Below are 144,179 nucleotides of genomic sequence, written 5' to 3'. Positions count from 1 at the left end.
TCACCTTTGTAGCAGCATTAAGTCGAAATATAATTTGAACTATTATATATTGATTTGTGATATATCTTATTGGAGTGCATTTGCTCCCTTTAAGTGTTAGAGCAAGATTTATTGGAAGCATGCTCTTTGTTTTTACTTTTTGCCAAAGATAATGAATTGACTCTCAGTGGTGTTGCTTTTTAAAGGAGTATCCAAAAAAGAGCCCTTATTTTGTCATAGTTCATGTCTTATTGCTAATCTTAAAAATTTTGGAATATATCTGGAACCAATCAATGATTGCCGGGAAATATTTTTTTCCATACTGGACATGAGTGATAGGTATCATCTTTGGACCTTGGCATTTTAAGAGACCTGACCTCTGTATTTTTCATTGGATTTTCTACATAAACCAATAGGACACTTTTTCCACTACCCAATACTGGAAATAACCTACCTCAATCCTTTATGGCCTCTAAAGAAGGGCAGTTTTTATTTCTCAAAATGTGTTTTTAATTTTAATTAGAGTCTAATTTTATGTCATATGTCAATTCAAATTCTTAATTTTAAACTAAAATTAATACAATGGATTTTATTAATCAATAGGAATGCAACGGTAAGCTTCTACCACTATAGAGATAATATCAACAAACTCGAAGGGCCAATTCTATTTAAATCACATTTGAAATCACTTCCAATCCATTTAAAATTTATTTAGATTTTCTTAAAAGAAAAAATGTATGATTAGTTCAAACAAAAATTTCAATAAGAAATTTAATCATGATCTCAAAAATTGGCTGTTCATATCTTATTTGAAAACCGCACAAACCACACTGCACCGCACCCACTATATATATATATATATATATATATATATATATATATATATATATATATATATATATATATATTATAAAGAAAAAATATCAAATACATTATACATTAATAATTTAATACCCTAGTAGCATCTCCGTAGCCATCTCTCTCTCTCTCTCTCTATATATATATATATATGTGTGTGTGTGTGTGTGTTAATATATTTATTTATTTTATATTATATAGATTAATATATTATAAGGACACAATATCAAATACATTATACATTAATAATTTAATACTCTAGTAGCAGCTCCCTAGTCGTATCTCACTGTATCAGTTTCTCAATAAAAATAAAAAAATAAAAATCGTATCACTCTCTCAGCCCTTAGACCCTAGTCGCCACACTACCACTGCCTCTCTCTCCAATGTCCCACCACCAAGCATCAAACCAACCTCACTGCCTCACTAAGTCATTTTCTCTTTCTTGGATCTTCAATCTCTCAATTTTAGGTTTATTTCTTTTAAGTCTCACAAACTCACACCCACTTCTCTCTCTTTGTTGCGTTCACGTTCATTTAAACAATTTCTTGTTGGGTTTACAATTAAAACTTGTTTTGGATTTGTAATTCATTTCATGCTTTGCTTTAGACTTATCTACATTATGGTTTTGATAATTGAAACTTGAAATTAGTAGGCACGACTAGCATTGCTTTGAGTCTACGTAATTCTTTTTTGCTTTGTACTATACCTGGTGTTTCACATAAACTCTTTATTTCATATTCTTTATCTAAAGTGAAGAGCATTAGATTTTGATAGTTAAAACATTTAAGTTGCTCGCTACTATACCTTGTTCAAACTACTTGACTTCATTTAAATGTTTGATATATGCTTGAGAATTTGAGATAGTGATATTACTGATATATGTTGAATTGTATGATGATATATATGTTGAATTTTTATATAGCAGGTGTATTATGGGCTGAGATAGTGATATATGTTCAATTTTTGTTATATACCAGGTGTATTATGGTTCTTGAAAACAAAGCCTTGGGCTTGGCCCAAACCAACCTAGCAAGTGTTGATTAAGAAAGCCAGCCCGAAATAAAGAAAAACAAGCTTAATAGTTTAAAACTTAGCCCAAAACAAAGGGAAAAATCAATTTTGGACTAGGCAGGAAAAGTCCAAAATTTGTAAAATATACCGGCTCCAAACCGTTCAAGCTGTATCTTATATACCACACTACATATGTGACTGCAAAAATGAGGTGCGGTATGATTATGGTTTTTGCTGAACCACACCGCAAAGTGCGTTGCTAAAAATGACCCAAAATCTCATTACAGCACACCGCGAACACCCCTGCATACAATTATTAAATAAATGAATATATAAGGAAAAATCACATCCAAACCTAAAGGGAAATATCTCTTTTAATTTAAATTTGGAATTAAATAAAAAATCTAATCAACTAAAAAAATCAGTAATTAAATCAATTCAAATCATATTAAATAAGGACAATTAATCAATTGGTGAAATTAAAGTAAATATGGAAGCTATCTTAATTAATAAAATCCAATCTATGTCAAATTAACAAAAGGTTACCACCGCACACTCTTTGTGCGATGGTTACTCCACAAGTATAAGTGTTTGTAAGGTGTGGGGGTAAGGGTCGGGGTTCAAGTCTCCAAGAGGGAGCTTCACACACATATACATTTAGATTAGGCTAGAGTAGAATTCTATCTTGTATAAAGAAATTTAAAAAAAATAAAAACAAAAAGTTAGATTATATGTCTATTTGGGAATAATTTATCTTTTTTTTTTTAATTAAAAATACTGTAGTTAAAAGCTAAAAGCTAAGCTAAATAGAATAAGCTGATTGATTTTTTGCTAAAAGTATTGTAGTAACCAAAAAAAAAGAGGTAGAGTGGACCGCGCAATAAGCAAAAAGGTGAAAAAAAACATAGAATGTGACCCATAAATAGTATTTGGCTGTAGCTTCTTGACCAAAAATCGTGTGAAGAAATAAGCTAATATCACTAGAATGAAAATTATTTGCTGTGAGACCCGTAATCAGTAAAAAAATTTAAGAAAAATTGGCTTTCAGTCGTGACCCAAACACACACTATATATCTTGAAAGGAAACATATCTAAATCTCAACAAATTAAATTCAATCAAATCTAATAAAAATGAGAAAAATGGTCAATTAGACCAAGTCAATGCAATCATAGAGTTATCTTAATTTATGCACATGTGGGCTTAGAAGAGTGCTTTTGCCGTTGATGTTCATTTCGATCTTTAGACATTTTAGCACTCTAAGAGCATCTCTAATAGATGCTCTATCTCTACTTTTTGGAGAAAAAAGTTTCATGCTCCAACAACATGTCTAAACCCAAAACTTTTCCAAATTTTTTTTGAAGTTGCTACAGTAGGTCTCTTAATCTAGAGAACATTGTAGCAACTCCAAACCATTATTTTATCTTTAAAAAATACCCAGCTGAATAAAAAAAAAAAAAATTCTCTTCCTCCTCTCTTCTTTGTTCATTTGTCTCTCTCTCAAACAGTAACGCAATCAAAACACAAACACAATCTAAAATCAAAATAGAAACAACAGATCAAGAACAGGGAAAACAACAAATTTAATTAGAACAACAAATCTAAATCAAAACAAAAACAACGAATCAAGAGCATGAAAGCCTATCTAAGCTCCATTGTAACAACAAAGTGAATTAGAACAAGAAAAGAAGGAAGAAAGAGAGAGAGAGAGAGAGAGAGAGAAGAAGAAGAAGAAGATAGACGAAGGCCATGTCGGCTGTGTGTGTGTGAAGTGAATTGAAGAGGAAAGAAAATATAAGTAGAAATAGAAGTCAAAAGATCATGCTAGAGAGTGTTCTAGAATCAAGTAGAAATAGAAAAAGTGTTGGTGCAAACACAACAATAATGAAAATAACACAAAGAGAAACTGAATAATATGCTGAATATTATTAATTTGAAGAGATGAACATAACACTATTTGGACTGAGGCACGACACTCGCTCTCTTTAATCGCTCTCTTTAATCGCTCTCTTTAAGGAGATTCAAGCCTTTGGTTGGCTAATCTTTGTAACCGGTGCAAACCTTCTTTGACTTGTCTCCCCTAGGATACAACAGCCCAACAAATGTTGTATGGCTAGAACAGCTTCTGCACAAAGTGTTCAAACCCAAAGCTCCACCAGAAGAACACCTTTCTTTGGCCCGAAATATCTCAAGTATTTAGGAATATTATTGAATTCACTCTCTCACACAATACTCTTTGCTTTTAACTATTTCTCTTCGTTCACTCTTGATATGAAATTAGTCCATAGCATAGCCATATATATAGTCTTCCAACCCTTCACATAACCTACATGTTATTTATTAATTTAGAAAACTTCTTTTAATTTATTTAATCTAACTTACATACAAGTAACTCTTTCTTTAACAAATTTTATTATAACTCTTCTCTTTATTCATCTTCAATTATTTTGAGTTTCAACATATTTAATTTAAAATGTATTAACAAAAAGTAAAAAAAAAAAAGAGAGCTAGAGAATGAAAGAGAGAGTCCGAAATGAACTAGAAAAAGAAAAAGAAGAGTAGATAGAGGAAAGGAGTGGGATACGTGTGTGGTGGAGAAAAACCCAAGAGAAAAAACCAAGGGAAAAAAAAAGAAAAAAAGAAGAAGAAGAAGAAACGTATGGATGACAGATGGTGTGAAGGGAAAAATAATATAAAAAATAAGAAATGGCAATTAAGGAGTGCTACCACAATATTTTCACAATAAATCTTAAGTAATAGATTGTTATTAGCTAATATTGGCGAGTAAAATAATAATTTCAGCGGTGGGTTCAAATTAGAACTAGTAACAACTTTCCACATAAGATTTTGATGTTATTCTTGTAAAAGTATTGTGAAAAATGTTGTGGATATAACACTTTTCATTAAGAAATATAATTGTTGGGAATGAATATAGAAAGAAAAAATGATGATCAAAAAAAGAATAATGAATAAATGAATAAATAATATTTAAATGAGATGGAGAAAATGATAGAAAATCTGTTAGAAAATGTATTTGAAAAAGTAGGTAAGTAAAAGCTAAATGTCACTGTTCATTTTCCAAACAGTACAAAAATTTGGAGAATCTGCTGGAGATGCTCTAACAAAAGTTAATATGAATACAAAAAAGCATTTAGAAAAGAGAGGGATATTGGATAGCATTGAAAGCTATTTTTGTCAGAAAAGTCTCTTTCGATAAGGAATTCAAAAAAAAAAATACTAGAAATAAATAAATAATCAAACATAGGAATAATTTGAATCTATCTCTAACTCTAAAAAATAAAAAAGTTTACTTTTTAAGTTTTAATTTTTCGTTTCTTTTCTAATTTCATATAATGTTTATCAAATTAGTTTGAATTAAGTAAGAATACACGCGGGAAATTACCAATTAGGCATTCACTCAAATCATGGCTAAGCATCTAGCAAATCATGAAAATCAAGCAAAATTTAAATCTCCTATGCATTATACCCCAAGACTCCAATCAAATGTTTAAATTACAACTGCTCAAAATTCTCAATATCTATACCACCGGATTGAAATATGGTAGCTATTGCACCATGTGATAGCACTTTTGATGGTTTAGATTAAAAGTTAAAAGACTTACTTCTCAACTCTTGGATAAAAAAAATTTAACTTTTAACTTTTTTACCATTTTACTTTCTCAATTTTTTTTTCTTTCACAATCGCATGGTCCAAAATCCTTAGCTAATTAGCTATTGCATCTATCACTAAACATATTAATATGGTTACATATTTTGAAAATCTAACATTGAATTGCATATACTTTATGTTTTTAAAACGCATGCCAAATTTCATGCCAATCGAATATTATTTACTATTCAATCCATAAACTTATTTTTTATGTATAATTTTAGACTACAAAAAATTAAGATTTAAACATTTGATAAATGGCATAGTTATTGATTTTTTATTTTTTTGAAATTTTACAAGTAGGGAGGATGTAAGAAGAAAATGTAATCCAATGGTGAATTTGTTAAAATTCACATCCAATAAAAAGACATTGAGTGGAATTGTAGTCTTTGTCTACAACCAAGTTTGTTACTAAATTTTGTCCAAAGTTTTAATTATGTTAGGCCTAAAAAACATTTAGGATGGTCACAAATTTTAATTTATTTGTATAAAATAGTTCTTTTTTTCCCTAGCTAAGGTGGTCTATGACAACCTGGACTCAACGTGGAGCTGCTCTTGACGACATAAATTGACATAAAGAACAAAAGAAGTAAAAATGCAATTCAGTAAGGCAAAAATATTAACACATACCATTATGCCCATTCAAAGTGCCTGTGACAATTTGAGATTCTCAAAAACCTCTCTTTGAAGCAAAAGAACATCTATTTGGCATAAGATATTTATGCTTTTATAGTTTTTATTTGGTGTTTTGATTGATTTTAACATTAACGTATAATAGAGTTTCAATGAAATATATCCCATTAAATTATGTCTTGTTACCTAAAATCTAATCTAAATATGGTTTATGTGAAGCATGCGGATATACATATACTTGAACAGTCATTTATCAAAAAAAAAAACTGTTAATAAAAAACTGAACGTAGTAATTTTTTTTATTATTTAAAAAAATAGAACATGTGTATTAAAAAAAATAAAAAAATTGATGATAATTCACAATTGAAAGTAAAACCCATACTGTAAACTTGGAAGAGTTTCATTAGACATAAATTTTAAATTGTAATGAAGTTAGCTTTTCAATCAATCTAAACAATGATAAGAGAAGGAGAATGACAATGGAGGTAGTGTATTAAGAATAAAATTGTGAGTTTGTGACACTTGACGGAAATTTAAAATAAAAAAAAATAAAAATAAAAAACTATTAAGCTTCACGTGAAATTCAAGCGTGCATTTGGATAAGAATGAAAAATTAAAATTATTTTAATATTCAAATTATTTTTGCTACTATCCATGGACCCTACTGCACTTTTTGGTACTGTTCATGGGCCTCACTGTACTACTTCAACTAACTTTTACCTTTATTTACAGTACTTTCAGCAATAAGTTTTCAGTTTCAGCAAAAAGTTTTCAGTTTCAGCAAAATCATCAGTCTCACTTTTCTTACTCGACTCTATGCTTCATAAATAAAAACTTGACACATGTCAATCCACTTAATTAAATTTTAATTTTTTTGTCTTTTCTTATTTCAAGTTCCTAAAAGAAATAAAATATAAATAAACCCCAACACATTCCCTCAGACAACTAGCCACCACCACCAACCTTCACTAGCTCCAACGACCATCCACCACCAGTACCAGCAAAGTTGAGCTTTAGAACCCAATAAGTCAGTACAACATTCATTACTAATCACATGACTAACAACCCTTGCAAGGTGACCAAAGAAGGTGTTAGGGACATATTTGATGTAATTGGCTAATCCTTTGACAAAACGCACTTTACTTTTAATTGAATAGATCTAGGATGGTTTAAGATTTCAAGAAACATGTTGTTCAAGTCAAGTGTTAAAGCCATGCAAATTTGTCTAAGAAACAAGTGAAGAAGTGTTGTTTATTAAAGTTCGACAGAATCTCGACACAAGTTGTATCTGTCAAGAATTAGGAAATTAGAATTTTCAAATCTAATTACACTCATATCCTTGGGTATTTGTGTAAGGTTTCTTTTCTCACAACCCTAGACATATATAAGGATTATTTTAAGAACCGTCTCAAGATTTTTTTGAATCCATACATGCATATTGTGACCAGAGACAGAAATTGTTCTAGTTCATCTTTCTCCCTGTAGAAGCTACTGCGTCTTTACACCAAGGGTTTTGTGACCAAGGAGCTTCTTGATCTTCATGTTGATGAACTAATGAACTTTGCAGCCAAGATCTTCCGCAAGTTGGTGTGTTAGTCACGTACTGGGATTCATGCATCATTTGTTAGTCACATACTAGGATTCGTGCATTGAAATGAGATATTGCCGCTACAATACAAGTCCAATTGAGTATTGGGATAAGGGTTCAACTGTAGGTTGGTATTAGGTACTGAGATTCCTTTTACTTGTAACCGCTTGTGATTGATAATAGTGGATTCTCAGGAGTGGTGATCTTAAATTCACCCGGTACAGTTTTACCTCGGAGGTTTTCCCTATTCATAAACAAATCACCGTTTCAAATTTATTTTTCACTGTATTTAGTTTAATTGGTGATTTGTTTATGCTACCATGCTATTGCATGTTAAATTGACTTAATTAATTAACTTGGATAATTAATTAATTAATTTGTCAAATGGGTCAATACATTTTTGGCTTATCAAGTAGTATCAAAGCGAACACACTCTAATTAGGGTTAATCTTTACTATGTGTTCCATTAACCCCTGTTTGTCATGGATAGAGGACAATCTTTACTATACCTCCTTTATTTGATGGCACTAACTATCCATACTAGAAAGTACGCATGAGAGCTTTCTCGTAGTCTTTAGATGAAAATGTGTGGTAAGCTGTGGAGATTAGCTGGACTAAGAAAAATGAAGCGACGGCTGATTGAGATGAGGCCAAGATTAAAGCAGAAAACTTCAATAGCAGAGCATTGAATGCACTATTTAGTGTGGTGACCAATGAGAAGTTCAAGAAGATGTCCTCAAGTGAAACTGCTAAGGAAGCATGGACCATCCTCCAGACAACCTATGAAGGGACTAAAGATGTCAAGGATTCAAGACTCCAAAGGCTCACTACTAGTTTTGAGGAGATAAAAATAGAGGAGGATGAGTCATTTGATGAGTTCTATGCTAAGCTAAAGGACATAGTCAACTCAGACTTTAATCTTGGGGAAACTATTCCCAAACTCAAGGTTATAAGAAATGTGCTAAGGTCTTTGCCTGAGAGATTTCATGCCAAGATTACTGTCATTGAAGAATCAAAAGATATTGATTCTATTCCTTTAACAGAGCTAGTTGGCAACTTACAAAATTATGAATTGGGTTTGACTAGACTCGGGAAAGGAAACAAAGGCAAAAGCATGGCATTGAAGGCTAAGAGTAATAAGACTAATGAGTCTTCAGATGACAAAGATTCCAAGATGAAATCCTACATCATTAGGCATTTCAAGAAGTTCATAAAGAATGTCAATACGAAAGGATTTGATAAGGACCATAAGCAATCCAGTTCTTCTTAGTTCAAAAGCCAAGACAGAGGAAAGAAGGATGCTAAGGATGGCGGTCAGTACACTATTCCCTCCAGACCAAAGTACTTCGGATATTAAGGTTTTGGACACATGAAACAAGAATGTCCAACATATCTCAAGTTAGTTGGGAAAAGCAAGGCACTTACTACTACTTTGAGTGACATCGAACCTAATACCCAGTCAGAGGACAATGATGACGAGGGAATTTTAAATGCCTTTACTGCTACAGTTGGTCCTACTGAGGGGATCATAGAAGAAGTGGATGAAGAAGAGGACTTGGTGGAATCCAAGTTTGAGAAGATGGATGATCAGGATGACATTTATACAGCCTATGCAAAGTTATACAAGGTGTCTGAAAAGTATGAGAAATTGTATAGGCTGTCCACTAAGAAGCTTAGTGAAGTGGAGTTGGAACGGGAGAAGCTCTCTAACAAGGTTGATGAAGTCAACCAAGTCATTGGAGCACTGTGTTTTGAGAACAATTTTTTGGCTGAAAGAACCAAGAAGCCTAAAGCAGAGTTGTTCCAAGTTCAAGCTCAATTGGATAGGACTGTCAGTGCAAAGCTGGACTTCCAGTGCCACTCAACAAAGCAATAGTATGCTCTCGTCCGAAAACCAGAATCAATTTCCATCCTCTCTAGCCCCTCTTGGAGATCTTCTCAAGGTCCTTATGTTCCTTTCGGACTTGAACGGTTTCATTTCTTCCCCCCTCTCCATAGAATCAAAGGTTCACTCAAAGAAAAGGTTCTTCCAAGGTATGGAAGGAAAAAGGCTCAAAGTGATATAGTCACACTCTCTCTCTCTCTCTCTCTCTCTCTCTCTCTCTCTCTCTCTCTCTCTCTCTCTCTCTCTCTCTCTCTCTCCTTATGGTTATGCATTACTTGTTTGTTTTGCTTTCTTGTTTTTGAGTCAATCTTGTTTTATGCTTTGTTTGTTTAACATGTTTTTATTTGTTTGTTTTCAATTTTTCTTTATTTGTTTTTCAAAAATTAAAAAAAATTTTGAAAAATCAAAAAAATACAAAAACAATGTGTGGTTGTGTATATTGGTACTTGTGTACCTTGGATAGACATTGAAACAAAGTTTCCTAAACTTTGTATCTTTTGTAGCTTAGATGAGCACTTTAATGCACAACTAAGTAAGTAAGCTTTATGGCTCGTGTTTGTGATGAGTATGATTAAGTAATCTCTTATACTTAACACTCATATCACTTTTTTTAATAGGAATGACTAAAAAGTCCTAAGAGAAAGGCATAAATAACCATCTTACCACTAAAGCCCTCCAATTATGTATAACATCTGTGTGCTTTGGTATAGCAAAATTGTGATGTTTTGACTTACATAATTTGGTATTTCTTTTCTCTCTATATATGCCCATGCATGATATGTTCAAAAAAAATATGCAAAGAAAATCAAAAGCAAAAAGAATCAAATGCTTTTAAATATGGTTGCAAGCGTGTTTCTAGGAGATATGGGAGTCATAAGATGTACATCGAAGGTGATAATCCCCATCAAACAGTTATGATTGTGTGAGTTTTTGGATTCTCTCATATCTCAAATCGTCATAATATGAGAAACTTGTGAAAATTTGTTATGTTTTCACACACAACACGCAAAAATTCTTTACTACTTTTGATACATGTGCAGGTACAATGTGAGTTGGCCATCACAAGGAATACATGTGTTAATATATGCTCACTAAACTGTCTTAACTTGTTTTTGAAAAAATGAAATTGGTTAGACTTGTTTTGTGTGTGTGTGTGTGTGTGTGTGTGTGTGTGTGTGTTTTGGATCTTGAATGCTTTGCATATATATTGAGGGATATTTTAAGAACTTAATATGTTGATTGGATCTATTTTTGAGTAGCTTGCTTGTTGCATTCATCTCCTTGTGTTTTTCCTCTTGAAAAACTCCTTTTCTTCAAGCTAGATAGCTTCTTAACAGATTCTCTTCTATCGAGCTCCTCCTTCTTCTTTTCCCGACAAATCTTATTACAATCTCGATCCACCGAGGTTTCTGTGTTTCTTCTCGATAGATGCTCGACAACTTCTCGATCCATTGAAGTGTTCTTGCCATCAACAGATCCTCGATAGCACCTCGACAAATTCACTTTTGTCAAGATTTAGTGCTCAACAGATACTTCGATCCATTGAGTTGTGATTTCTATTTAAGGGCTAAGCGCGAATCAGATTTCAATTTTCACTCTCTCTCTCAAAAGAAAACACATTTTCCTCTCCCAAACACACTTTCCCTCACTCACGTTCAACCCACTTCCTTTTCGATCTAGATCAAGTCTCCTTCCTTTGGTAAGTGATCTTAATCTCTTCTTTACATGCATTTCATGCATTTAGACCTAGGTTTTGGGGTTTTTCAAAAATTTTGGGATTTTTGAGTTTTTCTTGAAATCTTTGGGTTGGGCTTTGTGAAATTGATGTTATATTATCATGTTTTGCATTCTCATTGCATTATAACCATGTTTCATGCATTTTAGATGTGTGTTTGATTAAATATGGATTGCGTGCTAGTAGGTTTGGATTGGGTTTTTCCCCATGATGCACTTAAATTATGCACGTCACATGTTCATGCATATTTCATACATATGTACATTTTCTTTTCTTTCTTTTTCTGGTTGTGATGTCTCTCTCTCTCTCTCTCTCTCTCTCTCTAACGGATAGACTGCGTCATGGCACCCAAACACAAATCTACTCTAGCTCAGAACCCTCTTCAAGGTTCTGGGTCTTCTTCTTCTGATCTTCCCCCTCTCTATGTTTGGTTCCGTGATGAGAAGGCCCAAAAGGACTTCTCGGAGAACTTTCAGCGATGTGGTGTTCATCTGGAACGCCAAGTCACTCTGTTGGATTTTTTTGACACTCCTCTCCCCACCGTCATTCTGACTCGGGGTTGGGCTTCTCTCTGTGAGAGTCCACTGAGGTGTCCCATCGTGATTATATAGAAGTTCTACTCCAATATACACGACATCGATACCTCTCTGCCTCAGTTTACTACGTTCATTCAAGGTACACGTATCGTAGTTACCCCAGATCTTATATTCAAGATACTACATATACCTAGGGTAGTGCATCCTAACTACCCTGGTTATGAGCATCTTAAGACTGTGTCTGGAGACAAGCTTCTCTCACTTTTGTAAGACACTTTCCACATGGGGTGGTAAGCTAAACACCCCATGCTCAGGCTTTACCAAAGGCCCGAGGTTCCTTAACATGGTGATGACATTCATTTTTACTCCTTTTTCTCACTATAACTCTATTACAAAGCCTTATGCTCGTTTTCTTTTATCTTTATTAGAGGACCTCTCTATAGATTTCCCTTCTCACTTCATCACTTATATCCTTGATGTCTATCTAGATACGAAGACCCGTGATAAGCTCATTTTCCTTTCGGTTATCACGCGGATCCTTTGCCATTTTTCCATTCCCATTCCTATTTCTCCTTACTTCACCACCATGGGTGCCATCAACGCCAATTCTATTCGGCGGAGCGAGGCTCAAGTTTGACTAAAGTGGCCACGTGTGGAGTCTACCTGTCTTGCAACGTCTACTGTTCCTTCCACATCGGCTCTTTCCTCGGCCGGTGATGGGACCCTGGAGGCCATCATGGCGCAGCTTTAGCGCATGGATGCTTTCCTTAACACTTTCATTGATGAGTTGTGTTAGGTGAACACCCATGTCAGTCGTATAGCACAACGAAAGGCTCGCCTTGGTGGTTTCACCGCTTCTCCATCTCCTTCTGCAGAGGCGTCGGCAGATGATGATAGTGATGACGGTGATGAGGATGCTAACTCTTTCAGTGATAAGGATGCTAACTCCTCTAGTGATGATGAGATGACGCCCTCTCAGTGACTTTTCCTTTGTCATTTGTGACAAAAAGGGGGAGTAGTTTTGGTTGAGAGTAGTCTTGTACTTAGGGGGAGAGTTAGTATAGGACATTTTTGTTAGGGGGAGTGTTTATATATTTTGGAGGGATGTAGTGAGGTTCTTATGTGTTTCTTTTCTTTCTCTACTCTTACCTCATGTATACTGGTTTTATGACCATTTATCTTTTGACATACATTGTACTTATCTTTTGATATATATATATATATATATATATATATATATATATATATATATATATGATGTATGTTCTTCACCTATCTCTCCATGTGTTATTTCTTTTCTCTCTTTATATACATGCTTCTTTATGTATGCAATCTTTTATTTTTGTTTCACATATGATGCCTTGATGAGTTTTTTTAAAGTGTTTCATAAAAACAGGTTATGAAAATCTATCTTGCCATGAACTTTCTTCTTGCAAAAGTTTTTCAAGAGTTTGTGCTAGGGTTAGATTTATTTTGTACTTCAACAGGTGATTATGAGTTTAGTGATTTAAGACTTCTCTCATGATTCATTTTTTTGTTGTGGTTTTGTCATGGATTGCCAAAAGAGGAGATTGTTAGGGACATACTTGATGTAATTGGCTAATCCTTTGACAAAACGCACTTTACTTGTAATCGAATAGATCTAGGATGGTTTAAGACTTCAAGAAACATTTTGTTCAAGTCAAGTGAAGAAACAAGTAAAGAAGTGTTGTTCATTAAAACTCGACAGATGTCTCGACAGAAGTCTATCTATCGAGATTTAATGTTAAAGCTCGACAGAATCTCGACACAAGCTGTATCTGTCGAGAATTAGGAAATCAGAATTTCCAAATTTAATTACACACATATCCTTAAGTATTTGTATAGGGTTTCTTTTCTCACAACCCTAGAAATATATATGGATTATTTTAAGAGCCATCTCAAGGTTTTTTTGAATTCATACATACATATTGTGACTAGAGACAGAAATTGCTCTAATTCATCTTTCTCTCTGTAGAAGCTACTGCGTCTTTACGCCAAGGGTTTTGTGACCAAAGAGCTTATTAATCTTCATGTTGATGAATTGAAGAACTTTGCGGCCAACATCTTCCTTAAGTTGGTGTGTTAGCCACGTACTAGAATCTGTGCATCATTGGTTAGTCACGTACTGGGATTCGTGCATTGAAAGAAGAGATTACCACTACAATACAAGTCCAATTGGGTATTGGGGTAAGGGTTTAACTGTAGGTTGGTATTAAGAATTGGGATTCCTTTTACTTGTGTAAAGTTGTAATTTACAACTATTTTGTGTTGATTTTAATTCCGTGCCAAATTTGATTGTAATTTTGTTCAATCTTTTATACCCTGTATTTTATGGGATTTATTTGTAAGAGTTGTGTGTGAGAAAGAGAGTGTGAAGACTCAAGGCAACATTGAAGACTAAATAAGTTTTCGGGGTAGCTCGTGAGTAGCCTTCCCGTGAAGTGAAGCATGTGCTCAGCACATGACTGGAATGCGAAGAGTCATGAAAAATAGTGATAGGTGGTTTTCACGAGTGTCTCGCAGGTAAAGCCTTTCCACGAAATACCCGCGAAACAGTCTATTTTGCTATTTTTTCATATATACCATCATTACCCACATATTGAGTAGAGTGCTTTCAGAGAGAAAACCCTAGCCACCAACCCTTGAGAGTTAGAGATTGTCATACCCACAATCCTCTACACCACCTATTGTGGTTTTCTTCTACTCCTACCTCTCTATATCCAAATCTTTGAGAGGTTGATAGCCCAAACACTTACCACACCCATACTGAGTGTTTAATGAGGTTTTGGTGCTGCTGGGAAGCATTGGAAGAAACCAAGTTTTGGTGGATGCAATCAGGCGCATTGCGGGATCTAGAAAGCTAGACAAGACACGGTTCCGAGAAGCCTTGTTGGAGTAGGAGCTTGGAGGGCTTAGGTGCACTGGATAGATTAGACTTGGGGGGGGTTTCTATTCATGTATTCCAACTTATTGTCTAGTGGATCGATTTACCGCTTGGAGGGCGGTAGAAAGGTTTTTCACTGAGTTCTTTGGTTTCCTCTTTGATAACACATTGGTGTGTTATCTTGTGTTTGCATTTCTCTTCCCTACTTTTTTAGCTTTTATTTTACTGCTGTGTTGTGATGAATATAGCTTAGAGTAGTTGTATTGTTTGTTCGCTCGCATTTACTCTATTCCGCACTTAGTTTAAGTTAAAGTAAAATCAACCAAGCCGTAATTTATTAATTTGGGTCTAAACAACTCTTGTATTTTTAACACAAATCTGAGCTTTCAACTTGTAACCGCTTGTGATTGATAATAGTGGATTCTCAAGAGTGGTGACCTTAAATTCACCTAGTGGGATTTTGCTTCAGAGGCTTTCCCTATTCATAAACAAATCACCGTGCAAATTTATTTTCCGCTGCATTTAGTTTAATTGGTGATTTGTTTGTGCTACCACGCTATTGCATGTTAAATTGACTTAATTAATTAACTTGGATAATTAATTAATTAATTAATTTGCCTAAGGGGTCAATACATTTTTGGCCTATCAGAAGGCAATCTGAAATGAGTCTTCCAAAAGGATTAGCATCAAGACAATAGTGTTGGTTTGATGACATTCAAGGAGATGATGAGGATTCAAGCCATAAAAGGAGGCCAAAGTTTCTGGATCTCAATCGTATAAATGGCATTGCAAATTTGCGGCACATCAACTTTTGATGGTGGTGGCTAACTTGGATGTCACAGATCCAGAGTTTGGCTGGGTCACTATCTATTGACTCTTCGTCCTTTGACAACACTTTAGATTAGACCAGAGAGAAGATTTGGACTATGTTTGGTCAGGGTTGGTGGGGATTGGGGTCAAATGCTTAACTTTACCGACCCCGGTGATGGATGTTCATTGCGCAGGTAGTGATGGTGGTGGAGGACTGGAGGTAATGCGTTAGGGTTTTATTTATTTTTATTTCTTTTAGAAAGTTAAATAAGAAAAGTCAGAAAATTAGAATTTAATTAAGTTGGTGGATATGTGTCAAGTTTTTATTTGTGAAGTATAGAGTGGAGCAGGAAAAATGAGACAGAAGATTTGGACTTTGCAATGCAACAATGCATAAAAACTTAGTCATAGTATATATATATATATATATATATATATATATATATATATATATATATACTAAGTATATACTAAGTAAAGAAAAAGAAAGAAATAAAAGTTGATATACTAAGTATTTATTCAAAGGATTGATAAAGCAATAGAGGAAAAATTGATAAGAATAATAAGATGTTTTTATATATCTAAAAGTTTATTGTAATTTGGTGAAGTTACTTGGCTTAACTACTACTTTTACATTTTTTCTTTTTCTTTTTTTTTTTAAACTACAGCTTCTAAAGTATTATTGCTACTTGAAGTAACCAAGTCATGAGTATTACGGATTCAAGTGAGTCGGATCAATAATCACACGCCAGACACCTTTAAAAAAAATGGATAGATTGTCCATGAAATAATGTCCTAATGCATTTGTGAACCGGTCCCATAATTATAATAGACTCAATTCATTTGTTTGGATAATTAAGATGAAATAGAGGTCACAGTCAAACTCAATCGACATGGAATTAAGAAGAAGAAGAAGTACACGGATTCACATTCCAATGCCTTTGTTTGTTATGACTTATGAGTGTTGTTCATTAATATCGTAACATTATCTTTCTTATGGTCCAACTCCAACTCTTGATCACACGAAGGTGTCCGGTTAGATGAAGTCTTCCTTGTCGTTCTCCTTAAATAAATAAATATAAATTTCTTGTCATTGTGCCGTAAACAACCATAGAGAAGACTTCAATGTTACTTAAAAATTAGTACCCCTGGTTTTATTAATAGTAATAATAGTATAAGTAATAATATTTATTTTTTAAATTTTATCTACATTTTTTTTTCTAAATAATGTAATTTACTTTATATTAGGTGAAATATTAGGCTATGTTTGGCAACGGTTTTTGTTTTCTATTGTCAAAAACTTGTTTTTGGGAATATAAAAAAAAAACAAATTTCTTGAATTTTTGAAATAAAAAACATGTTTGGTTAGCTAAAATTAAAAAGATAGTTTTTTGAAGAAAAAAATAGAAAATACTAAAATATGTTGTTACTAAAATTTGAACTCTAATGCTAACTCATTAAATGAGACAGATTCATTAAATTAAATGCATGTTTTTATTGACTTTTGACAATCGGAAACTGAAAATAGCATTTTGCATATTTTTGGTTTGTTTCACAAATTGAGTTTTGAAAACAGTTTTTGTTTTCTATCCATTTTGGGTTACCAAACAAGTTTTTTAGTTTCAAAAATAGAAAATTGCTTTTGAAAACAGAAAATAAGGGGAGAAAACAGTTACCAAATATACCCTTATTATTTTTAGAAGAAAAATAACTTCTGCTTAAAAAAAAAGAAAAAGAAATTGCTGAATGGGTTATGCTAGTAATGAGAAGTAAATTACCTTTCAAGCTCTTTAAAAAAATAAAAAAATTTTGAGAAAGTAAAAAATAATAAGTTTAATGACACCATTTTCATAAATTTTCTTTCCTATTCGTTGAGATAGAATATAATAAAATTGGTTTTATTGTGATATTATACCAATCACAACTATTAATGTGCCTATTTTGATTGGTGTATTGATAAGGTACCATTACTTACTCCCATTCTAATCCAACCTTAATAAATTTAGTGAAATATTTTATGGGTCATACTAATGGGGGCTCCTAAGGTAATAGTTAATAATCTATTTTAGAAAAAAATTGATACCACTTTTGTGGGAACGGACAAAGTTTAGTTACAAAATTTGTTGTAGCTTAAGGCTACAAACTCACTCAATAAAATAAATATTACAACATATTTTGATAATCTAACCGTTGAATTGCACGTTCTTTACGCCCTTAATATACATGTTAAATTTTGTGTCAATCGAATATCATTCACTACATGATCTATAAACTTATATTTTGTACATAATTTTAAATTACAAAAATTTGCAATTTAAAAAATTTATTGATGACATAGCTATTGATTTTTAATTTTCTTGAAATTTTGCAAGCATGGAGGATATTAGAAGAAGATATAAGCCAATGGTGTATTTGTCAAAATTTACCTCCAATAAAAAGATATTGAGTAAGTTTGTAGCCGGTTATAACTAATTTTGTAGCTAAACTTTGTCCTATGGGAAATAAAAAAAGTTGTCAAAATATTAATTTTTTTCATAAAAAATTTCTTTAAATGGATTATTAACTTTTTCTCTAAGGGTATCCGTTAGCATTTCTCAAATTTTCTATCTAGAAATTGATAAATAAAATATGGTAAATACTAGTGCACATTTAATATCACACAATTATGTGTGCGTTTGGATGCATATGAAAAATTAAAATTATTTCACTATTTAGCTTTATTTTTGCTATTATTCATGAATTTCACTGCACTTTTTGGCACTATTCATAGATCCTATAGTACTATTTCAACTAACTTTTACCTTTATCTATAGTACTTTCAGCAATAATTTTTCAGTTTCAGCAAAATAAGCGGTATCTAAACACGCCCGATATATATAGACTTTTTCCACTTTAATAACTTGAAAATTATGAATTCAATCACGATTTTCAATTATAAAAATTGTGTGAAGAACATTGGTATACACACACACACGCACGCACGCACACACACACAGAGTTATAATAAAGACATGTGGCAGATAGACACCAACCGCCTCCAATTCCTAGTCCACGTTCCCACTGCGCATTGTCCTAAGTCCGAACTTTGAAATAGCAAGCAAGAAAACACTGTCATTTTCATATCTCAAATCGTCATAATATGATAAACTTGTGCAAACTTGTTATGTTTTCACACACAACACGCAAAAATTCTTTACTACTTTTGATACATGTGCAGGTACAATGTGAGTTGGTCATCACAAGGAATATGTGTTAATATATGCTCACTAAACTGCCTTAACTTGTATTTGAAAAAATGAAACTGGTTAGACTTGTTTTGTGTGTGTGTGTGTGTGTGTGTTTTGGATCTTGAATGCTTTGCATATATGTTGAGAGATGTTTTAACAGCTTAATATGTTTATTGGATCTATGTTTGAGTAGCTTGCTTGTTGCATTCATCTCTTTGTGTTTTTCCTCCTTGAAAAACTCATTTTCTTCAAGCTCGATAGCTTCTCGACAGATCCTGAACAGATTCTCTTCTATCGAGTTCCTTCTTCTTCTTGTCTCGACAGATATTATCGCAATCTCGATCCATCGAGGTTTCTGTGTTTCTTCTCGATAGATGCTCGATAGCTTCTTCGATCCACCGAGAAACCTTCTGTTTGGCCGATAGATTCTCGACAGCTTCTCGATCCATTGAAGTGTTTTTGCCGTTAACAGATCCTCGATAGCACCTCGACAGATTCACTTCTGTCGAGATTTAGTGCTCGACAAATCACGACAGATACTTCGATCCATCAAGTTGCGATTTCTATTTAAAGGCTGAGTGCGAACCAGATTTTAATTTTCAATCTCTCTCTCAACAAAAAACACCTTTGCCTCCCCCAAACACACTCTCCCTCACTCAAATCCTTCAACCCACTTCCTTTTCGGTCTAGATCAAGTCTCCTTCCTTTGGTAAGTATTCTTAATCTCTTTTTTACATGCATTTAGACCTAGGTTTTGGGGTTTTTCAAAAAATTTGGGATTTTTGAGTTTTTCTTGAAATCTTTGGGTTGGGCTTTGTGAAATTGATGTTATATTATCATGCTTTGCATTCTCATTGCATCATAACCATGTTTCATGCATTTTAGATGTGTGTTTGATTAAATGTGCATTGTGTGCTGGTAGGTTTGGATTGGGTTTTTGCCCATGATGAACTTAAATTATGCACGTCACATGTTCATGCATATTTCAAGCATATGTACCTTTTCTTTTCTTTCTTTTTCTGGTTGTGATATCTCTCTCTCTCTCTCTCTCTCTCTCTCTCTCTCTCTCTCTCTCTTTAATGGATAGACTGCGTCATGGCACCCAAACACAAATCTACTTCGGCTCAAAATCCTCTTCGAGGGTCTGGGTCTTCTTCTTCTGATCTCCCCCCTCTTCACGTTTGGTTCCGTGATGAGAAGGCCCAAAAGGACTTCTCGGAGAACTTTCAGCGACGTGGCGTTCATCCGAAACGCCAAGTCATTCTATAGGATTTTTTTGACACTCCTCTCCCCGCCATCATTCAGACTCGGGGTTAGGCTTCTATTTGTGAGAGTCCGCTGAGGTGTCCCGTCGTGATTATACAGGAGTTCTACTCCAATATACACAGCATCGATACCTCTGCGTTCATTCGAGATACACGTATCATAGTTACCTCAGATCTTATATCCAAGATACTACATATACTTAGGGTAGCGCATTCTGACTAACCTGGCTGTGAGCATCTTAGGACTATGTCCAAAGACGAGCTTCTGTCTCACTTTTGTAAGATGCCTTCCACATGGGGTGGTAAGCTAAACACCCCTTGCTCGGGCTTTGCCAAAGGCCCGAGGTTCCTTAACATGGTGATGACATTCATTCTTACTCCTTTGTCTCACTATAACTCTATCACAGAGCCTCATGCTCGTTTTCATTTATCTCTATTAAAGGACCTCTCTATAGACTTCCCCTCTCACTTCATCACTTCTATCCTTGATGTTTATCAAGATACGGCGACACGTGATAAACTCATTTTTCCTTCAGTTATCACGCGGATCCTTCACCATTTTCCATTCCCATTCCTATTTCTCCTTACTTCACCACCATGGGTGCCATCAATGCCGGTTCTATTGGGCAGAGCGAGGCTCAACTTCGACCAAAGCAGCCACGTTTGGAGTCTACTGATCCTGCAGCGTCTGCTGTTCCTTCCACCTCAACTCCTTCTTCCTTGGCCGGTGATGTGACCCTAAAGGTCATCATGGCGCAGCTTCAGCGCATAGATGCTCACCTTGACACTTTCATTGATGAGTTGTGTTAGGTGAACACCCGCATCAGTCGTATAGCACAACAACAGGCTCGCCTTGGTAGTTTCACCACTTCTCCATCTCCTTCTCCAGAGGAGTAGGCAGATGAGGATAGTGATGATGGTGATGAGGATGCTAACTCTTCCAGTGATGATGAGATGATGCCTTCTCAACGACTTGCCCTTTGTCATTTATGACAAAAAGGGGAAGTAGTTTTGGTTGAGAGTAGTTTTGTACTTAGGGGGAGAGTTAGTATAGGAAATTTTTGTTAGGGGGAGTGTTTATACATTTTTGAGGGATGTAGTGAGGTTCTTATGTGTTTCTTTTCTTTCTTTCCTCTTACCTCATGTATACTAGTCCTGTGACCACTTATCTTTTGACATACATTGTACTTATCTTTTGATATATATATATGTGATGATGATGATGATGATGATGTATGTTCTTCACCTATCTCTCTATGTGTTGTTTCTTTTCTCTCTTTATACACATGTTTCTTTATGTATGCAATATTTTATTTCTGTTTCACATATGATGCCTTGATGAGTCTTGTTTAAGTGTTTCAGAAAAACAAGTTGTGTCTTGCCATGAACTCTCTTATTGTAAAATTTTTTCAATAGTTTGTGTTAGGGTTAGATTTATTTTGTATTTCAATAAGTGATTATGAGTTTAGTGATTTAAGACTTCTCTCATGATTCATTTGTTTGTTGTGGTTTTGTCACGGATTTCCAAAAGGAGAGATTGTTAGGGACATACTTGATGTAATTGGCTAATCCTTTGACAAAACGCACTTTACTTGTAATTGGATAGATCTAGGATGGTTTAAGACTTCAAGAAATATGTTGTTCAAGTCAAGTATTAAAGTCATGCAAATCTGTCTAAGAAACAAGTAAAGAAGTGTTGTTCATTAAAGCTCTATAGATGTCTCGACAGAAGCCTATCTATTGAGATTTAATATTGAAGCTCAACAAAATCTCGACACAAGTTGTATCTAATAAGAATTACGAAACCAGAATTTCTAAATCTGATTACACGCATATCCTTAAGTATTTGTATAGGGTTTCTTTTCTCACAATCATAGACATATATAAGAATTATTTTATAAGCTGTTTCAAGGTTCTTTTGAATCCATACACACATATTGTGACTGGAGACAGAAATTGCTCTAATTCATCTTTCTCTCTGTAGAAGCTACTGCGTCTTTACGCCATGGGTTTTGTGACCAAGGAGTTTCTTGATCTTCATGTTGATGAATTGAAAAACTTTGCAACCAACATTTTCCTCAAGTTGGTGTGTTAATCACATACTAGGATCCGTACATCATTGGTTAGTCACGTACTGGGATTTGTACATTGAAAGGAGAGATTGCCACTACAATACAAATCCAATTGGGTATTGGGGTAAGGGTTCAACTATAAGTTGATATTAAGAACTGGGATTCCTTTTACTTGTAACCGCTTGTGATTAATAATAGTGGATTCTCAAGAGTGGTGACCTTAAATTCACCTAGTGGGGTTTTGCTTCGGAGGTTTTCCCCATTCGTAAACAAATCACCGTGCAAATTTATTTTCCGCTGCATTTAGTTTAATTTGTGATTTTTTTGTGCTACCATATTATTGCATGTTAAATTGACTTAATTAATTAACTTGGATAATTAATTAATTAATTTGCCAAATGGGTCAATACGTTTTTGGCCTATCAGAAGGCAATCTGCAATGAGCATCAAGGCAATAGTGTTGGTTTGATGAAGTGGTCACACATTCAAGGAGATGATGAGGATTCAAGCCATAAAAGGAGGCCAAAGTTTCTGGATCTCAATCGTATAAATGGCGTTGCAGATTTACGGCACATCAACTTTCAATGGTGGTAGCTTACTTGGATGTCACAGATCTAGAGTTTGGCTGGGTCACTATCTATTGACTCTTCCTCCTTTGACAACACTTTAGATTAGACCAGAGAGAAGATTTGGACTATGGGTGGTCGGGGTTGGTGGGGATTGGGGTCAAAAGCTTAACTTTGCCGACCCCGGTGATGGATGTTTGTTGCACAGGTAGTGGTGGTGGAGGACTGGAGGTGATGCATTGGGGTTTTATTTATTTTTATTTCTTTTAGAAAATTAAATAAGAAAAGTCAGAAAATTAGAATTTAATTAAGTTGGTGGATATGTGTCAAGTTTTTATTTGTGGAGTAGAGAGTGGAGCTGGAAAAATGAGACAGAAGATTTGGACTCTGCAATGTAACAATGCATAAAAACTTAGTCATAGTATATATATAAAAAGAAAAAGAAAGAAAGAAAATTTGATATACTAAGTATTTATTCAAAGGATTGATAAAGCAATAAAGGAAAAATTGATAAGAATAATAAGATGTTTTTATATATCTAAAAGCTTATTGTAATTTGGTGAAGTTACTTTCTTTTCTTTTTTTCTTTTTTTGAGAAGGAACACTGTGATTTATTTATGGAACCAAAGCAGTGTGAGTTACAGTGGACAGGTGTGGAGGAATATTCTCCATCCACACCGTATACTCGCTAACATGTCTCGCATGTCTAGCAACTTTATGGGCTAACATATTATACTGTCTTGGAACAAAACTAAACTCAATTGCTACAAAACTTTCTGCCAACTTCTTAACCTCTTCTATCAGATGTCCATAGTCTGCCAAATTTGGGAATCCACTCTGCATTGCCTCAATTGCTATTTTGGAATCTCCTTCCAGGATGATAGAATTGTGGCCGAGTTCAAGTGCTAATTTGAGAGCTTTGATTGCTGCTATCACCTCAACTGCCACAGTAGAGTAAGGAAGAGAATACCTGTCTGCCATTGTAGCTAATACCTGACCATTTCTGTCTTAAATAATTGCTGCTGCGCCTGCTAGTTTTTCATCTTGAAAACAAGCTTCATCAAAATTGACCTTGATGTCTGGCCAAGGTGGGGGTTTGCCTAGAGGTCTTAGGGTGGTTGGAGTAGGTTGGTCTGGGGGTTTTGGGGGTATAGAGTGTACAAAGTCTGCTTTGAGGGATCTCACCATCTGCTGGATTTGCTAAACTGGAAATGGATTTGAGCTGGTTTGTAATGCATTCCTTCTATGCCACACCGTCCACACAATTGTTGCAAAGAGAGCCAAATCCTTTCCTTGCTCCACAACATATTCCACCAGCTGCTTGAAAGTGCCAAAAACCTCTGCATCACAAAAATCCCAATCCACCTGCTGCTCCCATACCGTGCCAAGTAGAGGACATGACCACAATGCATGCACCGTATCTTCAAACTCAGCCTAACACTGTTCACAGCAGTCCACTGTTATGGTCATGCGCTTTTTGAGGTTCACTTTTGTTGGGATTGCATTTTTAATAGCTCGCCATAGAAAATTCCTAATTTTTGGTTGAGTCTTCAGCCCCCACACCTTCTTCCACAAGCCATTATCTTCAGGTTGGTAGTCATTGTTATCCAAACTTTGTGCCTTATACAAAAATCTGTAGCCCAACTTGACTGTATAGGAGCCTGATGGAGTAAAGGGCCAAAATAATCTATCTTCCACCTGCATTGAGCTCAAAGGAATAGACTTAATAAGTGATATATCTCTTTCTGAAAATAATTGCTGCAATATTTCAGAATTCCACTCATTTGTGCCTGGTTTGATCAAGTCCGAGACATACAAATTCTCTAACCCTGTTGCAACCTGTGAAGTCACAAGGGGCAAGAACTCAGAAGGCAGCCAGGGATCTGTCCAAACCTTGATACATGCACCATCACCCACCCTCCATCTCAAACCTTCCATCAACACATCTCTCCCCTTTAAAATGCTCCTCCAAGCATATGATCCTATTTGTGAATGTGGCGCTTCCAAAATAGTTCCATGAGGGAAGAACTTCGGTTTGAGAACTCTATATAATAGTGAATTTCTGTTTTGGAGGAGTCTCCAAGCTTATTTAGCTAGAAGGGCATCGTTGTACGATGCAAGATCCTTAAACCCCATACCACCCTCACCCTTGGGCTTACACATTTCCTCCCATCGTACCCAATGGATTTTTCGCCTATCTACTCTTTGTCCCCACCAAAACCTCCGAATAAGTCCCTCTATCTCCTCACAAAGGCCAATAGGGAGCTTGAAACAATTCCTGGTATAAGTGGGGATTGCTTGGACAACCACCTTGACTAATATCTCTCGCCCGGCTTAAGAAAAGGAGCTTCTCTTCCCACCCTTGGAGTTTTCTCCATACACGCTCCTTAATGTAATTAAAGCTGGAATTTTTATTTCTCCCCACAAGGGAAGGCAACCCTAAATACTTCTCATAGTGTCAGATCTCGGTCACTCCCAAAGTATTCTTTATTGACTCCTTTCAGTCTTCTTTGGTAGATTTGCTAAAAAACACCGTGGTTTTAGCTTTATTTATTTGTTGGCCCGAGCTCATCTCATACACTTGCAACACTGCCAACACTTTTTGGCACTCCTCCACATTTGATCTGCAAAACAATAAACTATCTTCTACAAATAAAAGGTGGGTTAATGATGGGCTTCTCCTACACAAAGAAAATCCATGGATGTCACCTCTCATGGCTGATTGGGTGATTAATCCATGAAGACCTTTAGTACATAGGAGAAACAAAAAATGGAGAGAGGGGATCGCCTTGTCTCATTTTCCTTGTTGGTGTAATAAAGCCTGTAGGAGCACCATTGATGAGGATAGAATATGTGACTGTGGAAACACATAGCATTACAAGAGAAATCCATTTTTCATTTAAACCCAACTTCCTCATGATTCCTTCCAAGAAAACCCATTCCACTCGGTCATAGGCCTTACTCATATCTAGCTTGAGCGCCATGTAATAATCTTTTCCAGATTTATGATTTTGCATTAACTACTGCTTTTACATTTTCAAAAAAAAAAAACTACGGCTTCTAAAATATTATTGCTACTTGAAGTAACCAAGTCATGAGTATTACGGGTTCAAGTGAGTCGGATCAATAATCACACACTTGACACCTTTAAAAAAAATGGATAGATTGTCCATGAAATAATGTCCTAATGCATTTGTGAACCGGTCCCATAATTATAATAGACTCAATTCATTTGTTTGGGTAATTAAGATGAAATAGAGGTCACAGTCAAACTCAATCGACATGGAATTAAGAAGAAGTACACGGATTCACATTCCAATGCCTTCGTTTGTTATGACTTATGAGTGTTGTTCATTAATATCGTAACATTATCTTTCTTATTGTCCAACTCCAACTCTTCAACACACGAAGGTGTCCGGTTAGATAAAGTCTTCCTTGTCGTTCTCCTTAAATAAATAAATATAAAATTTCTTCCCATCAAAAAAAAAAAATAAAATAAAATAAAAAATAAATATAAATTTCTTGTCATTGTGCCGTAAACAACCATAGAGAAGACTTCAATGTTTACTTAAAAATTAGTACCCCTGGTTTTATTAATAGTAGTAATAGTATAAGTAATAATATTTTAATCTTTTTAAAATTTTATCTACATTTTTTTCTAAATAATGTAATTTACTTTAGGGTCTGTTCGGTTAGAAGAGTGGAAAAGTGGGAGGATGGAAAATATTTAGTTTTCCCTCTTGTGTGTCCGGTTGGAGGGGTGGAAAAGTGAGAGGGTGAAAAATGTAATTTATATAAATTGACTATTATACTCTTGTTACATAATATATATAAAAAAATAGATTTATTTGTACTCATTACATAATATAAAATTTATCACATCATATATATAAATTTTTGTTATTATAATGTAAAAATTAGATTAAGTCACGTTTAAAAAAAATGTTCAGGTAATGTTGAAAAAAAAACAACGTTCAGTAAGTTGAAGAAAAAAAAAACAACGTCCAGTAACGTTGAAGAAGAAAAAAAAAAAAAACAACAACAACAACGTTCAGTAACGTTGAAAAAAAAAACAAAAAACAAAAACGTTCAAGTGGGATGGGGGCTTTTTAGTAAAAGCCCCCATCTCAAAGTTTTCTCCCCACCATTTTCCTCCCAAATTTGGGAGGAAAATATTTGTGGGCCCGGGAGGAAAATTTTCCTTCCGGTTTTCCATCCTCTCTTTGTTTTCTCTCTAAACGAACAGTGAAAAATGCCTATTTTCCTCCCTTTGTTTTCCATCCTTCCTATTTTCACTCCAAACGGACGGGGCCTCAGGCTAAAATGTAAAACTGACCCTCTAAATTTTACCGAAATTCATTTAAGTCCTTTAACTTTATCTTTTGTCAATTCAGTCTTCTAAGTTTCAAAAGTTTTCAATTCAGACCTTCCACTAACTTCCGTTAATGCCGTTAAGTGCATTTTTTCTTTCAGTTTTTAATTATTAAAAAAATGCAAAAAACGAATTTAATTATAAAACAGAATGAATAAATCCCAAAAACACAACAAACCCAGCACACGAACAACAAAAAAATTCTTTACATTGTTTACAACCAAAAATGGCATCAAAATTCAAAATTTTAATACACAAATTCTGAACAAAGCACAACAAACTCGAACATAAGGATCCAATGTCAGTTATCAATATCACATACAATTTACAAATTCGCTATTTATTCAACAATGAATCAATTTTTCTGGGTTTTTCAATTTTGGGGTTCATCTGGTTTTTACAAACAAAATCAGAAATAAGAATAGATTTGACTAAAAACTGAACTTGAAAACCCAAATCAAATCAGAGAGAGAAAGAATCCAAGGAGACCCAGATTTGATTGGAGAGAAAAAATCAAGAGACCCAAATCAGATCGGAGAGAGAGCTCACCAAGTTGATCGCAAAATCCAAAAGACTCTGAAACCAACCAAACATAACAGCCCAGCGGTGGGTTGGAACTTCGATGAGGGTTTGACGAGAAAACGTAGAGAGAAGGAGATTGGCCTAGTCAAACTGAGCTAAGAGAAAGATGACTACCACCAAGCAACAATGGTCGGCCATGAACAAAGCTTGGAAGGGAGCTCCTTAGGTCCGGCCTAGATAGGGGTGTAAATTCAGGTTAGCGTGTCGGGTTCGTGTCGTGTCGAGGTAGGGGTATTCAACTAAATAGCTCAACCCTAACCCGACCCATTTAATAATCGTGTCATGATCATTCAACCCTAACCCGACCTGTTAATAAGGTTGGTTGACCTAACCCAACCCATTTGACACGCTTAATAAACGAGTCATGTTGGGTTAACACAAATGTAACACAACCCATTTCAACTTGCATAATATTAGATATAACATCCATCTAGAAATAATTTTTTTTATATCCCAAAAGTAATGCATACACTTCAAGTCTTCAACTCACATTGTTGTAATCTTTAAAAGCATTACCCATCAGATCTAGTTTATAAACTTTCTCAATAAACCCACCTGCAAGATATGCAGACGATGTCCAACACTAATACAAACACACAAAAAAACACACGGCACAAGACAAAAGCAACAATCGTGGCCTTAATCAACAATTAATATATCTCATATATTAATAACGACACATGGGTTCAAAGTTTATAAAACAAAAGCATTATGCAGAAAAAATAAACACATGAGAGAGAGAGCAATAACCGGTTTGAGATTTCGAGTTTGAGAATTGGGTATGAAACTATAAGATAGTAGAGTGAGTAGTATGACTGAAATTTACAATAAAATTATAAAAAAGAAGAAGATATTTATAAGAAGGTTTAGAGATTTAGGGTTTGTAGGGTTTAGAGATCTAGGGTTTGTAGGGTTTAGAGATCTAGGGTTTGTAAAGTTTCAATTTCCAATTATATCCTTTGTAAATTTTTGTAATTACTCACTTTTCTTTTTAAATTTAAAATATATGTTGAATATAAAAGGTATTTGACAAATCTAAAATAAAATAAATATTTATCTGTTATTCGAGTTAAACGGGTTGTGTTAAGTGGGTCATTTTGGATTGACACAAATAAATTGGCGTGTCAAATGTGTCTATTATAAGTTACGTGGGTTGACCTGCTTATGACACATTTCTTATCGTGTTGCTTTCGGGCCGACCAATTTATGACCCAAACCTATTAAGGCCCAACCCTAACCTGAAAAAACTTGTGTCGAGTTCGTGTCGTGTTCGTGGGTTGGGTCGAACATTGACACCCCTAGGCCTAGAGAGAGAGTGTGAGAGATTCAAATTATAAAAAGAGGAGATAGGAGAAAAAGAGAGATTGAAGTTCTATTTTTTAAACTTTTGTTTCTTCAAAATATAATTTTTGTGCTAATTTAATTTTTATGAATTTTTTAAATGGAGAAATTAACCACTTTTTTTTTTTAAATGAAACTAACATTGCAGTTGACGAAATCAAGCCGAAGGACTTAATTGAACATCTTTGAAATTTAGAGGACTGAATTGACCGAATGTAAAGTTAAAGAACTGAAATGAATTTTAGTGAAACTTAGAGGGTCAGTTTCGCATTTTAACCTTTACTTTATATTAGATAAAATATTATTATTTTTAGAAGAAAAATAACTTCTGCTTAAAAAAAAAAAAAATTGCTGAATGGCTTATGCTAGTAATTTGAAGTAAATTACCTGTCAAGCTCTTTAAAAAATAATAAGTTTAATGACACGATTTTCATAGATTTTCTTCCCTACTTATTGAGATAGTATATAATAAAATTGGTTTCATTGTGATATTATACCAATCACAACTATTAATGTGCCTATTTTGATTGGTGTATTGATAAGGTAACGCCACTTATTCCCATTCTAATCCAACCTTAATAAATTTAGTAAAATTTTTATGGGTCATATTATTGAGTGCTCTTAAGATAATAGTTAACAATTTATTTTAAAAAAGTTTTGACACCATTTTTATGAAAAATTGAAAAATTTGTCAATATATATATATTTTTTTTTTCATAAAAACTTTCTTTTAATGGATTATTAACTTTTGTCTTAAGAGTATCTGTTAGAATTTCTCAATTTTTATATATAGAAATTGATAAATAAAATATGGTAAATACTTGTGCACATTTAATATCACACAATTATATATACACTTTTTTCACTTTAATAACTTGAAAATTATGAATTCGATCACGATTTTCAGTAAAAAAATGTGTGAGGAACATTGGTAAAAAATTAGTATATATATATATACACATAGTTATAATAAAGACACGTGGCAGACAGCCGCCAGCCGCCTCCAATTCCTAGTCCACGTTCCCACTGCGCAATGCCCTAAGTCCGAACTTTGAAATAGCAAGTAAGAAAAACCTGTCGCTTTCTTATTAAAGAAACGAAGTAAAAAACCGACAAATTGTAAAAAGTAAATTAATTTTTTCTTTTAAAAAAAAAAATCCTCTAAGACTTTTTGAAAGCTGAATGAAGAGAAAACCCAAAGACCACTGCAATGGGTCGTCTTCTTTTTCTATGTTCAACGCTTAAAATCCCTGGCGAGACGCTCAAGCTTAGACAGAGCGATTGATTGAGATAAAGAAGAAAACTCAATCAGTAAAAGCAAGCAGTAATGGCTCTGGGTGCACCTCGCTTGAACCCCCATTTCGCGGCCGAGAAGGCGGTGGCGGCTATTGGATTGGGCTACGATCTCTGCAACGATATACGATTGTCAGCGTGCAAGTCGGGTCAGCCCGGGTTGAGACTGATTGAGTTGGAGCAGACCCAGGTCCGAGACCTTTTGATTCCAGGTGGGGTTGTTGTCCCACACGTGTCCACCTCCATCAAGTGCGATAAAGGCGAGCGTACCAGGTTTCGCTCCGATGTTGTTTCATTTCATCAGGTTGGTACTTGGTACTAGGTACCCCCCCTTTTTTTTTTTTCTTTTTTTAAGTGGTTTTAAGAAACAAGAATGTTGTTGAGAAGTTGTTTTGGTCGTCGTAGGAAACGTGTGGTTTGTAGTTAGTTCAATCGGTAAACTCTCTAGACTTCGGAGACTTGGGTCAAAAAGATAGTTATTTGTATCTTAATAAAAAGAACAATCATCGAAAGCCGTTCAAATCTGATGATATCTATTAAAAAAAGTGTTATTATGACACTAACTATAAGCACAATTTTGTAATTCTAGTTCTCTATTCATGTTGCCCCAATGTTTTAAAACTATGCTTAAATCTTTTGATGATTAAAGTACTTATTGTATGCTTGGTTTGAAAAACCAAAAAAAAAAAAAGTCATCCCTATCATCTCCTCAATGAAACTTTTTACATGTGGATCTTAGTCTGAGTTGTTCTGTGTCTTCTAAGTTCCACGCCTAAGGAAATGAGTGGTTCAAATTAAAAAGAAAAGAAAATAGTAGAAACCCCTTGAAATTTGGATTACATTTGGTTGAGTTGAACTAACAATCATTGCATTGGTTTTCTCATTGTTATTATGATTATTTATAATAAGTGGTTATATACTTATAATCAAATTGTTATCGATTGAGTTGAACTTCAATTATTACAATGGTGTGTGAGGCATTTTTTAACATTCCCTACATGTGTTGAATGCCAGATGTCAGAGCAGTTCAATCAGGAAATGTCTTTATCAGGCAAAATTCCATCAGGGCTATTTAATGCAATGTTCGACTTCAGGGGCTGCTGGCAGATGGATGCAGCTGCCACAAGGAGTCTTGCAATGGATGGTTGGTTCATAAGTCTTTATAATATTGAGTTAGATAGATCACAAATAACGCTGTCCGAACATGTCAAGCAACAAGTGCCTAATTCATGGGACCCTGCTGCCCTTGCTGAGTAAGATTTTGTAAACTGATACTTCATAATTGACCGCCTCTCAGCATTTGTGGTGAATAAACATTGATAATTTGCTGGAGTCAAGCACTCCACCTTGGAACTGGGTTTCCAGGGGAAAAAAAAAGGGGGTTCACAATTTGTTAATGCTAAGAAAGTTGTATATTAAAAATGATAAGTGTGGAAGTCCACTGTGTCTATAGCATAATGATACAGTTGAAATTAAAGTTAAGTTGTAAGTTTTTACTAGAATATTTCAATTTTTGACGTTTAATAGCATGATTTTCCAGGTTCATTGATAAATATGGTACTCATGTTATTGTTGGGGTAAAGATGGGAGGTAAGGATGTAATTCACGTAAAGCAATTAGAAGGTTCAAATCTTCAGCCAACAGAAGTGCAGAAATTGTTAAAGCAATTAGCTGATAAGAGATTTTCTGAAGATGAGAATGGAAGTTTCTTATCAAACCCTGCTGAATTATCAGGAAAATTGAAGGTATATATATTCTTAAAGCTAACATCCTTATCATTGTCATGTGGTAACATTGTTGCTAGTGCCAGTTTGGTAAAGCGGTTTCAAGCCACACTTTTTGAAAGTAAAGGTTTTTTAAACTTCAATTTTTTCTAGTTATAGCTTTTTCAAACAAACCCATTTTAAAAATAAAAAATAAATAAATAAAAAAATAAGTCGAAAATAAGTTATCCCAAATGGAAATGTGATAGTTAGATGCATCAAAGTGGTGAGTTATAAGAAATAAGGAAGCGAACAAATAGTTTGGATGTGGTAATTTCCCAAGCTTGGGGTAATTTTCTACTTTTTATCTTAAACACTTACCTTAAAGTTATTAGACAAATGTCATAAACTTAGAAATCATCTGGGAAATAAAACTTAAAATATCATTTGTAAACTACTATGAGGCTTGCACTGCTGCTGTTCTCCAGATCCTCAGAAATTCCAATTGCACCTATGTCAGCATCAACCTGACACATCATTTATGCAGAATGAGTCCCAACTAATCTTTATAATTCTTTGCATTTTCTATTTCTCTTTATTGCCCAATCTTATATTTATCTTAACTGCAAGTCAAATTTTGTTGTTTTTAAACTGTTACCAATAACAGAGTCTGCTGTAGTAAAACTTGTTTCCATTAAACCATACATGTGGTACTTGATCAGTATGTGCTCAGATATTATATGTGGCAGCTTCTTAATTGAGCACTTGAATCCTAATTTCCTAAGATAACAAAGTTTTTTATTGTTTTGTCATCATTTACTCTGAAAAGATTGCAACTATTGTTTCCTTTCTCTTGAGTTAAAATGTGACTTGACGAGTCTAGTGGATCTCACATTTTATTTCCTTCTTAGATGACTTACTTTCAGGCTTTTGAAGTAATAATGGATTTCCATTATATTTAAATTTGAAACCATGAACAAGAAAGGGGAAATTTAGGGAAATAATGAGGAGAGTCGTTCTGCTTTAATGTTTCTATTATTGTTCAGGAAGAAAACGTAATGCCCTGGGATCCCCGTAATGCCTCAGTTAGGCCTCCTGATGTCTTTTACTCAAAGAATGATGTAAGTCTTTTACTATCTAATGCCGATGCTGTTTCTGAAACTGAACCCTATGGGGAACAGGACACTTTTAAAAGAAAAAATTAAGATTTATTTATTTTTAACACAGGATATAGTGCGGATCTGTATCAGAAGGGGAGGCATTGATATTGGTCAAAGTCATAATCAGTGGCTGTCAACCATATCACAGTCTCCTAATGTCATATCAATGTCCTTTGTGCCTATAACTTCACTCTTGAGTGGTGTCAGAGGCAATGGATTTCTGAGTCATGCAGTGAATCTGTACCTTAGATGTGAGTATGCATACCTCTAATCTGTTTATTTGATCTCTCTATGGCTAAATATCCATGTGATCACTATTATTATCCCATTTTGAATTCTTGAAATATTGTTATTCCAGTATTGGGGGGCATTAATTTTCCTGCATCCCATGCACATTGAAGCCTATTGAAAGTCATTTCAAGTTCAGTCCAATCTTGCATTCACTAAAACACAGAATGTGATTTTATAATGATATAACTTAGTGAAGTTTAATATATGTATATATTAATGGATGTATAATGAATATAACACTGTTGAAGGATATAATCATATAATAGCCTTAGTGCTGATATAAATTGCGTTGAGCGCACTGGTCGTAATCTCTAATCCTTGATTTTATTGGCATAGTGTGACCTGGCCTAATGGACCTTATATCTTTCCCTATGCTCAGTTCTATGCTTGGTTGGCAGTATCATTCTTTTTTTTATTTCATTACTTTAACCTGTTGGTACCTATATATCAAACTTGATGTCAGATAGTATCACTATGTACTTCTGCAGAAACTATGGATTCAATTAAACTTACATCGAACTTGATGTCAGATAGTATCATTATGTTAGACTGCAGAAACTATGGATACAATTACACTTAAACTGAGTTTAGTATTTCTTTTGTGACTGTAATCTTTGGATGTAGCCTATGCATGAGTCTGCATGTCTTCTATCTGTGAATCTTTGTATATGAAATTACCATATCTATTTAAATCACTGTTATTATTCCTCTCGTTCAGTACTTCTATCGGTCTCTGATGGTTGATAACTCATGCAGATAGGCCACCAATAGAGGAACTCCATCAATTTTTAGAATTTCAATTGCCTCGGCAGTGGGCTCCAATGTATGGCGATTTGCCTCTTGGTCTAAGGCACAGAAAACAAGTGTCCCCATCGCTTCAGTTAACTTTTATGGGCCCCAAGCTTTATGTCAACACCACGCAGGTAAATCCTTTTGTTGCAGCTCATAAAAATAGTGATACCATTAAGTTTGTATTCTCAAATTACCCTTGATCTCATTATTGGGATTCCTTTGTAGAATTCACAGACTTATAGGTATTGGTATAGAGATTGCAAGCAAATTGTGATCTCATTATTTTGTTTGTTTTAGTTGGTCGCAAAGGAAGAACCATGCTGCTTATTTTCTATAGCCCCATGCAATAGGGAATTGACATAGTAAGGTCTGGGCATAAATTTGATTTGCTGTTTCTGTCAATTAGAACGTGAGCTTATGGGATTTCATCCTGGTGTGCAGCAAGGCCGTTGTCACTTTGGCAACAAAAAATTTGTATAAAGTTTGGACTTGTGACTTGGTTTAGTACACTGTTCCTTTTTTTTTAAAGAACAAACTAAGTTTAATTGGGGTTTAGTTATTCCTACGTAAAAGAAATTGTATATAGTACAGCACTATCTCAGTGCGCATATGGTTCTCATAGTGATGCATGATACTGGTCATTTCAGTTATTTGCTATAACAAATTTATGAATCTATTTCCTTTACTGAAGCATGTTGATACATTCCCATTTTACTAAATTCCTTGTTACTTCCTGATTTATAATTTCACAATTGGCAGGTTGACTCTGGAAATCGGCCAGTGACAGGGGTTCGTTTATACTTGGAAGGCAAAAAAAGTGACCGTCTTGCAATTCATCTTCAGCATCTCGCAACTCTTCCCAAAATCCTCCAACTAGCAGATGATCGCAGTTATGAGCCCATTGAGGAACCAGTGGACCAAGGCTACTTTGTACCTGTCAAGTGGAACATATTATCACACGTGTGCACTGCTCCAGTAGAGTATAATGGTGCCCACATTGGTGAGTCTGCTTGTATTGTTACAAAGGCCTGGTTTGAAGTTAAGGTTGTTGGAATGAGAAAAATTTTGTTCCTGAGACTTGGGTACTCCATGGTCGCATCTGCAAAGATACGGAGATCTGCATGGGCAGGACCCACAACATCATCTCGAAAATCAGGTTTCATCTCAATGATGATCAGCACAAGATTTAGCTCAGGATTGAATCCACCTGAGAAACCAGCTAAAGTCGATATGAATTCAGCAATTTATCCAGGAGGCCCTCCTTTGCCAACAAAGGCACCAAAGATGTCAAACTTTGTAAATACGAAGGAAATGGTGAGAGGTCCAGAGGACCCGCCAGGATATTGGGTGGTCACCGGAGCTAAGCTCCATGTAGTGGGTGGAAAAATCTCAATAACCGTGAAATACTCATTGTTGACCATAATGTCCGAGGATTCAATATGAGAAAACCCAACAGGGAAGTGCACAAGCAATTTTTTCCCGTGTTGAAAATGTACATTATGTATTTAAAATCAGCTTCAATAGCAATTTATTTTGCGCAAGCAAAGCCATTCTGGCATGACAATGTTAATCATATCTAGGAAACCACTGTTCTTTTGGGAGTAAAATCTAGGTGCAATGGCATTACTGTTTCTTGATGAACCTCGGGATTTTTGGATAAATAATATTATTTTATTTATTGTAGTTGGTAAAAAAAATGAGAATCAAGGATTTAACTTGCACAATGAATTTATTATTTTATTGGCTAAAATGCAAAACTCAGCCTTTTAAGATTCTTCAAAATTCATTTCAATTCTTTAAGTTTGCTTTCATTCATTTCAGTCTTCCAAGTTTTAGATTTATTCAATTAAGACTTTTCTGTCAACTTTTGATCTGGAAAATACTTTTCAATCATCAATTGGCTTTTTTTAATTTAAAAAATTTGAAGAAAAATTTTCTAATTGAAAAAGTAACACAACATATAACAAAAGTTGATGGAAATGCCTTGAATAAACTTGGAAGTTAGAGAATTGAAATGAATAAAAGCAAAGTTAAAGAACTAAAATGAATTTTGGTGAAACGTAGAGGGTGAATTTTGCATCTTAGTCTATGTTATTTCTATTAGAGAAGCCACCTTTAAGAAAAGCTGAAGGATCATTTTAACTCAGCACAATAAATTTATTATTTTATTTCTATTAGAGAAGCCACCTTCAAGAAAAGCTCGAGGGTTACAATTCTGAGGATAGATTTCCTCTCTTCTATTCGATTTTCCACTCTCACAGACATTCTTTTTCTTTAAGTTTTCTACTTTTCTCTATATTCTTTCTTCTTCTTCTTCTTTTCCTTTCTTGAGTAAGCCCTAGGTGTAATACCCCACATTTTTATTTGAAGTTTTTATATATATTTAATTGATGGGTCATAAGCACTTTTGTTAATAATTACAGCCCACTACTCCAACTAAGCCCACATCTCTAATGCGTTACATATATGGTAGAGAAAGAAATAAATTACAGTTTTTCATAGAAAGAGATTCGTCACTAAAGAGGCTAGGAGGTGTATTTTTTCTTTGGAGTTTAGAACACATACGATTGAAGAGGCAACCAAATTGTTTAAGGTATGATTTCTCACTGTTAGAAATAAAGAATTAAAAGAGTTAGAATTTTATCTTTGGAACGTTAGTGATGTTTAAATTTTTCAAAAATGATATTTCCTAGAATGGTTGTTTACACTTTTTGGTTAGCGTTTACAGGCTTCATTATAGAACAAAACCATGGAATTACAAATCTTAATCTTCTATATGGCTTTTACGTTTTTCCTTTGGATATATATTAAGTTAGTGATTTGCCCTATGTGTGTCCATGGTTTTAAATCCAAAGCTTGCCACACCAAGTATTCTAGAACAAAGGTTACATATATAAGTGTTATTCATGTAAAGATCCAATTGTAATACTCTTAAGTTATGGTACTTTTGTATTTAATATTGGTTACCCGTTGAAATTGAGGACCTTGGGTCTAACAAAGGATGATATATATTAGATTAAATCTCTAACAGTCCGTACATGATTTCATTAAGTTGCCTACAGACTTCATGATTATAACTGTAAGCGCACAATTGCACCTGGCCCCAAGAACAGTTACGGGCTCAGGCCCAATGAGCCTTAAACAATGTAATTTGTAGAGTGTGGGCTTGAAACCCAGGTTAAAAGTGTTTGAGGATTAAATGACAAGCCAATGATTATAAACACTTGAAAACAACAAGGAAAATTGTAAGTCAACCTACTCGGACGTAAGCCGAGGACTGTTCTTATATTATTTCTCTCTCTTTTTCTCTTTCCTTTAGATTACCATCAAGGAATCCCCCTTTCTGTTCTAAGTTGCTCCTTAAATACTACTCTTTCTGATACTTTACACATGTGTGGCCCCAACTCCCCCTTAGCCTAGATATTTCTTTTCTCAGTGCCTTTGAATAGTAACCAGAAGTTTCCCTTCCACTGTTCAGGTGTCACTTCCCCATTAATGCGGCCAGGGTGGTCGGTGCAGGGTCTTTAATGTGGAGGTGACAGCCTTTATCCTTGGTGTTTCTCTTACATCGGTGCTTCCAGGACATTCAAGAGTTTCCCCCTTTTATCCACTGGTTTTAACCATGTCATTGCCTAACGTTTATCATGAAGTCCCAGATTCTCCGGTGTCCGTCCGAAGAGAAATTCACCCTCGGCTGGATTCTCGGATCCTCGGCGTATGGGCCGACCCGTAGTATTAACAAGTTCCAAACTCAAGAGCAGGTCGGCCTTCTTTAGCACGGCCCAAAGGCCCATATCTCCATCAGGGTCTTTTTACTCCCCACAATAACTTTCAATTTTAAAGGTGGCCCTGTATCCTTACGCTTTCAATGGGAATATTAAATCTAAGGACTAGAATATTTAGGTTACTGCCTCTCTAATGGTAATATGAGAATTGACCCAATGCAAGGAAACATTATTGGTTAGAATATATTAGTTCAACAAAGTATAATCCTAGTGAGTCAGTTTGTATAATTTGATATGCTTTATATTTTGTAGAGGATATTAGGTAATTTCCATAGTTGATTATAGGTCCTATTAAGAGTGTTTTGAGACTATTTGGAAGGTGTATCAGCTAAACTTTCAGAGTGATTCAAGTGCTGTAAGTAATTATGCATAATATGCACAAGTTTTGTTCTTTAGGTTCTTAGAAATTAAAGGTTTTCAAAAGTTATGTTTTGAAGCTTACGCTTTCTAAAGTTTATCGAAAGCATTTTTACATCAATGAAAAAGAAATTTTGACTTTTAAATAATATTTTAAAGAGATATTTTGAATTTTAAATAGCTTTTTGAATGTCCAAATCTCATTTAAAAAAATATTTCTAAACTAAACTATTTTTTGGAAAAAATTGAGTTTCGATGTAAATTTTCTAAAAATGTTCTTGTTCTTTAAATTTGTGTAAAACCAAGTGATTTCAAAGTCATATTCTTATTCTCTAAATGGAATTTAAAATGTTTCTTTTAGCAAATTGAATTTTCAGATTTACTTAAGAATTGTAAAATACTTGTATAAACTCCTCTGTTCATACTCATTCCCTAAGAGAGTCAAGCGTCCTTTGATTTATGTTTTTATTCGACATTGAGATATTTGATATGTTTTTATATTTGAAATAACTTTTAATATTAAGAAAATTATTTTATTTTGTATAAACTTTGTTTTTATGATATGTGACTCAAAATAAGTGTTTTTAGAATTGATCAGGTATATGTGTAAGCCCTCGCACATGGTTGTATGTAAAAATAAGTGTTGATCCCTCACTAGCAAGGGTTAGATGTTGGTATCCTCTCACAGGATTGTATGTGAGAATATGTGATATATGTATATGTGACACTGTGCTCTGATTGATTATCTGTATGTGTTTTCAAATGATTTTAAGATTTGATTACATATATAGTAAGTGGTTCATTATATGTTTGGAAAACTATATTTGATATCATTGAACGAATTTGTGAAATCAAAATATTCGTATTTTGCTTGACTCTATTCTATTGTGTATTGAGTATAATTGTTTACTAGATGTGTGGCTCACCCCATCAATTATAATTTTCATATTAAAGTTTAATTGGGAAACCAAAACTTTGGATCTCTTCGAAATGTGCAAGGTAGAGTGTGGGAGTTTTTAGGCAACGTCATGCTTGAAGTTTTTAAGGTTTTTTAATTATTTTTATTTCACTTAAGATTTTACAGTATTTGAAAATTATTTCTAAATTGTGGATTTTAGTATTGTAAGAGATTTATTAAGAGCATTATTTATTTGTAGTTTATTGAATTATGTTTATTGAGTTATGTAAGATCAACAAGTTAGTCATGCATCTAAATTCATGTTCCATGAATTCGGGTCGTGACAAAGCTCATTTAGAGCATTTGAATTGGAACCTTCTCGTACAAAGATCCTTAACTCGCAAAACCAGAGAAAGAAAAAGACTTAGACTTAACTTGGGGAAGAAAGACTAGTGACAAAGACCCGAGACTCGCTACCTTCGATTACCTTCGATCAACCTGTCTCCACTTCCGACTACCCCCCTTTCTCGACGCCGACTCCCAATTCTAGCCTCGGGAGAAGTGGGGGAAGTTCTTCTATTTATAGGGGAGAAGGGGCTAAATTCCCAAGTGTGAGAGGATGAAATAGTGGGTTTCGATCACATCATCCTTGTTGTTAGGTCTACAAATGGAATTAGGCCTAGTGCTACTTCTTTATCTCCAGATGTGTCATTCGGCATTTAATGTTAACAATTGGCAATAGGTGAGATCAATTAATGTGGAGGTGACAAATCATTTTCTGTCTTTTCTTCTCAGCCTTACCTTGCCTTTACCATAATTCCACAGGGGCAATGGCCCCTCTACATCTCGAACCACAAAATTGTTTGATCAAGTATTTGGTCAAATTATCAGGTTGGGAGTAACTCCTCGAGCACCCTAAAAGGTATGCTTAAGGAGATATCGACCTGGTTTGCACTCTCTAATTGAGTCAAATGGGTTGATCCTATGGGCCCGTTGCTCTTGAGCCCACCTTTGCACACTTATAATTAATAAAAATATCATTGTGTGGGGGAGAATAGCCTCTATTTAACAATCTTATTTTAAAAACACAATTTTAGACATTAAAGGGATGTTTGGGAGAGGAGTTTGAGTTATGTTGTTTGAGTGTTTACCATATACGTGTGGATGAAAAAATATGAAAATGTGTGTAATGTTATTTAAAATATGAAAATGTGAGTTAGAACTCACTCACCAAACAGAGCCTAAAATTTCAAAATTTGCACTAAAATCATGTTTCTAAAACACAATTCTTAGAGTAGAATGTGATTCTTCAATAATATATTTTTTCTTTTTCTACGGATGATACATTGACACTCGAAAGTTTCCTTTAGTCTTTTGAATGCGTACACGATTGATTCATTTCATCTGCTGCTAAGAGCCCAAGACTAATAAAAGACTAATAAAGGGTTTGTCGGAGATTTGGGGAAAATAATATTATTTTATTAATAATTATTATTGTAAGGACACAATTCAAATTCCCAAACCACGACTGGGAGGAAAATGGGCTTGAAAGGCCTTTCTTCACAATGAATTTGTAGATGATGGGTTTGTAATTTAGATTTCAAGGATGGTTTAGACAATTACAAAAAGAACGGGCTTTGGGCCCAATGGAACAAAACAAAGAATCGTTTGCAAAGAGTAAGACTGAGAAATCGTCCTCGGATTGTTTCCGAGGATGGTTTCTAATAATATTTCTCAAGTTTGGATACAAGTGTTGATTACTATTGACTCTATCTCTTCTACTCACCAAAGTCCTCCCCCTTTCTTCGTATGCCTTCCCTCCTATTTATACTCCTCCTCTTCTCTTCATCATCTTCCACTTTATGGTTGCAACCCTGATTTTTGGATACTTGTCCCATCCATTCTTCCCTAAAGCCCGCTGGGATTTTGGGACCAAGTTCCAAGCTTTATGCTCAGGTCCCATCCTTCCATCTATACTGTCAGCGTATCAATTACAGAGTCTTTAATATATGGGCGGTGGTAGCAGCTTTACTTTAGACATTCCACCGCTCTTTCTACTGTCCTCCACGTATACTGTGTATCCTCGGCTTAACATTCCGAGGACAAATCTACTCCTCGGATGGTATGGGACACTTAAATAACTCCACGATCATTTTGATGTTTTCGGATTTGGGTTTCTAGCCCAAAAGACCTCGTTGGGCCGTCCTTCATAAGTTACTGGGCCCGATACCCCTACAATAATACCCCTACAATAGCCCCTCGAGATTCTTTATTTTTCTTTCACCTCGGGAGGAAAATAGGATCTCGAATTAAAAGACCTTTTTACCCTGCAGAATCCTGGAATATTACTAACGGAAATAACTTCTGAATTACCCATCGCGTGTTCCCGATGCTTCGGCATGCGAAACGCCCCCGAATTTATTATTGGCGCTTCTATGTCCCCCACGTTTCATTGATATGACACATATCCAACGGTCGAGAGCGATTCCTGTGTTGAGGCGGGAATTCGCCCGCTTCAAAACACCTTTTGACATATAAATACTAATTTTCTTCAAACTTCTTCACACTACAGAAACCTCATAACGTACCTGCCACACTTTCCATCTCCCCGTACTCTCTCTTTCTATCAAGTACTCTGTCCGAGGTGACGTGCTTTCTTCTTTTTTAAAAGTAAGTTCTTCAATACTCTTTCCCCTCCTTATCAGCTTTTTGTTTCTTTTGTTTCTTTTCCTTCCCGTCCTCCCTTTTTCACTGTGTCTTTCATCCTCGGCGTAGTTAGTCTTCTTCACACCCCCCCTTTTTTCAAAAAAAAGTATGGGTAGATTTGCGTCCCTGGTAGATTCAAACGAAAAAATAGAGCAGTTTAAGGTTAAGTACAAAATTCCCTCGGATGTATCCATTAGGTACTGTAACGAGGAAGAGTATTATACAAAAAGAAAAACGGGGGAAGTCGTAATCCCGATGATTGCGTTCATCGAAGGGGGAATGAAAATCCCCATGGGAACCGTGACTAGGGATTATCTTAGGGCTTTTAGATTAGCTCCCACCCAGTGCGCCCCAAATGTCTTTAGGATCCTAGGTTCCATAGATGCCTTAAATGAGAAGATGAACTTAGGGCTCACTCACCACGACGTGAACTGGGTTTACAACCTCCATTACCTAAGCAAAAAAGACGAGTATTACCTAAAATCTAGATACCCAGAAGTTAGGCTAATTCAATGTCTGCCTGAATTAAATAAGGGCCTAAAAAACGACTTCCTGATCATATCAGGAAATTGGCACGACGGCCTCCCCTATCCGACAAGGGAAGGGACTCCAGGTGAAATTTCTTTTACATACTATTATCCTCTGTCTTTTTACTTATTCTTACCCTCTTTTACTTCGACAACTCTACAGATCCACACGCCGCGGATCGTCATCCCAATCTCGTTGACTTCGGACGGTTGGATAGGATCCTACAAGCTGAGGTTTTTGTGCATACTGACGGCCAACTCCAAGCAGCTCATCTGATCCTCGGCTACACTCCAATATCCAAAGCTTTTCAGGCGCCGAAGTGCGTGATCAAAGCCCGCGATCCTCGTCTTCCTCGGATCAGTGTTGCTGTTGAAGGTTTTTTGCTACCGGAGGGGACTGCCATTCCTCAAGGCACCTTGGTCACCCAACCAATCCTACCACCACAATTCGTTCCGGTTGGGATTCCCACAGTTCCTTTCTCCACAAAATTAACATTTGGTGAAGCCGCGCCTTCTCACTCCATTGTAAAGGAAGAAGAAGAAGAAATAGTTGAGGTATCAGATTCCGAGGACGAGTTTGAGGTTTTTAATCAACCCTACTCTCCTGAAGATTCAACTTCCATCCTCGGCACCTCTACTCATATCATAAAGGATACTACTGAAGAATCTGACAATATGGGCATTCAATGAAAGACTAAGCCCAGTCTAAAGGATGTCCTTGAGGGCACTGATAAGGCCCCTCGAGTCCAAGAACCACCAAAAGAGGTGCGCCCTCGGACTCAAGAAAAGGGTGCTGACAAAGGCCCTGAAGCTAGGCTTCCTCCTCCTCCCCCATCCTCCCAAACCCAACGCACCAACATAGCTGATCTCAAAAGAAAAAGGGATCAGCCGAAAGGAAAGGAAGTGGTGGAGGCAGGGAAGGGCTCTGTTTCCAAGGAGCCCAAGGTGGAAAAGGGTGGAAAGCAGGCTCGCACCATGCAAACTAGGTCGGAAAGAAGAACTGACCAACAGGTGGCCGTGCGCGCCCCTGCATGGCTCCCTGACATGTCTATGGACGACGAGGTCATTACCGTGGATGCGTCCATTAGAAATTCCGATGAAGGGACAGCTGCATGCGTCGCGGATGCATTGGAGCAGGCGCTGTTACTCCCCGAGGATATGGTTGAGCTGAGAAAGAAAAGGGACCATACCGTCTTCATGACTTTGAAGAAGGAGCTTGCAATGGTAAGTTTCTCTAAGACCTTGGCTTTTGTTTTTATTTCCTATATACATATGTCTAATTTTTATATTTTTTGTTCGTAGGCCGTTCAATCTGCCCATAGGGCAGAGGAGATTGCCATCAACTCCTACAAATCTCTGAGGGCCGAGGAGTCCAGGCGTGAAACCGCCCGTAAGATCTCGGACCTTCACAAGAAGAAACTGCAGGAGGTCACAGCAAAGTTGGCCAAGGCGAGAGAGTGATAAGGCGGGCTTGGAAGCCGATCCGAAGACAACGACTAATCAAGCCGAGGATCGGCGCCTAAAGCTCCGTGAAGCCGACGGCAACCTCTTAAGAAGACGAAGACTCGTAGAGGATCTCAAGAAAGATCTGAACGAGTCTGAGAAGGCCAAAGAGGAAGCCATCAAGGGCAAAGAGGAAGCCATTGAGGAGAAGAAAAAGGCCGAGAAAGCAAAAGAAGAGGCCGAGATCTCAAGTGACCAAGCCGAACAAGACGGTTATGATATAGGCGTGAAGGAGGTCACCGAAACCTTCAAGGCTCAGGTTCCCGAGGTATGTAGGCATTACTGCCTCCAAGTGTGGAATGAGGCACTTTCCCAAGCTGGGGTTGATGCCTCTTCCACTCTTTGGAAAGCAGAGAGTGTCTACTATCCTCCCGCAATTCGCGCTTCTTCCATTCCTGAAGTTGCCCAAGAAGCCGCCAGGGATCATCTGAGGATAAGGGGGGTGATTTGGTTGAGGATTCAACTCTTCCTGAAGACGCTCCTAAGCAAGCTGATCCAGTACAAGAAAAGGCGCTTGAAGACGTACAACCCTCAAGTGACCTTCAGGAACCTTCGAAGGATGAGTTGGGTGATCAAGCTAATCCAATATCCTTGATAGATGATCCCAAAGGCAAAGGAACTGCTGTTGAGTCCTCGGTCCAGCTTCCATCTCCTAAAGACCCCAAAGGCCCTCTGAAGATCAAGCTGAAACAATGAATGCCTGCTGCCTTCCTCTTTTTTTGAAAAAGATCAAGTGTAATTTCTAAATGTGATTGAAAAAGTACTTTATTTTGAATTTAATATAAGCGCGAATGTTGTTTTACTTGTTTAGATGACTCTTACTTTTTGCTCTGTTTTGATCATATCATTCCATAAACATCATCTCTTTGTCTTTTACCAAAGTTATTAGCAACAACTTGAATTGAAATTGATACTCCAGGAAGGTTTAATTATGCCGGGAACTGCATTAAGCGATGCATTTTAAGTATTTGATTCTTCATTTTGGATCTCTAGTTTGAACTATGTAAAAATAAGGCATATGGTCTTTTGATTTAGACATGCAAATATCTGATGTTTTTTGACAAAAAAGGAAAAGAAGTGTTAACTTTTCCCAAGTAAATGATCCGAGGATCCAGGCATACCAAGCTTCAGCTTGGTACTTAGATAAATAAATTCGAAATGTTAATTTTCCCAAAGTAGATGATCCGAGGACCAGACGTAACTGAGGTTCTGTTTAACACTTAGTAAAGAATATCAATTTAGACGAGGTATGTGGTTTGAGGATCCAGGCATACCAAGTTTCAGCTTGATACTTAGATGAATAAATTAAAAATGTTAATTTTCCCAAAGTAGATGATCCGAGGACCAGACGTAACTCATGTTCTGTTTAACACTTAGTAAAGAGTATCAATTTAGACGAGGTATGTGGTCCGAGGATCCAGGCATACCAAGTTTCAGCTTGATACTTAGATGAATAAATTTAAAATGTTAATTTTCCCAAAGTAGATGATCCGAGGACCAGACGTAACTTAGGTTCTGTTTAACACTTAGTAAAGAATATCAATTTAGACGAGGTATGTGGTCCGAGGATCCAGGCATACCAAGTTTCAGCTTGATACTTAGATGAATAAATTTAAAATGTTAATTTTCCCAAAGTAGATGATCCGAGGACCAGACGTAACTGAGGTTCTGTTTAACACTTAGTAAAGAATATCAATTTAGACGAGGTATGTGGTCCGAGGATCCAAGCATACTAAGTTTCAGCTTGATACTTAGATGAATAAATTAAAAATGTTAATTTTCCCAAAGTAGATGATCCGAGGACCAGACGTAACTCAGGTTCTGTTTAACACTTAGTAAAGAGTATCAATTTAGACGAGGTATGTGGTCCGAGGATCCAGGCATACCAAGTTTCAGCTTGATACTTAGATGAATAAATTTAAAATGTTAATTTTCCCAAAGTAGATGATCCGAGGACCAGACGTAACTTAGGTTCTGTTTAACACTTAGTAAAGAATATCAATTTAGATGAGGTATGTGGTCCGAGGATCCAGGCATACCAAGTTTCAGCTTGATACTTAGATGAATAAATTAAAAATGTTAATTTTCCCAAAGTAGATGATCCGAGGACCAGACATAACTCAGGTTCTGTTTAACACTTAGTAAAGAATATCAATTTATACGAGGTATGTGGTCCGAGGATCCAGGCATACCAAGTTTCAGCTTGATACTTAGACGAACGAAGATAACGAATATAATGCAGTTTACAACAAAGAACGGCCGAAGTGCCTTTTATTTAATAATAGTACCTTCGTAGATTATTTACATTCCAGGGACGTTGTACAACACGTTAGTCCAAATCTTCCAGATTGTAGGCCCCTATTCCTGCGACCGAAGTAATACGATAAGGTCCTTCCCAGTTGGGCCCCAATTTTCCCCACGCAGCATTCTTCGTCGTACCCAAAACTTTCCTTAACACTAAGTCACCTGGTCCAAGAGGTCGAAGTTTCACATGAGAATCATACCCCTGCTTGAGCTTATGTTGATAATAAGCTAGTTGAACCATGGCACTTTCTCGCCGTTCATCAACTAAGGCTAAGTTTCTCATAAATCTATAATCGTTGCTATCTGTAATAAAGCAGCTTTTCTTCGTGGTTGGGAACCCGCTTCTAAGGGTATTACGGCCTCGGCTCCATAAGTCATGGCAAAGGGTGTTTCACCCGTGGATCTTCGCGGTGTAGTTCGATACGTCCACAAGACATGTGGCGCTTCTTCCACCCACCTCCCCTTGGCGTCACCCAACCTCTTTTTGAGTCCGCTCACTATTACTTTGTTGACGGCCTCGGCTTGCCCATTTCCTTGGGGATAAGCCGAGTGGAATATCTATTTGTAATGCCCGTATCACAAGAAGATTTCCGAAAGGCTTTGCTATCAAATTGTAAACCATTATCCGAAATGAGAGTATGAGGGATGCCGAACTCCGGTAACGATATTCTTCCATACAAACTTTTTTGCTTCCGTGTCTCGATGTTTGATAATGGCTCGCCTTCAACCCATTTGGTGAAGTAATCTGTTCCCACGAGAAGCCACCGTCTGTTTCCCGTTGCTTTGGGGAAGGGTCCGACAATGTCCAAGCCCCATTGGGCAAAAGGCCATGGGCTAGATAGAGGATTCAGGACTCCCCCTGGTTGATGTATGTTCGGAGCGAACCTTTGACATTGGTCGTACTTCTTTGCATAATCTTGCGCTTCTCTCTGCATATTTGGCCACCAATAGCCCTGAGTGAGGGCTCTGTGAGCCAAAGACCTTCCCCCTGTGTGACTTCCACAAATCCCTTCGTGTAACTCTTCCAAAAGTAGCTTCGTTGCCTCGGGGTGTATACATAACAAATATGGTCCGAAAAAAGAACATTTGTACAATTTCTGGTCCTCGGACAACCAAAAACGAGTGGCTTTCCTGCGAACTTTATCTGCTTCAGTCTTTTCTCCAGGCAGGATGTCATTTCTGAGAAATGTTACTATTTGATCCATCCAACTAGGCCCAGTCCTAATTTGGAGAATTTGAGTGGAGTTACCATCCGTGCCAGTGGGTTTCAACAGATCTTCAACAAGGATAATTCGTGGTAGACTTTGTGCCGAGGACGTTGCGAGCGTGGCTAATGAGTCGGCATGGGTATTGCCACATCTGGATATATGCAATAGTGAAAAAGACTCAAATTTAGATTGCATATACCTGACCTGGGTAAGGTACTCTCGCATTCTGGAATCCCTTGCTTCTAGCTTCCCTTCTACTTGGCCTACCACCAATAGTGAATCCGAGAACATTTGCACCGTCTTTCCTCCCATTTTATGAACCATGTTCATCCTTGCGAGGACGGCCTCATACTCTGCTTCGTTGTTGGTGGCCGAGAACCCTATTCTCAAAGATTTCTCAAAAGTAATTCCCTCTGGGGATATCAAAACTAGTCCTATACCCGACCCCCTCTGATTTGCTGCTCCATCAACATGGACTTTCCATAACGGAGGCCCTTCACACAAAATCATGCCTACTGACTTTTTACTCATGCCTTCTTGATAGTCTTCTAACGAAGGCTCAGCAAATTCCGCCACAAGGTCCGCGATGACCTGTCCCTTTATAGAGGTGCGAGGCATATACTTGATATCGAAAGCTCCTAGGACAGTTCCCCATTTGGCAATTCTTCCCATATAATCTGCACTTCGCAGAATTGATTTCAGAGGGAGTTGTGTAAGAACAACAACTGTATGAGACTGGAAGTAATGGGGAAGTCTTCGTGTAGCATGTACCGCCGCCAAGATAGCTTTCTCCAGTGGTAAATAACTCAGCTCGGCCTCGTGCAGAGATTTACTTACATAATAAACCGGTCTCTGGATGTTATTGTCATTTCGGATAAGAACCAAACTAACTGCATGGTTGGCCACCGCAATATATGCAAACGTAATTTCATCCACTTCGGTCGAGACATAACCGGTGGTCGCGAGAGATACTCCTTTAGCCGTTGGAAAGCCACCGCGCACTCCTCGGTCCATTCAAAACCTTTCCATTTATTTAATAATTGAAAGAAAGGTCTCGCATCCGTCCACGGACCGGATATAAATCGGTTGAGAGCAAGAATCATACCTCGTTAGTCTTTGCACTTCTTTAGGATTCCGAGGTGGGTGTAAGCCGTTTATTGCCTTAACCCGAGCAGGATTCACTTCAATTCCCCGCGAGTCACCATATATCCTAGAAACTTGCCCGATCCTACACCGAAAGAGCATTTAGAGGCATTGAGCCGCAATTTATATTCTCTCGCCTTCGAAAAGTGTTGCTCGCATCCTCCGTATGTGCGTAAACTTCTTTACTCTTTACAACCATGTCATCCACGTATACCTCAATAGTTTTTCCTAGCTGGGCCTCAAACATTCTCGTCATCATCCTTTGGTAGGTAGCCCCTGCGTTTTTCAAACCAAAGGGCATTACCTTATAGTGATAATTTCCTGTAGGAGTGACGAATGCAGTCTTCTCCTGGTCCTCGGCGGCTAAGGGTATCTGGTGGTAACCTTGGAAAGCATCGAGAAAACTCATCCGAGGATGCCCAACGGTAGCGTCAACTAACTGGTCAATCCGAGGCATTGGGAATGAGTCCTTCGGGCAAGCTTTGTTTAAATCTGTGAAGTCTACACAAACTTTCCACTTCCCATTCTTCTTCTTCACCACCACCGTATGGGCTAACCATTCAGATAAAACACTTCTTTGATAGCCCCCGCCTCCTCGAGTTTGAGCACTTCCTCTTTTACGGCTTCGAATGTTCTCTCGGAGCACCTCCGAGGTGGTTGCCTCCTCGGCACTACGGTTGGGTTGACCTTTAAATGATGACATATGAAGTTCGGATCAACCCTGTGGGCCTCATACGCGTTCCATGCAAATACATCCATATTTTTCTTTAAAAATAAAATCGCTTCGCCTTCTCTTCCTGCGGCAATTGAACTCCAACCTGGAAGAACTTCTCAGGATCATTGTCTATGAGAATTCTCTCCAATTCTTCACATACCGCTTCATCTACCCCGGCTGTGGGAAGAGACTTTGATTGCTATGCCTCTCCGTTAGCCGAGGCCGAGGAGTCTGGTTCTGGTCGACGCAAAATTGCAGCCGTAACACACTGTCGAGCCACAGACTGACTCCCAAGTAACTCCACCACCTGGTCTCCAGAATGAAATTTGACTTTGACATGCAAGGTTGAGGAAACAGCCCCTAATGCATGCAGCCAAGGTCTTGCCACAATAGCCGTATAGGGGGAATAAGCATCGACCACGATGAAATCTACGTCTACCACCTCCGGACCTGATTGCACAGTAATCTAATTTGTCCCTTCGGAACGACAGCTCTCCCTTCGAAGCTTATCAAGGGTGAGTCATATGGCATAAGATCTTCAACTCTTAACTTCAAGCCTCTAAATAGGTCAGGGTACATGATATCTGCGCCACTGCCTAGATCAACCATTACCCTCTTTACATCATAGTTCCCTATTCTGAGGGTTACCACTAAGGCATCATCATGAGGCTGGATGGTCCCCATCTTGTCCTCTTTAGAGAAACTTAGGACTGGCAGGATATTCGCCTTAATCCTCTTTGGCTGATCCCGTGAATCCTCGGCCAATGTTCGAGCTACTGACATTACCCTGAAAGGAGCTGAGCCAGTCCTACCAGGTGCTGCAAAAATGACATTGATGGTACCTAGAGGAGGTCTGGATGAAGGACCGTCGTGGTTTGTCATTCCTGCTTGGTTTCCTCGCCCGTTGGGTTGGTACAGAAACTGCTTCAGCTTTCCCTCCTTGACCAATTGTTCCAAATGATTCCACAAAGTGCGACAATCCTCGGTGGTATGACCTCGCTCCTGGTGATAATGGCAATGGAGATTTTGATTGCGTCTCAAAGGGTCCCCTGCCATTTTATTTGGCCATTTGAAAAAAGGCTCATGCCTTATTTTCTCCAACAGCTGCTGCACCGGCTCCCTGAAGACGGTGTTGACCACTTGTGGGGGTATGTGACCACCCGCCCGGAAAAATCCCGCGCAGTCTATTGTTGTTGTATCGGTCCGACCCGAAATCCCTCCTTTCTTGTGGGATAACCTTCGCCTTGCCTTTTTCCCCGCCGCCGATCTTCCTCAACCCTTTTGTACTCGTCGATGCGATCCATCGGCCGACGTACGCTTCGACAGTTTCTTCGTTAAGGATTTCCTCAAGTCATGCTCCGTTGGTAGGCCGACCTTGAAGGTCCTTATTGCTACATCGTCAAAGTCTCCGTCAATTCCGTTGAACATTTCCCAATACCGGTCCGAATACGTTTTCAGGGTTTCCCCTTCCCTCATGGCCATGGACAGTAAAGAATCCAATGGACGAGGAACTCTACTGCACGTGATAAAGCGAGAACCAAATGCCCTAGTAAGCTCTTTGAAAGAATCAATGGAGCCTGCCCTTAAGCCGTCAAACCATCTCATGGCTACGGGCCCTAGGCTAGAAGGAAAAATCTTGCATAACAAAGTTTCATTCCTGGAATGCACTGCCATTCTCTGGCTGAAATGGCTTACGTGCTCCACAGGATCCGTCCGACCATTGTAAAGAGTGAAGGCCAGTTGTGTGAAGCGCCGAGGCAACCTTCCTTCTTCCAATCTGCGCGCGAAGGGTGATCTGGAGATTTGGTGTAATGCTCTTCCCATTGAAAGAATCAATGGAGCCTGCCCTTAAGCCGTCAAACCATCTCATGGCTACGGGCCCTAGGCTAGAAGGAAAAATCTTGCATAACAAAGTTTCATTCCTGGAATGCACTGCCATTCTCTGGCTGAAATGGCTTACGTGCTCCACAGGATCCGTCCGACCATTGTAAAGAGTGAAGGCCGGTTGTGTGAAGCGCCGAGGCAACCTTCCTTCTTCCAATCTGCGCGCGAAGGGTGATCTGGAGATTTGGTGTAATGCTCTTCCCATTGAAAGAATCAATGGAGCCTGCCTTTAAGCCGTCAAACCATCTCATGGCTACGGGCCCTAGGCTAGAAGGAAAAATCTTGCATAACAAAGTTTCATTCCTGGAATGCACTGCCATTCTCGGCCGAAATGGCTTACGTGCTCCACAGGATCCGTCCGACCATTGTAAAGAGTGAAGGCCGGTTGTGTGAAGCGCCGAGGCAACCTTCCTTCTTCCAATCTGCGCGCGAAGGGTGATCTGGAGATTTGGTGTAATGCTCTTCCCATTGAAAGAATCAATGGAGCCTGCCCATAAGCCGTCAAACCATCTCATGGCTACGGGCCCTAGGCTAGAAGGAAAAATCTTGCATAACAAAGTTTCATTCCCGGAATGCACCGCCATTCTCTCGGCCGAAATGGCTTACGTGCTCCACAGATCCGTCCGACCATTGTAAAGAGTGAAGGCCGGTTGTGTGAAGCGCCGAGGCAACCTTCCTTCTTCCAATCTGCGCGCGAAGGGTGATCTCGGAGATTTGGTGTAATGCTCTTCCCATTGCGTCATTTCCTAAGCCCCTGTGGGGGTAGTCTCTCGCCACGCCCCATGCATTGCCTTCTTCGGAAGAGACATATTCTCCTGGGGAGTTCGGATCTCTCGCCCGTAATTGTTATCCTCGGATCCTTCCGAAGAGGGGTCAGAGACCGGAGGAGTTCTCCTTCGCCTTTCGTGGCGCAATCTCCTCTTTAGGCCGTCAATCTCCTTCTGCATGGCCCTAGCATTTCTTTCATAAGGAGCTCTGCTTCCTCCTTGCGAATGACTTGCACTTCTGATGGTGTGTGTAGTATGTACACTTCCTTCTCGGTTCTCTCCGTGATCAGGATGCAAGGAGTGATCCTCACGCTGAGAGCCCACGGACTCCGCACTGCGTTGTGGTCCTGACCCTACCATGATGTCCTAAACTTCCTTGAAGAGTAAATTCCCCACAAACGGCGCCAATTGTAAGGACACAATTCAAATTCCCAAACCACGACTGGGAGGAAAATGGGCTTGAAAGGCCTTTCTTCACAATGAATTTGTAGAGGATGGGTTTGTAATTTAGATTTCAAGGATGGTTTAGACAATTACAAAAAGAACGGGCTTTGGGCCCAATGGAACAAAACAAAGAATCGTTTGCAAAGAGTAAGACTGAGAAATCGTCCTCGGATTGTTTCCGAGGATGGTTTCTAATAATATTTCTCAAGTTTGGATACAAGTGTTGATTACTATTGACTCTATCTCTTCTACTCACCAAAGTCCTCCCCCTTTCTTCGTATGCCTTCCCTCCTATTTATACTCCTCATCTTCTCTTCATCATCTTCCACTTTATGGTTGCAACCTTGATTTTTGGATACTTGTCCCATCCATTCTTCCCTAAAGCCCGCTGGGATTTTGGGACCAAGTTCCAAGCTTTATGCTCAGGTCCCATCCTTCCATCTATACTGTCAGCGTATCAATTACAGAGTCTTTAATATATGGGCGGTGGTAGCAGCTTTACTTTAGACATTCCACCGCTCTTTCTACTGTCCTCCACGTATACTGTGTATCCTCGGCTTAACATTCCGAGGACAAATCTACTCCTCGGATGGTATGGGACACTTAAATAACTCCACGATCATTTTGATGTTTTCGGATTTAGGTTTCTAGCCCAAAAGACCTCGTTGGGCCGTCCTTCATAAATTACTAGGCCCGATACCCCTACAATAATACCCCTACAATTATTATCAATAGTGTTTTTAAAAAAAAAATAAGAGAGAGACTTATAGCATTGTAGCAAATATTATTAATAGCGTTTTGGTAAAATTACATAGGAGAATAGCTTCTCTTTTGAAAATCGTGTTTTTCAAACAGATTTTAAGCATTAAAATTTCAAATTTGCACTAAAATCGTTCTGAAATCTCAATTTTAGCTTTCTTGGAATGCTTTCTTACATATGAAATAATGAAAAAACTTAAATTCTAAAAAATATTCTGACGCCTACAAATGAATTACTATATTCATCAAAATTATTGTCTTTTAATCCCTTCCATAAGCTGCTTGAATATAATTCATTGAATTCTTGTACTTCATTGGATGGATCATGGAATTCTCTCTTCAGTACATCTGCTTCCCCCCCTACCCCCGGAAAGTAGCAGAGCATAGGCTCCATCTTTTCTGTGCTGGAATTTTTCTTAATAAAAGAGTTTACAAAACAATAGAATAACCATTTCATAAATTGAAGTTTTTCATAAGCTAATAGATCGTTTTGGAATGTTTTATCAGAATGTAAGTACATCTCCAGCGGAGAGGGCACTAACAAGAATGGGAACTAATTATCAGGCACTCATAGTGCTGCTTCGATATCCATATGAGGCACATATTGCATTGCCAATGCCAAACATCGTAAACCATCACAATCCCACCCAACTATACCCCCTTACCAAGAATTCTAAATAATTCACATTCAATTATTTATGAATTAACTTACTGCTTCTATTACTCGCCTAACAGAGTTGTGAAAAGCAGGTCTTGCATAAAACCTGCTCTTCCAGCAGCTTGTTTCATCCTTTTTTCCCGCTCTTCATAACTCAAAGAAGGATCGAAGCTGCAAGGGGAGAGAGAGATGTTAATAGTTGGACCAAAAGAAGGGTTTTAGGAGAGATGTTCATAGTTGGATAAAAGCTACAAAAGCATAAATTAAATGGATCAAATAGATTGGGCAAGACTAAAAGCTTCCTCACCACCAAAGTCTGTGATTAAATTACTTCTTAATTTATATGATAAGTCTAGTTGGATACAGATATGGTGGATCAAGACATCAAAAAATGTTTTGCAATATATATAAAATTTGTCCAACATATTTTGCCCAAATGATAGAGGAATCCCTAATCCTGCCTCATCCCACTGCTTGCACTACTTCAGCAAACAATTTTGATGTAAGAAAAGGAAAAACATGCTTGTGAGCCCTGGCTCACATGGTAAAGGATGGGTCCCAAGTTTCAAGTCATGCCTAAAAAAAAAAAAAAAAGTTCAAAACAAAATTTAGAAATCAAAGGTGAAAATCATTTAGGAGGGTACTACATCTCACAAGAGGATTTTGGCAAGACGCACGTACAACAGGGTTGTTAGACTTTGACAATTATATTTTATTTTTTGATGATTTGATGGTTACAATGAGAGAGAGGAGATTTGAACCATGAACATCTCCACTAGAAACATCAGAAGGTGTCATTTGAGCTAAGGCTCTTGGTGACTGACAATTATTTAACGTATTTTAACTAAACAATTAGGATTGCTTTCTGGACAGTGATCTCCTTTGGGCCAGCCGGCCCATCTCCCTCCAAAAATGTTCTATATATATATATATATTGATAGGTAAATAGTGGGGAGGAGAGGGTGGAGGTAAGGAACATGGGACACCACAATGACAAGTAGTGATTGCTGGCAGCTGCACATAGCGTATACGTACACACACTGCAAACAACAGAAATCGTGACTAAGTCACAATTTTTCAACTTTGAAATCATGACTTCAATCATGATTTCATGCTAGACTTTGACAATTATATTTTATTTTTTGATGATTTGATGGTTACAATGAGAGAGAGGGGATTTGAACCATGAACATCTCCACTGGAAACATCAGGTGTCATTTGAGCTAAGGCTCTTGGTGACTCTGACAATTATTTAACGTATTTTAACTAAACAATTAGGATTGCTTTCTGGACAGTGATCTCCTTTGGGCCAGCCGGCCCATCTCCCTCCAAAAATGTTCTACATATATATATATATATATATATATAGGTAAATAGTTGGGAGGAGAGGGTGGAGGTAAGGAACATGGGACACCACAATGAAAAGTAGTGATTGCTGGCAGCTGCACATGGTGTATACGTACACACACTGCAAACAACAGAAATTGTGACTAAGTCACAATTTTTCAGGTTTGAAATCATGACTTCAATCATGATTTCAGTTATTGTACAGGTACATACTATTTGACTATTTTCACTAGGTTAATACTTGATTTTAAATATTCTAAATATTTTAACCGAAGGACAATTATTTTATCAAAAATATTAGGATAAGAATTTCATGGTTGTCTTTTTTCCAACCCATAACCATGACAAGAACATTATACCATTAAAATAACAAGCATCCTGTCACAAAGGAAATTAGGTCTATATCAGTACCTTGATTTCCATATGTGTGTTGGTGCTACATTCTTTACAGAAGAGTCCTCAGCACTGTTTACCACAGATTTTGAAATCTCTTCTGCTTCAGATGCAGGGAAGTTCAAAATAAGTGATGATAGGAATGGATCAGTAGCTGCAGTAGACACATTAGCATTGTTTGACCGATATCCACCACCCCCTAGAAGCACCTGCAGATGGGCCTCACGAAGATCCCGACCCAGGAGAGACAGTGCCTGACTGTTAGGAATTGCAACTCTACGTAACCTGCGTCGTCTCTGCAAGTAATCCTCAGTTAAAGGAAACTTATACAGCCATTCAGTTTTGATATCAATTAGTAAACCGATCATATACACAAGCATACTCTTTTAAAGCCAATTAAGTCATGTGAAGAGAAACAACAGTGATGGAATTTTCAGTTAAAAGGATATCTTGAACAAGTGTCCATGTTGCAGCGTGATATGACTTAGCATGTCTCGTGCAACTTTAACAGAGCAAATGGGACAAACCTGCAAGGAAAAAGTGGAATCAGAATGAGACTATTAACACGAAAGCATCAATCAAAACTAGAAAATAGTCAAGTACTTAACATGCCATCCTCCCTTAATCCTACAGAGTAGGAATGACAGTAACAAACAATTAGCCACAACAAGATGTTCACTTTGTTCATTTCTCTTCCATTATTTTCCCCTCTTTACTTATAAAAAAAAAAAATCCCCCCCTCTCTTCCTTGATTGATTCTGGACTTGAAAACTTTAACTATGTCAGAGAAGCCAGTATTCTCGTTGGTTAAGTACAAGGAAAAATAAGTTCCCCACATTGAGGGCATCAACCACAGATATGATCTAAGAATTGAATTCATCCATCACCAAATCTTGGGATTTAGGTATATAGCATTCGTATATGTATATGGAGGATCTCCTGTAGATTCAATCTACAAAATGAAGCAATATAGACGACATAACACTGACCATATAAGCTGTGTTTTATAATAATAACTGCTAATAGATTGAAAACACAATGTTTTGTGAAAACGCACAAAACAATAAAAGGCAAGCAACAAACTCTCACAAACACCACACAAAATACACACTGAAAACCTCTCACAACACAAATTAACTCACATCCCATTACACCCAAAACAAGCTGTCAATACAAATTAATGAACAAATGAGACACTCAAGGTATGTTTGGTAACTGTTTTTTCTTCTTATTTTCTGTATCCAAAAACAATTTTCTATTTTTAAGACTAAAATCCTTGTTTGGCAACCTAAAATGGACTAAAAACAAAAACTATTCACAAATAGGAATGGCAACGGGTCGGGTTCGGGCCGGGTTTTTGCATACCCGGACCCGACCCGCGGGCCAAGACCCGGAACCCGGACCCGGCCCGATTATTAATCGGGTTTTTTTTTTCCCGGGGCCCATACCCGCTCCACCGGGCCCCACGGGCCCCGTGGGCCCTGTTTATCTTCTTGGGCCCAAATCTAGCCTAACAAAAATTTTTTTTTTTTTGAAGCCCATTAAATTTTTTCCCTAAATTCAAGCCTATTCAAGCCATTTAACATAGCCCAAATGCCAAATTTTGGCATTTAGGCCACATTATAGGGCAACCAAATCAAACCAAATTATAAGTTAATCATAAATCAACAAATCACAACTAAGATTTTAAATCAACAAATCACTTAAAAAGCTATAAAATAAATCCCACAAGTCTAGGAAATTACAAAATGTCTTATCCTCCAACTAACAAATGAAAAAGACTAAGAAATTCTTACAAAATGTCTTATCCTCCATAACCGGGTTTTTATCCGGGGCGGGTTTCGGATTTTTTTTTATAAAACCCGGACCCGACCTGAACCCGCTTCGGGTTTTTTTTTTTAAAAACCCATACCCGACCCTATTCTTTATCGGGCCGGGTAAAATCCGGCCCATTAGGGTCGGGCCGGGCCGGGTATCCGCGGGCCGGATCTAAATTGCCATCCCTATTCACAAAACTCAATTTGTGAAGAAAACTGAAAACAAGCAAAAGAGTGTTTTCAGTTTCTAATTTTCAAAAGTCAATGAAAACACACATTTAATTTAATGAATCTATCTCATTTAATGAGTTAACATTAGAGTTCAAATCTTAGCAACAACATATTTTAGTATTTTCTAGTTTTTTTCTTCAAAATTTTAAAAAAAAAAATTCAACTAACCAAACATGTTTTTTGATTTCAAAAATACAAAAAAAAAAAAATTGTTTTTTCTTTATTTTCCCAAAAACAAGTTTTTGAAAATAGAAAACAAAAATTGTTACCAAACATAACCTCACAATCCTAGAACCCCAGTACACCCTTCGGGGTTCTCTCACTCAAACAGAAGATAAACTCTACTTATACACATGGTTAGAATTGACAAACTAATCTTTGAAGAAACTCACTCTATGTTCTGCTAGAGTCTTCTCCTCTCTCTAATGCGAGGTCCATTAGACTAAGCCACCAAACCCTTAATAGAATGCCTACATATAAGACTCCAATTCCTATTCCTTGGCAGTCAAAGAATACTAAATCACTTCTTTGACAAGGGAAAAACTTCCCTTCCACACCAAGAATACTAAAACAGGTTACCGAATAAAAAATAAATAAAAAATAAAAAAATTTGGGTCAATTTTCAACACAATCATTACTTACTCACAAAAAATCTGTTCAAGTTAAAGTTGCTAGAGTATTGGAAGGGGTTGGATAAATTATGCACTACGGTGGACATAAAAGATAAATTAAAATATAAAAGGGAAGAAGCCACGAAAAAAATAGTGTCATTGGACCTCTACTGACTCCCAAAACAATGAGATAGGCCAGTAATTGTTACAATATGTTGATTGTTGTGCCAATGAGCTCTAGCTCAACTGGCACCTCCTTCCCTTATAAGTTCTAGATTAAGGGTGAGGTAGTGAGTTCAAGACCCATTAAATGCATGTGTAACTTACCAATAATAAAAAAACGGATCCTTCATGGTTGTGTATCTCACAATGCTTATGCCTCAAAGCCAGAATGTTGTTCCCGATATGTCTCTAGCTCTATATATCCTAACCTTATATTGGCATATGCTTTGTCTACAGCCAGATGCTAGTTAAATGATGAGCCACCAATTCTTATGCAGATAACTCAAACCAGATTATTACGATTTTTGGCTGTCCATGTAACATCTGACACTTGAATCATATCATTCCTCTTTGACTTAGCTTATATCACCCTATGATGCACGGACACGGACACGGACACGGACACGACACGGACACGGACACTCCGATACGGCAATTTTTGAAAAATAAGGACACGACACGGCATGGACACGGCAATTAAATAATTAATTAAAATTTATATTTAGGCATTTTTTAAAATATTTTTAGACATAAAATACATTTATGTTTAAAAATTAAATTATGTAACAACTACAAATAAGCAAATTAATACCCAAAGTAATACAATAATATACATAAAGTGTTTAGAGTACAAATCAAACTACAAAAGTTTAAAGGAGCAACTGCCTCAGTTGATTTTTCACTTTCAATATTCATTTTAGTAAATCACCTACAATATTTAAGTAATTCAACTTTAATAAATAAATTAAACTTATCACAGTAACAACTAACAAGTAACAATATGGCAAATAATGTAACATAATCACAATATGGCAAATAATCTCACAGTCACACACGGTCACTGTGTGACCGTGAGAGTGGGTTTAAAAAAAAAAAAAAAAAAAAAAAAAAAAAAAAAAAAAAAACGTGATAAGAGTTAAGATAAATAAACTACCCATCTCATATTCTCATTCACCCAACCAGCTAAACAACTCAAATATCTGAACAACCAAAAAAAAAAAAAAAAAGAGAGAGAGAAGCGTCGGACCTGGAGCTCGCCGAGAGAGAGAGAGATCGGAAGGGACAGGCGGACAGGGATGGCGTCGCCGAGAGAGAGAGAGAGAGAGAGAGCTCGCCGATCGGCCCGATTTAGCTCCGGCGAGAGACAGGTCAGCGGCGGAGATCAGAGGAAGGGTCGGTGGTTCTCAACTGAGAAGGGAGAGGGCCGAGAGGCTGAGAGCTGTGGGTTTCGGGGCAAATGACTGAACGAAGATGTGGGTTTCATCATTTTGGTTTAGGTGTATCATGAGATCAACGGTGGGGGTAAGTCCATATGTCAAAAATCTGTGATTTTTCTCTTTTTTTTTCACTGCTGGCGTGTCGGACTGTCGGAGCCGCGTCGGCGCCGTGTCGGAGCCGCGTCGGTGCCGTGTCAGCTCCGTGTCGGAAAAACGAAAAAAAAAGGGGGACACTTCTCGGACACCGGAGTCCGGCGAATCGCGGCGGTTCCGGTGTCCGACACGTGTCGGACACCGACACGTCGCCAAAAACGGCGTGTCGGTGCAACCCAGATATCACCTTCATCAAATTTTGTATTAAGTATAGTTGCAGTGTCCACTGCTTTTCACCTATATTTTGTACATGTAAACCAGCAGTACTTCTGATATGGAACATGAGAACTCACCAACCAAAGTGGAAAGAAAGGAGGTAAGAAGTAACAATGGCTTTTCTTATTGAAATTCTCTAACAGATTGCTGATTCCATGCTTTCCTTGTTTATATGCATCTAACCAATTAATTAAATATTCTAATGATGCCAATCAATGAGTTTCCTTGAGAAAAAACAGTGCAAAAGAAAAAAAAAATCACAACTGCTCCGGAAGATGAATATAGTGCCTCCACACCTAAAGATGTAATTTCAGATTCTCTGTTAATACTAATATCATTGGAGCACGACAGAATTACTACACAACCGTTTTATTGTACAATTGTACAATTGTATATGTATGGGTGTCTGCATAACTGAAAACGATCATTTTCACAAATAAATGTAAATCACAAAGAAATTAATGGTTCTTAAGTCCCTCCTTTAGTCCTTATTTACACTATCTAGACAAATTTCAAAAAAAAAAACAAAAACAATTTTTTTTCCTTTTCTTTGATGGGTGTTTAAAATAAAAAAAAAAAATAAAAAACATTATGATTTGCAAGACATCAATAAAAATGAAGCACTCAATGAAAGCAAAGAAATATTAGTACGGCAATGAATCAAAATGGGCATACACAGCTTTACCAACAAAGATCAAACTCTCCAACATTAACCAAATAAGGAAAACAAAATCATTTAACTCTCTCTCACAGACCAAACATACAAACTAAAACAAAAGGTACAAATATGAGGGTATATATGTAAAGAATCACGTACAGTGACTTTGGATTCGCACGAGTGCTCGTCTTCTAGATGCGAACACAGTGACACGATATCGAAGTCCTCGTAGCAATACGGACATGGAAAATCGGGTCGGACCTCGTCCTCCACCTCAAAATCATCGATACCCAACCGATCTAAATCCAACCCCAACAAAACAAAACAAAAAACATTGAAAAAACCAAAGCTTTAAAAAATCAAATAAAAAATAAAAAAACCCAGATCGGATATGGAGGTACTCACCTAGGTGGGAGCTCTGATGGTGGTGCTGAAGCGTGTATTGGCGCTTGGCGGCGGCGAGACGAGAGGTCCAGAAATCGGAGTCCATTGAAAGATCGGAGATTTTTATGAATTCAAGCTCACTTTTTTCTTTTCTTTTTTTGTAAATTTTTATATAGATTTTATTTGGTGAATTTGAATTAGCTCTAAAGAGATCAAAAAAAGCCAGAAACAGACACAAGTTTGCTCCTTTCTCTCTACTTGTATTGTAAGTCTGTGTGTTGGGTGGTGTTCTGATAAATTTGACTTTTTTGATAGAAAGGAAGGAAGATAGAGAGATATTTTGTTCAAGTTGATATATCCTTTAGTTTTTACTATTAAGATTAATTATTTAAGGTCGATGTTGAATATGTTTTCTTACAAGTTTTGACTTTTTCTTAAAGTGTAATGTAAGGTTAGGCTTCTAGGAGGTAGGAGAGTAAAGACGGCTGGGTTAAGGTTTAGAGAGAGATGAGGTGGTGGGGGGTTGGGTTTGGGTTTGGGTTTGTGTTGGATTTGTGTGGTGAAGACCAAAGGTGATGTTAAGAAAATGGGAGGAAATTTCGGAGTGCTCTTCGTTTGTTTTGACACACAAACCCTTCTTTTGTTCGAGTGGTCTGCAGGCCATCTTATTTTTTGTGATTGTTATTTTTGTATATTATAATATTCTCTCTTTGTCGGCACACTCGAACCAGTACTGTTCCGGTGTTTCCTTCTCAAAAATAAAAAATAAATAAAACCAATTCTAAAAAACAAGGGAGGTTGTATCCACAATCTCCCCCTATTTTTATATAGTAGGTAGGGTGGTGCTAGCTCTTAGAAAATTAAAATAAAATTTATATTTGAGGAAGTATGAAACTATATATATATATATATGTGTGTGTGTGTGTGTGTGTGTCTTACAAAGTTTATCTTATTCGTATAATAATTTTAATAGTTAATCACACACAAAGTTGTGGTAGTTATTTAACATATAAATATCTATTTTACTATAATAGTTTCTTAGTACTTATTTGCTAAAGACAATATCTACTCACTAAAAACTTCTAAGAATGATAGCGAATATCATCATTTTCCAAAATAAACAATTGCAAAACTCAGTTGCTTATTTTGGCAATCTAAATATTGTGACAGTGTCTTAGCAAAGACATTATCACAATATATAAATTTTCGTAATGAATTATGTCATATGCTACAATTGAAATTTTTCATCAAATACCTTCAACCATACACAATGAAAATTTTTTCATTCATACTTTCTTCTTTATCAGTTTACATGAGTCTAGGTGCAATATTTAGCTTCCTTAATTTTTAATGAACAACCATTTTAGGCAAGAAATTTTTTTAAAAAAAAAGATAACAAAAGGCATGTATAGATAAACTATAAGTTTCGAAGATTTAAACCTAGAAAATCAATGCTCTTTAGGTAATAAATAAAACACCTTAGATCACCATTTCAACTTTTTAAGCATTACTACCATTTAAAACTCAAAATATATGTAGAAATTTTTGGAATGTTAAAATTTAGTGGGAGTATTTTAGACATTACACAATGTAATATTTTAAGAATCATAAGTTTTGGTTAGGGTTTAACTGAGAGAATAATAATATGACATATTTGCTCTTTTCCAAAATATTAAGGGGAAAATTTGCTTGATTTTAAAGTTTAAGAAGAAATTGTGAACTACCCACCTCAAACATAAAAGATGAAAAGTGTTTTTATCATAAGTTATTTATTTATTTATTTTTGTGTGTGTAAAACTATGTGTTTTTACTTAAAATGGTGCGTAAATATAAAAATACAATAAAAAAAATACAAAAAGTCAACCCAAAAAAACTGTATGTGAAATAGTAAATATTGGTTCAACAAAGTTGACTAAACAAAAAAAAAAATCTAGAAACACAACATAATGGTACAACATTTTCATAATACCTTTATAATTTTGTTATATTTTATTTTGACTAGTAAAGAATTGACATTTTAGTAGTTGTGAAAATATTATGATGATAACAAAATGTCTTAATATTTTCATAAGAGAAATGTTATGTTCACAATATTTTCATAACAAATCCTACAGTAGTAGGTTGTTACAGGTTGTTATTGGTACACAAAATTAATTTCATTAGTAAGTTTAAATTAGAATCAATAACAATTTACCACGTATGATTTGTTATGAAAAATGTTGTGGATGTCACACTTTTTTTTCACAATACCTTTATTTTTAATTGTGATTGGTTACAATATTTTATATATATATATATATATATATATATATATATATATATATATATATATAGCCTATAACAAATTAACACATCAACAATTGTGAAAATATTGTGACAATTTATTATGATAATATTTTATTCTTTTAGGGTAACAGCTCATATGTAGATAAAAATATAAATAAAAATAAAAATAAAAAGCGTGTTCAATAGACAATATTTCCCCGAAAAATAGCTAGTTTTCATAAGAGAAACGCTATGTTCACAACATTTTCATAACAAATCATAAAATAATAGATTGTTATGGATTGTTATTGGTAGGCAAAAAAGTATTTTCATTGTTAAGTTTAAATTAGAACTAATAACAATTTACCAACTATGATTTTTTATGAAAGTTTTGTGAAAAATGTTGTGGATATTGTACTTTTTTTTCACAATACCTTTATTTTTAATTGTGGTTAGTTCTAGTATGCTATTTTTTTTAATTTTATTTTAGCTTATAAAGACTTAATACCTCAACAATTGTGAAAATATTGTTGTAATTTGTTGTGATAATATTTTATTCTTTTAGGGTAATAGCTCATATGCAGATAAAAAAAGGCGATCTCAATAAGCAATATTTCCAAAAAAAGAAAAACGAAAGAAAGCCAGTGAAACAGTTTTGATTGAATAAACCAAAACTATTGTAACTTTGAGCATTGACCCTATGATTTACCACCTGTGATTTGTTATGGAAATGTTGCAAAAAATATTGTAGATGTATCACTTTCTTTTTTCCACAATACCTTTATTTTTAGTTGTGGTTGGCCCTAGTATGATGTTTTTATTATTTTATTTTGACCTATAAAAACTTAACACCTTTGACAATTGTGAAAATACTGTAACAATTTGTTATTTTAATAGAGTTCAACATACGATATTAACAAAAGAAGAAGAAGAAGAAGAAGAAGAAGAAGAAGAAGAAAGAAGGGCCAGTGGAACAATGCCACTTGAATAAACCAAATGCACAGTTGTTTTACTCATTTACACTTTATATATATATATATATATATATATATATATATATATATAAAACCAATTACAATTTATCACTAAAATTTGTTATGAAAATGTTGTGAAAATTTGTAGATATAACACTTCTTTTTCTACAATACTTTTATTTTTAGTTGTGGTTGGTCCAAGCATGATATTTTTATTATTTTATTTTGATCTATAAAGACATAACACCTCTAACAATTGTGAAAATATTGTGAAAATTTGTTATTTTAATAGAGTTGAACAAGCTATATTAAAAAACAAAAAATAAAAATAAAAAAGAAAAGAAAGGTCTGCAAAACACTGCCACTTGAATAAACCAAATGCAATATTCCTTTACTCATTCACACTTTTTATATATAGAAATTTGTCATGTAAGATTTGTTATGAAAATGTTTTGAAAATATTGCTGATGTAATACTTTTTTTTTCACAATACCTTTATTTTTAGTTGTGGTTGGTTCCAGTATGATATTTTTATTATTTTATTTTAACATATTTTTACACCTCAACAATTGTGAAAATATTGTGGCAATTTATTATTTTAATATATTATTATTATCATCATACAAGCAAGTAAAAAAAAAAAGTAGGAGGAGGAGGCAAGTATAACAGTGGGATTGAATAAACAAAAGTACTGTAGATTGGTAAGTTTATATTATAATAACAATTTACCACGTAAATTTTGTTATGAAAATGTTGTGAAAATATTATAGATGTAGTACCTTTTTTCACAATACTTTTATTTTTATTTGTAGTTGCTTTCAGTATGATATTTTATTATTTTATTTTAATATATAAGAAATTTACATCTTAAAAATTTTAAAAATATTGTAGCAATTTATTGTGTCAATATTTTATTATTATCAAATAAGCAAGTTAAAAAAAAAATGAGAGGCATGTATAAGTATAACTGCACAAGCATAATAGTGGGATTGAATAAACGAAAGTAGCGTAGTGCATGTACTGTAGCGGAAGTTCTCGTTGGCTCTTTTAACAGTGGGATTGAATAAGCAAAGCACTATAGCGCAAGTACTGTAGCACAGTACACATTGGCTCTTTTTATATATAGACTGTCCTGAGAAAATTAATTTTTTTTTTTTTTTGATGAAAAAGAATGAAATTATGTACTTAAATTTAAAATAGCTATTTGAATATCTATTTAGTATTTACTATAACAATTTCTTAGAACCTGTTTACTAAATGTAATATTTACTCACCAAAAAATGCTACAAATAATGATAATGAATGTCATCATCTTTCCACAATATTTAAATTTTCGCAATTAATGATGATATATAATACAATTTTTTTGAAGATCTTCATCAAATTAAATACTTGCAACCATCTACAATGAAGATTTTTTTATTCATACTTTATTATTTATTATCTTATTTTATTAGTTTAACTGCGATTACTTATTTTTAATGAACACCCTTTTAAGTAGGAAAAGAAATTTAAAAAAGAACAAAATAACAAAAGACATTTGTCATCAAAGTTTCTATTAAATAAAATTATAAGTCTAGAAGATTTAAACCTAATAAATTAGTGTTCTCTAGGTAACAAATAGAATATCATATATCATCATTCTAACTTTTCAAGCATGACTACTAGTCTACCACATAATATTCAAAATACAAGAAGAAATTTTTTGGGACAATAAAATTTGGTACGAGTATTTTAGACATTGCATAATGGAATATTTTAGGAATTATAAGATTTTGTTAGGGTTTAATTAAGAGACTAACAGTAGAAGTATATGCTCATTTACAAAATATAAAGGAGAAAATTATTCAACTTTAATTTAGGGGGAATAAAACTACTCCAAACATAAAGGAGAAAAGTGCTACTTTGTCAATTTGTGTGTGTGTGTAAAACAATGTGTGTTTTTTTTTAAACTTGAAACAATGTGTTAAAAAAATCAACCTCAAAAAAATTACGCATAAAACAATGAATTTTGGTTCAACAAATTGACTAAATCAAAAACGAAGTCTAGAAACACAACAAAATGTCACGATATTTTTACAATACCTTTATTTCTAGCTATGGTGGGTTTTTGTATGATATTTTATTATTTTATTTTAGAATAATGCTACATTCACAACATTTTCATAATAAATCGTAGATGGTAAATTTGTTATCGGTTTTAAATTGGGATAACCACTTTTGACCGTGTATTAAAAAAAAAAAGTAAAAAGCCAATTGAAGAAAACTGTGCCTAAAAAAATGAATTTTGGCTTACCAAATTTGACTAAAAAAAAAAAGCCTAGGACGACAACAAAATGTCACACAAAAATGAATCATAGGAACACAACAAAATGTCACAACATTTTCGCAATTTTTTTTTTATTCCCAGCTATGGTAGGTCTCAATTTGATATTATTATTTTATTTTTTATGTTCATAGCATTTTCACAACAAATTTTAAGTGAAAAATTATTACTAGTTTTAAAATTATGCATTAAAAAAAACAAACAAAACGACAACACAAGAAAATTGTGTGTGAAACCGTGAATTTTTACTCACTCAATTTGACCATATTAAAAAAGAAGTTTAAGAATACAACAAAATCTCACAATACCTTAATTTTTAGGATCCAAATAGATATTTTTTATTTTATTTGAGAAAAATGCTACATCCATAATATTTTTAGAACAAATTCTAAATGACAAGTTATTCTTGGTTTTAAACTGATCTCACTACTAATAAAAAAAAAAATTTCCATCAAAAATACCTTGCTACATAAACTTTATTGTGAAAATGTTGTGGACATAGCATTACTCCTTAAAATTTAAAATTAAGTAATTTTCCCTTAATAGTTTTGAAATAGCAAATATGTCATATTGTTATTCTCTCAGTTAAACCTTAATAAAAGCTTATGATTCTTAAAATATTTATTGTGTAATGTCTAAAATATTCCCACAAAATTTTAACATCCCCAAAATTGGGATAACCACTTTTGACCGTGTATTAAAAAAAAAAAAAAGTAAAAAGCCAATTGAAAAAAACTATGCCTAAAAAAATGAATTTTGGCTTACCAAATTTGACTAAACAAAAAAAAGCCTAGGATGACAACAAAATGTCACACAAAAATGAATCATAGCAACACAACAAAATGTCACAACATTTTCGCAATTTTTTTATTATTCCCAGCTATGGTAGGTCTCAATTTGATATTATTATTTTATTTTTTATGTTCATAGCATTTTCACAACAAATTTTAAGTGAAAAATTATTACTGGTTTTAAAATTATGCATTAAAAAAAACAAACAAAAAGACAACACAAGAAAATTGTGTGTGAAACCGTGAATTTTTACTCACTCAATTTGACCATATTAAAAAAGAAGTTTAAGAATACAACAAAATCTCACAATACCTTCATTTTTAGGATCCAAATAGATATTTTTTATTTTATTTGAGAAAAATGCTACATCCATAATATTTTTAGAACAAATTCTAAATGACAAGTTATTCTTGGTTTTAAACTGATCTCACTACTAATAAAATTTTTTTTTTCCATCAAAAATACCTTGCTACATAAAATTTATTGTGAAAATGTTGTGGACATAGCACTACTCCTTAAAATTTAAAATTAAGTAATTTTCCTTTAATAGTTTTGAAATAGCAAATATGTCATATTGTTATTCTCTTAGTTAAACCTTAATAAAAGCTTATGATTCTTAAAATATTTATTGTGTAATGTCTAAAATATTCCCACAAAATTTTAACATCCCCAAAATTGGGATAACCACTTTTGACTGTGTATTAAAAAAAAAAAAAACTAAAAAGCCAATTGAAGAAAACTATGCCTAAAAAAATGAATTTTGGCTTACCAAATTTGACTAAACAAAAAAAAAAAATTTTTAAAAAGCCTAGGATGACAACAAAATGTCACACAAAAATGAATCATAGGAACACAACAAAATGTCACAACATTTTCGCAATTTTTTTTTTATTCCCAGCTATGGTAGGTCTCAATTTGATATTATTATTTTATTTTTTATGTTCATAGCATTTTCACAACAAATTTTAGGTGAAAAATTATTACTGGTTTTAAAGTTATGCATTAAAAAAAAACAAACAAAAAGACAACACAAGAAAATTGTGTGTGAAACCGTGAATTTTTACTCACCCAATTTGACCATATTAAAAAAGAAGTCTAAGAATACAACAAAATATCACAATACCTTCATTTTTAGGATCCAAATAGATATTTTTTTATTTTATTTGAGAAAAATGCTACATCCATAACATTTTTAGAACAAATTCTAAATGACAAGTTATTCTTGGTTTTAAACTGAGCTCACTACTAATAACATTTTTTTTATCCATCAAAAATACCTTGCTACATAAAATTTGTTATGAAATTATTGTGAAAATGTTGTGGACATAGCATTACTCCTTAAAATTTAAAATTAAGTAATTTTTCCCTTAATAGTTTCGAAATAGCAAATATGTCATATTGTTATTCTCTCAGTTAAACCTTAATAAAAGCTTATGATTCTTAAAATATTTATTGTGTAATGTCTAAAACATTCCCACAAAATTTTAACATCCCCAAAATTTTCTTCACGTGTTTTGAGTTTTAGATGGTGGTAATTTCAGTCTCTTATTTTATTATTTTATTTTAACCTTTAAAAAATTGACACCTCAATAATTGTGAAAATATTGTAAGAATGTGTTGTGTCAGTATAACTATGTATGCACATATAAATATTTAAAAGAAAAGACAAAAAGAGCACAAGCAAATCCGGCATACGGTGGAAAAAAAAAAAAAAAAGGCTCATGAATAGTGCAAATTGTCAAATAATTGTGAAAATATTGTAAGAATTTGTTAAGTCGGTGTTGTGGGGAAAATTTTGATGTTCCCAAATAGAATATGGGGTAGCCAAGCCGAAATTCGACAATGGGCCCTTGAAATAAAGCCCAAAGGCTTTTGGTGTTGTGTAAGCCCGCCTAAGCAAGAGATAGAGGCTGCAACCTGACAATAAGACAACAATAAAGCCCAATAACACATTACTATTGTTAGTTTGTTATATTATTAGTCATTTTACAGCATCTTAGTTCAAATAAGTCCTCCAGCAGTACGATATTTTCTCCAGCGATAGGGTAAATTATATTCAATTATTAAACAAATTTAATAAAGTATTAACTTCAGGAAATTCTTATGTGTTTTGTTCAATAGGGTCCATAGTACTCTCAGCCATCATTATATCAATATTAAGAAAAAATTTCAAAAGTCTCAAATACATTATAGCCTCCTATAGTAAAGCAATAAGTAAATATTAGGGGGTGCATAGTGATGAAAAAGGAGTTATTTGGCATAGTATGAAGGGAGAGAGGGAATCCCAGCTCAGTGTAGCATGTGGTTACCAAGATCTTTAAGGGAAACTTGGGTGGTATGTAAGGTGAAGGTTTTTTGTTGGGTGAGTGTGTGAGCTTATGAGAAGTTGGTTAAGAGGAAGCTTGGCGAGTTTCATGGAGGGAGTTTAAGCTGGTTATGGTCAGTTATGGGACATTTATGGAGTAGGAAGGTGTAAGCAAGGTGGAACATGTTGGTGTTATGGTGACTACAGGTTGAGAAAGGTTGTGAGTGAGCTTAAGAGAGCTTGGGGAAGCTTAAAGAAAGCTTAAGAGGGATTGGATTTCTGCAGAATGTAGTTAATGATAGAAATTTTTAAAGAGGCTTTTGTCTCTCCTTTAGGGGCTGGAGTGGTTTACCTTTTATAGAGAGGATTAAAGCAAGCATTAATTAGCTAAAATCCAAAAAATGTAGGTCTAATTCAGGGGAGCAGAACAGTTGAATTAATAACCTGGATTTAGCCTAAAATGGGTGATTTGACTTAAGGAATATCTTGGAGTTGGTTGGGCCAATGAGGGCTGGGCAGGTATGAGGAGAGCATTTTGGTTGGCTGCACTGAGATTGAAGCATTGAAGCTCTAACACCCCTAAGCCAGGTGTCAAGTGTTAAGGCCACCCACATGCTTCTGCTGGAGGTTTCCCTAGTGCCCTCCAAACCACTAGTTCCCAAATTTTCCCCTTTAGGAATTCATGGGCTTGATTCATGAATCAGTAGCATATATTTCTAGTAATAAAATAAACTATTTAGTTGAGCATTTCATGAGTCTTGGTTATGGCTTCCTTGAGTTGTAACCAAAACTTGGAGAAGAAGGGTATTTCTTGCCCACTAGCTTTCACTGGAGATAGGACCTTGAGGGAGATGATGATGCCTCTCTGCCCATCAGCTTCCTAGCTGCTAGGAATAGTTATTAGCTACTGTTCTCAATAGCAAATGTATTAGAATTCTGCCATGACAGCCCCTTGGTTCATTCCTAGAGGTGTGGAGGAACCTTCCGCTGGTGGTGGACTTGATTTGGCTAACTTATTTCAGCTTGAATTTCTGATTTGTTGGAGACCTTTATAGGCTGGGTTTTGCTCCATTTTAGGACTTTTAGTTGAGCCACATGGCTCTTTCCTTGCTTGGGCTTGTTCCCTACTCCATGAGATTCTTGTGCCTACAAAATGGACATTAAAGACATGCTTTGCCATGATTTTTTTTTTTTACTCCTTGTGGGCTTTAGTTGTTAATAGAAATAAAATGAATTCATGAGCTTTAATAAATATTTATGAAAGATTTTGGGTATTAATTTCCATGGGCTTTAAATAACAACTTGTATAGTTTCTCATAATATTTGCTAAGGATTACTTTGTAAATGATACTTTCTTTGGGGCTTTTTAAATAATGACCTCCAATATTTTCTTGAGAATAATATTTACCATGAGTTTTAAATAAATATAGTAACAACCACTATAATGGAATAATGTGATATTCTCATGAGTTTTTCTATAGCTAATCATAATAGACATGTAGGATAAATAATTACCATGAGTTTTGGAAATAAATATTATGAATGTTGTGATGTAAGATAGATAGTGAACATGAGTTTATAATATGATATGAAATAAATAAATGTCATGGGTCTAAGATAAATAATCATAAATTTCCATAGGCTTTTATAAGATGATTGCCATGGGTTTTGAGAATAGATAATTCACAAATTCCACGAGCTTGTAATATTATAGTAATAGGTTTAAGAATCTAAAGTATTGTTCATTGGCTTTTGATAAAATAATGTCAAGTAGTTAGCTTAGGCTTTTAATAATGCCAACGTAAGTTGAGCTTTTGATATTGTCAATGAGAATTGGGTTTTAAATATTGCCAGCGAGAATTGGGTTTTGATATTGCCAATGAGAATTAGGCTTGATGTTGCCAATGAAAATTGGGCTTTAAATATTGCCAACGAGAACTGGGCTTTGATATTGCCAATAAAAATTGGGTTTTAAATATTGCTAGCGAAAATTGGGCTTTCATATTACCAATGAAAATTGGGTTTTGGATAAATAAATTGTCATGGGTTTAAAACATGGGCTTTGATTATGGATTTGAATTCCATTGATAAAATTGCCATGGGTTTAAATCATGGGCTTTTCAAATATTACCAAGCATAAGTATTCTTGGGCTTTAAATTAAATAGAATGTGTGTATTGGCTTCATAGGGTCGGATTTCGGCATAGCTAAAGAATGATAATAAAATTAGATAAAATATGAGTTTTTGGGCTTTTTGTGATAGTTTATATCATGACCCAATTTAGATAATGAGATATGAAACATTTGTGATTATGTAATAATAGGGCAAAAAATATTTGGGAAAACCCAATAACTTATGAGTGGTATTTGAAAATAAATAGGTGGTACTCAAATAAAATTAGGTGTAAAAAAAAAGTACCATAACAGTCGGTGTAATTGAATATGTACATATAAATAATAAATATTTACAAGAAAATACAAAAAACAAAAAGCACAAACAAAACTGGCAAAAAAAAAAAAAAAAAGGAAGGCCAATGCACAGCGCGGGTTAAACAAACCAAATGCACTATGCAAAAATACTGTTTGTGCATTGGCACTTTTTATATATAGAAATAAATAAATAATATACAAGCTGAGTTCAAGTTACACCACCAAACACTTTTAATTAGATGCGAATTTTAAAAAATTTATTGTTAAATTATATTATTTTTGTATATTCTCTATACTTGCAGAATTTCAAATAATCAAAAATAAATAGTCATGTTATCAATCAATATTTAAATCTAAGTTTTTGTAATTTAAAATAATGCATAAAATATGAGTTTATAGATTGAATGATAAATAACATCTGATTGGCATTAAAATTGGCATGCATATTAACAAAAAATAGAACATATAATCCAATGGTGGAATTTTCAAAAGATGAACTTCATAACAAGGAATTGGTGGTGTAACATTGGTTAAAATTACACTATGTGTAACTTTAAGCCATTTAATAACTTTTTATTAGAGGCGAATTTTGACAATAGCCTATCATGTAATATATAGAGGCAACTATACAATAATAAACATTGTCTATCAAAGAACTTTCTCCCATCCCATGGATCATTGAAATAATCTCCAAGGCTGTCCATTGGTGGAAATATCAGTGTTTCAATGTAAGATTGTATCAAATCGCTTATGATTTCTAATCTCATCTTCTTATTTCACTCAATGTTGCTTCTTTGGCTGCTACACGTAGGGATGGTCATATCCATTGGGTAATGGATATCTAACCCTACCCAATCCAAATATTCCAAGTAATACCCAGTTCTTAATGGGGAGAAGATAATCAGGTAGGGTTTGGATATTGCCTGAATTTTCGGGTAGGTTTGGATATTACCCATTTACCCATTATCACCCATTTAACTAATTATTTCTAACCCAAACCCAACTTAACCCAATTATTATGGGTAAACCTTAACTCACCCAATTACCTAATAATCAAAATTACCAAATTGCCCTTAAAACTTCAAAATCACCATAGTACTCCTAAAATCCTCTAAAATTGCCAAAATGCTCCCGAAACTTAAAAATGACTGACATACTCCCAAAATCAAAAAATTACCAAAATACCCCTAAATCTTTAAAATAACCAAAATACTTCCAAAACCTAAAACATAACTAAAATACCCCAAAACCTAAAAATTACTAAAATACCCCCTAAACCTTAAAAATGACAGAAGTGCCCTTGAAATCTAAAACATGACCAAAATACCCCCGAAACCTAAAAATTATCAAAATACCCCCTAAACTAAAAAAATGACCGAAATACCCCCAAAACCTAAAAATTGAGAAAATATTCCCAGAACCTAAAAATGACCAAAATACCTCCTAAATCTTCAATTAATGAGTATTGTAATATACTTTCATTATAGATGTAGGCTTGTAATGTAATGAGATATTTCATAGATGGATAGACTTATTGTTATGTAATGAGATATTATAAATCTTCTTTATAAGTGATATAACAATGATGTTAGATCATAAGAAGTAAGTATGATTCTGATCAAATTATACAAGCTCAACGCCATTACACTCAAGCAGAGGTTGATGGTCAAATTCTTTATAATCTTTGTGATGATGTTCACATTAAGGTAAGTTTCCATTTGAAGTGTTATGCTACTTATTGTATATTTTATTTTGATAGTCTAACTTGTGTTTTTGTTTGTTTGTTTGTTATGTTTAGCTTGCTGAAAGAAAGCTTAGTTATATCTGCAAGATTGTGGAGATGTTTGAAACTGTGGATGGAAGTTCTTATTTTACAGCTTAATGGTATTAAAGAGCCGAGGATATGGTAAGTATCATCTTAACACCATTTCTTAATTGAATTTGGTCCTCAATATTCAGCATGCTAATGCCTAGTTCTAATTAAAATGTTTTTCCATATGTAATGTAATGAGCTATTTCTTAGATGGTTAGACCAACTGTTATGTAATGAGATATTATAAATCTTCTTGATAAGTGATGTGATGATAATGTTAGGTCATAAGAAGTAAAAATAATTCTAATCAAATTATTCAACCTTGAAGCCATTACACTCAAGTAAAGGTCAATGGTTAAATTCTTTAATATCTTTATGATGATGTCACGTTAAGGAAATTTTTAATTTGAAGTGTTATGCTATTTATTGTATGGTTTATTTTGATAGTCTAATTTGTGTTTTTGTTTATTTATTTGTTGTGTTTAGGCTACTAAAGGAAAACCTAGTTATATTTGCAGGATTGTGGAGATGTTTGAGGCTGTGGATGGAGGTTCTTATTTTACAGCTCAATGTTATTATAGAGCCGAGGATACGGTAAGTATCAACTTAACACTATCTCTTAATTGATACTGGTCCTCAATATTTGGCTTGCTAATGCCTAGTTCTAATTAAAAAAAAATTCCACGGGTATTGTAATGAGATATTTCTTAGATGGTTAGACCTATTGTTATGTAATGAAATGTTAAAAATCTTATTGATAAGTGATGCGATAATGATGTTAGGTCATAAGAGGTAAAGAAAATTCTAATCAAATTATTCAAGCTCGACACCATTACTCAAGAAGAGGTTGATGGTCCAATTCTTTATAATCTTTATGATAATGCTCACGTTATGGTAAGTTTTAATTTGAAGTGCTAAGCTATTTATTGTATATTTTATTTTGATAATCAAACTTGTATTTTTGTTTATTTGTTTGTTGTGTTTAGGTTGCTGAAGGAAAACCTAGTTATATGCGCAAGATTGTGGAAATGTTTGAGATGGAGGTTCTTATTTTACAGCTTAATGTTATTATAGAGTTGAGGATACAGTAAGTATCAACTTAACACCATCTCTTAATTGATATTGGTCCTTAATATTTAGCTTGCTAATGCCTAGTTCTAACTAAAAAAAATTTTCACGAGTAATGTAATGAGATATTTCTTAGATGGTTAGACCTACTATTATGTAATGAAACATTAAAAATCTTATTGATAAGTGATGCGATGATGATGATGATGTTAGGTCATAAGAAGTAAGGATGATTCTAATCAAATTATTCAAGCTTGATACTATTACACTCAAGAAGAGGTTGATGGTCCAATTCTTTATAATCTTTCTGATGATGCTCACGTTATGGTAAGTTTTAATTTGAAGCACTAAGCTATTTATTGTATATTTTATTTTGATAATCAAACTAGTGTTTTTGTTTGTTTGTTTGTTGTGTTTTAGGCTGTGGAAGGAAAGCCTATATCTGTAAGATTGTGGAAATGTTTGAGATTATGGACGGAAGTTCTTATTTTACAGCTTAATGGTATTATTGAGCTGAGGATATGGTAAGTATCATCTGGGCACTATCTCTTTATTGATTTTGGTCCTCAACATTTAACTTGCTAATGCCTAATTCAAATTAAACTGTTTTTCCACAGGTAATGTAATGAGATATTTTTTAGATGATGAGATCAACTGTTGTGTAATGAGATATTATTAATCTTCTAGATAAGTGATGTGATGATAATGTTAACTCAAAAGAAGTAAGGATGATTATGATCAAATTATTCAAGCTCGATGTCATTACACTCAAGTAGAGGTTGATGGTCAAATTCTTTATAATCTTTATGATAATGCTCATGTTAAGGTAAGTTTTAATTTGAAGTGCTATGCTATTTATTCTATATTTTATTTTGATAGTTAAACTTGCGTTTTTGTTTGTCTATTTGTTGTGTTTAGGCTGCTGAAGGAAAACTTGGTTATATCCGCAAGATTGTGGAGATGTTTGAGGTTGTGGATAAATGTTCTTATTTTACAGCTCAATGTTATTATAGTATGTAATATTAAAAATCTTTTTGATAAGTGATGCGATGATGATGTTAGGTTATAAGAAGAGAGGATGATTCTGATCAAATTATTCAAGCTTGGCGCCATTACACTCAAGCAGAGGTTGATGATCGAATTCTTTATAATCTTTATGATGATGCTCACATTAGGGTAAGTTTTAGCTTGATTGTATATTTTATTTTGATAGTCTAACTTGTGTTTTTGTTTGTTATGTTTAGACTGTCAAAGTAAAACCTAGTTATATTTGCAAGATTGTGGAGATGTTTGAGGCTGTGGATGGAAGTTCTTATTTTACAGTTCAATGTTATTATAGAGAAGAGGATACAGTAAGTATCAACTTAACACCATCTCTTAATTTATTTTGGTCCTCAATATTTAGCTTGCCAATGCTTAGTTCTAATTAAAAAAATTTCCTAAGGTAATGTAAGGAGATAATTCTTAGATGGTTAGACCGACTATTCTGTAATGAGATATTATAAATCTTCTTGATAAATGACGTGATGATGATGTTAGGTCATAAGAAGTAAGGATAATTATGCTCAAATTATTCAAGCTCAACGTCATTACACTCAAGCAGAGGTTGATGGTCAAATTCTTTATAATCTTTATGATGATGCTCACATTAAGGTAAGTTTCCATTTGAAGTGCTATGCTACTTATTGTATATTTTATTTTAATAGTCTAACTTGTGTTTTTGTTTATTTTTTTGTTATGTTTAGGCTACTGAAGGAAAGCCTAGTTATATCTGCAAGATTGTAGAGATGTTTGGGGCTATGGATGGAAGTTCTTATTTTACAGCACAATGGTATTATAGAGCAGAGGATATTGTAAGTATCATCTTATCACCATCTCTAAATTGATTTTTGGTTCTCAATATTCTACTTGCTAATGCTTAGTTCTAATTAAAATGTTTTTTCACAGGTAATGTAATGCAATATTTCTTAGATGGTTAGACCAATTGTTATGTAATGAGATATTATAAATCTTCTTGATAAGTGATGTGATGATGATTTTAGGTCATAAGAAGTAAGGATGATTATGATCAAATTATTCAAGCTCGACGTCATTACACTCAAGTAGAAGTTGATTATCAAATTCTTTATAATCTTTATGATGATACTCACGTGAAGGTAAGTTTTAATTTGAAGTACTATACTATTTATGTATATTTTATTTTGATAGTTTAACTTGTGTTTTTGTTTGTTTATTTGTTGTGTTTAGGCTGTTGAAGGAAAGTCTAGTTATATCAGCAAGATTGTGGAGATGTTTGAGGCTATGGATGAAGGTTCTTATTTTACAGCTCAATGGTATTATAGAACTGAGGATATGGTAAGTATCATCTTAACACCATCTCTTAAATGGTTTTGGTCCTTAATATTTAGATTGCTAATGTCTTGTTCTAATTAATTAATTTTTTCCATGGGTAATGTAATATGATATTTCTTAGATGGTTTGACCTACTGTTATGTAATGTAATATTAATAATCTTATTGATATGTGATGCGATGATAATCTTAGGTTATAAGAAGTAAGGATGATCCTAATCAAATTATTCAAACTCGACGCCATTACGCTTAAGCAAAGGTTGAGGTCGAATTCTTTATAATCTTTTTGATAATGCTCACATTAAGATAAGTTTTAGTTTGAAGTGCTATACTTTTTATTGTATATTTTATTTTGATTGTTTAACTTGTGTTTTTGTTTGTTTGGTTGTTATGTTTAGGCTATCGAAAAAGAACCTAGTTATATCTGCAAGATTGTGGAGATGTTTGAGGCGATGGATGGAAGTTCTTATTTTACAGTTCAATGTTATTATAGAGTTGAGGATACGGTAAGTATCAACTTAACACCATCTTTTAATTGATTTCGGTCCTCAATATTTAGCTTGCTAATGCCTAGTTCTAATAAAAAAAAATTTCCACAAGTAATCTAAGGAGATAATTCTTAGATGGTTAGATTGATTATTATGTAATGAAATATTATGAATCTTCTTGATAAATAATGCGATGATGATGTTAGGTCATAAGAATTATGGATAATTCTAATCAAATTATTCAAGCTCAACGTCATTATACTCAAGTAGAGGTTGATGGTCGAATTCTTTATAATCTTTATGATGATGCTCACATTAAGGTAAGTTTTAGTTTGAAGTGCTTGTTATTTATGTATATTTTATTTTGATAATTTAACTTGTGTTTTTGTTTGTTGTGTTTAGGCTGCTGAAGGAAAGCCTAGTTATATCTACAAGATTGTGGAGATATTTGATGCTGTAGATGGAAATTCTTATTTTACATCTCGTTGTTATCATAGAGTCGAGGATACTGTAAGTATCATTTTAACATCATTTCTTAACTAATTTTGATTCTTAATATTTAGCTTGCTAATACCTAGTTTTAATTTAATTTTTTTTCCACAGGTAGTGTAATAAAGTATTTTTTAGATGGTTAGACCAACTATTATGTAATGAGATATCATAAACAACGGAGTCAATTTTGTACCAAATGTTTCGGTTTGGTCAGGGTAACAAAATATATCGGTACTAGTTGATCCTGTGTACTGTTTTTGGATTACTGCTACTTATATATTTCTATACATACATACATACATACATACATACATATATATATATATATTTGTATTTTTTATGTAAGTATGAATTTGTGAATTTTTATATTTATCAAAATAATATTTAAAATCTAAATGTTTTATAAGCCTACATATTAGCTTTAAGTACCTTAACCAAAATCTTAGATTAAATAAAACATTTTTTAATAATTGATTTCAATTTTTTTATTTTTTTTATTATACTAGTCGAAATGCCAATATTGGCCGGTACAACTGAAGTAGTCTAGTACAACCTTGTATTTTTTTTCGGTAGATTTTGGAGGAATATCGGTCTCGGTTTAAAGGTCAGTATCGGTACGGTATTGATTTCCTTGATTATAAATCTTCTTAATACGTGATGTGATGATGTTAGGTCATAAGAAGTAAGGATAATTTTGATCAAAATTTTCAAGCTCGACGTCATTACACTCAAGTAGAGGTTGATGGTCAAATTCTTTATAATCTTTATGATGATTCTCACGTTAAGGTAAGTTTTAGTTTGAAGTGCTATGCTATTTATTGCATAGTTTGTTTTGATAGTCTAACTTGTGTTTTTGTTTGTTTGTTTGGTGTGTTTATGCTGCTAAAGGAAAATGTAGTTATATCTGCAAGATTATGGAGATGTTTGAGGTTGTGGATAGATGTCCTTATTTTATAACTCAATGATATTATAGAGCCGAGGATACGATAAGTATCATCTTAAAACCATCTTTTAATTGATATTGGTCCTCAATAGTTTGCTTGCAAATGCCTAGTTCTAATTAAAAAAAAAAAAAAATTTCCACTTGTAATGTAATGAGATATTTCTTAGATGGTTAAACCAACTGTTATGTAATGAGGTATTATAAATCTTCTTGATAAGTAATGTGATGATGATGTTAGGTCATTAGAAGTAGGAAAGATTATGATCAAATTATTCGAGCTTGATGCCATTATACTCAAGCAGAAGTTGATGGTCAAATTCTTTATAATCTTAATGATGATGCTCACATTAAGATAAGTTTTAGTTTGAAGTGTTATGCTATTTATTGTATATTTTATTTTGATAATCTAACTTGTGTTTTTGTTTGTTTGTATTTTTGTGTTAAGACTACTGTAGGAAAGCTTGATTAGATCTGCAAGATTGTGGAAATGTTTGAGGCTATGGATGAAAGTTCTTATTTTACAGCTTAATGGTATTATAGAGCCAAGGATACCGTAAGTATCACCTTAACACCACCTCTTAATTGATTTTGGTCCTCAATATTTAGTTTACTATTGCCTAGTTCTAATCATAATGTTTTTCCACATGTCATATAGGAATTTCATAATCTTATCGAGAGTAAGCGCGTATTCTATTTAGAAATCCGGGATGATAACCGATTGAATTTTTTGGTTGGAAAATTAACAATTGCTAGGATTCCTTTGAATATATGATTCCTAGTTCTTATATACGTTCTCTAATTTTTATATAATGTGATAGTAATTAAAATTTGTTTTTCAGGTTGATCCAACAAAGAGAAAGTCAATTTCTAATTGTGATTATTACTATGACATGTTCTATTTATTGCCATATTCTACATTTGTTAAGTTACCAGCAAGTTGGAATTTTGTGTTATTCGCATCAAATTGTATTTATGCTTTTTAAATTTGAATGACTTTATTTTCATAGATCCTATTTTTTCCTCCTTATAAACTTGCAGAAGAGAGGCATAATTGTTGTGAGGCATCATCGACAATTTCTTGTGAGTGCGATACGAATGGGGTTGAAGTTGAAGAAGTTTCTCAAGTTCAAGATCACCCTAAGCCAGAGGTGACATTGCTAGACCTTTACTCCGGTTGTGGTGCTATGTCAATTGGGTTATGTCTTGATCTGATTTGTTTGGTTTTCATCTTTTTACTGCAAGTTCTATTCTTTAAGCTACAAAATATGCTAACCTGTATTAGATGTCAACTTATCATCCTCATTATGTCTTAGAACTAATTTATTTCCTTTGTCTACTATTGTAGAGATGGGCAATTGAATTGAATCAGTATGCTTGTGAAAGTTTCAAGTTAAACCAACTAAAGATAGAGGTAGATTGTTCGAGTCTATTTTCTTCTATTGATGTATAGTCAATTTCATGCTTAAGTGCAAAGCTCGAATATTAGTTTATCCTGGGTAAATTAGGTTAAAAATGAATTTGCAGAGGATTTTTTGTTGTTGCTAGAGGAGTGAGAAAAATTATGCTATTATTTTTCCCTAATTAAAAGTAATGATATTCCACAAGAATATGCGAATCTATTTGGAACAAAAAATGTTGTTGATGATGGTAGTGGTGATGATAATGATAGTGATGAGGATGATGGGGAAGATGAGGAGGTGTTTGAAGTTGAGAAAATATTAGGAATATGCTATGGTGACCCCAAAGAGATAAAAAAAAAACGCGAATTATATCTTAAGGTGTTTGAATTTCAAACCAAAGTTTAAAGTGATTTGTGGAATATGTTTGTTAAGCACGTTATTTAGAACACATGTATCAGTCTCTCCTTTTTATAACTCATGTGAACTCTGCATTTGATTGAAGGTTGGGAACAAAAGTATGTCATTATGCACTTATGCTGACAAAGCTGCATTTCATTACCAAATATCCCTACTAATTCCAGTTACAACAAACTTACTAGTAAGGGTAACATCTTTGACTTGTAACTATTGGTGATAAAATCCTTTATAATCTTAATACAATTCCTGTAATATGGACCTTAACTATAAAATATCTACATGTATAATTAGAAAAAAGAAAAAAGAAAAAGAAAATAGCATATCCCATAAAAATGTAATAGAATTCAATTCCGTGCAATAGCCAAATCCCTTAATTGGCTCCCAAGTGTCTTCATCAACTCCATAACATTTCTAGTAAACCTGAAAACGAGAGATGATGAGACCTAATAGTCATAAAAAGACAAACAATTTGCACAATCTAAAAAACTTCGAATTTTAAACTTTTGAACTACCTTTAAAATTTAACAATATTACATTCATTGGAAAATTCAAACACAAATGTGATATCAAACAATATAGCTTAAACAGTCATAGATCACAACCACTCAATAAAACATACAACCATTTTTCATGCTTACATGAACCAGAAACAACATCTCATTGAATTTAACAATTTTTTAGCATTTTAGAAAGAGCACATGTTTGAATTCATTTTAACTTCTTCATGTAAATATTCTAACATGATAGTAAATTGACAAATTTAAGAATGTCAAGTGCATGAATTGGGACATATCAATTAATATTTTCTAAATTATTCTATAGAAAAACATAGAAAAAATATCTATAATTCCATTTAAGTCTTCAAATCTAATTTATTATTGTTAAAAATAAAATAAAAACATCAAATGACTGTAAGCACATTATTGAGTAAATAACTTTAATGAAGTGCAGTTTTGTTAGCATATGTGCATAATGACATACTTGTGTTCCCAACCTTCAATCAAATGCAGAGTTCACAAGTTATAAAAGTAGAGACTAATATACATGTTCTAAATAGCATGCTTAACAAATATTTTCCACAAATTACTTTAAACATGGTTTGAAATTCAAACACCTTAAGATATAATTCGCATGTTTTTATTTTTTATTATTATTTTATCTCTTTGGGGTCACCATAACATATTCCTAATATCTTCTCAACTTCAAACACCTCCACATCTTCCCCATCAGCCTCATCACTATCATTATCATCACCACTACCATAATCAACAACATTTTCTGTTCCAAACAAATTTGCATACTTTTATGGAAGATCATTACTTTTAATTAGGAAAAAATAACTGCATAATTTTTCCCACTCATTTAGTGACAACAAAAAGTCCTCTGTAGATTCATTTCTAACCTGATCTGCTAAAAATAAACTAATATTAGAGCTTTGTACTTAAGCATGAAATTGCCTATAAATTTATAGAAGAAAATAGACTTGAACAATCTACCTCTGTCTCTAGATGCTTTAACTTGATACTTTCACAAGCATATTGATTCAAGTCAACTGCCATCTCTACAACAGCAGACAAAGGAAATATATTAGTTCCAAGACATAATGATGATGATAAGCTGACATCTAATTCAAGTTAGTATATTTTGTGGCTTAAAGAATAGAACTTACTATAACAAGATGTAAATCGAACAAATCAGCTCCAAGACATAACCAATTGACACAACACCACAATCGGAGTAAAGCTCTAGCAATGTCACCTCTGACTTAGGTTGATCTTGAACTTGAGAAACTTCTTCAAATTTAACGCCATTCGTATCATACTCACAAGAAATTGTCGATGATGCCTTATAGCTACTATGCCTCTCTTTTGCACGTTTATAAGGAGGAGAAAAAAAAAGAGAAATGAAAATAAAGTATTCAAATTTAAAAAACACAAATACAATATGATGCGAATAATATAAAATTCCAACTTGCTAGTGTGGGTGCAAGCACCCACGATGAAAGTTTTTGGTTCTCCTCGTAGGAATTATGCCTTAGCCTAGGGTGGACCATGGCAAAGGGTGTAGATAGAGTCGCCACCTAGATATGTCTAGGAACCATATATACAGCGCCCTTTTGGAAGGGCTAATCTTTACCAGAGTACGTGTCTAAAATTTAAGTATGGGGATGAGAAGGTGTTAGGCACCCAACCCCACCTGACTCGTGTGTTGGCTTCCACTCATTGTATTCCAAATCTTAATTTCATTAAAGAGTCTTTTAACATGTTATTCTACACTCACACACACACACACACACACTCTATCATGCATCTAAAACAACATGGCATATCATCCCAAAGCCTAGCATTCATCTATCATAGAAACAAACAACATGACAAAAGGGTAGCTACATCCCAAGGCAAATTCAAATAAGCAAATCTAAACATTCAAGCATCACATCAAAACTCAGGGAAATCAACCAAGCATCTTAAGCAACTCAAAGCTCAAACATTCAATTACATGTCCATGTGGTCTATGCATGACTTACCTCGCTTACCTTATTGCAACACAACACCTATGAATTAATGCATGTTCATACCCATATGCTTGTTCATGATATTCAACAAGGACACAAACCTTAATCAATATCTAAGCAAGAGAACAAAACAAGAACAGCTAAACCCTAAAACATAGTCTCAAAACATGTGAAACAAGACTAAACAGATACTAAACATGCAAAAGAAACAAGAAAAAAATAGAGAAAAACCAAATATGGGTTCTTGGGTATGAGTGTGCGTGCACATACATAGGGTATGCGTACACATCCTGATTGTATGCATATGCACACTTTGAGTATGCATATGCATGCATGAAACATATGAGCGCATACACGCCCAGAACCCTAAGCCCAACAACACAGAACATAAACCAAAGAAAACAAGAAACTAACAACCTATCATGCTTATAAAATGAACACAAAGAAAGCCTAAACTAACATAAGCATATTAAAGGGATAAAAACATATAAACAAACTACAAAACAAAGAAGAGTGAAGAGCCAAAGTTAGAACCTTTACCTCAACACAAGAACTCTCTAGAGCTTGATTTGACCGTTCCCCTCAGTCAATCTAATCAACAACAAAACTAGTAGGTTAGTAATCTTTAAGAACTCAAAGGCCAAGGCCAAGACCAAAATAGGTTCCAACCAAGTAAAACTTGACCGAAGGACGTTTTGTTGAAAACTTGTTCTTTGATTCACAATGTTCTAGTGAATCTTCTGTATGTTTCACCCCTTTGAAAAAGTGTCTTTTATAGCTTTATATAGTAGTAAAATAGGGGGTGTGAGGTTGCTCCCAGACGATGTGGGATTCGTTCTGCACAAATTTATGTGCAAAATGCTTTCCTTTCATAGTTTCTAGAATCCTAGATGCCCATGGTTTGAGTGTGTGTGCGGATACGCGTGTATGTGTACACACACTTAGGGTTTGCTGCAACCTTTCTTTTCCAAAAATAGATTTTTTCTGCCAAAAATAAGTTATTTTTTCCATAAATAATCCTCAAGTCAAGGTTTTACGAGACTGGGCCCTAAATCAACATTGGACTTCAAAGTACTGTCGTTATTGGGGAATAGGGGCCTAAGTCCTAAGGGGTACAAATGAGGTGTATGCAGCTAATATCTTAACTAATGTAGAATATGGCAGTATATAGAGCATATCACAGTAATAATCACAATTGGGAATTGACTTCCTCTTTGCTAGATCGACATGAAAAGAAAAACTATAATTACTATCACATTATATAAAAATCAGAAAACGTATATAAGAACTTGAAATCAAACATTCAAAGAAATCCTAGCAATTGTTAATTTTTCAACCAAACAATCCAATGGGTTGTCATCTGGGATTTCTGAATAAAATATGTGCTTGCTTTCAATAAGATTATGACATTTTTGTATGACTTGTGGGAAATTTTTATAATTAGAACTAGGTATTAGCAAGTTAAATATTGAGGACCAAAATCAATTAAGAGATGGTGTTAAGATGATACTTACCGTATCCTTGGCTCCATAATACCATTGAGTTGTAAAATAAGAACTTCTATCCACAACCTCAAACATCTACACAATCTTACAGATATAACTAGACTTTCCTTAGAAGCCTAAACATAATAAACAAACAAACAAAAACACAAGTTAGATTATCAAAATAAAATATACAATAAGTAGCATAGCACTTCAAAGTAAAACTTACCTTAATGTGAGTATCATCATGAAGATTATAAAGAATTTGACCATCAACCTCTGCTTTGAGTGTAATGGCGTCGAGCTTGAATAATTTGATCCAAATGAATCATTAGGAATGGTAGCGGGTCGGGTTTAGGGCGAGTTTCTTTATACTTGAACCTGTCTGCGGTCCCGCCCCTGTTACCTGAACCCGTTGTGTTTAATAAACGGGTTTTTTTTAACCCCCAAACCCGCCTCGTTGAGCCTCGTCCCATCATGCTCGGCCCAAAATCACAAACACAAACCTTGACACAGACATAGTAATAAAAAAACACAAAAGTTTCAGATTTATGATTTTTCCTTTCAAATTCACAAACACAAACACAAACACAAATCCTAACACAAACACAGATACACAAAAACAAACACAGTAAATCACAAACACAAAAATTTAAGATTTATGATTTTCCCTTTCAAAATCACAAACACAAACATAAATCCTAACACCAACACAAACACAAATACAGAAATCACAAAAAAAGAGAACAACATATCATTAAGAAATGGGAATGGCAATGAACCTAATAAAATGGTGGAGAACAAATTCATATCATTGAGAGTGAATTACGGTGAGTCATTGATAGAGGGGGAGTTGGCGTTGACAGTGAGGTGAAGACGTAGGGGGGAGGGAGAGTGAGAGTGATTGGGGGGGTAGCAGTGAGGCAGTGAGTCCATGAATGTAGCTGTGTGGGTTGGTGAGAGTGGTTGCTTGAGGAGTTAAAGGGGCGGCGGTGAGACCGTGTGGGTTGGTGAGAGTGATTGAGATTGAGAGAGGGTGGCAACTCAGATTACTAAGATTGAGAGAATGAGGTAGGGTATTAGGGTTCGGAAGTGTGTGGTGTGTGTGTGTGTGTGTGTGTGTGTGTGTGGGTCGGGTATGCATAATACTAGAACCTGACCCGAACTCACTACAGGTTGAATTATTAGAACCCAAACCCGCCCCATTAGGGTTGGGTCAGGCCGAGTACCCGTGGGTCGCGTACTTTTTGCAATCCCTATGATTCATCCTTACTTCTTATGACCTAACATCATCATCACATCACTTATCAAGAAGATTTATAATATCTCATTACATAACAAAAGGTCTAACCATCTAAGAAATATCTCATTACATTACAAGCTTATATCTATAATTCGAATATATTATATTACTCATCAATGAAACAAAAAGGACCAAATTAAAATAACATAATTTTAGTTTAACTCTCAACATTACTCTTCATGAACTGTGATTTGAAATAGAGATTGATGGCCACCTCCCATCTCTGTTCATAAAAAGTCAATATCCATAAGTGCTTTTTTAGGTTTTGGGGTATTTCTATCATTTTTTAGGTTTTAGGGTCTTTTGGTCATTTTTTTAGGTTTCAAGGGTATTTTGGTCATTTTTAGGTTTATGGTGTATTTTTATAATCTTATAGGTTTTAGGGAAATTTTTGTCATTTTATAGGTTTCGGGAGTATTTTTGTCATTTTATAGGTTTCGGGGGTATTACAGTCATTTTTAGGCTTATGGGGTATTTTGGTCATGTTTTAGGTTTCGCAAATATTTTTGTCATTTTTAAGATTTAGGAGGTATTTTGGTAATTTTTAGGTTTTGTGGGGTATTTTGGTCATTTTTTAGGTTTAGGGATGTATTTTGTTCTTTTTAAGGTTTCAAGGGTTTTTGGTCATGTATAAAGTTTCAGGGGTATTTTTGTCATTTTTAAGGTTTATGGGGGGTATTTTGGTAATTTTTAGTTTTCAAAGATATTTTGGTCATGTTTTGGGTTTCAGGGGTATTTTGGTATTTTTTAGGTTTCAGGGATATTTCAACAATTTTAGAGGATTTAAGGAGTACTTTGATCATTTTGAAGTTCTAGGGGCAATTTGGTAATATTGATTATTGGGTAATTGGGTGGGTTAGGGTTTACTCATAATAAAACCCATAATAATTATGGTTGAGTTGGGTTTGAGTTAGAAGTAATTAGTTAAATGGGTAAAATGGGTAATATCCAAACCTTACCCAAAAAATTTGGGTAATATCCAAACCCTACCTGATTATCTTCTACCCATTAAGAACTAGGTATAATTTGAATATTTGAATCGGGTAGAGTTGAATATTCATTACCTAATAAGTATAGCCATCCCTAGACACACCCATAGCCCTCTACCTTGCTCTTCCAACACCATGATTACCAGTTAAACAAACATCTCCACCTCCTAAGTGTTTCTGACCAACTGGAATTGAAATCTCTCACTACTTATCTACACATAGTAATTGTCTTTCACTTGAGCTTCGTGTAATGACTTGCTCTTAGGGTGTGCAAATACATAGATATGGTGCGTGATGACAAAGGGTCTAGACTCTAGTCCAATCAGCGTTTAATATGTGATAAATCCAATCAGCAGGCAATGCCTTGCGCACGTTTATTTGGGTTCACTATGTGACTACATTAAAAAGGTACTCAGTTGTAGGGTGGTGCTCATTCCTTATTTGTGTCAAGTTAACTTAATTTAAGGTACATATGTTCTCCTCTAACGCCAGTATTGTGGTGAGTCAGTGGTGTTGTTCCGAGAGATTTTGATTTAGTGTCCGTTTGGTTGAGCTTTTAGGACCCAAAACGTAGCTTTTAGGAAAAGCTGGCAGTGGCTGGGCGTTTGGTGAAGCCTAAACGCAAATTTTAGATAAAAGTTGCGTTTTGAGGAAAAGGCAAAAATGCTGAAATCAGAAATGGTGGTCTGAAGGTCCATAACGAAAACGCGCATCAACGTTGGAAGCTATCCGTTGAGCTGAGACCAAAAATTACAGAATCACCCTCTCATCTCATTTCCTGCTTCGCTGAAATTGCTGTGTAATAATTCCTCCCATTTCTTCTCTGCTCTGCCTTCTCCGTGCTGCTACCGATCTCCCTGTGGTAAGCTTCTTCTTCTTCCTCTTCTGCTTTCTTCTTCCTCTTCTTCTTCGTCCTCTTCTTCTTCTTCCTCTTCTTCTTCTTCCTCTTCTGCTTTCTTCATTTTCTCTGAAGTGTAATTTTTTTGTTTTAAATTTTTTTTTTTCTGATCTGAGACAGGAATCTTGAAGGTACGCATTTGATCAAAAAGGCACCAACCAAGACTGATCTGCTACCAAAATCCACCAGGTACCAACAGTGATCCGAATTTTTTTTTTTTTTTTTTTTAAGATCTGAAACAGGGTGTATTTGATCTAACAGCTTTGTACCTTTTTGAGTTTTTGAGGGTTTGGAGATTTAATGATGACCCATTTGGTTCTTTAGTTGATTGGGTTTTGAAATTTGTTTGTTGATTGGGTGTATTTGATCTAACTTTGTTTGAAACCATATTATGATTTATTGATTTTTTTTTTTTTTAATGTTTATGAAACTCTGCATGTGTCTGTTAAATGCTAAACACAATGCATTTTGTCCAATAGTTTGCACACCTTAACAAATAGAAGAAAAAAAAGACCAAATAGCTTGAGGGAAATGAAGTTACTATCTTTAGCTAAGACCAATCAGCTGCTGCTGCTGGGGCATGCCCAGCAGCAGCTGCATCAGCGCCGCGCCGGGTCATGCCCAGGAGGAGCCATCAGGCGCCTGCGCCGCCTGCCGGGCATGACCCATCGGAGGAGCAGCGCCGTCATCGGCTCGCCTGTGCGGGGCATGCCCCAGGATCGTGTGGCCGCCGCGATGGGTCATGCCCAGGAGCGGTGCTCATTAGCGGCTGGAGGAAGCATCAGGCGTCACGGGGCATGCCCCAGGAGCAGCCGCACCAGGAGGCAGCCTACTTGAGCGCCGTCGATGGGTCATGCATAATATACTTCATATATACTCTAGGAATGCACTGCATAATAAAAAATATGAACTAGTTACTTGAGGAAATTCACATATTTAATTATTTTCACTCATTTATGTGTAAACTTATTTTTTATGTTATTGATTGTGTGTTTTTTGTATTTTTTTCAATCTTCTATTTTTTGCATTTCTTATGGTTGGTTAACTTTATAGATGGGAAAAAATTCCACTTCCAACCCCGAGGTAAAAAAGGCTAGAGCAGATTGGGATATTAATCCATCGTGGACAACTACTTTTTGTAACCTTTTTGTGGAACAAATTCAAGCCGGGAATAGAACAAAAGGTGCTGCCTTTAGACCCGAAGGTTGGTTCAATTTGGTGACCAAATTTAGTGAAGAGACCGGTCAAAACTATGATAAGGACCAATTAAAAAGTAGGTGGGATGTATTAAAAGGTGATTGGAGAGTGTGGGAAAAATTGAGGAATCTTGACACAGGTTTAGGTTGGGATGCAGTGAAGGGAACGATTGCCGCTCCTGATTGTTGGTGGGACCTGAAGTTGAAGGTGAGTTGAGTATTTTATTAATATGTAGTTAGTTGGAGATAGTTTTTTTTTTATTTTTTTTATATTATTCTTATATGAGTGAAATTACAATTACATTTTGTAGGAATTACCCAAAGCTAAAAAATTCCGAGAGAAAGGTCCACAGAATCTAGAACAACTTGAGATAATGTTTAGGGATGTTGCAGCAACTGGGGTAGCTGCATGGACCCCTTCTTCAGGTACATTACCTCCAACAATGCCAAAAGAGGGTGCTGGTGATTCAGATGGTAGCTCCGAATTTAAGGATAACCAATGTGACATGAGTTTAGACATTGGTAGTTTGCAGCAAGGAAATACTAGTCAATCACGTAGTTCAGGACAAAAGCGAGCTAGTGAATCAATACCCTCACGGAAGAAAAAGAAGAAGATAGGAGGAGCTGCAATGTTGGACAATCGTATTAGTGAGTTAATAACTGTATGTCAGAATAGGTCTGAAGGTACTTCTCGAGAGTCACCAAGTTCAATTGATAATGTAATGGCGATTGTGAAAGCACTTCCTGGAGTGGATTTTGCGTTTGTGGTTGAAGCTTCCATTCTCTTTCTAAAAAAGTCACGTAGGGAGATGTTCCTAACTTTTAAGGACCCAGAGTCACAGCTGAAGTGGCTACAAGCAATAATTTATAGGCAGCAGAAGTGACTAACCTGATGTGGTATTAACTATGTTGTATTAGCTTAAAACTAAGTTAGCTATGTTGTATGAACTATGTTGTATTTGCTATGTTGTATTAACTTTAAACTAAGTTATGTGATATTTAGTATTAGCTTTGGGCTAATATATGTGTAATGCAAACATATTTGAAATTTTCATTACAGTGTTATGTACTTGATGTTGTGAATTGTCTTGGTATGTTGTGAATTGTCTTGATTGAATATTTGTTATTTTGTTGTGTAGCTGAAACCAATATGGATGATTATAATGGTACTCATGAGAGTGGCCATTTTATGGAACTATTAATGGATGGGGATTACAGAAATTATTGTGATGATCATGATGGTAGTGATTATAACAATGTTGACAATAATAATGATGGTGATAACAATGATGGTGATAACAATGATGGTGATGATGATGATGATGATGATGATGAAAGTAGTGACAGTGATGATGACAGTGATAGTGATTCTGACAGTGATGATAGTAATGACAATTCTAACGAGGAGTTTTACCAGCTTGTGACAGTTACCTGTGAAGCAGTTGTGACATATTTCAATAAGTACATTAGTAAGACTCCTTGTCATGATTCTGAACAAACGGGGTGGGATTGGCTGAGACGCTGTATGGAAGGTAATGAGACTTTGTGTTACAATATGTTTAGAATGAGAAAGGAGGTGTTTCATAATTTGTGTCAAGTTTTACAACGTGACTTTGGACTTCAACATTCAAGGAATATAAGGTTAGAAGAGTTAGTGGCAATCTGTTTACTGATACTTGGTCATGGAACATGTAACCGAATGGTTCAAGAATTATTTCGGCATTCTGGGTGAAACCATAAGTAGACATTTTGAGAAGATGATCACTCTCGTTAGGTGCTCGCTTTGTAAGCATATGTAAAGCATTCGGATCCAACTTTTAGTGAAGTTCCAACCAAAATACAAGACCATCCAATTTATTGGCCACATTTCAAAGTATGTGTACTATTGTATATTTGAATAAGTGTTATTGTCTATAAGATAATACAATGCATGTGGAACTGAAAACTATTAATGTTTTTATTAGGATTGCATCTGTCATCAATTGATGGCACACATGTGATAGCGATTGTACCTACTGAGGAAGTCCATTCCATACTTTGGAAGACAAGGGATATCCAACCCAAAATGTGATGGCTGCATGTGACTTTGATATGTTATTCACATTTGTTTTGCCTGGATGGGAAGGTGCAGATACGACACCCACATTTTCTCTTGATACTATTCGTACACAAAGTAACAACTTTCCGCACCCACCACACCATGTTTGTAATTAGTTAATCAATTGTTCATTATAATGACATATTGTGTGTGTGTTTAATACAATTGAATTTCTTTGTTTAGGGAAATATTATGTAGTTGATTCTGGATACCCAATGATGCAAGGCTATTTGGCACCATACAAAGGGATATCATACCATCTTCAGGACTTTCGAAGGAGAGGTGGAGGCCCTAGAACTAGACATGAAAAATTTAATCATGCTCACTCATCTCTTCGATGTGTGATTGAGCGCACTTTTGGTGTGTGGAAGAATAAATGGAGAATTATTAGAAACATGCCATCTTTTCCATTCCATATCCAAATACTTATTGTATCTGCTACTATGGCTCTTCATAATTTTGTTAGACTAAATGATAGGGATGATAAGGAGTTCAACAATGCCAATGAAGATTCAATTTCTAGAAGAGAACGTAATAGTGAAGCATGTAGCAGTTATGAGCAAAACTCAGGAACTTTAACTTAACCTGCAATGGTGGTTCTTCGTGATTCCATTGCAAATTCTATTTGGGGGGGTAATAATTAGTAGTTGTATTTTTTTTTTTTTTTTTTGTATAATATCATGTAGTACAATTTATATTTGGATTATTGGTATGTATTTTATATCTTTTTACATTTTTATATAGCACAATTTAAACTTGGATTATTGGTGTATATTTTATCATCTTTTTACATTTTCATTTTGTGCTTCATGATGATGAAAATTATTTAGATTTAATTAATATTAATAAGAAGTCATTAATGGTAATAACAAATAATTATGCCACTAAAAAAGAATAATTGCCCAAACATTATTAAAATAATACCAATAATATAAATTTATTATTATTATTATTATTTAGTAAGTATATGAAGTAGTTGAATTATAAATATGAAATAAACTCCCTTATATATACATTGTCCTTTTTGGTAATTTGTCCCTCAAACTGCAACTTTTATAGTTTTAGCCAAACACTCAGCTTTTTCAAAAAGCACTTTTTAACAGCTTTTACCAAACACTCAGCTTTTTGAAAAATCACTTTTTCATTATGCACTTTTTCAAAACTCAACTTTTTCATTATGCACTTTTTAAAAAAGCCCAACCAAACTCACCCTTACTCAATATCACTTTTCCGCTTTTGCATATAAAGGTTTTCTTTTTTGGTTTGATATTGATGGCTGCCTTCTCGGGTTTGTTCTGTACAACAACTGTTGTTGATCCTTTGAGCAGCCTATAGAAATGGGGTCATTTCAAAAAATTGGAGGCCGTTTAGTAACGTTATTCTAGTATAACGTTGTTTGTATTTTTTGAAAATATGTGTGAGTGAAAAGTGTGTGAAAATATATGTAATGTTGTTTAAAACTGAAAAATGTTGCTTAAATAACCATACCAAACAGCTCCTTGATCGCCATGGAGTACGTTAGGGGTGCCTAAGGATATGTCAAATTTCAAGGTTCTAAGTTTCTAGCCCTTGTCATTTTGAGGGTGCCTTTTCATGCGTCTGGGATCTCAAGGATTGTGATCTTGGAAGAGCCAATGGTGTTTGGAGCATGATGTGTATTTCAATCGAATGGTTTCATGAAAAAAAATAATCTCCTTGGCTTACACAATACGTACAAAAGAAATATCCTTGTCCTCATGTTTCAACGCTGGCTTATCATTCTAATGATGGGAATATCATGTATTTGGTGATTGATTATGAAACTTGCAGAGCAAAACCCTATAGTGGCGGTACAATAGTGGTATTTTGTGGCACCACTATAGACCCACTTTTTTGTAGTGTCAAGACCATCCTAGCTTGGAAAAAAAATTATTATATATAAATTTTAAAAATTTTATGATTTTTTTACCACTAAAAAAATTTGTTATCACCCTAAATTTATCTAGGCCCAACATAAATAATCTTTCGACAAAATTTGTCAACAAACTTGGTTGTAGATAAATGCTACAACTCCACTTAATATATATTTTTTATTGAATGTGAATTTTGACAAATCCATCGTTTAATTACATTTTTTTTCTTATATCCTCAATTCCTTTAAAATATCAATAAAATCAAAGATAAATAACTATATTTTCAATTAAATGTTTAAATTTTGAATTTTTGTAGTTTAAAATTATATATAAAAAATAAGTTTACGGATCAAATAGTATATAACATCTGATTAACATGAAAATTGACATGAAGCATAAAAAATATGCAATTCTACTATTAAAATTTCAAAATATGTAGCCATGTTAATATGTTTAGTAAAAGTTGTAATCTTAAATTCTAACTAAGTTGTAATCAAACTTTGGTCCATTGAACAATATATTAGGCTGTATATAAAATTATCTTTTTATTTTTATATAATTTAAGTTCTATAATTCCCTAAATAAAAATTCATAGAGCCATACCAACCCCCCCCCCCCAAAACGAATGCAATCATTCCTTTCCCTTCACTTGTGTACAGACTTGTCCTTGGGTTTATGCTTCTCCTTTTTCACTTGAACATGCTACATAAATAAATAAAAAAATCAATAAGATAGGGCATACGAATTTCTAGAGAGCCAGGAAATGACGCGGCTACAGTTCAAATTTAATGGGAGGTTACCCATAAATAAGGACTTTTTTTTTTTTGTTGAGAAAACATAAAGAGATTACCCATAAATAAGGACTTGACAGATTATTTTACTGGTCCATACAAAGAGCTTAATTTTAGTGGGAATATACCTCGACACTAAATTTTACAACCATAATTTAACTTTATGTTAAGGACATAAACATCATTTTAAATATGTATACTTTTCCAAATCTTCTCAAACACTTCCTTTTTTTTTTTAAGTACAAACCCAATTTAGTCCGCTTGAAGTAATTAATTACCACTCAAGGCCGGAAATTCTACTTCTCACAGAGAGGAATGAGTTCAGTACAATTTGTCTTAACAGGACTTTTTGAGAAATGCACAAATTAACAATAAAAACAAGGAAATTAAAAATACTTAGTTGATAATAGTGAGATTGCAATGCCTAAGTTACAAAGAGCCTAATTCAAGCAAGGCAAAATTGACCCACTTACACGTTCCAAACTCTGCTGTTAATTCCAGATTCCAGATACAAGAGAGCCAATGCCTTTGGTTTGGATGTTTGATTGTGTGTGTCTTGTGTGAGAAAGTGTTCCTATTTATATATATATATATATATATATATATATATATATATATATATATATATATATATGATGCTTTGACAGTTAATCTTATTCATTACCATGTGCCGTGTTGTTATTGCTCCATTTCCATAAACCTTGACCCGAGAATCATTTTATAGTCGAACATGTCAATGACATGGGATTTCAAATATTTCCTATGATATACATTTTAAATTTTTAATAAATTTATATTGGCTAGGATATTGTCAGGTGTAATACTTGTAATACTTATATAAATTATATCTTTGGCCTAACACTCTTCATTTAGAAAGTATTCAAAGTTCATTAAACCCTCTCCATCCCTCTACTTTGACGTAAAATCTGGCACGCTTGCCAATCTTTTGGCATCAACCATATGATCAGTTACCACAAAAGGCCTCTCAAAATAATAAGAGCATTTATATGGCGGCAACTATTGCCACTAAAAATATATTTTCTTGTAAAGAGTCTCACCTTAAACGCTACCAACAAGCAAATGCTTTCTTTTATGATAGCCAAGCTTGTAGCCATTGCGTCTCAGCAAAACAAATAACATGACGCAAGCAACAAAAACCACTATGCCGCCCAACTCACACTTTATTATTGGAACTCATGTAAGATGATCTCTCTCCAGCAAACTTTTTGAAAGCTTAAAAGTTTCATAATGGTGAAAACTTTTCCAACTAATTTTCAACATTGACATGAACCTAAAATTCTCCTCTCCAAAATCTGGAGAAAGCTGCGTTTTTTATCCCTTATCTTACTGTTTTCTTGCAAGACATGCCTATCCAATCTTTCCACCCTTTTCCTCCACTCAATTTCTCTTTCTTTCCAATACTTATAAAACACTAGCTCACAAGAAACATGCATGTTCAGACAAATTAACAGGAGATCAAAACAAAGGAAAAGAGAAGGGAAAGGTTTTGTGCCATGGAGATTAAGGTAGAATCTGATTCCAACCATCAAGATGAATCAAAACAGCCCCTCTTGCAAGACATAACTGAAACAGTAGAGAAAACTCTGATACAGAAAGCCATTAGTCAGACATTTCAGAGCACAGCTCATTTGGCCAATCTTTTGCCCACTGGATCAGTCCTTGCTTTCCAACTTCTGTCACCCATTTTCACAAATCAAGGTATCTGTGACCCGATCGGCCGGTTCATGACTGCTGCACTTGTGACCCTTTGTGGGGTGTCATGTTTCGTACTAAGCTTCACTGACAGCTTCAAGGACAAAAAGGGAAACATCTGTTATGGGTTTGCCACCACCAAAGGATTGTGGGTCATTGATGGTTCAGCTACCCTTTCACCTGAACTTGCTGCAAATTATCGGCTAAGATTAATAGATTTCATGCATGCTCTCATGTCAATCCTGGTATTTGTAGCAGTCGCACTCTTTGATAAGAATGTGGTTAGTTGCTTCTTCCCAACGCCATCGGATGAGACCCAAGAGATTCTTACAAGATTGCCAGTTGGAATTGGTGCCATTAACAGTATCTTGTTTGTTGCGTTTCCTACGAAGCGCCATGGAATTGGCTTCCCCCTCTCTGCAAATTAAGGACAACAACAAAAACTCTTCTTTTTTTTTTTCTTTTTTTTTTCTTGCAATATATTCATGCCGTTTCAAAAAGTTTACAAAATCTGTGGATTGATCTGATCGTAAAATTGTTACATTCAGCTCTCTTTGAAGTTTGAATTCATAAGATGATTCTTTGCAGTTTGCAACTGAACCATTTAGTTGGTTGGAAAGAGCCTATTCATGCTTGTCAAATTACAGGAACTTGCTAATATTTACAATGCAAGGTATTGTGACAGTAGAGCTGGGGTAGGATTTTACGATAGAATACTTATTCCATTGCAAAAATGGGTATTTCTGTTACAACAAAACAAAGACAGTAGTATTAATCAATGAAAAAAAAAATCTCAAATATTTATACAGACAATTTAGTTGAACTTAGGCAGTAATAGCCATTACCAAACAATCAGCCAAGAGCGCTTCTTTCTTTCCTAATTCATTAAAGATAAACTTGTCTATTTCCTACCAGAATTAAGTATTTACTGCTTTGCAACTAATCCATATCATACCAGGAATAATCATATTGTATATTATGTAGACCATAAGTTTGGTTGCTTACGTACAGATTCACTTGTGCTCAAACATTCCAAATATCTCTTATTTCTTTTCAGCATAATAATATTAACTATCGATAATATAGACTTTCGTATTTTTCTTTTGATGAATAATTTACATGGTCCATTATTCGATCGGCTGGTAGTTGTTGCTTGAGACCACAACAAAATTTTAATTTGGATAATTATAAGTTTACATTGTACTAGCAATGAAAATCTTACATTGCAAATAGAATGTAAACTAAGAATTTTCATATTTTGGTTTTTAGATCTTGGTACCCAAAACTCATTTAAGTGATAACGGGGGCAGCAGATGCTTCAGTTCTTTAACGGAAGGTTCCTCTTCAAAGGATCACCCATAAATGTTAAAATTCATTTTTGTAAAACAGAATTATTTTCGGGTATAGATTTTCTTAAGTTATCTGTTTCAACATTTTGGTACTTCAACAAACTAAGCATTAGGTGAAAAGTATGAGAGCAAAGAATATAAAAGATTCTAGATTTCAATTAGTAGCTACAGATAAATATTCCATTAGGTAATTGATTGAACGAGTTACAAATTTCAATTAATGATCAGACATTTTTTCTTTTTGAATTTTCTTTTTGTTGAATAATTTGTTCACTTATTGTCGTTTGGTCTAGTCAAATTTTTGTTTGGGTTTTTATTTTGTTGTTATTGGGGTTAATTTTTTTTTTTTGTTGGTTTAAGGGGTTAAGAATTATATTTAAGGAGCTGGAATTATTTTTAGACTAATTCTACATTTACAATATTTTCACAAAAAATCCTATGCAACAATTTATTATTGGTGGGTTAATATCAATGTTGGGTCCAAATTAAAAATAGTAACAACTTATCACATATGATTTATTGTAAATTTGTTTTAAAAATGTTATAAATATATATATATATATATATATATATATATATCTATATCATTACTCTTATTTTTGTTAAACTTAAATTCTTGTGATTTTCAAGTTAGGGTGGTCAACCACCACGCATCCTTGGTGCGGTGGTCAACCACCACGCATCCTTGGTGCGGTGGTCACTTCACAAGTATAAATACTTGTGGGGTGTGGGGGGCAAGAGCCAAAATTTAAGTCTCCAAGAGAAAACTTCACACATATATACAGTTAAATTAGGCTAGATTCTATCTTGTATATATATATATAAAAAAAAAAAAAAAAAGTTAGGGTGGTCAACACAAGTTAGTTTAGTGTATATATATATTGCGTGCACACACATACATACACACACACTCACCCATTAAGAACCGGGTATTACCCAAAATATTTGGATTGGGTAGGGATGGCCATACCCATGAGGAATGGATATCCAACCCTACTCGATCCAAATATTCTGGATAATATTTAGTTCTTAATGGACAGAATGTAATCAGGAAGAGTGTGGATGTTACCAATTTACTTATTATTACCCATTTAAATAATTACTTCTAACACAAACTCAACTTAACCCAATTATCATGGGTAAACCCTAACCCACCAAATTACCCAATAATCAAAATTACAAAATTGCCCCTAAAACTTCAAAATGACCAAAGTGCCCCTAAAATCCTCTAAAATTGCCGAAATACACCCTGTAATCTAAAGCATGACCAAGATACTCCCAAAATCAAAAAAATTACCAAAATACCCACTAAACCTTAAAATGATAGGAAAATACCTTCGAAACCTAAAACACGACCAAAATACCTCCTGAAACCTAAAAATTACCAAAATACCCCATAAACCTAAAAAATGACCAAAATACCCCCAATTCCTAAAAATGACCAATATACCCCCTAAACCTATAAAATGACTAAAATACCATTGAAATCTATAAAATGAGCCAGAATACTTCCGAAACCTAAAAAATAACAAAAATGCCCCTAAAACCTATAGGATGTTAAAAATACACCTTAATTAAATAAATAAAATGACCGAAATACTTTCGAAACCTAAGAAAATAACCCCGAAACCTAAAAAATGACAAAAAATACTCCAAAACCTAAAAACAAAATAATTAAGGATATGGACTTTTTACGAACAAAGATGGAAGATGACCATCAAGCTATATTTCAAATCACAGTTAATGAAGAGCAATGTTGTGAGTTAAACTAAAATTATGTTGTTTAAATTTGTTCCTTTTTGTTTCATTGATGAGTAATGTAATATTTTCTAATTATAATGTAGGCTTGTAATGTATTGAGCTATTTTTTAAATGGTTAGACCTACTGTTATGTAATGAGATATTATAAATCTTCTTGATAAGTGATGTGATGATGATGTTAGGTCATAAGAAATAAGGATGATTCTGATCAAATTATTCAAGCTTGACGCCATTACACTCAAGCAAAGGTTGATGGTCGAATTCTTTATAATCTTTATGATGATGCTAAAGTTAAGGTAAGTTTTAATTTGAAGTGCTATTCTATTTATTATATTTTTTATTTTAATAGTCTAACTTGTGTTTTAGTTTGCTTGTTGTGTTTAGGCTGCTAAAGGAAAGTCTAGTTATATTTGTAAGATTGTGGAAATGTTTGAGGCTGTGGATGAAAGTTTTTATTTTTATTTTTTTATTTTTATTACAGCTTAGTGGTATTATAGAGTTGAGGATATGGTAAGTGTCATCTTAACACCATCTCTTAATTGATTTTGGTCCTCAATATTTAGCTTGCTAATGCCTAGTTCTAATTTATTTTTTTTCCACAAGTCATACAGAATTGTCATAATCTTATCGAGAGCAGGCGCATATTCTATATAGAGATCCAGAATGATAAACCATTGGATTTTTTTGTAGAAAAATTAACAATTGCTAGGATTCCTTTGAATGTATGATTTCAAGTTCTTATATATGTTCTCTGATTTCTATATAATGTGATAATAATTAAAGTTTGTTTTTTAGGTTGATCCTGCAAAGAGAAAGTCAATTCCTAATTGTGATTATTATTATGGCATGCTATATTTGTTGCCATATTCATCATTTGTTAAGTTACTAGCTTGTTGGAATCTTGTGTTATTCACATCAAATTGTATTTGTGTAGTTTTTTAAATTTGAAAGACTTTATTTTCATTTCTCCTATTTTGTCATCCTTATAAACTTGTAGGAGAGAGGTATAGTAGCTGTGAGGCATCATTGACAATTTCTTGTGATACAATATGAATGGGGTTGAACTTAGAAAAGTTTCTAAAGTTCAAGATCACCCTAAGCCAAAGGTGACATTGCTAGACCTTTACTTCGGTTGTGGTGATATGTCAACTGGGTTATGTGTTGGAGCTGATTTGTTCGGTTTACATCTTGTTACAATAAGTTCAATTCTTTAAGCCACAAAATATACAAAACTCAATTTGATGTCAACTTATCATCATCATTATGTCTTGGAACTAATTTATTTCTTTTTTCTACTGTTGTAGAGATGGGCAGTTGACTTGAACCAATATGCTTGCGAAAGTCTCAAGTTAAATCTTCCGAAGACAAAGGTAGATTGTTCGAGTCTATCTTCTTCTATTGATGTATAGTCAATTTCGTGCTTAAGTGCAAGGCTCTAATATTAATTTGTCATTGGAAAATCAGGTTAGAAATGAATCTGTAAAGGATTTTTTGTTGTTTTTAGAGGAATGGGAAAAATTATACTGTTATTTTTCCCTAATAAAAATTAATGATGTTCCACAAGAGTATGTGGATCTGTTTGGAACAAAAAATGTTGTTGATGATGGTAGTGGTGCTGATAATGATAGTGATGAGGTAGATGGGGAAGATTAGGAGATGTTTGAAGTAGAGAAGATATTAGGTGTATATTATGGAGACCCCAAAGATATATAAAAAAAAAAACATGTGAATTATATCTTACGATATTTAAATTTCAAACCAAAGTTTAAAGTGATTTGTAGAAAATGTTTGTTAAGCATGCTATTTAGAACCAGTCTATCAGTCTCTCCTTTTATAACTCATGTGAACTCTACATTTGATTGAAGGTTGTGAATACAACTATGTCATTGTGCACCTACACTAACAAAGCTGTACTATGTTACTAAATAGTTATTTACTCCATAATGTGCTTGCAGTCATTTGATGTTTTTATTTTATTTTTGATGATAATAAGTTATATTTGAAGACTTCAAATAGAATTATACATATTTTTTCTATGTTTTTCTATAGAATAATTTAAAAAATATTGATCAATATGTCCCAATTCATGCACTTGACATTCTTAAATTTGTCAATATATTGCTAAATTGAAGTCTACTATCATCTTAGAATATTTACATGGAGAAGCTAAAAGAAATTCAATCATGTGCTCTCTCTAATATGGTAAGAAATTTGTAAATTCAATGAATTGCTGTTTTTTGGTTCATGTAAGCATGAAAAAGGGTTGTTTGTTTTTTGAGTACTTGTGGCCTATGACTATGATTATTACTCAATAAATTTTAAGCTATATTTTTTGATATCTCATTTTGTGTTTGAACTTTCCAATGAATGTAATATTGTAAAATTTTAGAAGTATTGCAAAAGTTTAAAATTCAAAGTTTTTTAGAATAATAAATTTTTTGTCTTTTTATGACAATTGGGTCTCATCATCTCTTGTATTTAGGTTTGCTGGAAAGGTTATGAAGCTAATGAAAACACTTAGGAGTCAATTAAAGGATTGGCTATTTCATGGAATTGAGTTCTATTACATTTTTATGGGATATGCTATTTTCTTATAAATTTTTCTAATTATATATGCATGTAGATATTTTATAGTTATGGTCCATTTAATAGGAATCGTATTAAGACTATAAAGGAATTTGTCACTAATGGTTACAAGTCAAAGATCTTACCTTTGTTAGTAAGATTGTCGTAATTGAAATTTGTAGGGATATTTTATGAGTATTGCAAAATAAGCAACATACCCATGAAATTTCCCTACTAATTCCAATAATGACAAACTTACTGGTAAAGCTAAGATCTTTAACTTGTAACTATCGGTGACAAATTCCTTTATAGTCTTAATACAATTCTTGTTAAATGGAGTGTAACTATAAAATATCTACATGCATAATTAGAAAAATATGCAAGAAAATAGCACATCCCATAAAAATGTAATAAAATTCAATTCCTTGCAATAGCTCAATCCCTTAATTGGCTCTCAAGTGTCTTCATCAGCTCCATAACTTTTCTAGGGAACCTAAATACAAGAGATGACGAGACCCAATTGTCCTAAAAAGACAAACAATATGCACATTCTAAAAAACTTTGAATTTTAAACTTTTGTACTACCTTTGAAATTTTACAATATTACATTCATTGGAAAGTTCAAACACAAAATGAGATATCAAACAATATAGTTTAACATTTATTGAGTAATAATCATAGTCATAGACCACAAGCACTCAAAAAACATACAACCCTTTTTCATGCTTACATGAACAAAAAAACAGCATTTCATTAAATATAACAATTTCTTACCATTTTAGGGAGAACACATGATTGAATTTATTTTAACTTCTCCATGTAAATATTCTAACATAATAGTAGACTTCAATTTAGCAATATATTGACAATATTAAGAATGTCAAGTGCATGAATTGGGACATATCAATCAATATTTTCTAAATTATTCTGTAGACAAACATAGAAAAAATATCTATAATTCCATTTGAAGTCTTCAAATCTAATTTATTATTGTCAAAAATAAAATAAAAATATCAAATGACTGCAAACACATTATTGAGTAAATAACTATTTAGTAATGAAGTGTAGCTATGTCAACATAGGTGCACAATGACATACTTGTATTCCCAGCCTTCAATCAAGTGCAGAGTTCACATGAGTTATAAAAGGAGAGACTGATACACTGGTTCTAAATAGCATACTTAACAAACATTTTCCACAAATCACTTTAAACTTTGGTTTGAAATTCAAATACTCTAAAATATAATTCAAGTGTTTTTTATATGTTTGGGGTCACCATAACATACTCCTAACATCTTCTTAACTTCAAACACTTCCTCATCTTCCCCATCAGCCTCATGACTATAATTATCATCACCATTACCATCATCAATAATATTTTTTTTTCCAAATAGATCCACATACTTTTGTGGAACATCATTACTTTTAATTCGGGAAAAATAACAGAATAATTTTTACCACTCCTCTAGCAACAACAACAAATCCTCTGGAGATTCATTTCTAACTTGATTTGCCAAGGATATACTAATATTAGAGCTTTGCACTTAAGCATGAAGTTGCCCATACATAAATAGAAGAAAATAGACTTGAACAATCTACTTTTGTCTTTGGATGGTTTAACTTGAGACTTTCACAAGCATACTGGTTCAAGTTAACTGTCCATCTCTATAGCAGCAGACAAAAGAAATAAATTAGTTCCAAGACATAATGATGATGATAAGTTGACATCTAATTCAAGTTAGTATATGTGGATGCCCCAAAAAAGGAGAAAAAAGCTAGTTTAGGGCTTTTCTTCTATTTCTTTTGGTTTATCGCACATTGGGTCCTTGGTGACATGACTCTTTGTGTGCATGTGAGTAAAATGTTTACTAGATAGATATCATGTGAGTACTAACTACTATCATGTGAGGAAGCATGCAAATAAAGGAATAGTATACAATAGCATGTGAGTAAAATGTTTACTAGATAGATAAATCCTTAATTATGCTATTCTAAGGAAAAGTTTTAAATTACAATGCATGAACAAGTTTTACAATGTTAACTCTATTTTCATTTTTGGAAGAAAAGTTTGATAGAAAACACATATCTTTGAAGAAAATTTTTATTGTTTTAAGAGAAGTTTTAAAAACCATTTTCAACATTTTTTGAAATAAAAGATCTCTTTTGAACAAGAAAAGTTTGCAATGGGAAATATTTTTTCATTTTTTTTTTTAAAAAGAAAAGTTTTGAAAAGTACCATTTTTTTTAGTGGTACCAAAAATTTGGGGGACAAATTTGAAATTTCAAATAAATTCATTTTAGCAAAAGGAACCTGTTAATTTTGAAAAGATTCATGGGTTTATTTTTAGAGAAGAAGATTTACTTTCAAAAAATCCCATGATTTTTGAGAAAATGATTTGAAAAAAAGAGCTTTATTTTGGGAAAACATTTTTGTAAAAGAAAGGGTAACTAAAAAAAGGTTTGGAAAATTTCTTTGAAAAGTTACATGGGGTTTTCTTCTTTGAAAAGATGTGAGTAAAAAATCCCATGAATTTTCATGATGAAAGGGGATTTTGTATTAAAAAAATTTCATGGAAAAATTGCTTTTGAACAAAAAAGATTTTAAGAAAATGTTCATGGGTTTTTTTTATTTTTTTTAAAAAGAAATTTGGGTTCCAAAAATCCCATAATTTTTAAGAAAAAGAAATATCCCATTAAAGTTTTGCTCATTCAAAAGATTTATTTTCTTACATTTTTTGAAAGAAGCTCCAACGTGGTAAAAGAAAACTTTTTTTTTTTTTTTGAAGAAGGAAGAAATTTTTTTTTTTTAATTTTAAAAAAGATCTCATTTCTGGATTTTTTTTAGAAAAAGGAAAAGATATTTATTTTTTAGAAAGAACATTTTTAAAGGAAAGAAAAATTTTGGGGGTCAAAATATAATTTTGGAAAAATTTTAGGGTCAAAATATAATTTTGTGAAATTTTGGGGTTAAAACACAATTTTGGAAAAAGGGAATAAAACTTTTTTATTTTTTAAAAACCATTTCCTTAGAAAATCATTATAAAAGAATTTTTTTTACCCAAGCTATTAATTTATGGCAACATTATTGGTAAGAAAAGTAAAGAGCAATAATAGGTAAGAGTGCTATAAATTTAAAGACAAGTAAAAGAAAGTGCTGAAATGAAATGACAAATAAAGTAAATTGTTGGAATATAAATGATAATAAAATAAATTTTTGAAATTTAAATGAAAAGGAAAATAAAGTGCTAAAATTTAAATGACAATAAAAGTAAAATGCTGAAATTTAAATGAAAATGAAAATAAAGTGCTGAAATATTGTAAATATTTGTTAAAAAAAGGCTTTTTAGAAGTCCTTTTTAAATAAATTTTAATCTCTTTCAAGCCCTATGGGTGCTTCATCAAAAAGAGATGGAAGTTCTAAGCTATCAACCATCCTTATGATACCCATATTGTACTTTACTTGGGGTTTAAAATCCATTTGAAATGGATAGATAGAAAATCTTTTTTTTAGGTGACTAGATAGAAATATATATATATATATATATATATATATATATATATATATATATATATAAACAACATATATATAAACAAAAACATAAAAATTCCTAGGTGCCTAGAAGAAATGAGATTTCTTCCCCCTACGGGTACTTCCCATATAAAGTCTAGGAGATTGTTCAATACCCATCAAGGAATATAACCACAGCATCACAACCAACAACAAATAATATAGACATAAAGATAAAAAGATAGATACACAATAATAAAAGCTTGGAATTTAAAGCAAGTAAAATGAAGAGACAAGATAAATAAATAGAGATTCATATATATAAATGGATGATGCTACAAGAGGAGGGGTAAAGAAAATGAGGATGGGTATAGTTACAAGAAAAACTATCCCATCCCTATAAGCTTACCTACAAGAAATTGGTAAAGAAAATGGGGACGGGTATAGTTACAAAAAAAAACTATCTGATCCCTATAAGCTTACCTACAAGAAATTACAAGTAAAAATGAAAGGTCTTTTTTATGATGGGTGTGGGGAGTAAAAGGACCCAAATGGGCATATGGGCCTTTGGACTGTAGCATGGAGGGCCGACCTGCTCCAGAATTAAACTCTACGAATTGGCCCATACGCCGAGGATCCGAGGGTACAGCCGAGGACGAGCTTCTCCTCAGACAGATCCAAGAAAACTCAAGACTTCATTATGAAGGTTAAGGCACAACTCTGGAAAGACTAATGGTTAAAGGGGGACACCCTGAACCTTCTAGATGCACCAGTGTTAAAGAAAATATCAAGGGCAAAGGCTGCCACCTCCGCATTAAAGGCTCTGCACCTACCTCCCTGGCCGCATTGATGGGAAAGTGACCCCTGAACAGTAGGGCTGAAACTTCTAGTCACTGTCCAAAAGGTATCAGGGGAGGAAGTATTTAAGGGGGGTGGAGGCCAAAGAGAAGGGGGATCAGCAACAAAGAAAAAAATGAAGAATTGTAACTTTTAAGTAAGAACTAGAAATAATACAGAAGTAGCCCTCGGCTTACGTCCGAGGAGGCCTATTTACAATTATCTTTTGTTATTTACATGTGTTTGTAACTCTTAGTCCGTTATCAAGTTCTCAGCACTTCTAATCTAGGTTTCAAGCCCACGCTCTACAAATTTTTTTGTCCAAGGCTCATTGGGCCTAAGCCCGTAGTTGTCTTTGGGTCCAGGTGCAATTGTGCACTTACAATGGGTTTCCTAAAGGGAGGAGAGAGAATTTTTTTATTATTATAGAATTTGTAGAGATTTTTCCAGAATTTTTGCACTTTTTTCTCTCCATTTTTTTTTTATCTATCTATTTTTTTGTTATTATTACAAAACAAAATGGGGAGTATTTATAAGAGATCCAAAAAATTGGGAGGCTATGTGTAGTGTGTCATGACACACAACACATAGCCTCCCATTTTTGCCACCTCATCAGACTATTTTGTCTTTTTTTCTTGTTTCTAGTCCAATGTTCATGCAGCTGTTTGGAGGTATTTATGAGCTTCGTTTTCTTCAAACTTTATATCTCTGGAAAGATCTGGATGTCTAGTTTCCATTGGTCTTGACCTTGTAAGATTTGGAGTTATGGTTGCTAAGATATCGCATTCAAAAGGAAGGTGACGCAATGTTGAAAATTCTGTGACGTTTTTCCTTAAACAATCTGTTTCTCCCAAACCGTAGTAGATATCATCATGCCCTTTTTATGAGAGGCAGTCAAGACCTCATACTTCAAGTTGGTTCAGCCATATTGCTCTAGTTCTTGCCCAATCGATATAGTTTGGTTGTGTGAAATTGGTCCAAAAACTAGTTGTTTTTCCTGGAAAAAAAGTGAAGTATTTATTAGGGTTTTTAGTATTTTTTTGATATCTCATCTGTTTTAACCCTCGATTTTGGCCTATAAACTATCGTTTCGAAGGGAAAAATATGCCTTTTAAGATAGTCCAAAATTTAGCTTGATTAGAGGGTTGAATAAAAAAGTCAACTTTTGACCATACTCGATTAGGGTTTTGGCCTCAATTGCTAGCAAAAGGGTTTTTAAATGTTGTGTACCCTTTAATCCACTATCCAATCATTTTTTTTTTTTACACTCTTTGGCTTCGAAACTTGCAACTTTTCACTTATTTATTTTTTTTTTTGGATTTTGGCATTTGTTTTGATGCATAGATCAGGGCTGGACAAAATACGATATCAACAGTATATTTTGTGATTTAAAGAATAGAACTTACTGTAACAAGATGTAAACCGAACAAATTATCTCCAAGACATATCCTAGTTGACATAGCACCACAACTGGAGTTAGGGTCTAGCAATGTCACCTTTGGCTTAGGGTGATCTTGAGCTTTAGAAACTTCTTCAAGTTCAATCCCATTCATATCATGTCACAAGAAATTGTTGATGAGGCCTCACAACTACTATGCCTCTCTTTTGCAAGTTTACAAGGAGGAAAAAATAGGAGAAATGAAAATAAGGTCTTTCAAATTTGAAAACACAAATACAATTTGATAACAAATAACAAAAAATTCCAACCTGCAGTAACTTAACAAATGTAGTGGGTTACAATTAACTTAATTGGAAAAGACTCTGATAGTTGAATAAGAGACTTGGGGTTCAATTCCTGCCTACATTAAAAACCGATTAGTGTTTTGGTCTAATGATAAATGGCTATAATTAAAAGCGGACACTATAAGTTAAAACTTTCTCCAAAAAAAAAAATGTAGAATATAGCAATAAATAGAGCATGTCACAATAATAATCATAATTGGGAATTGACTTTCTCTTTGCCGAATCAACCTAAAAAACAAACTTTAATTACTATCACATTATATAAAAATCAAAGAACATATGTAAGAACTTGAAATCACACATTCAAAAAAATCCTAGCAATTGTTAATTGTTCAACCAAACAATCTAATGGGTTATCATCCCGGATTTTTTAATAGAATACACTCATGCTCTCGATAAGATTATGAAATTCTATATGACTCGTGGAAAAAAAATTTAATTAGAACTAGACATTAGCAAGCTAAATACTGAGGACCAAAATCACTTAAGAGATGGTGTTAAGATGATACTTACTGTATCCTTGGCTCGATAATACCATTGAGCTGTAAAATAAGAACTTCCATTCATAGCCTCAAACATCTCCACAATCTTGCAAAAAAAACTAAGCTTTCCTTCAATAGCCTAAACACAACAAACAAACAAATAAAAACACAAGTTAGACTATCAAAATAAAATATACAATAAATAGCATAGCACTTCAAATTAAAATTTACCTTAACGTGAGCATCATTATAAAGATTATAAAGAATTCGACCATCAACCTCTGTTTGAGTGTAATGGCATCGAGCTTCAATAATTTGATCAGAATCATCCTTACTTCTTATGACCTAACATTATCATCACATCACTTATAAAAAAGATTTATGATATCTCATTACATAGCAATAGGTCTAACCATCTAAGAAACATCTCATTACATTACAAGCCTACATCTATAATTAAAATATATTACATTACTCATTGATGAAACAAAAAGGACCAAATTAAAACAACATAATTTTAGTTTAACTCACAACATTACTCTTCATTAACTGTGATTTGAAATAGAGCTTGATGGCTATCTTCCATCTTTGTTCATAAAAAGTCAATCTCCATAAGTGCTTTTTTAGGTTTTCGGGTTATTTCTATCATTTTTTAGGTTTTGGGGTCATTTGGTCATATTTTTAAGATTTCGTGGATATTTTGGTCATTTTTTTGGTTTATGGTGTATTTTAATCATTTTATAGGTTTTAGGGGCATTTTTGTCATTTTAAAGGTTTCAAGGGGGGGTTATTTTGGTCATTTTATAGGTTTTAGGGGTATTTTAGAAATTTTATAGGTTTAGGGGTATTTTGGTAATTTTTAGGTTTTGAGGGTATTTTGGTCATGTTTTAGGTTTTGAGGTTATCTCATTTTTAAGGTTTAGTAGGTATTTTGGTAATTTTAAAGTTTCGGGGGTATTTTGGTAATTATAAGGTTTGGAGGGTATTTTGGTCATGTTTTCAATTTTGAGGGTATTTCGTTAATTTTTTAGATTTCGGGGGTATTTCAGCAATTTTAGAGGTTTTTAGGAGTATTTTGGTCATTTTGAAGTTTTAGGGGCAATTTGCTAATTTTGATTATTGGGTAATTGGGTGGGTTAGAGTTTACCCATAATAATTGGGTTGAGTTGGGTTTGTGTTAGAAGTAATTAGTTAAATGAGTAATAATATGTAAATTGGTAATATCTAAATCCTACCCGAAAAATTCGGGTAATATCCAAAACCTACCTGATTACCTTCTACCCATGTAGAACCAGGTATTATCCAGAATATTTAGATCAGATAGGGTTAGATATCCATTACCCAATGAGTATGGTCATCCCTAGTCTTGTGACCACCCTAGCATACACATGGACCTGGCCTTGCCCTTGAACTTACAAAATGATTAAAATAACATTGAAACCTCCAAAATGACCTTCAAAGCCTCAAATATGACTAAAATACTACTAAAACCGCCTAAATGATAAAAAATATCCTTAAAATAATCAAAATGTTTAAAGGATCCCCAAAACTTTCAAAATGACCACAAGATTGCATAGACTTCTTGAATCACTTGCAAACCTTTGAAAGTCACACAAAGACAACTATCAAATGACCTTATGGGAATTACACTTGTTTTTTTAATTATGCACGTGAATGTGCAAGTTTACTTTATACTTCTGGTTTGTTTTATTTCATTCATGTCTTACTTAGAAAATTATAGAATATTTCGAGAGTGCGATAAATACTTACTCACCTCTCTCACAAATTGTAAATCTCACTATAAGTTTAATTAGTAGAACCTAATAATATTTGAGAAGGAATAGTTCACATTTATTGTACTCTCAAAGTATTTTATAACTATTTGCTCCACTCCTATTTTGATTGTTATTATTAGCATAAATTTCAATAAATTTATTTAGTTGTGTTTATTTTTTCAGGTTTACTTTACTAATCAAAAGCCCATGAGGGTCCTTATGACATCTTCGGGTTTCCCAAGAAATTACACCCTTTAATTACCGATTTGAGTTTGAGTAGTAATAGGCATATTATAAGGTGTAATGTTTTGTTCACAATATTTTTACAAAAATTTTAGATGTTAAGTTGTCACTTGTTGTTATTGGTGGAAAAAAAAAGTAATTTTTAATAATAAGTTTTTTATTTTTTTATAATTTTGAAAGCAATAATAGGTTAAAATTAGAAATTGATAACAAAACCTAAAATTTATTACAAAGATATTGTACGCACAGAATATGTTAGACATAACCTGATTCAGCAAAAAAAAATGTTAGACATAACCTGTAATCCCAGTATTCCAAGACCCACCGGAACCCAAAAAGAGAAAGAGGTCATCGACGCGCTGTGTAACGCGTAGGAGGCAGTAGCGGGGGCGGGCCCCGCACACATAGGAGCAAGGTCCGAGTCCGACTCGGAAGCCACTCAACTCAAAGCACAGCATCAGCAGCGCCCGTTCCTCGCGAAAAAAACAAAGAGAGAAGGACTCTGCCCATAATCATAATCATAATCATAATCATATCAATCATCTATTGTCCGAACCAAATACCCACACACACTCTGCCGCATCCCAATGCCTCCCTCCCACGACGGCGAGGTCCACGCCCCCGCCCCCGCCCCCGCCGCAGCCTCCGATTCCGATAACGACGATCCTGAAGAACCCGAATACGAAGAAGTAGAAGAAGAAGGAGAAGAAGAAGAGGAAGAAGAGGAGGTTGAAGAATACGAAGAAGTTGAAGAGTATGAAGAAGAAGAAGAAGAAGAAGTAGTGGAGGAGGAGGAGGAGGTGGAGATGGATGTGTCCGATTCGCGAATCAACGCCGATGAAGATCGCAACGGTTAGTTTAATCTATAAATTGATTAATTTTCATATTGCATTAAGATAATCACTCTGATATTGTTGTCTATACGCATTGATTATGCCTACTCTTCTTGTCATTGATGCTTTCTTTGATTCTAGTTCTTTGTTTTTCAAATTTTTTTTTTTTTCTATTTTTGCTGATTCATGCTATAAATTTTTTTGTGTTTACGTGCATTTTTATATTGTGAGAAAATTCGCTTTAATATGGTCAATGAATGATTGTATTTCATATTGGAAATTTTGTGATATTGAGAGAAGAGAGGTAAAGAGAAGGGCTTAGGGGTAAATGCTATATATTAAACTTAAATATATAGCGGTTTGGATAAGAACAATTAGCTTCTAGAATTAAATTAGGCATAGATGATGATAGTAATTTGATTTGTTTAGCAAATTTTACTTAGATTTTGTATTGGAGGATATAGGAGTTACTGGCAATCCAAAGGTGGGAAAAATATGGTGTTGGAATGCTCTATTAGCCATTAGGCTTAACTTATGGTGCATCTTGGATTAGAGTAGTTTAATTTTAAGGTGATTGGCGATGGAACAGGTGGGACAAGTCAATGGGATGTTGTTAGTATCTTCATTGAAGTCTGGCTCTTTTCTTTTGGATACCTGTGTATGATTCCCATGTGAGTTGGGGTCTCAGAAGCTTGTTTTCTATTATTCCTTGCCTCAAGCAAACAATGCATGCTGCACTGCAGGAAGATATATGCAGTCAACTGAACAATCAAATGAATTAGTGAATTTTTGGAGTTTGGTCTAACCTAAATTTTACTAAGAAAGACTGATGTAATTGGGGGTCAAATGCATTGAGCAAACCGTTTTAGTAATACATTCCTGGGTGGTGTTTGTTGATCAGGAACGGTATTTTTATTTCAAGAAGATATAATTAGATTTAGTTGTTGAGCAGTTTTAGTTGTGATTAAGTGCTCCATTACATGGTGAGTCTGTAAGTTTTTTGCAGTGAAGAATGGCCGGAATGAGGTTAAGTGGAAATGTATCTTGCGGCCCTACAATTAAAGTTATTTAACTGTTGTATTGCTTGATTTACCTTTCATTGTTTGGGTGTAGCAAACAAGGATAGTGAGGTAATCATTTGTGAACATGGGATTTTAAAGATTCACTTGTATAATTCAGTCTGATCCCTCTGAAATTAGCCAATTGCTAGAGCTAAACATGTTTAGATATCAACATTTTACTTGGTTCACTTGTTGTAAATAGGATGATCAGTTTGGTTGAAGTATGTTCGAAATATTAGAAAGTTTAGCTCAAAGGTTGAGGGATTCTGGGAAAGTGGTTCCAAGAAGCTCAATGCTTCCCAAGAAATGTCATTGACTGTGTACATTTAAGCATCAATGATATATTGTGAGTCACAAGTAAGCAGTACATAATCATTTAAACTCGGCCTTTATTTTTACATTCAAAGAAGATGTTTTTGGTTTCGTGGAGAACGCTAATTATTGCATTATTATATTGAGTGTCTTGAGGAGTTTAATTGAGAGGACATCCTTTGGGTGAAATAAGGTCTTTTATTTTTGGGTAGGAGATGGATTATTTATTTGGAGAGGAACTTAAGTTAATTTGATGAAAGTCTGCAGGAAGGGAGAACTCCATGTTGCCTCGTTTTTAAGTTGAAGTTTTTTCCATTCAATCTTTGGATATTAAGGTCAAGTGAATTTGGGATGATTGGTGATGTTAGGATGGATGATGTGATGGATTTATGGAGCTCTTAAATGTTTGATAGTGTGTAGTATGGGTTTTTTCGTTTGTTTGTCTATGAGGGTTTTTTGTCCCCCCCCACCCCTTCCTTGTGCCTTGGAAAGTGAAAGGGCCAGTCTTTTGTTTGGCTTATTTTTCAAGTTAAATAAACAATGAAAGTAAGCTGTCCCAAACGAGCACAAAGACTTATGAAGACATGATTACTTTGCACCCATATTCTTTTGTTCATCATCCATCACGGTTGGTTTTTGTTAAGTTGACCTTTTTTTTTTTTCTTTCATTTGTTAATTTATTAGGACTTTTCAGTATGGTTGATGTTACTTCATGCAAGTACTTATTACACTAGTCTGATTGCTAATGCCAATACTGTAGGATATAAAGACTGTAAAAGTAGGATAATGACAACATTGTTATGGGAATAAACATTAGTATGTATAGCTTTTGTTTATTTGTTTTTTGAGGTCTATGTAGCTGTTTGTTGGTTGGTGATTTTAGGAGCAGTGATTCAACCCTCATACATTCCATGAGATGATTCAAATCTTCATTGAAAATGAATTGGTAGGCTTAACAGCTTTGGATTGATGACATCTTTTGACCATTTCTTGCTTGCATGCATCGTTCTTCTCTAAGGGTTCAATATTTTGGAATTCCCTAACGCCTTGGCAGATTGAGAAACAATTTTACACTTCATAGCCGCATCTTTTGAGGATTGCACACCATCTCGATTATTTTGAGCAATGCTATTGCTTGCTCCTCAAATCCATCCACTGGTGCTCCTAGGGATTTGCTAAGATTTCTAATTTGTTTTTGAATCCACTCTGATGCTTCCCTTGTTATTGCCTTCTTTGATTCCCATATTGGGGTTTACAATTGTTATCACATGTAAGAGATTCGGCTCGATTGATTCCTTGAGTTCCCTTCATTTGCTGTTGACACACCTTCAATGCCAACTTTGTGGTGGGAGTGGGTCCAACATTCCCATTGATTGTCAAATCCCCTTTGTGAACCTTAGTAGAATCTAGAAAATAAAAATCTGAATTAGGAAGAGTGACCTTGCTCTACAGAACGGCATTAGCATTGTAGTTTCTCTAACAACCTTTGAAGCCTGAATCTAATCCCAATGACATTGATCCAAGAGGTATACGTGTCTCCCACGCCTTAATTCCTTCGCCAAATCTACATCATTGGTAGTATCCACCCCACCATCGGCTTCATGGGAATCACTGGTAGCATATTTGTTCCTTCAACCATAGGCAAAAGCTGCAAAACTACGCCTGGCTATGAGAAACTCTCTCCAATACTCATCCCATCCTCAATCATTGATGATAAGTTCACTTCCCACAGTTGCAGATGATTCTCCACTCCTTGGAAGATGTCGAATTCCTCTTGAGCAATGTAACAACATTGACTTTTGGGTTAGGTTGGTAAGCTCCTAATATAAATGAGGTCCTCCATTTGGTTACTGACGCTTGTGGGCTTCTTGCCTTTGAGGTCTTAACTCCATCTTCTTTCGGCCCATTACATTGTGAAACTTCAATTCGACGTGTTTCACTTTTATCCTTACCTGGCCCTTCACATTATACCTAATAGGCTTCCACCTATGAATTATGGCTCATCACATGTTGTATGAGCATGGCTCCATGCTCATCCTTTGTGCTAGATTGGGACACAGTGCAATACTATGTTTCTTACTTTTCAAGTGACCAAGTTTCCCCAAAAACGGTACAATATCCAGTGGTAGATCTTTTGTTTGAAGGTGATCCTACCTGATCTGGATATTCAAATGCTTATTCTTGTAGATGACCATTAGCTATATACTTCATAATTTGGATGTGCTTTAAGGTGCTTTACAATCTGTACAACTGCCTCCCAATATGGAAGGCAAGGAGCTGCCATTTACTGGCTCATAACACTCTCTGCAAAAGATAAATCTGGACTTGTAATGGTGAGATAGTTTAGCTTGCCAATCAAGTGATGACATCTCTCTTTGATCTACTTACAGTTTGACATTGGGATCCATAGGAGTCTCTATGCACTACTGTGTAGAACCTAACAGGCCTATTTCTTATAGAATATCTAACACATATATACCCATCAAGATTTCCCTGATCCATAGGAGTCTTTACACTCACATCTCTTCTTCACAAAATATACCTATCAAGATTTCCCTGATGGAAGATTAGCTCAGTCCTATATGTCATTTTGATGAAGTGCTCACATCTCTTCTTCCATAGCTTGCCTCAATACTAGAATAGACAAGGCCTCCTCGATAGACGTTGGAATAACCATAGAACTCATAGAAGACATAAAAGAGATAAAAACATGAAGTGATGGAAATAAATGTACATACAATTCAAATTGAGAAGTAGTATGAGAGGTACACGTCTGTGTACCTTTGTGTAAATCAATAGGAAGAGAATCAGAACTAGTAAGCGAATCTCTAGATGGAAGAGAAGGTTCAGTGAGAGGTGGTCATTGACTACGATACACATGTAAGAGTTTATTGGGAGGAGTATTTAGGTCTTCCTTTGGGTGCAAAATTTAAAGATAGATCAATCTGGAATCCAATTATTGAGAAGGTGGTAAGGAAATGAGTAGGTTGGAAATGGTTGTATCTCTCTAATGGTTGTATCTCTCTAAGGGAGATAAAGTTACTCTAATAAAAAGTACTTTATCTAATTTGTCATCTTATTTTCTTTCCCTCTTCCCTATGCTAATGGATATTGCAAATTTTTTAGAACAACTACAACGAAATTTTTTTTGGAGTGGTATGGGAGATGATTTGAAAACTCATCTAGTGAATTGGTCTACGGTATGCTCTCCCCCCCCCCCCCCCCCTTTTTTTTTTGGATAAGTAATAACTTCATTGAGAGAAGAAAAGAAAATAGTCAAAATACAGAGGGAAAAAAAAGCACAAGCAACAGGGGATCTACTATATGCTCTCCTATTCAGTCTAGGGGGTTAGGGATCATAAATATGAGATGCTTTAATGAAGCTTTGTTGGGAAAATGGTTATGGAGATTTGGGACTGAGAGAGATGCTTTTTGGAGAAGGGTAATAGGGGTTAAATATGGAAGTCAGGGGGGAGGTTGGTGCTCTAAGTCCGACCCAGGTCCTTATGGGGTAAGTGTATGGAAATCTATCTGAAGTAGATGGCCTAATTTTTCTTGTTATGTTCAGTTTGATATTGGAGACGGATCAATAGTAAAATCTTGTCATGGTGTTTGGTGTGGGGATAGTTCTCTCAAATTGAGTTTCCTCGAGTTTTTTTTTTTTTTTTTGATAAGTAAAGGAAATTTTATTCAAGAACTTAATAACAAGTAACCCAAGTATACATGACGTATACAGAAGGGGACCAACATAATCAAATACTTAAATTACAAGCCTCCATCAAATCATAGACCGAAAAAATAGAATGACTTTCTATGATAGACATCTAGTCTGATAGAGTTTTAAAGAAGAAAAGTTTTTTTTTTGTTGATAAGTTCTTCTTCTTCTTCTTCTCTTTAAAGAAGAAAAGTTTTAAATCAGCTAGTCCTTTCAAAATCTTCAAAACACCAGTTGTTTTTCTCCAGCCAAATGCCCCACATCAAACAATGAGGGGCGACCATCCAAATAACACCATTACGATGATGACCAAAATTTCCTTGCCAACAAGCAAGGAGCTCAACTATAGTCTTTGGCACTGCCCAGTGGATACCGAACAAGGTGAACACCATAGACCACAACTCATAAACAATAGGACAATGTAGTAAAAGATGGTCTACTGATTCTCCATTACTTTTGCACATATAACACCAATCTAGAATCAACACCTTCTTTTCATTTTGTACCCAATGGAAGGTCTAAATATTTAATAGGAAGTGAGCCTTGCTTACAACCCAACACATCTATTTTTTTTTGATAAGTAAGATGTTTATTGATATAAAAAATGTAACACCCTTGTACACTCCCTGTGTACTTAGAAATCAAGAACAAAAATTACAAGAATCTAAGAAATCAAGAAATGATAAAAATGTTTGGTTCTGCAAAGCAGTCAACCAATCTCTAAGGGTTCTAAAGAAAAATAGCTTCAAGTCTGAAATTGATCTCTCCTTATCTTCAAAGCACCTGCTATTTCTCTCTCTCCAAAGACATCACAATAAGCAATGTGGAACAGTCATCCATATATGCCCATTTCGATGACTACCAAACCTGCCTTGCCAACACGCTAATAGCCCCACTACATATTGTGGCATCACCCAGCTAACTCCAAACAATCCAAACACCATTGCCCACATATCCATTGCAACCGGACAATGGAGAAAAAGATGATCAACCGATTCACCATTGCACTTGCACATGTAACACCAATCCAATATCCAAATCTTCCTTTTTCGTAAATTGTCAATCGTTAAGCACTTCCCCAAAGCAAGAATTCAAACAAAGAAAGCAACACGAGAAGGAATTTTCTCGTTTCCATATACTCTTCCAAGGAAAGCAACAATCATTGGAGCCCACTAAGAGACTATAATAATTTTTAACCATAAAACCCTTCTTTCTATCAAGTTTCCGGACATCTTATCCTCACCAAATCCTTTCACCGAAGCACCATAAATAGTATCCATAAAACCAGCCAATGCCTCTGATTCCCGAGCATGCACACCCCAAAAGAAACTTACATCCCAAAAGAGAACTCCATTATCAAGCTTCATAAGCTCACCACACTAGCCTCCTTGTCTCTGCAAAAACTATACAATTCCGGATAAACCGACCGCAAGGGAAGTCTCACCACACCAATGGTCTTGCCGAATTTCACTCTTGACCCATCCCCAACATCAAATGAATATAGCGAGAAAAAGAAGGCCATCCTCGACGAATATTTTTCCATAAACCCACACCATATGGACCATTAACGTGCCTAGTACACCAGCCCACCCCTTCACAAACCATATTTCACCTCTATCACTTGCCTCCAAAAGGCAGTCCTCTCCATCCCAAATCTCCATAGCCACTTTCCAAGCAAAGCTTCATTAAAAAGTCTTATCTTCCTTATCCCAAGGCCCCCTGAAGCAATGGGACTGCATACATTAGCCCATTTAACTAAATGGAATTTTGGTTCATCTCCAATGCCACCCCATAAGAAATTTCTCTGTAGTTTCTCAATTCGGTTAGCCACAGCAACATGAATAGGGAATAGAGATAGGAAATAAGTAGGTAAGTTAGATAGAGTGCTTTTAATTAAAGTGACTCTACCTCCCTTTGATAAGTACAGACGTTTCCATTCTGCTAATCTCCGTTCCATCTTTTCCAGAATTGGGTTCTAGATTGCCTTATCCTTGCATTTGGCTCCTAAAGGAAGACCCAAATACTTCATCGGAAGAGTACCTTGTTTACAGCCAAGAACAGTCAACAATAAGTCCAAATTATGCACCATACCAACAGGAACCAATTCTGACTTGCCCAAATTTATCCTTAAGCCAGAAACCACCTCGAACCAAATGAGGATCATACGGAGAAACAGAATCTGGTCCAAATCAGCACCACAAAAAATCAAAGTATCATCTCCTCAGAAGGTGAGACACCACCAATGATCTTCCCTCGAACCCACCCTAAAGCCTGACATGTGACCATCATGGGCAGCCTTTTCCAACATCCTCCCAAGGGCTTCCATAACCAATACAAATAACAAAGGGGATAATGGATCTCCTTGTCGTAACCCCCTGGAACTCTCAAAAAACCCACAGGGAGAGCCATTTATCAGAATAGAGAAACGAACTGTAGATATACAAAAGAAAATCCACTGACGCCATTTAGCAGAGAAACCACCCTTTTCTAACAACTGCATAAGAAATCTCCGAGCTTTACATGATCAAAGGCCTTCTCAACATCTAATTTGCAAAGTAATCCTGGCAAATCAGATTTCAATCTACTGTCAAGGCTCTCATTAGCAATAAGTACAGGGTCAAGAATCTGCCTGTTTCTCACAAAAGCATTTTGAGATGCTGAGATTATATCTTCCATGACTGTGCGAAGCCTATTGGCTAAGACCTTAGCAATGATTTTATAAACGCCCCCAACAAGACTAATGGAGCGAAAATCTTTAACATCAATTGCTGCATTTTTTTTAGGGATGAGAGTAATGAATGTTGCATTCAAACTCTTCTCAAACTGACCTTTAACATAAAAATGATTAAAAACAGCCATAAGATCAGGTTTAAGAATTCCCCAACAAGCTTGGAAGAAAGCCATAGGAAACCCATCGGACCATGGCGATTTGTCACCATTAAAATTCTTTATTACCTCAAAAATTTCTGCCTCATCAAAGGGTCTATCCAACCAATCTGCATTATCACCGAATATCCTTGGAAATATCAATACTTCGGAAATGGTCTATCAACTTGCTCCTCGTAGTATAGTTTCTTATAGAATTGAGTAATACAATTAGCAATCATGCCTTGATCGGAAGACAAATTTCCATCTACCATAAGGCTCTCAATGCCATTATTTCTTCTATGGGAATTAGCCATTCTATGGAAAAATTTGGTATTTGCATCCCCCTCCTCAATTGCAACATCCTAGACTTCGCCTCCAACTAATCTCTTCTAAGAGAGTGAGCTTTTCTATACCCGTACGGAGATTATTTTGTTCTATCTTTTCCTCACCGTTAAAGGTCGAATCTCTTCTCTAACATCCAAATCATTTAATTTGTTCCATAGATCTTGTTTCTTAATAGTGACATTACCAAACTCCTCTTCGTTCCACTTTTTTAGATCCAATTTCAAAGCCGCCAACTTCTTAGCTAGAATAAAACTAGGATTGCCTTGGAACAAGTAAGATGCCCACCAAACCTTCACTTTATCAACAAAATTCTCCGGCTTCAACCACATATTCTCAAAACGAAAAGGGGTTTTACCTCTCCGATGACTTCCCCCTCCAACAAAATTGGAAAATGATCCGAAAGAACTCTTGAAAGCCTTTTTTGGGAGAACAACGTGAAGTGATCTGCCAAAAGTGGAGAGAAAAGAAATCGGTCTATTCTAGAAGCGGAGGAAGTATTAGACCAAGTATAAAGGCCCCCATCCATAGCTATATCCATCAACCCACGGAGAGAGATAAAATCCGAAAACTCATACATAGCCCGAGTATTGCCTTTCGGCCCCCAATCTTTCCGAAGGGAAGCGGATTATATTGAAGTCGCCTCCTAGACACCATGGCACATCCCACCAACTAATTAGCCCCGCCAACTCCTCCCACATTTTCCTCCGCCTCTTGTTTAAATTAGGCCTATAGACACCCTGAAACGCCCACTCAAATTGATCCCCAACATTTTTAAATTTACACGAAACGAGAAAAATACCCCACTTTGCTTCCTCTACTTTTTCCACCACCCTTCGATCCCCACATCAAAACAATACCCCCGAAGCACCTTGAGAACCCGGAGTAAAGCCAATCAACATATGGGCAGCCCCATATACTTCGAACAATTCCTCTAGTGATCCACTCAAGTTTGGTCTCCGCAAACATACTATATCGCCCTCCATGATCGCAATAAATTACGAATGCGAAGCCTCTTCTCAACCCGATTCAAACCTCTCGACATTCCAAGTAATTATCTTCAACTTCATTTAGAAACGTATAGTGCCCGCACCCTACTAGTACCATTCCGCCTAGAAGAAGTAGAACCATAATTAACCGAACCGAATAGACCTTTTAGCTCTCGATACCTCTCACTCCCCGAACTCTTCAAGTCACGTGCTTTAATCTCCAAAGCAAACCTCTACGTTGCAATTCAAATTTCAACAACTAGCAAGAAATTTGTTGCTTGATTTTCCAACCCTTTTAATGATACGCCCAGGAAATTATCAAACCCATTGAATTTACTTTGAAACCAGTCAGAGTAAGATTCCCTCTTTACTGGACTCTTCAGTCCTACAAATTCCTTTTCTTCCATGCCCAATGGTAAAGAAAAGGCCAGCGGTTCCACGGCTATAGGTGACAAACCCCCTTCGTTAGGCAACTTAGCAACCTCCGAATATGTGTCCGAAACCCAGTCCTCCACAATTACTTCATCCCCTTCAAACTGAGCTGATGACACCTCCAAAGGGTCTGAACACTTCAATGGAACCAAAGCCAGCTGTTTTTGCATTTCTAGAACCTCTGTGACTTCACTCGGTGGCAGAGAAATTTGTATCGGAACCGCCACTCTCCTTCCATCTCTCAATTCAAGCACCCACTGATCTGAATTCCCCCATTTCTTGATAACATTGCCGGAATGCTCCTGAAGTAACAATCGGATGTCTCGCAAAGTGTCTTCGCCATCGAGGTGGTTGCTTGCTCATCGGCCTCGTCGAGCCAAGAGACTCGATCACGCCCCGTCGAGCCAGAATCCCCGTATCGACATCAATATCGGCGTCATCGGCGAGCTTCAATGACTGGGCTATCGTCGGAAAGCTACAAGGATCAACTTGAGGGTGCATCGGCGTAGCAAGCACTGCGATACTGCTTCGGGATTCTCTCTCATTACTTACCGTAACCGAAGGTACAGAACTCCCAGAGTGTTGGGTCTCTTCAGTTGATAAAGAACGAAGATGGGTTTGTGTCGGTTTGGGCCGCCAGACTTGTATGGGTTTGGGCTTGGGCTTTGGTTTGAAGGGAGCTATAGACTTCATAGAAGGGTTGGGCTTTATAACCTCCTGAACATTGGACCACTGAACCTGCCACCTACCATCCGGCCCACACTCCAAACCCATGGAGATCTCCAGCGATACAGTTCTGCCATTTATATCGTGGACTTCAAACGGAAGTTTAGCCTCAGACCTCGCAAGATCTTTTTCAGCATTTAATTCACGAGAATCATGGGTATGATTGCGCAAGTTTGTTGTGTTTGAATTTTGAAAATTTGGCAATAATGACTTTCCTTTCTTGCTACCACCATGCCCTCTCCGATCAGTCTCCGCCGTTGCCATCAAGAGAGACTTGGACTTCTCCACTGTCTGCTTCAAGACAGCTTGTGGTTGGGTGCTGATTTTCGACTCAGGAACAATGACTTTCCGCAAGTGTAGCCCAAACCCTCTCCACCCACTACCCAATTTACCTTCTAGCACCACGATAAAGCCTTTCCGCCGGCCATGGACAAGTTCCGAGATCATAAAAAATCTGCCATGAGGATTGGAACCTAATTGCAAGATAAATACCTTGACACCCTCTCTAAATGTTCGTGCAAAATTTCCAGTAGTTACATTAGAGATGAGATCCTCCACAATAGTTAGCAGACGTTTTGCACCCTCTTTGCCCATGAAAACTGATCGGAGAGAATCTCGGTTTCTCTCAAAAATGCGTAACATAAAATAAGTTCCTCCCTCCTCAACAGAGAACTCAAAGGTCTTGGACTCCACGAAAAAGAAAATGGAACCTCCCATATCAACAGAGTAAAAACCACAATTTTGTGACTAATCCGAGGTAGCCAGGCCTCACACAGCCCCTAAACAGCCTACATGTAATGTAATCCTATCTCTTTAGATGTTTTTTATTCCTTACCTTTAACGCATCTATTAGCATCTCAAAATTTGGAACCACTCCCATAGGAACTAGTTCAGACTTATCCAAATTAATTTCCAATCTCAATACAATCTTAAACCATGACAAAATCAAGTGCAAAAACAACATCTGGTCGATATCAGCATCACACATAACCAACGTATCATCTACAAAGAGAAGATGAGTTACCGGTAAGTGATCACCTATGGAGGTACCCACACTAAATCTAGACAATCGACCTTCCGTCACCACCTTATCCATCATTGTGCTAATTGCCTCCATAACAACAACAAATAATAATGAAGACAACGGATTACCTTGTCATAAGCCTCTATAATTCTCAAAGAAACCACATGGAGCTCCATTAATCAGAACTGAGAATTTGACCGTGGATATACAATAAAAAATCCATTTTTTCCATTTTTTTGGAAACTTGAGCCACTTAAGCATACACATTAGGAAACCCCAGTTCACATGATCATAAGCCTTCTCCACATCCAACTTGCATAACACCCCCAGAATTCCTGATCTTAGCTTACTGTCCAAACATTCATTTGCAATGAGACATGAGTCTAGAATCTGCCTATTCTTAACAAAGGCATTTTGATACTCCGAAATAACATCCCCAATCACCTCTTTCAACCTATTAGCCAATACTTTAGCAATAATTTTGTAAACCCCCCTATCAGACTAATAGGCCGAAAATCTTTCACCCCAACTGCATTTGACTTTTTGGGAATCAAGGAGATAAAGGTTGCATTTAAACTTTTCTCAAACTAACCTCTCTAAAAAAAAACTTGAAAAAGCTCCACAAGATCTGATTTGATAACATCCCAGCAAGCTTGGAAAAAAGCCATAGGGAAACCATCTGGGCCCGCAGCTTTATCCCCCTCAAAGTCTTTAACTACCCCAAAAACTTCTACATCATCAAAAGGCCTCAACAACCAGCCAACCTTGTCATCAGAGATTTTAGGAAAATTCAGCACATCCTGATGTGGGCGATAGACTTTATGTTCCGTAAATAAATTTTTATAAAACTGAATAATGCAATCCTCTATACTTTTTTGATCAGAAGGCAGTACCCCATCAACCTTGAGATTAGTAATTGCATTTTTTCTTCTATGTGAGTTAGCCATTTGATGAAAGAACTTTGTCTTGCTGTCCCTCTTCTTCAAGTAGAGCATTCTTGATATTTGCCTCCATCTAATCTCTTCCAAAAGGCTGATTTTTTTAAATTATGTTTGAAGCCTTGCCTTCTCTAACTTCTCCTCTTTTGATAGAACTATCACTTCCTCCTTTGCATCCAAAGCATTCAAATCACTCCACAGTTGTATTTTTTTCACAGCCACGTTTCCAAACTCCAATTCAATCAACTTCTTCAAGTTTGCCTTCAGGGCTTTTAATTTCATGGCCATTCTGTAGCTAGGTGTACCTTGGAATTGATAAGAATCCCACCAATCTTTCACCTTCCCCACAAAACCTTCCACCTAGAGCCACATATTCTCAAAACAAAAGGTCTTTGTCCCTTCTGAATTTCACCACCCTCCAGGATAATTGGAAAGTGATCAGATAAGACTCTAGCCAACCTCCTCTGTGACATATTGGGATAATGATCTTGCCAATCAGGAGAAAAAAGGAAAAAATCTATCTTGGATCCAGAGATGGAATTGGACCATGTATACCACTTGCCATAAGGATATCTAACAAATGCACAGAAAAGAAATGAAATCTGAGAAGTCATGCATTGCTCGAGTAAAATTAACAGCCCTGAATCGCTCCGTTGGGAAGCGAACAACATTGAAAACCCCTGATACACACCAAGGCATGTTCCACCAACTATGAAGACCCGACAAATCCTCCCGCAACAATCTACGCTCCCTGTCCACATGAGGACCATAAACACCAATGAATGCCCATTCAAAATTGTCACCCACATTCTTGAATCTGCAAGAAACTGAGTAGTGACCCACAGCTTCTTCTAACTTCTCCACTATCTACTATCCCACAAATCTAAAATCCCTCCTGAAGTGCCCAAAGAACCCAAGTACACCCAATCCACATAGTGACAACCCCATAAACTTCTAGCAAATCCCCTAATAATCAATTCCATCTTTGTCTCTTGTATACATATGATATCAGCTCGCCACATTTTTATAAGGTTCTTAATTTGAAGCCTTTTATCCCTTTCATGCAGCCCTCTCACATTCCAAGATAAAATCTTCAAATTCATTTAGACACAATCAAAGTCCTCCCCTTACTAACATTGCAAGTCCTAACTGAAGAAGAGTCATAATTAACAGAACTAAATAAGCTCCGTAGTTCTCGTAAACCCCTCCCACCTCCCTTTATTTTCTTTTTCTAAGTAGAGAACTCAGACTCCCTCTGTTTCATCTTTGCTACAAGGGTTTAAATTTTTTTTTTAATATTATATATGTATACAGGTTGAGTTTGGGCCGGGTATGCACAAAACCTGGACCCGACCCGAACACGTTTGGGGTTTGATTTTTAAAATCCAAACCCGACCCTATTGTGTAACAGGTCGGGTCGGATTGGGTACCTGCGGGTTGGGTTATATTTGCCATCCCTACTTTGGCATGCCCCACCCCTTGCCATCCCTAATTGCACATTATTGGTTCATAGGGTATTAAGAATGTCTCTTGGATTGGATTGAAAGACACTGAGACTCCACTTTTGTTTTCTTTTTTCTTTTTTATGGAAGGGAAACCAATTTCCTTTATATATATATCAATAAGGCATAAGACATATTGTCTTTATTCTTAAACCTATGTGTCTATTCAAGCCCCTCATAACATGTGAGTATGCATTGGGCATAAGATATATATGTGTGTATGTATTGGGCTGCCATGGCCAGCGTTTGGTTCGCGTAACGCCCATGGCCAGCGTTTGGTTCGCGTAACGTTTGTAATGTTAGATTCTTGGAATCTCATTGTAGGAATATAATATTATAGTGTTTGGTTTGATTCATTAGTTACATTTCCATCACATTCTAACTTCCAAGAATGTAACATTGCTTTGTTTGGTTGGTTCCTAAGATTCATAGTAATCATTACAATATTTATAACAAATTTCCAAAAAATCAATTTGAAATAACTAGACAAAATTTTACTTTTTAATTAAAAAGCACAAAATAACCAAAAAGGGTCTTACTCAATGTACAAAACTCCAAATTTTACGGGGTCTGTGATGCAGATTGGTTAAGGGAGAAGAGAATATTTTAATTTTTTATGTTGTTTCATCTTTCCTAGTGGATGATGTAGATTGGTTAAGGGAGAAGAAAATATTTTAAAAGCAAATAAATCCTAATTCCACTAGGAAAGATGAAACAACATAAAATATTAAAATATTTTCTTCTCCCTTAACCAATCTGCATCAATCTGGTAGAAACGAGGCACCTGCCGTTGCACCAAGGCTCAACCCCTTCAAAAAAAACTACATAATACTAAACAAAATTTTATTTCACTTTCCTCCACTTTCTCACCAACCAAACAGCTCAGATCCACCAAAAATAAAACAAATTTCTTTCACTTTCTTACACTTTCTTTCCAATCAAACACTTACACCATATTCACGAGCAAATAACCACAAAACAATTAAAGAAAATTTTGTTTCACTTTCTAACACTTTCTCACCAACCAAATAGCTTTAGATCCACAAAAAAAAAACAAAATTTTGTTTTCATCACAAAGTCAAAAAATCAAAACGCTTTTCTAGGTCTAACTTCTACTACTATGTTTCTATCTCTGAGCTCTCTGCTTCAACTTTCAGTCAATGGCCTCTGTACCTATCTCCTTGCTTTGTTTTTCCTAACAGCCTAAATCTCTCCGTTTCAGCTTCATTGCCTCTGATAACTTGATGTTTGCTTTTTCCTTGCTTTGATTCCTAATGCCAAAGGAGAATCGCAGTAGGATTAGGGTTTGGTTTGTAGATCTGCATAGCCATCCTTGTCTTTTGCAAGTGGAAGTGGTTAACTTGGTGACCCAACTCAGTTGCCATGTTCAATAAAATCAATGGCAGATTCTCTACCATGCTTCACACCCTAATCTCTGGACCCAAATTTCTCTCCTTAGCCTCCATTGTTGTTTGGACTATCCTCACCACGCAAGGATTTGAATTTGGAGAGAGAGAGAGAGAGAGAGAGAGAGGTTAGACTAGGGTTTGACATTTCCGATCGTGAAATATCGGCCAGGTGAAGTCATAGAGGTTTTGGAAGAGCAAACCCAATTGGCCTTGGTCCCTTTGAAGTGTTCAGATGTCGTGGAGGTGTCATCAACCCAAGTTGATGGGAATGAAGTACTTGTGGAGGATTGAATCTCAAACACTTGGTCAGAGTTTGCTGAGCTACCTAATGTAGGGGGTTTGTCACCTCTAATTGTGGAACCACTGGTCTTTTCTCTACCCTTGGCAATGGAAGGTTAGGAAGTGTTGGGTGTGGAGAATCCAGTGAGGGGAGAAGCTTACTCTGAGTGGTTCCAAAGCAGATTTAAAGGGTTTGATAACTTCGTGGGCACGTCCCTAGAAGGTTTGGAAAATCAAGCAACCACCTTTTTATTGGCTGTTGAGGTTGAATTACACCGTAGGGCTGCTTTGGAAAAAAAAAGCACGTGATTTGAAGAGTTCTGGAGTGAAAGGTATAAGAGAGCTAAAGGGTCTATTTAGCTCGATTAATTATGGTTCTACTTCAACTAGGTGTAGTGGTATTAAGAGGGAGCGGGCTCTTTCTGTTCCTAAATGAACTTGAAGATGATTTCTTGGAATGTCAGAGGATTGAATGAGGTTGGGAAGAGACTTCAGATTCATAATTTGTTGTGCATGGAGACTTGCTATTGTATGTTTGCAGGAGACTAAACTTGAATGGATTACTAGAGGAATTGTTAGAAGTATATGGAGCTGTCCATATGTAGATTGGTTGTACTTGGGTTCAGAAGGTGCTTCTGGAGGTATTGTATTGATGTGGGATCAGAGGGCAGTGGAAAAGGTGGAAGAAGTAGTAGGGCGCTTTTCTGTTTCATGTAGATTTAAATATGTAGGCGATCAATTTGAGTGGGCTTTTATAGGTTTATATGGGCCAAATTCGAACATGAGGCGTAGGAAGATGTGGGAGGAACTGATAGGGCTGATTAGTTGGTGGCATGTGCCATGGTGCCTAGGAGGTGACTTTAATATTATCCGCTTCCCATTGGAAATACTAGGGGCTACAACTTGTACTCGGGCTATGTATGAATTTTCAGATTTTATCTCACTTCATGGGCTGATGGATATACCTATGGAAGGAGGCCTTTATACTTGGTCCAACAATTCCTTTGCCTCTAGAATAGACCGGTTTCTTTTCTCTCCGCTTTTGGCAGATCACTTCACTCTATTGGAGGGGGGGAGTCATTGGAGAGGTAGAACTCCTTTTCGTTTTGAAAATGTGGTTGAAGGCAGAGAATTTTGTTAATAAAGTGAAAGCCTGGTGGACATCCTATTTGTTCCAAGGCAATCCTAGTTTTATACTAGCTAAGAAGTTGGTAGCTAAGAAGTTGGTAGCTTTGAAGTTGGATCTAAAAAAATGGAATGAAGTGGAGTTTGGCAATGTCACTTTAAAGAAATAGCAGTTATGGAACAAATTGAATGACTTGGATGTTAGAGAGGAGACTCATCCTTTAACAGCTGAGGAGAAGTTAGAACAAGTTAATCTCTGTACCGAGATTGAAAAGCTCACTTTTTTAGAAGAGATTAGTTGGAGGCAGAAGTCTAGGGTGCTACACTTGAGGGAGGGGGACGCAAGTACCAAATCTTTTCATAGAATGACTAATTCCAATAGAAGAAACAATGGTATTGAGAGCCTTATGGTTGATGGAATCTTGTCTTCTGATCAAGGTATGATTGCTGATTGTATTACTCAATTCTTTATGAATTTATACTGTGAGCAACAAGTTGTTCGACCTTTTCCAGAAGTCTTGGTATTTCCTAGGATATCCGGTGATAATGCTAATTGGCTAGATAGACCCTTTGAGGAGGTAGAAGTTTTTGATGTCATATAGAATTTTAATGGTGACAAAGCGCCAGGATCGGATGGGTTTCCAATGGCCTTCTTCCAAGCATGTTGGGGTATTCTTAAAACTGATCTTATGGTTGTATTTCACCATTTTTTTGCTAAAGGTCAGTTTGAGAAAATCTTGAATGCAACGTTCATCACTCTCATCCCTAAAAAAAATCCAGCAATTGAAATCAAAGATTTTCACCCCATTAGTCTTGTTGGGGGGTTTATAAAATCATTGCTAAGGTCTTAGCCACCAGACTTCGCACGGTCATGGAAGATATAATTTCTTCTTCTCAAAATGCTTTTGTGAGGAACAGGCAAATTCTTGACCTTGTGCTTATTTCTAACGAATGCCCTGACAGTAGAGTGAAAACTGGTTTGCCAGGGATACTTTGCAAATTAGATGTTGAGAAGGCTTTTGATTATGTCAACTGGGGTTTTCTTATGCAATTATTAGAATGGAGTGGGTTCTTTGCTAAATGGAGGTGGTGGATTTTCTTTTGTATATCTACAGTTTGCTTCTCTATTTTAATAAATGGCTCTCCTTGTGGGTTTTTTGAAAGCTCTAGGGGTTGAGACAAGGTGACCCATTGTCCTCTTTGTTGTTTGTCTTGGTGTTGGAAGCCCTTGGGAGAATGTTGGATAAGGCTGTCCATGATGGTCACATGTCAGGCTTTGGTGTAGGTTGTTTAGACGGAAGATCTTTGGAGGTGTCACATCTGCTCTTTGCAGACGACACTTTAATTTTTTGTGATGTTGATTTGGATTAGGTTTTGTTTCTCCTTATGATTCTCATTTGGTTTGAGGCTGTTTCTGGTCTAAAAATAAATTTGGGCAAGTTAGAGTTGGTTCCTGTTGGTATGGTGCCTAATCTTGACTTATTGTTGAATGTCCTTGGTTGTGAACAAGGTACCCTTCCAATGAAATATTTAGGCCTTCCTTTGGGAGCTAAATTCAAGGATAAGACAATTTGGAACCCAATTCTGGAAAAGATAGAACAGAGATTAGCAGGATGGAAACGTTTGTACTTATCCAAGGGAGGTAAAGTCACTTTAATTAAAAGCACTCTTTCTAATTTACCCACTTATTTTTTATCTTTATTTCCTATTCCTGCTTCTGTGGCTAACCGAATTGAGAAACTTCAGAGGAATTTCTTATGGGGTGGCATTGGTGATGAACTAAAATTCAATTTGGTTAAATGGGCTACTGTTTGCACTCCCATTGCTTTGGGTGGTTTGGGGATAAGAAAGGTAAGACTTTTTAATGAAGCTCTGGTGGGGAAGTGGCTATGGAGATTTGGGATGGAGAGGGCTGCCCTTTGGAGGCAAGTGATAGTCGTGAAATATGGCTGTGCATGGGATAGTTGGTGTACTAGGCCTACTAATGGTCCATATGGTGCTGGCTTGTGGAAAAATATTAATCAGGGATGACCTTCTTTCTCTTGCCACATTCTATATGATATTGGGGATGGGTCTAGGGTGAAATTTTGGCAAGACCGTTGGTGTGGTGAAACATCTCTTGCAGTCAGCTATCTTGAATTGTTTAGATTTTGTTGAGATCAAGAGGTTAGTGTGGATGAGGTTATGAAGTTTGATATCAGAATCCTATTTTGGGATGTAAGTTTCTTTAGGGGTGTGCATGCTTGGGAACTAGAGGCACTGGCCGGTTTCATAGATACCATATATGGTGCGTCGGTGAAAGGGCTTGGTGAGGATAAGATGTGTTGGAAATTTGATAGAGAGAGGAGCTTCACGGTTAGGGATTATTACAATCTCTTAGTGTGCTCTAATGACTATTGCTTTCCTTGGAAAAACATTTGGAATTAGAAGATTCCTTCTCGAGTAGTATTCTTTGTTTGGACTGTCGCTTTAGGGAAATGCTTAATGATTGACAATTTACGAAGAAGGAAGGTTTGGATATTGGATTGGTGCTATATGTGCAAGTGTAATGGTGAATCGGTTGATCATCTTTTTCTTCATTGTTCGGTTGCAATGGATATGTGGGCTATGGTGTTCGGTTTGTTTGGGGTGAGCTGGGTTATGCCATAATCTGTAGTGGGGCTTCTAGCATGTTGGGAAGGTAGTTTTGGCTGTCATTGAAATGGGTATATATGGCTTATGGTTCCCCATTGCTTATTGTGGTGCCTTTGGAGGTAGAGAAATAGTCGGTGTTTTAAAGATAAGGAGAGATTCATATCATACTTGGAGCTATTTTTCTATAGAACATTAATAGATTGGTTGGCTGCCTTGCGAAACCAATCTTTTATATCATTTCTTGATTTCTTAGATTCTTGTAATTTTTGTTCTTGATTGTTTGACCCCTTGTACACTCCCTGTGTACTAGGGTGTTTAACCTTTTTTTTTTATATCAATAAACTTTTTACTTAAAAAAAAAAAAAGACATTTCTGATCTGATCGTGAAATAAAGAAATATATCCAAGACAATTTTGTAATCAAAATTTAGTGGCCTAAGCAATTTTGTCAATTGAAAAAATTATCACATTTCCATAAATAGGTAATATAAGATTAACATTATTTAATAAGGTAATCAAATTACTAAAATTTATGGTAATGTGAAATTCTTAGGAATCTTACAATACCGTAATGTTGTGTACAAATAAACAAACCAAACACCCTAATATTCACATTACGGTAATGTGGTTGTAATGTTTATCACATTACGGCAAATCAAATGCCCCTTAAGGCTAATATAATAATAATAATAATAATAATAATAATAATAATAATAATAATAATAAGTGGCAATGCTAACATTAACACAACTTGACCTCCTCCTTAGGAACTGAAGTTCTTTTGCTACAAAGTCTTTGGGTTCTTTTTGCGGGTAGAGGAACCTGTGGCATCTGGTTAATCAAAGGAACATGTGGTGGTGAAGAGATTTGTGGTGAAAGGTAGAGGGGATGGGGTGAAGAGGTTGGGGGCAGAATTTGCTTGGTTGGGAATGAAGTGTGTAGGAGAAAGGAATGGATGGTGTGAGAAGGCTGGGTAGGAGGCTAAGGTGAAGGGTTTAATTGGGTGGAACTTGGTTGGTAGGTAAAAGGAGGTTGGGGTTAGAACCCATTGGAGGGAGTTGGTGGAATGAAGGAGATAGGGCCTTTGCAATTGAGTGCATAGAGGCAAGGGTTGCATGAATCTCTCTCTCTCTCTCTCTCTCTCTCCCCCCCCCCCCCTTTTAGCTAGGTATACAAGATGGTCTAAGAAATTCATAGATTTGGTTGTCACGAACAAGTTCTTTTGTGCGGTTGGAAGGAGTGGTCTTTTAATAGAATTGAGCTTGCAGTGGTTATATTGAAGTCACTTTTCCTAAGACTACTTTTTTAGTTAATTGGTACATTACACACACTCCCCCAGTGGTCTTAAACCCATGGCCTCACCATCCACCCAGTAGAGGAGAATGCCAATTGAGCTAGAGCTTGTTGGCAACTTTTCCTAAGATTAATTTTTCATGCAATGAGCACAATTAAGGGTTGGTTCTTTTCCTTGTCTTTTTTGGATCTCTAAAATTTTATATCTTAACTTCCGTTTTCCTTTAATGAGTATCATTTGTATACTTCCCATACACTAGGGATACACTCTTTTCATTTTCTTTTGAGTTATTGTTTAGAAAAATCAACTTTTTAAGGAAACATCTGTTAATGCACTGCTTTCAAGTAAAAAGGTATAAGTTCCAAAACAACCTGTTTTAATTTAAGCTCACATAAAAGTAATAAAAAAAGGTATTGACTTTTTGAGTAAAGTAAATGATAAGTTGGGAAAGTTGCATATTGACTTTTCAAAGAGAACCATAATTTGGGACATGCTTAAATGGAATAAACAACCAACAAAATGGGATGGAGTAGTAAACAGTGCTACTATAGAACATAAATTATTATTATTATTATTATTATTATTATTATTATTATTATTATTTTTTGGATTAGCAAGATGCACACTCACCAGTTAAGTTCCCATAACCTCACTCTACCTCATTTTATGGGGGGAGAAGTGCCATTTGTCACTTATAAATAGAATCAACGTTTACTTATCACTCGCATCCCTGCCATCTATGTTTTAAAAGATTTTTCTGACTATATATGCATTTCTTTTTTTATCTATCCTATATACGTATTCCATTTCTATAGCGATACTCATAACTTGAGAGTCATCCTTTAGGATCTAATCTATTATCCAAAAATGTATACCAGCTCTGAGCTTTTATTTTAGATAGGAGGATTGTTTTTCTCTATATCTTGATTTAGCTTTTCTTCAATGTAGATGTTAGTCAAAATATGGAGTCTGAGGGGAATGATGGGCAATTGAGATCAGGGCATTCTACTCTAGAAAAGGCTGAAGTGAAGATCCCATTTAACACCGGTGCTGTGAAAGAAAGTGGTGGTAATTTCATATTTTCTAGTCCTTCAAATGAGCCATTGACAGCAAAAAAGGAGGAATCAGGTTTGAACTATGAGGATATGAAGAACATAAAATCAGGAAAAGATCTGGGTACTGCTGAGGACAGCAGAAGCCTAGATAAGGTTGATGGGAAAGGTGTTGAGGCCCTTCCAGAAGAGAAGGCCTCTAAAGACCACAGTGAATCGCATTCCAATACCAAGGCTCATTTGTGTAACAAGGAGATTTTAAATGCTAATACCAGCTTTCTTTCTAGCATCAATGGAAATGAGATGACTGATACCATCCCAATGAGTAGTCACTCAGTCGAGGAGGCCAACGGTGTGATGAATTCCAAGGAAATGAAGCAAATTGACTTGCAATCAGGGGATGACAAAAAGCGACTGGCATCAAGGTCTGGTGCAATTTATTCTTGATTTTTCCTATCATACAACCAAAGTGTTGGCTTAAACTGCTTATCTTCTCTTTTGTGGTGGGATGTTGACACCAATTTCAAAAAATAACACTTGAGCCAGTTCCTACTAACCATTAGGTTTTTCCAGATTGGCTGCTCCTGATACAAGGACTGGAGGTCTGTCCCCTGGTGCTGAGATTAAAGATGGAAACGACTGCCCGGCGGTTATTTGTGACTTTTTTGCAAAAGGGTGGTGCATCAAAGGTAGTTCATGTAGGTTTCTTCATATAAAAAAAGGTGATTCGAATAGTACTACCCAAAAGCATGAGGCAGATGTAGCTTCTGTGAATTGGAAAAGAGAAGCTCAGCTTGATGAAGGTATATCATTATCTTGTGGAGTATAGATGTTCAAGATCCTTCTCTGCTATGACGATTCTGATAAGCACCATTTCCTGTAACAGGTTTGAGAGAGATTAGTGAGAGGTCAATGTCACCTGGTTTTCCTGAGCCACTGGCTTCTTCAGTTGGAAATAGTTCTTCACATCTAGAAACAATCCTGCCTAAGGATCTTGGAGAAAGCCAAAGGTGGAATGAGTTTCATGGACAACATAAGCTTCCATTGCTTAAGAAAGAGGATTCATCTTTGTGCATTACCCCTGACTCCCAGCAATTACCTTCATCTAAAGATGATCCTAGCTTTGTCTCAAGGTTTAAGGATGTAGGAAGAGATATTCAGACACTAAATTGGCCTGCTGACCATGCTTCTTCAAACGGCACAGGAAGTTCTATGGTAAGGAACAGCTTGCTTCCTGAGTATGGGTTTTCTTCAAGTGGCTCTGATCTGTTGTCTCGGAATTACCACAGTGGGATTTTCTCTTCTCATTCAAGCAGTATGGAGGAAATGGCTAGCGTTCGGAGCCAACATAAACACAATGACTTTACTTTACCCCTTAGGAGCCATTCTCGAAATTTGACCTCAAACACTTCTCTTCCAACTACTGGCATGTTGCCATCTCACTCTATCTCTACCTGGACAGCATCTTCATCGCCATTTACTTTTTCCTCTTTCAGTATAAGTCATCTTGGTTCTCAAAAGCTTTTGGATGGTGAGAAAGAGTGCCATGCTTCTAGGTCATCTTCCTTGCTGCAATTCTCTTCTCCCTTCCCTACTTCTGAATCAAAAAATTTACCTGTAACCAATGTACCGTTATGCTCTGCTGAGCATAAAACAAAATTTTCTTCAAATGATTGGGAGCCTTCTGTACCTTTCCGACCATCTTTTTTTATCCCTCCTATGAGTATATCATCTCCAGGAAGCCAGTATGACCCTCTTCGTGATAGCACTGAGTCACCCAAGATAGGAGATGAATCCTTTAACATTTCTCTCTATGGTCATGGGACATCCATCATGGACAAATCACATCTGCAGAAATATGGTGATTCTGTATTACCTGGGACCCTGGGACCAGAATGTAATGATGATACGACTTCTGTATCTTCTCATAATAAATTTTATGACAATGTGTTGGACAAAAGTTGCCATGCAATTGAAAGAGATTCACTTGCTACTGAGGCAGATACAGGAGGAACTTCTGTTGACTGGAAAAATGGGAGAATGCCTAAAGAAGAGAATCTCTGCGGCACCTCTCATGCCAATGATACTACTACAAAAAGGCGCAAGCTCAATGATGAGCATGCTTCAAGTCATCAAAATGATGGTTCAAGACACAGAAAGGACTTGAAATTGAGCAGGGCTAGACAGGACAATGAAATGGATGTTGTCCCTAAGATGGATGGAAATGTGCACAAAGAATCAAAAGCACAGAGACATTTTCGTGCTGCTCTTATAGATTTGGTTAAAGAATTGTTGAAACCAAAATGGCGTGATGGTCATCTCAGTAAAGATGCACACAACATGATAGTAAAAAAAGTGGTTGACAAGGTTCTTAGCACCTTACAGTCTCACCAAATTCCACCCACCATGGAATTAGTAGAGCAATATCTCTCTTCATTTGGTTCGAAAATTACAAAACTTGTTGAGGTAAGTGTCTTGAATCTAGAAACAAAATATACTAGAAAATACAATCTTGGGAACATAATTTGTTCCTGAATTTGACCATTAATTTTTAATTTGCAGGGATACGTTGATAAATATGGCAAATCTTGAGATGCTAGGCTAAGTGCTTTTTCTTTGTACAGTTTCATACACTTGCAGCGAATTGGAAGTCATCAACAGTTTGTCTGAGGCTATATTAATGGAATTTAAACTAGACAACATGATATGTGTTGGTTTCCCTTTGAGTGTTTTTCTTCATTTATTGTTTGTGTTTTTTGTAATTTGATCCATTTTGGAGTAAACTGTACATATTCTGTCTCTTTCAATTTTGTAGCAGGCTGTGTCATGAAAGGAAGAGGTTGGGCCTTAGATGGCAAGTGCCCTTGATTAAGGCATAAAAGAATTAGTTGTGTTATTTCCTTTGATACGTCATTATTGCATAAGAGACTTGTTAAATTTAATTGGCTTCTAATAACCCAACATGGCAGAAGCGTGTTTGATTAACTAGTTGGTGAGGCAATAACTTTCCAAGGTGATGATCAGTAGTTGGTCCAAGAGGATGATCATCTTCACTCGGATTGAAACACTACCCAAACTCCTCTGGGAGTAGGGGAATTCTTCGCAATGGGCAAAAGCCTGACGGTGGAGGTAGATGGCCTATGGTCAACTTCTTTTTCCAGAGAAGAAGCAGTGATGGTATCCAAGAAATAAGCACCAACTAACTTTGTGCTAGTAATAGGTGATGCAAATGTTATCCAGAATGATTTGACGTAAAGCGTCTGTAGGTGGTTTTTTAAGTTTGTTGTCAAATCCCAGGGTTCAACCCTTGACAAGTGGTGGCAACTACCAAGCTAGAGTATGATAGGGGTAGAGGGAATTTCTCGGGAGCGGTGAAATGCTTAAAGATTAGAAAGAACACCAACGAAAACACTTTGCTAGGCTGACACTAACACTGAGATGAAAGCTAAGGGAGCGAATGGGGAGGATTGAGATAATTATTTTGGAAAACATTTACTAAGTAATATAAATGATAATTGCAACGTATGTAAAAGTCACATTAATATACTGGCAGCAATTACTTTATAATTTTGAGCACACTTGAAAGTTATATGTTCAATCTAACTACTAAATTTATGTTTAACTAATTATTTGATTAGAAGAAAAAAGTACAAACAGGGAAATTTCATAGAGATATTATTTGTTAATTAGTAATAAATAAAGAAAAGTAATTAATGTGGAAGTATTTATAAATATATAATTGCAGATTGGAAAAACTATTCAAACTTCTTGGGTGTCTTTTGATTTTTTCTAACAAAATAATATAATATTTTCTTTTCCTTGGGCTTCATTTATTCACCTCTTATTTTTAAACTCTGAAAGCTTAAGTAATTAAGCAAAAAAAACTAAAAGGGATTTTGTTCCCTCACAAGTTTGATTGCCAACAAGATGAAAATGATAAGAAAATGTGGAAACAAAATATTAAATATTATTTAGGGAGTTGACATATGGATATTATATTAATGTTGACATGGGAAGCATCCAACAAGTTTTCTGTACGCACACAAATGTTTCATTTAATGACTTATTTATTTATTAATTTTAAAAGAATGGTTCCACCAGCAATTTATTCTTGGAAGGGAAGGCATCTCAATACTATTGTTAACTAGTTAGGGGAGCAAATGCACAGCAGCTCTTGACACTCCCTTCTCTCCCTTACGGTCTTGTGTTCATTCATTCATAGTGTTTCACGACATATTCTTTGTTTTATGTGCTCTCTGTTAGGCTATGCTAGTTCATCAAAAAAGGCTAAGCTAGAACTCATCACTGGACATCTGGACTATTTTTGCAAGTAGGATACTAGGTTGGAATTGCAAATGAACTGGTTCCTTGAACGTCGTGTAGATATCTGAAATGTATGCTCATTTAAACTTTTGGATAAACTAGTTACAATATAGGTTGCAGTGTATTTGAGGTTTACTTTTGTTCGATAATTAGTTCTGTTTTTCATGCTTTCTAGTTGTGGTTATTATATTCCTGTGTTTATAGATAATATGTGCAGTCAGGGGCGTAGCTAAGTGTAAGGGTTGGGGGGGGGGGGGGGGGGGGGGGGATTTTGAAATTTTATAAAATATATATATATAATTATTTTAATGTTTTCAAAATTTAGTCTATAAAAAAAGAGTTGCCCCCCTCCCCAATATTTGATTTAGTCCAATAATGCTCTTAAAAAAAAAAATTGGTCTAATAGTTATAGAGACATAACATTATTTTTCACAATTCTATTTTTTATTGTAAAATATGCTCTTATATTTGTTAAATATTTAATAAAGTTTTGCACCAAACATGTTTAGATCTATATATTTTTCAACCCGTTATATGGAAATTAACAAGTCATTGACTCATTAAAAAAATATTGTCATTAAAACTACACATGAAATGTCTATTTAATTGTCACATAATGAGTTAGAGTAAGATAGCTTTAAATATGTTTGGAGTTTAACTTCTTCCTCCAAGCTTTGAATCATTCATGTTTTTGAAACTTTTATTAGTTCAATTGAAAATTTGTTACTTACTTTAGTATAAAATTTGATAATTTGTATTAAAAATGAAACATTTTAAGAATTTCACTATAAAAATAGTAAAAATGAATTTTATTTTGTGAAAGATCCCATCAAACATAATTTTGATTGAAAATACTAAGTTTTTTTTTTTTTGGTGTGTATATATAGAACTTATCAAATAAAAAAGTGTGTATATATATGTGTGTATGTGGGGTTGTCTTGATAAATATATTAGTATTGCAACTTGACCCACAAACAAAAATTCCTGGCTCTTCCCTGTGTGCACGTTTTGCTACATTGTTTTGTTGCTCATATCTGGAGATATTTGTGGAGTGAGGTACTTATCACATTTTTATTATGTCATGCATTTGGATATTTGTGGAGTGAGGTACTTATCACATTTTTATTATGTCATGCCTTTGGTTTCTTAAGTTTCAATTTTAAACCCCCAATGCACGTTGCCAGAATGTGTTTTCACAGAACACTGTATTTTTTAGGTTCTGTCAAACAGCCTTTCTTTTTTTTTTTTTTTTTAAGCTGGTGTTCATCAATAATTAAAAGTCACCGATGATATAGAATTTTTCTTTTGGTTAATACTTTGTAGTATTTCCTTTAGACTTAATTAACCATGTTCATAATGAGGACCCATGGTCTCTGTTATCTGTTGACTAAATTTTTTTGTCTATAAGAATAGTAGGAAAAATACAATGCTAAAAGATGCAGGATATTTAAGTCTCAAGAGGTAAAGAGATTATATTGGGTTTAGCTTTTGACCTTCTGGGAAAATGCAGTATATTGGGTTTAGTTTTAGTAAAAATTGATCTCCAGGATATACTATATTTCTATAAGCAGTCATTCAGTGAATTGATGAGGAACAATTTCCTTTAGAACGAGGTGGAAAAATAAGTGTGCTAAAGAGTTGTGCAACTATGAGCACCCATTAACTAATTGGATTATGTTATATGATGACTGCTGAGTTTAGGGTGTGCTTGTTTTTTAGCTTTATGTGTTGTACTGCCATAAAATGTTTCATAAAATGCTAATGTAATAGTATTGCATATGGGATATTGCAAAAAAGGGAAGCGAGGGTTTAGAAAAAATAACTTGAAGTTGAAATTTCAAAAGTTCTTAGATAAAGAGTGGGTGGTGAAGAGATTATGTAAAGTGAGAAGAGATTAGGGTAGAACTGGTGAATTATTCTTAAGTGTGTATTGGTGCTTAATTATATTGATTTATAGGCCTAGGGCTGTTCTCAGTAGACTGCTGGCTGCTGGGGCCATACATATACATGCAACTGTAATTGTGTAAAGTGAGAAGAGATTGGGATGCAGAAATGTGCAACGAAATATTTAGTTCTCGTCATTAGTGCTTATGTCATACAATCTTAGGAAAGAACCATGTCTAAATTTTTATTTAGTGCTGCTTACTGTAATACCTCAGGTAGAATTGAAGACTAACAACTTCCTAAACGTAATAACCTCCTAAGCAAAATGTTCATCCCAACTAAATAAAATGGATTCCCAATGAATTCAATTAAAAGATAAAATTGAAAAGAGAGGCCATTAGGTTAATGGAACTTCAAATTTGACTGGGAACGGTATGCACTTTTACAGTTGGTGTAATTGCACGGCATTTGCTTGCAAGGGGAGAGAAATGTCTGGAATAGCTTCCGGCCAAATGATGACCTTTCTGCAGTGTGCTTATTTTCCTGATTATTCACCATGTGATTTGGTTTATCAGAGACTTTCATGCAACTTGTGTTGTCACTTGATCTCCTGCTGCTGCTACGGGTTGCTGGCAATGAGTCTTGGGCCAACAACAAGTCTTGGGAGGACTGAGTGATCAAATGAGATCGCTTTGATTGAAGTAGGAAAGCTTCTGGCTGGATCTTATCATCAGACATTAAAAGATCAGCTGGGAAATATTTGATTGGATCGGTAGCATTCAAATCTGGTCTAGAGCGGCCAAATTCAAATTCTGGATCTTGCTTGTTGATTTGGTTGGCACTGATATTAGGTGATTGTGATTGCTGATCTTGAATACATACAAGACCAGCAAAGGAGAGTGATTCAGCTGAACTGTTATCTGCTGCAGCATCCTTGGATATCTTGTTTCACAGTTTGGTTGCCATTGATTATGAGACTATGTGTGCCGGTATCCAGAGCTTTTATATGTACGTGCAAAACTGGATACTGTTTGGAAGTGCAGATTTGTTCTGCAGCTTTTGTTTTTCTTCTTCACTTGTTGCCGCCTTTATTTTCCTATTAAAAATAAAGGTAAAAGTGATCAAGCTGAGAAGCTATCCTAATTGTTTTGATGCTATACCTGATGATTGTAAAAGTGCAAGGTGACTCGAAGTAAAATAGTTTTCCTGTCATCATTACAAGCAACGTGTGAGTTTTTGTTTCCTAATCTCTTTGGTGGATTTACCAAAGATTTGTGTAGTCTTATGTTGAACCTGTTGTCTATCATTTTTTACACGACAGTAGAAGTACTTGGGCTATGTGAAAGTTTACTGCTGCAATTCCCGTCTATAGGCAAAAACACGATCACGTCAATGTCAATGGTGCTCTCTGAAAACTGTGCCAAGGCTCAAGATCAGTCCAATTAGCCGAAACAATGTTAATGTCTGTTTATTAAAAGCAAGCAAAATCTATTTCGTTTGACTGACCATGCAATCTACATTGTAAGCCCAATGCTCAAAGACTCAAACTTTTGGGTTTATTTAGGGCTGTTTAGTACATGCGTTTAAATAAATGTTGGGTAAACTACATATTTAGTCCCTAACCTTTACACCATATTTCAATTTAGTCCTTAAGCTTTCAATGGTGTCAATTTGGTCCTTAACTTTTTAATGTCGTATCAATTTAGTCCTTGCCATTATATATTAGATGAAAATTGTTTACATGGCAAATAGCCAAAATAAAATTTTAGTTTATTATCACATCAACAGAAGCTAATTTTTTATTTTGGCCATTAGACATGTCATTAATTTTCATCCAAAAGATAATTGTAATGATTAAATTGACACATTAAAGAAAGGTTAGAGACCAAATTGACACAATTAAAAGGTTAGGGATCAAATTGAAATATAGTGTATAGGATAGGGACCAAATACGTAGTTTACCTTTTCAGTTTTTAAACAATATTACAAGTATTTTCATACACTTTTTCATTCACACGTGTTTTCAAAAAAATTGAAACTGTTGTTTAAATACACGTACCAAACAAGCCCTTACTATTCCTGATTTAGTTGGATTGTTTGTAATGTTGAGATTTCGTTAGACTGCTTAAGAGGTTGCGACTAAAGTTATCTAGTATTTTTAGGGTAACTCTGACTTTTAAAAGTTAAAACCCTTCTTTCCATTTGCAAATGAGTGGATTAAATTTTGTTAGGTTCTTAACATTTAAAGAAATTATTGGTTACACCATGTTAGTATCTATTTATAACCACTGCACACCCTTGGTGCGATAGTCATTTCGCAAGTATAAGTATTCGTAGAGTGCGGGGGGCAAGGGCAGGAGTTCAAGTCTCCAAGAGAGAGTTTCACATGCATATACACTTAGATTAGGTAAGAGTAGAATGTCTATCTATTTATAGGGTTCGACTTACCTCCGACACTTTTTTAATTGAACATGTCCTTTTATTTTAAATATACAATGGCAAGTGGTATGAGTTTTAATCTCCACATTTTATTTAGTTAGTGGATGATGTGGCAGTTTCTCATTAAAATAAAAGGAGATTCTAGTTAAAAAAGTACTGGAGGTTATCCAAATCCCTATTTATATTCTTCAATATTCATTTTTGAACTTTTTTTTCCCTTTTACATGTATTTAAAAAAAAAACGAAAAAAATATGTTAAAAACTATGTTTGAGGTTTTTCTTTAATCCTTTTTTTGTTTGTGCCAAAAAAATATGGGTAAAGTTGGTCTGACCCATAAAATATTGAATGGGTAATAAAAATATAAATTCGTTTTAATTTGACCTATTTTTAACACAACTTGTTTGCTAGATTTGATAAACCTGTAAGTAAAAACAGTTAAAATCTGTAAATTGGTGGTTTAATAGGTAAAAACCAAGAATTGGACAATTTTTCGATTCTTTGACCGTTTTGGTTTTTAAATTCATGGCACAAAATATAAACCTGTTGTTTTTTACACAAAACAATGCTGTTTTGAAGTCTATATAGTCACAAAATGACTTCATTTTGAATGTATAGCTATCACTGGCCATAAATAGTGCAATCTATATATATATATATATATATATATATATATATATATATATAGAGAGAGAGAGAGAGAGAGAGAGAGAGAGAGAGAGAGAGAGAGAGAGAGAGAGAGAGAGAGGTTAGATTGAAATTATTCTTTGTGTAGTTTTAAGCAATGTTACACCACTTAATACTTTTTAATTGGATGTGAATTTTGACTAATCCACTGGTGGATTACATTTATCTTCGTATATTTTCCATACTTACAAAATTTTAAGGTAATCAAAGATCAATAGTCATGTCATCAATCAATTATTTAAATTCAAGTTTTTGTAGTTTAAAATAAAGCATAAAAAATGAGTTTACAGATTGAATGTTAATAACACCCAATTGTCATAAAAATTGATATGCATGTTATGAACATATAAAACATGTAATCCAACAGTGAAATTTTCAAAATATGAATTGAATAACAAGTTATTGGATTATGTAACAGTACTTATATATATGTTGGGGAGAGAAACACATTGGAAAGACTCCTTGAATAGTTATTATAATATATAGAGACATCACTTAATCCAAAAAATTCAACCCAATGGGTATGAGCTCAACTATGTTATATTAACTACTCTTTCTTCTCATTAGTTTCTAATATGAGACTTAACTTGTAGTACTTCGGTTAGTCTTGCTTAGTCTCCCCCTTGAATGAAAGCCTTTTTCTTAACAATCTAAGTGTCATGCATTACTAGCACCAATAGTGTGCCCTTTTACTCAACCATGTTTGAGGTGGACTTGAGAGTTCTCCTTGCACAAATATGAGGGTCACGACTCACCACCAATGGTGGAGCTAGAAAATTTTCACAAGAGAAGCCAAGATGTATCATTGTATATTAGTAGCCTTAACTTTCTCAATATAAATGCAAGACTTTATTTTTGGAAAACAGAAAATAATATTTTGCTAAAGAGATTTGCATAAATAATTTTATAAACCTATGCTTTAGATGCTCCTAAAATTAATGATTTACATATGACAAAAAAAAAAATCAATATTAAAAGGAAAATAAATGAGACTACAATAAATTAAAGAGCAATTATACTTTTTTTTTTTAAAATGCAGGGGGTTACCTAAAATTTACTCAATCTTATTAATTTTTAACAGTAAAACAGAGTGCCTTACCCCCCCCCCCCCTCCCCTCCACTCCAATCCACTCCACTAGAACCCTTACTCAACCATAGGTGAGAGAACATGAAAGTCTTCCTCGTTCTACTTGGTGGAACCCACTAACAAACACTTGCCCTTGACACGCACCTAGTAAAACCTTTACTCAACCACGAGTGAGAGAACACAAGAATCTTCCTCATTCTACTTGGTGGAATCCACTAACAAACACTTTGTGGAGACTCATTGAGTAATTAATATAACATTTAGAGACACCACTAGAACCCTTACTCAACCATAGGTGAGAGAATATGGGAGTCTTCCTCATTCTACCTAGCGGGACCCACTAAAAAACACTTGCCCTTGACATGCACCTAGTAGTACCTTTACCCTTTACTCAACCACAGGTGAGAGAACAAGGGAACCATCCGGTCTGATACCAATTGTTGGGGAAAAAAAAAACACTTTGGGAAGACTCATTATGAAGTAATTAATATAACGTGTAGATACACCACCTAGCCCAAAAGCTTAAATCCAATAGATATGAGCTTAATTATGTTATATTAACTACTCTTTTTTCTCATTAATATCCAATGTGAGACTTCACTACTTAATCAATCTCATTACTCGCACGTGAATATATATAAAGGGTTGAGTTCAAGTTACATCGCCCAATAACTTTCTATTAGATTCTACTTAAATATATATTCTTAATTTGTCACATTATTATCTTAAAAAAAAAAAAACCTTCCATTTTCACATTAATGTGCACAACCATTCATATTACCCCAAAATAAAAAAGTAATGCTACAGAAACAAATTATTTTACAATATTTTTACAAACTGCTG

General features: G+C 35.1%; 7 protein-coding genes across 8 annotated transcripts; 6 read left to right on the top strand and 1 right to left on the bottom strand.

Annotated features, from left to right (window-relative positions):
- The first annotated feature begins 30,206 nt into the window (after positions 1–30,206).
- LOC142636487 (MACPF domain-containing protein NSL1) lies at positions 30,207–35,913 on the top strand. The gene is made up of 7 exons (XM_075810726.1): positions 30,207–30,630; positions 31,341–31,579; positions 31,867–32,071; positions 33,076–33,150; positions 33,257–33,440; positions 34,237–34,403; positions 35,032–35,913. Exons 1-7 carry the CDS (start codon positions 30,361–30,363, stop codon positions 35,713–35,715), a joined length of 1,824 nt encoding a protein of 607 aa, XP_075666841.1. The 5' UTR covers positions 30,207–30,360; the 3' UTR covers positions 35,716–35,913.
- Positions 35,914–53,700: 17,787 nt separating this feature from the next.
- On the bottom strand, positions 53,701–61,792 carry LOC142636540 (protein DEHYDRATION-INDUCED 19-like). Its single transcript, XM_075810795.1, has 5 exons — positions 61,201–61,792; positions 60,955–61,094; positions 56,120–56,197; positions 55,689–55,972; positions 53,701–54,101 (listed from the first exon to the last, which is right to left on the bottom strand). Exons 1-5 carry the CDS (start codon positions 61,283–61,285, stop codon positions 53,993–53,995), a joined length of 696 nt encoding a protein of 231 aa, XP_075666910.1. The 5' UTR covers positions 61,286–61,792; the 3' UTR covers positions 53,701–53,992.
- A 26,792-nt stretch (positions 61,793–88,584) lies between these two features.
- Positions 88,585–91,359, top strand: LOC142635197 (uncharacterized). The gene is made up of 2 exons (XM_075809396.1): positions 88,585–88,620; positions 90,767–91,359. Exon 2 carries the CDS (start codon positions 90,778–90,780, stop codon positions 91,357–91,359), a length of 582 nt encoding a protein of 193 aa, XP_075665511.1. The 5' UTR covers positions 88,585–88,620; positions 90,767–90,777.
- Positions 89,485–90,542, top strand: LOC142637271 (uncharacterized). The gene is made up of 2 exons (XM_075811548.1): positions 89,485–89,835; positions 89,939–90,542. Exons 1-2 carry the CDS (start codon positions 89,485–89,487, stop codon positions 90,509–90,511), a joined length of 924 nt encoding a protein of 307 aa, XP_075667663.1. The 3' UTR covers positions 90,512–90,542.
- Positions 91,360–91,697: 338 nt separating the features above from the next.
- On the top strand, positions 91,698–92,309 carry LOC142635196 (uncharacterized). Its single transcript, XM_075809395.1, has 2 exons — positions 91,698–91,800; positions 91,909–92,309. The coding sequence occupies exons 1-2, from the start codon at positions 91,698–91,700 to the stop codon at positions 92,307–92,309; spliced, it is 504 nt and encodes a 167-aa protein (XP_075665510.1).
- A 3,443-nt stretch (positions 92,310–95,752) lies between these two features.
- On the top strand, positions 95,753–96,692 carry LOC142633335 (protein DMP4-like). Its single transcript, XM_075807560.1, has one exon. It carries the CDS (start codon positions 95,923–95,925, stop codon positions 96,547–96,549), a length of 627 nt encoding a protein of 208 aa, XP_075663675.1. The 5' UTR covers positions 95,753–95,922; the 3' UTR covers positions 96,550–96,692.
- A 13,972-nt stretch (positions 96,693–110,664) lies between these two features.
- On the top strand, positions 110,665–135,821 carry LOC142636747 (protein FRIGIDA-ESSENTIAL 1). 2 transcript variants are annotated; one of them, XM_075811032.1, is made up of 6 exons: positions 110,665–111,236; positions 129,450–129,581; positions 132,815–133,343; positions 133,492–133,721; positions 133,805–135,384; positions 135,481–135,821. In XM_075811032.1, the coding sequence occupies exons 1-6, from the start codon at positions 110,972–110,974 to the stop codon at positions 135,508–135,510; spliced, it is 2,766 nt and encodes a 921-aa protein (XP_075667147.1). In that variant the 5' UTR covers positions 110,665–110,971; the 3' UTR covers positions 135,511–135,821. The 2 variants fall into 2 exon arrangements, with proteins under 2 accessions (XP_075667147.1, XP_075667149.1); XM_075811034.1 differs by lacking the exon at positions 129,450–129,581.
- The last annotated feature ends 8,358 nt before the right edge of the window (positions 135,822–144,179 follow it).

This window comes from Castanea sativa, chromosome 5, assembly GCF_040712315.1.
Source record: "Castanea sativa cultivar Marrone di Chiusa Pesio chromosome 5, ASM4071231v1".
NCBI lineage: Eukaryota > Viridiplantae > Streptophyta > Magnoliopsida > Fagales > Fagaceae > Castanea > Castanea sativa.
The sequence above is the reverse complement of the archived record's forward strand: the minus strand, read 5'-3'. Positions and strand labels throughout refer to the sequence as shown.

Excerpts from the sequence above, each read along its gene's own strand:
- LOC142636487 (XM_075810726.1), top strand. The coding sequence starts at position 30,361 with ATGGCTCTGGGTGCACCTCGCTTGAACCCCCATTTCGCGGCCGAGAAG. Across the intron at positions 30,631-31,340 it reads ATGTTGTTTCATTTCATCAG|ATGTCAGAGCAGTTCAATCA; the intron begins GTTGGTACTTGG and ends GTTGAATGCCAG. Across the intron at positions 34,404-35,031 it reads TTTATGTCAACACCACGCAG|GTTGACTCTGGAAATCGGCC; the intron begins GTAAATCCTTTT and ends CACAATTGGCAG.
- LOC142636540 (XM_075810795.1), bottom strand. The coding sequence starts at position 61,285 with ATGGACTCCGATTTCTGGACCTCTCGTCTCGCCGCCGCCAAGCGCCAA. Across the intron at positions 56,198-60,954 it reads CGTGCGAATCCAAAGTCACT|GTTTGTCCCATTTGCTCTGT; the intron begins GTACGTGATTCT and ends TTTTCCTTGCAG. Across the intron at positions 54,102-55,688 it reads ACACACATATGGAAATCAAG|CTTCGATCCTTCTTTGAGTT; the intron begins GTACTGATATAG and ends CTCCCCTTGCAG.
- LOC142637271 (XM_075811548.1), top strand. The coding sequence starts at position 89,485 with ATGGGAAAAAATTCCACTTCCAACCCCGAGGTAAAAAAGGCTAGAGCA. Across the intron at positions 89,836-89,938 it reads GGTGGGACCTGAAGTTGAAG|GAATTACCCAAAGCTAAAAA; the intron begins GTGAGTTGAGTA and ends TACATTTTGTAG.
- LOC142635197 (XM_075809396.1), top strand. The coding sequence starts at position 90,778 with ATGGATGATTATAATGGTACTCATGAGAGTGGCCATTTTATGGAACTA.
- LOC142635196 (XM_075809395.1), top strand. The coding sequence starts at position 91,698 with ATGGCTGCATGTGACTTTGATATGTTATTCACATTTGTTTTGCCTGGA. Across the intron at positions 91,801-91,908 it reads TGATACTATTCGTACACAAA|GGAAATATTATGTAGTTGAT; the intron begins GTAACAACTTTC and ends TTCTTTGTTTAG.
- LOC142633335 (XM_075807560.1), top strand. The coding sequence starts at position 95,923 with ATGGAGATTAAGGTAGAATCTGATTCCAACCATCAAGATGAATCAAAA.
- LOC142636747 (XM_075811032.1), top strand. The coding sequence starts at position 110,972 with ATGCCTCCCTCCCACGACGGCGAGGTCCACGCCCCCGCCCCCGCCCCC. Across the intron at positions 111,237-129,449 it reads CGCCGATGAAGATCGCAACG|GTACCCTTCCAATGAAATAT; the intron begins GTTAGTTTAATC and ends GTTGTGAACAAG. Across the intron at positions 129,582-132,814 it reads TTTGTACTTATCCAAGGGAG|ATGTTAGTCAAAATATGGAG; the intron begins GTAAAGTCACTT and ends TCTTCAATGTAG.